The 132,709-nt window shown below is 46.8% G+C and overlaps 4 protein-coding genes across 9 annotated transcripts; 1 reads left to right on the forward strand and 3 right to left on the reverse strand.

The window, feature by feature from the left end:
• Positions 1 to 9,110: 9,110 nt before the first annotated feature.
• Positions 9,111 to 21,690, reverse strand: LOC130296345 (interferon regulatory factor 4-like). Of its 2 annotated transcripts, XM_056547773.1 has the most exons (11): positions 21,633 to 21,690; positions 14,715 to 14,861; positions 14,023 to 14,236; positions 12,299 to 12,515; positions 11,990 to 12,176; positions 11,782 to 11,849; positions 11,433 to 11,523; positions 10,975 to 11,079; positions 10,288 to 10,683; positions 9,463 to 9,578; positions 9,111 to 9,367 (listed from the first exon to the last, which is right to left on the reverse strand). In XM_056547773.1, exons 4-11 carry the CDS (start codon positions 12,473 to 12,475, stop codon positions 9,263 to 9,265), a joined length of 1,245 nt encoding a protein of 414 aa, XP_056403748.1. In that variant the 5' UTR covers positions 12,476 to 12,515; positions 14,023 to 14,236; positions 14,715 to 14,861; positions 21,633 to 21,690; the 3' UTR covers positions 9,111 to 9,262. The 2 variants fall into 2 exon arrangements, with proteins under 2 accessions (XP_056403748.1, XP_056403747.1); XM_056547772.1 differs by lacking the exons at positions 14,715 to 14,861; positions 21,633 to 21,690 and having other exon boundaries at positions 14,023 to 14,299.
• Positions 21,691 to 21,728: 38 nt separating this feature from the next.
• Positions 21,729 to 64,332, forward strand: TTLL9 (tubulin tyrosine ligase like 9). Of its 5 annotated transcripts, none has more exons than XM_056547774.1 (14): positions 21,731 to 21,849; positions 46,080 to 46,126; positions 49,193 to 49,285; positions 50,341 to 50,452; positions 50,539 to 50,724; positions 53,237 to 53,305; positions 53,393 to 53,483; positions 53,661 to 53,701; positions 53,788 to 53,875; positions 54,079 to 54,137; positions 54,286 to 54,482; positions 57,517 to 57,630; positions 62,761 to 62,885; positions 62,958 to 64,329. In XM_056547774.1, the coding sequence occupies exons 1-14, from the start codon at positions 21,835 to 21,837 to the stop codon at positions 63,032 to 63,034; spliced, it is 1,314 nt and encodes a 437-aa protein (XP_056403749.1). In that variant the 5' UTR covers positions 21,731 to 21,834; the 3' UTR covers positions 63,035 to 64,329. The 5 variants fall into 5 exon arrangements, with proteins under 5 accessions (XP_056403751.1, XP_056403750.1, XP_056403749.1 ...); XM_056547778.1 differs by lacking the exon at positions 21,731 to 21,849 and adding an exon at positions 38,211 to 38,317 and having other exon boundaries at positions 49,193 to 49,290; positions 62,958 to 64,331; XM_056547777.1 differs by lacking the exon at positions 21,731 to 21,849 and adding an exon at positions 38,211 to 38,317 and having other exon boundaries at positions 49,193 to 49,277; positions 62,958 to 64,331.
• On the reverse strand, positions 57,360 to 68,610 carry PDRG1 (p53 and DNA damage regulated 1). Its single transcript, XM_056547779.1, has 6 exons — positions 68,444 to 68,610; positions 65,406 to 65,481; positions 64,990 to 65,064; positions 64,587 to 64,667; positions 64,392 to 64,500; positions 57,360 to 57,604 (listed from the first exon to the last, which is right to left on the reverse strand). Exons 1-5 carry the CDS (start codon positions 68,531 to 68,533, stop codon positions 64,418 to 64,420), a joined length of 405 nt encoding a protein of 134 aa, XP_056403754.1. The 5' UTR covers positions 68,534 to 68,610; the 3' UTR covers positions 57,360 to 57,604; positions 64,392 to 64,417.
• An 18,797-nt stretch (positions 68,611 to 87,407) lies between these two features.
• LOC130296294 (uncharacterized) lies at positions 87,408 to 91,763 on the reverse strand. Its single transcript, XM_056547686.1, has 2 exons — positions 90,822 to 91,763; positions 87,408 to 90,643 (listed from the first exon to the last, which is right to left on the reverse strand). The coding sequence occupies exons 1-2, from the start codon at positions 91,761 to 91,763 to the stop codon at positions 88,331 to 88,333; spliced, it is 3,255 nt and encodes a 1,084-aa protein (XP_056403661.1). The 3' UTR covers positions 87,408 to 88,330.
• Positions 91,764 to 132,709: the final 40,946 nt, after the last annotated feature.

Below are 132,709 nucleotides of genomic sequence, written 5' to 3' on the forward strand. Positions count from 1 at the left end.
GTGACTGTAGGTACTTCTGCGTCCCTTGGGTGGGGGTACTGCTGCCTCCCTTAGAAAAACCTCTTGCCTATTTATTCTCTGTTATTAGGCTTGTAAATGTATACATTAGGTGGGAGTTCTTCTGCCTATTGTCACGATGCCGGCTGGCAGGTAGTGGATCCTCTGTGCCAGAGAGGGATTGGCGTGGACCGTGCTAGAGGATCGGTTCTAAGTCACTACTGGTTTTCACCAGAGCCCGCCGCAAAGCGGGATGGTCTTGCTGCGGCGGTAGTGACCAGGTCGTATCCCCTAGCAACGGCTCAACCTCTCTGGCTGCTGAAGATAGGCGCGGTACAAGGGAGTAGACAGAAGCAAGGTCGGACGTAGCAGAAGGTCGGGGCAGGCAGCAAGGATCGTAGTCAGGGGCAACGGCAGGAGGTCTGGAACACAGGCTAGGAACACACAAGGAAACGCTTTCACTGGCACTAAGGCAACAAGATCCGGCGAGGGAGTGAAGGGGAAGTGAGGTGATATAGGGAAGTGCACAGGTGTAAACACTAATTGGAACCACTGCGCCAATCAGCGGCGCAGTGGCCCTTTAAATCGCAAAGACCCGGCGCGCGCGCGCCCTAGGGAGCGGGGCCGCGCGCGCCGGGACAGAACTGACGGAGAGCGAGTCAGGTACGGGAGCCGGGGTGCGCATCGCGAGCGGGCGCTACCCGCATCGCGAATCGCATCCCGGCCAGAGGCGGTATCGCAGCGCCCCGGGTCCGTGGAACCGACCGGAGCGCTGCAGTGAGAGGAGTGTAGCGAGCGCTCCGGGGAGGAGCGGGGACCCGGAGCGCTCGGCGTAACAGTACCCCCCCCCTTGGGTCTCCCCCTCTTCTTGGAGCCTGAGAACCTGAGGACCAGACTTTTGTCCAGGATATTGTCCTCAGGTTCCCAGGACCTCTCTTCTGGACCACAACCCTCCCAATCCACTAAAAAGAAGGTTTTCCCTCTGACCTTTTTAGATGCTAAAATTTCTTTGACGGAGAAGATGTCCGAGGAGCCGGAGACAGGAGTGGGGGGAACAGATTTGGGAGAGAAACGGTTAATGATAAGTGGTTTAAGAAGAGAAACATGAAAGGCATTAGGAATACGAAGAGAAGGAGGAAGAAGAAGTTTGTAAGAGACAGGATTAATCTGGCGCAAAATCTTGAAAGGACCAAGATAGCGTGGTCCCAACTTATAGCTAGGGACACGGAAGCGGACATATTTGGCGGAGAGCCATACCTTGTCTCCAGGGGAAAAAATGGGAGGAGCTCTTCTTTTCTTATCCGCGAATCTCTTCATGCGTGAAGAAGCCTGTAAGAGAGAATTTTGGGTCTCTCTCCATATGATGGAGAGATCACGAGAAATTTCATCCACAGCGGGCAGACCAGAGGGCAAGGGGGTAGGGAGGGGGGGAAGAGGGTGACGGCCGTACACCACGAAAAACGGGGATTTGGAGGAAGATTCAGAGATTCTGAAATTATACGAGAATTCGGCCCAAGGTAGAAGATCTGCCCAGTCATCCTGGCGGGAGGAAACAAAATGTCGTAAATAGTCACCCAAGATCTGGTTAATTCTTTCTACTTGTCCATTGGATTGAGGATGGTATGCAGAAGAAAAATTTAATTTAATCTTGAGTTGTTTACAGAGAGCCCTCCAGAATTTAGACACAAATTGGACGCCTCTATCCGAGACGATCTGCGTAGGCAACCCGTGAAGACGAAAAATGTGTACAAAAAATTGTTTAGCCAACTGAGGCGCTGAAGGAAGACCAGGAAGAGGGATGAAATGTGCCATTTTGGAGAATCGATCAACGACCACCCAAATAACAGTGTTGCCATGGGATGGGGGTAAGTCAGTAATAAAATCCATACCAATCAGAGACCAAGGTTGTTCGGGAACAGGCAGAGGAAGAAGAAAACCAGCGGGCTTCTGGCGAGGAGTCTTATCCCGGGCACAGATAGTGCAGGCTCGCACAAAGTCCACCACATCAGTCTCTAGAGTCGGCCACCAATAGAAGCGAGAGATGAGTTGCACAGATTTCTTGATGCCCGCATGACCTGCGAGATGGGAGGAGTGACCCCATTTGAGGATTCCGAGGCGTTGGCGTGGAGAAACAAAGGTCTTTCCTGGTGGAGTTTGCCTGATGGAGGCTGGAGAAGTGGAAATCAGGCAGTCAGGAGGAATGATGTGTTGAGGAGAGAGTTCAATTTCAGAAGCATCTGAGGAACGAGAGAGAGCATCGGCCCTAATGTTCTTATCAGCAGGCCGAAAGTGAATTTCAAAATTAAATCGGGCAAAGAACAGAGACCACCTGGCCTGACGAGGATTCAGCCGTTGGGCAGACTCGAGGTATGAGAGGTTCTTGTGATCGGTGTAAATAATAACTGGAAATCTTGATCCCTCCAGCAGATGCCTCCATTCCTCAAGTGCTAATTTAATGGCTAGAAGCTCTCGATCCCCGATGGAGTAGTTCCTCTCCGCCGGAGAGAAGGTCCTAGAAAAAAACCCACAAGTAACAGCATGCCCGGAAGAGTTTTTTTGTAGAAGGACAGCTCCAGCTCCCACTGAGGAGGCATCAACCTCCAATAGGAAGGGTTTAGATGGGTCAGGTCTGGAGAGCACGGGAGCCGAAGAGAAGGCGGACTTGAGTCGTTTAAAGGCGTCTTCCGCTTGAAGAGGCCAAGACTTGGGATCGGCATTTTTTTTGGTTAAAGCCACAATAGGAGCCACAATGGTAGAAAAATGTGGAATAAATTGCCTGTAATAATTGGCGAACCCCAAAAAACGTTGGATGGCACGGAGTCCGGAGGGGCGTGGCCAATCTAAGACGGCAGAGAGTTTATCTGGATCCATTTGTAGTCCCTGGCCAGAGACCAAGTATCCTAGAAAAGGAAGAGATTGGCATTCAAACAGACATTTCTCAATTTTAGCATAGAGTTGATTGTCACGAAGTCTCTGAAGAACCATACGGACATGCTGGCGGTGTTCTTCTAGATTGGCCGAAAAAATTAGGATATCATCAAGATATACCACAACACAGGAGTATAACAGATCACGAAAAATTTCATTAACAAAGTCTTGGAAGACAGCAGGGGCGTTGCACAGGCCAAAGGGCATGACCAGATACTCAAAGTGTCCATCTCTGGTGTTAAATGCTGTTTTCCACTCATCCCCCTCTCTGATGCGGATGAGGTTATAGGCGCCTCTTAAGTCCAATTTAGTAAAGATGTGGGCACCTTGGAGGCGATCAAAGAGTTCAGAGATGAGGGGTAAGGGGTAGCGGTTCTTAACCGTGATTTTATTAAGTCCGCGGTAGTCAATACAAGGACGTAGAGAGCCATCTTTTTTGGACACAAAGAAAAATCCGGCTCCGGCAGGAGAGGAGGATTTACGGATAAAGCCCTTTTTTAGATTCTCCTGGACGTATTCAGACATGGCAAGAGTCTCTGGGGCAGAGAGAGGATAAATTCTGCCCCGGGGTGGAGTAGTGCCCGGGAGGAGGTCGATAGGACAATCATAAGGCCTGTGAGGAGGTAGAGTCTCCGCTTGTTTTTTGCAGAAAACATCCGCGAAGTCCATATAGGCCTTAGGGAGACCGGTTACTGGAGGAAGCACAGAGTTACGGCAAGGGTTACTGGGAACCGGTTTTAGACAGTCCTTGGAACAAGAGGGCCCCCAACTCTTGATCTCCCCAGTGGACCAATCCAGGGTTGGGGAATGAAGTTGAAGCCAGGGAAGTCCAAGGAGAATTTCCGAGGTGCAATTGGGGAGGACCAAAAGTTCAATCCTCTCGTGATGAGATCCGATGCTCATTAGAAGGGGCTCCGTGCGGAAACGTATGGAACAGTCCAATCTTTCATTGTTTATACAATTGATGTAAAGGGGTCTGGTGAGACTGGTCACTGGGATGTTGAACCTGTTGACGAGAGAGGCCAAAATAAAATTTCCTGCAGATCCAGAGTCTAAGAAGGCCACAGAAGAGAAGGAGAAGGCAGAGGCAGACATCCGCACAGGCACAGTAAGACGTGGAGAAGCAGAGTGGACATCAAGGATTGTCTCACCTTTGTGCGGAGTCAGGGTACGTCTTTCCAGGCGGGGAGGGCGGATAGGACAATCCCTCAGGAAGTGTTCGGTACTAGCACAGTACAGGCAGAGGTTCTCCATGCGGCGTCGTGTCCTCTCTTGAGATGTCAGGCGAGACCGGTCGACCTGCATAGCCTCCACGGCGGGAGGCACAGGAACAGATTGCAGGGAACCAGAGGAGAGAGGAGCCGAGGAGAAGAAACGCCTCGTGCGAACAGAGTCCATATCTTGGCGGAGCTCCTGACGCCTTTCGGAAAAACGCATGTCAATGCGAGTGGCTAGGTGAATAAGTTCATGAAGATTAGCAGGCATTTCTCGTGCGGCCAGAACATCTTTAATGTTGCTGGATAGGCCTTTTTTAAAGGTCGCGCAGAGGGCCTCATTGTTCCAGGATAATTCAGAAGCAAGAGTACGGAATTGTACGGCATACTCGCCAACGGAAGAATTACCCTGGACCAGGTTCAACAGGGCAGTCTCAGCAGAAGAGGCTCGGGCAGGTTCCTCAAAGACACTTCGAATTTCCGAGAAGAAGGAGTGTACAGAGGCAGTGACGGGGTCATTGCGGTCCCAGAGCGGTGTGGCCCAAGCTAGGGCTTTTCCAGACAGCAGGCTGACTACGAAAGCCACCTTAGACCTTTCAGTGGGGAACTGGTCCGACATCATCTCCAAGTGTAATGAACATTGGGAAAGGAAGCCACGGCAAAGCTTAGAGTCCCCATCAAATTTATCCGGCAAGGATAGTCGTAGTCCAGAAGCGGCCACTCGCTGCGGAGGAGGTACAGGAGCTGGCGGAGGAGATGGTTGCTGGAGCTGTGGTAGTAACTGTTGTAGCATAACAGTCAGTTGAGACAGCTGTTGGCCTTGTTGCGCAATCTGTTGTGACTGCTGGGCGACCACCGTGGTGAGGTCAGCGACAACTGGCAGAGGAACTTCAGCGGGATCCATGGCCGGATCTACTGTCACGATGCCGGCTGGCAGGTAGTGGATCCTCTGTGCCAGAGAGGGATTGGCGTGGACCGTGCTAGAGGATCGGTTCTAAGTCACTACTGGTTTTCACCAGAGCCCGCCGCAAAGCGGGATGGTCTTGCTGCGGCGGTAGTGACCAGGTCGTATCCCCTAGCAACGGCTCAACCTCTCTGGCTGCTGAAGATAGGCGCGGTACAAGGGAGTAGACAGAAGCAAGGTCGGACGTAGCAGAAGGTCGGGGCAGGCAGCAAGGATCGTAGTCAGGGGCAACGGCAGGAGGTCTGGAACACAGGCTAGGAACACACAAGGAAACGCTTTCACTGGCACTAAGGCAACAAGATCCGGCGAGGGAGTGAAGGGGAAGTGAGGTGATATAGGGAAGTGCACAGGTGTAAACACTAATTGGAACCACTGCGCCAATCAGCGGCGCAGTGGCCCTTTAAATCGCAAAGACCCGGCGCGCGCGCGCCCTAGGGAGCGGGGCCGCGCGCGCCGGGACAGAACTGACGGAGAGCGAGTCAGGTACGGGAGCCGGGGTGCGCATCGCGAGCGGGCGCTACCCGCATCGCGAATCGCATCCCGGCCAGAGGCGGTATCGCAGCGCCCCGGGTCCGTGGAACCGACCGGAGCGCTGCAGTGAGAGGAGTGTAGCGAGCGCTCCGGGGAGGAGCGGGGACCCGGAGCGCTCGGCGTAACACCTATCTAATGTGGGGGGAACTACCGTCTACCTAACGTGGGGGATCTGCCTCCTATCTAATGTAGGGGAACTGCCGCCTATCTAATGTGGGGGAACTGACGCCCATCTAATGTGGGGAAACTGACGCCCATCTAATGTGGGGGAACTGACGCCCATCTAATGTGGGGGAACTGACGCCCAACTAATGTGGGGGAACTGACTCCCGTCTAATGTGGGGGAACTGCCGCCCGTCTAATGTGGGGGAACTGCTGTCCACCTTATGTGGGGGAACTGCCACCCACCTTATGTGGAGGAACTGCCGCCCATCTAATGTGGGGGAACTGCCACCCACCTTATGTGGGGGAACTGCTGCCTACTGTCTAATACATTCCTGCCCAGATAATATGGGGACTAGCTACCAAGCTAATAGTGCAGCTACCTACTATCTACATAGGTTATATAGGGGTTTTCATACAGTGATCTGGCAAATTTACCTATAGGGGCAACTTTCTCCGGATGGGCCCTACCTACTCAGGTCACCTATAATTACAGAAACATAGAATGTGTCGGCAGATAAGAACCATTTGTCCCATCTAGTCTGCCCAATAATCTGAATACTATGAATATTCCCTGGCCATATCTTATATGAAGGATAGCCTTATGCTTATCCCATGTTATGCATGTTTAAACTCCTTCACTGTATTTGCAGTGACCATCTCTGCAGGAAGGCTATTCCATGCATCCACTACTCTCTCAGTAAAGTAATACTTCCTGATATTATTTTTAAACCTTTGCCCCTCTAATTTAAAACTATGTCCTCTCCTCCTTTACCGTGTTGATTCCCTTTATGTATTTAAAAGTCTCTATCATGTCCCATCTGTCTCTTCTTTCCTCCAAGCTATACATGTTAAGGTCCTTTAACTTTCCTGGTAAGTTTTATCCGAATATATTTACAGCTTTGGGCATTAGAGGTCATGATAAAATGCAGAGCCTGAAATATTTTCTTCCGACAGGTTCTGCAGAGATAAGTCGTAGCTGGAAGAAATCATCATATGGTCTGGGCCAGATGGAGAAGAAAAAGGAAATTGACCGATTCCAATCAGAGAAGACGTCACCTGATATGACTGTATGTAATCTCATTGTGGTAATGATTGGGTTGTTGTCAGTCTGTCACCTGTATAGGACGTCCTCCTAAACTTGGATGACAGACTGACAACCTTATTGCTGTTGAAGAGGTATTCCCATTCTGCATGTGCTGGTGTGATGGGGCGTGGCTAGGGGTGTGGCCGAGGGAGTGATTAGTGGGCGTGGCTTGTCCCTATTTGGTCTATAAGAAGGGCAGGTATCCAGTCTCTGGCAGCATGTGGTGATCTTGAAAAACACTAGTAATTGAAACACAATGGAAATGATTGTATAGTGATTAATCTTTATTTACATAGGACTGGAAACTCCCTTTATGAACAAAAGGAGGGCAAAGTATTCGGATGATAGAGACAAAGCTGATGACAATGTGATGTATGAGGGGTCTTGTTCTTGTAATATCAGTTCTGTTTTGCTGGAATGAGAAGGAGCTCTTGTCCACTGATAGCTGTTCCTTCCACTCTGGCATTTTTACATCACATTAAAGGAGTTATCCAGGATTGGTAAAATAGAGCTAATTTCTTCCAAAAACAGCACCACACCAGTTCTCAGGCAGTGTGTGCTATTACAACTTGACTTGATTCACTTTAACAGAACTGAGATGCAATACCTTACACAACATGTTGGCAGATATGGTGCTGTTTTTTTAAGAAATTAACTATGTTCCCTGAGCAGAGGTGAATATCAGTAATAAATAAGGGGCAATTGTTTACTAAATGCAAGAGACCACCCCCATCCCAACATAAAAACAAAATTTAGGGGTAAAATCCGTAAAGGGGTACTCCGGTGGAAAACATTTATTTATTTTTAAATCAACCGGTGCCAGAAAGTTAAACAGATTTGTAAATTGCTTCTATTAAAAAAACGTAATCCTTCCAGTACTTATTAGCTGCTGTATACTACAGAGGAAGTTGGGGAGTTATTTTCAGTCTGACCACAGTGCTCTCTGCTGCCACCTCTGTCCGTTTCAGGAACTGTCTGGAGTAGAAGCAATTCCCATAGCAAACCTCTCCTGATCTGGACAGTTCCTGACACAGACAGAGGTGTAAGTAGAGAGCACTGTGGTCAGAAAGAAAAGAACAACTCAACTTCTTCTCTAGTATACAGTAGCTGATAAGTACTGGAAGTATTAAGAGTTTTTAATAGAAGTAATTTACAAATCTGTTTAACTTTCTAGAGTCGATATGAAAAAAAAAAATTGTTTCCCATCGGAGTACCCCTTTTAAAACTCTATTGAGCTGACATCTCGGGGAAAGCTGGGTGGTAACCAATATGACTAGCATTAGAGTCCAACAAAAGAATAAGTTATGCAATGCATCCCTTAAAAGGGTACTCCGGTGGAAAACAAATGTGTTCAAATCAACTGATGCCAGAAATCTGAACAGATTTGTAAATTATTTCTATTTAAAAATCTTAAACCTTCCAGTACTTATCAGCTGCTGTATGCTCCAGAGGAAGTTGTGTAGTTCTGTCCAGTCTGACCACAGTGCTCTCTGCTGCCACCTCTGTCGGTGTCAGGAACTGTCCGGAGAAAGAGAGTTTGCTATGGGGATTTGATTCTCCTCTGGACAGTTCCTGACATGGACAGAGGTGTCAGCACTGTGGTCAGGCTGAAAAGAACTTCACAACTTCCTCTGGAGCATACAGCAAGTACTGGAAGAAGTAAGATTTTTAATAGAAGCAATTTACAAATCTGTATAACTTTCTGGCACCGGTTTTCCACCGGAGTACCCCTTTAAAGGGGTACTCCGGTGCTTAGACATCTTATCCCCTATCCAAAGGATAGGGGATAAGATGCCTGACCGCGGGAGTCCCGCCGCAGGGGACCCCCGTGATCTTGCACGCGGCACCCCGTTTGTAATCAGTCCCCGGAGAGTGTTCTCTCCGGTTCTGATTACGGGCGATCACAGGGCGGTCGGCGTGTGACGTCACGCCTGCGCCCCCCGTGTGACGTCACGCTCCGCACCTCAATGCAAGCCTATGGGAGGGGGCGTGACAGCTATCACGCCCCCTCCCGTAGGCTTGAATTGAGGGGCGGAGCGTGACGTCACACGGGGGCGCAGGCGTGACGTCACACGCAGACCGCCCTGTGATCGCCCGTAATCAGACCCAGAACGAACACACTCCGGGGACTGATTACAAACGGGGTGCTGCGTGCAAGATCACGGGGGTCCCCAGTGGCGGGACTCCCACGATCAGGCATCTTATCCCCTATCCTTTGGATAAGGGATAAGATGTCTAAGCACCGGAGTACCCCTTTAACTCTTCCCCCCACTGCCATCATGCCATGCAATAATGGCTACCATATTAGCTGTCATCCAGCTTTCCAAAAATAAGATATAACTAAAAAGTGGGACAGCTTGGAGAAAAGTGCAGGATTATTCAGGGTGAGTCGTTCATGCAGCAGTGAATCTTGTGGGCCATAGGGTCCTTCCTTAGTTTTGTCTTTACATTTACAAGCAGTTCTCGAGCAAACACCGGCTCCACCTATGAATATGGAAGTGACCGACATATTAGACAGAGGTGTGCATACAAATGACATGGTGCACATACCCCCTGTATACCCCGGACTGTATACTCACATGAGCAGTTATATACTTTTTGGGGTTCTGCATTGACCCTGGATATTCCTCTCCGAAGCAGAGCTGAATCTTATACTGGGGTTCGGGGCCCATGTTTTTAACATACATCTGAAGCTCTATAAGACAAAAGTAATGGGTGGTGGTAGGGGTGGGGTATATAGGGTGTGGGTTTTACGGCCCTATAGTAGCTGTCCATTATGGTTTATATTTTTTCTTGCCCCTGAATCACTCCGCACTCCATGCACTAACTTCCGGCTAGGTTTGTTGTTGAATAAAGTAGCAAAAGTAACAAGCAGAGCTGCAGTGTAAAGCATGGGACAGAGCTAAGCTAGTATCATTAGTCTTTAATAAGAAACAAGGCATTTGATAAATTGCAAAGAAGCTTAGATGTATACAAGTTTCTAAATTTGGTCCGGGCTGGCGAGATTGCGCCAAAATTTAGCAAACATTTTGAAAAGTTGCAATTGATAAATCCGCGACCACTACAAAAACCCAACCATGCCAAACTACATTCAAGTTGTTTTCTTCTGAGTCTAAATGAGTTGCACAAAAAAAAAATGCAACCATTTACCAGTTACACAAAAATTTATGACAATTTACCACCAAAAACCTGTGTAAAACCAATTATAGATTCCCCCCCATAATGCATTATATGAAGGAATGCAACGAACAAACCCTGGGAAAAGTAGTGACATGTTATATCATGCAGCCTGAGAGCTATGGAAACCAAGCAGAAGTGTGCATGCAGCTCTTGATATGAATGGAGAACATGTCATTGTGCTCAGGTTGTGGTTAAAGCCACCTATCTAAGTCAGCTCTACCTACCATGCATGAAGCGTTCTGTGTCCAACACCTTGCTGGTCTTCTCTCTCTCCAGCTTGTTAGGCTTGTCAGTATTAGGAGCTAGGGGACCAGTCCAGTAGACACGTACTTGACATTGGCGTTTTATGTAGACCCCCTCAGGTGCCACCCACAGCACCACTCCTTTGTCCAGATGGAACAACAACTTCTTGACCACCAGTTGCATCTCTAGGGACAGGATGCCATGTAGCTCCTGGGGTGGTGGTAAAGGGATATCCTGCAATGGGTACGATGAGCCCAGCATGTGTTCATGGTCGGATGATGACAGAGGGATAATGCGGCACCCTTCAGCTGTCTGCGTGGTGACTTCAGTGACCAGCTTACCCTGGTAGTAAAGGCGGACATGTAGCCAATAATCTGCTGTAATAAGGCAAGAGCATGGTGTAATAAGGCAAGAACATCATTGATCAGTCTGGAAAAGGAGTGTTTGTGTAAGAATGACGAAACTTAAAACTCCTGGGCCCCCTTGCAGAGTTTACAAAAGGCCCTCACCTATCATGTGCCATTTATAATACTGATTTCTTCTTATATGGCACCTTTAGGCCCCATCAGACACTAGCTCATAGTCACAACTGCTACCTCTGCGCATGGATGTATATGGAATACCAATAGGAAATCCATAAAATCAATAATCTGACTGACATGTCTTACCTGATGAAGTGGATGCTGGTGGGATGATAATGGCTTCCTTTGAAACATCTGCTACTTTATGATAATCGTTTTGAGACTGTAAGATGACTGGAAAAGAAAAACTTTCTGGGCAGAAAAAAAAAGAAAAAATATAAGGATATCAGAGAACACTTGATAAAACGAAAATATATTTTTAACCCACATTTCAAGCCTATTAAAGGGGTATTGTAAAGACTAACCCCTGTCCATATACCGTATTAGGGGTCTCCCACCAGGACTCCACTCTATGAGTTCCAATAGCCTGTAGCTTTAGCAGTTCCAGCTCGTCTAAGCATTACATGGTTGGTCAGTAGAGAGTAAATGTATAGTCCAATGTGGATTCCTTGACGTTAACCAGAGGTTGAAGAATCAATCAACCCTGGTTGATTTTGTCTGAATTGAGTTAGCATTGTTAGACCACTACTTATAATACAGCTCACCTCCATCCTTTGGGCTGATTGGGCTTTGCAGTTGCAGATGTTCAGAAGAACCATGTGGATTTAATGGACCTTCCAATGCTTTACTTCCTGTCTATACATAGAACATAAGGAAAAGAACAAAATTACTAAAAAAAACAAAAAAAAAACAACAACAACACAAAGACTAAAGACAAGTGATAAGTCAGTTGAAGGGCCGGTGTACTATTTCCTATTGGTTTTCTTTTGTTGTCCTTGAAGATCCAGAACATCCTTTACCCCTCTCTTTCATCTCTATCCAACATTTTCTTATCCTGTGGAGGAGGGCAGTGGAGACTGACTATAGATATGACAAGTAGTAAGCTTTAGTTACTTTGATTGTGGGTGTCCTTGAGGGTTCTTCTTTCCGCAGATTCTTGATGGGTTCTTTGGACCCCTCATCTAAAATACATTCAGTTTCAAAAAGCTTATATAGCTAAACATAAAAACATAATAGCCAAATGACTACTAATTGTGTAAATTCTAGATATCTCTCAAGGTTCCTTTTAAAAAACCAGTTCAGTACCAAAAAGGAGACTTACGTGTTTTCTCTTGAGGATCAGAAACGATGCAATAGCGTTTGTAGGGTTCACCACAGTCATGGTAGCACTCCATGACCTCCTCAAAGTCTGGGCTTTTGTTTAGGGCACATCGGAGTCTTGTCTTCCAAACTGAAGGGTCTTCCTTGATGGTTCCCTCTCGATACTTTCCCTTATGTATAGCCCAGGCCTGACAAACAAGGTAACCACCAAACTTATAGAACTTACATATAATCCAAATGATAATAACCCGACTTAGCAGAAGAGCATGCTTCAGAAGGTTGTACATTCCAGATTTGGTTTATGTCTTACCCTGAATAAAGCGGCATCTTCTTCTTCCCTGTAGTTATGTTTGGCCGCATGTTTCCATGGAATTCTGAACATTGTTTTCTTTTCATTTTCCCACCGAAGACCAGGATACTGGCCACTTTCTATCTGAAGTATAAGCCACTCCTTCAGTCTCAAGGGTGGGGTTCCTCTTTGATTCATTTGCTGACCACGGGAAACTTTAAAGTTTCCACTGTTAAATCTAACAAACAACAAATGTTACCAGCGTAGACAAGAGAGGCATAGCCCAGGACATTCCATAAATGTCTATGCTCAAGGTCATATAAGTTTAGCTCCAAAAGTTTTTTCTTACAACCTTTTTTCCTTTACTTTAACCTATATCTGTCAATTACCTGTATTCCCAGCTGTTCAGTAATCTTTTATCCAAATTGCTTTATCAACAACATTTCCTTTACCATCTTCACTTTACTCTAGAACCACTATTCCTTTCTCTACAACCTGTCCTACAACCTCCATTCCTTTATCTACAACATCTCCTTTACCCTTAAACCTCTTTTATTTTTTCTACCGCCTTTCCTTTACCCTAGAAACTCCATTCCATTTTCCACAGCCTTCATTTTTATCCCTTTTATTTAACATAAAACCATATCAAGTTTGCCACAACCTTTCCATTACTCTAGAAACTCTTTTTATTTTACCACAGCCTACCATATATTCTTAATTCCTTTATCTGCAACCTTCTTTACATTCTAGAATGCCCACTCAGTCTTCCCTTTAGCATTGGGCAATACTTTCTCTATAACCTTTACCTAAATTCTGAACCTCAATTCTTTTATCCACAACCTTCTCTTTGCCCTATATCCCCTATTACTTTATCCACAACCATAGAACCTTCTGTCTTTTATCCACAACCTTCTCTTTGCCCTATATCCCCTATTACTTTATCCACAACCATAGAACCTTCTGTCTTTTATCCACAACCTTCTCTTTACCCTAGATTCTTCATTCCTTTATCAACAACATTCTCTTTACCCTAAAACCTCTATTCCTTTATCTACAGCCTTGTCATTACTCTAGAGTCTCCATTACATTCTCCAAAACCTTTATTTTACCCCAGAATCTCCATGTCTTTATCTACATTTTTACCATAGAAGTCCTGTTACTTTCGTAACAACCTTTCCTTTACCATAGGGTCTCAATTCCTTTATTCACAACCTTCTCTTTATCCTATAACATCCAATCTATTATTTACAATGTTGCCTTTACCTTAAAACCATTCTTTCTCCACAACCTTTCCTGTACTCTAGAACCACAATTCATTAAATACCTTTCAGTACAACCTTTCCTCTACTCTAGAACATACATTAATTTATCCAGAACCTTTCATTTACCCTAAAATATGCATTCCTTTATCTGCAAGCTTTCCTTCACCCCATAACATCCATTCCTTATTCCACAAGCATGACTTTACGATATATCCTCCATTTGTATAGCTACAACCTTCCATTTATCCTCGAACATCCACTTCTATAACTAATCCTTTTATCACAACCTTGCTTTATACTCCCTAGAACCTATTTTTTTCTATGCAGTTCCTCCTCCTTTAAGTTTTTACATATCTGTCCTTCTTTCCGTCTCTACTGAACCTTATCTCCTTTCCTTTCTAGAACCAAGGTCCTTCAGTATTCATGACCTTTATTCAATATATAACCTATGGTCTTGTATTTTTCTGTTCCAATGGATCTTACCTTCAGGACTGGGTCTGAACTTGTATTTAAAGGACGCGTTTTTCTTCTTTATGTACCTTCTGTCCAGATTTAGTTCTCACAGTTCTCACCAAAGGATACGAAAAGTGAAACTGATCATCTTTACTTTCAGTTTCCAGCTTCGCAATAAGTAGAACAAACCACTCGATTACCCCACATTATAAATAGCAGACTAAGCTGGTGAATTCTAAATGTGCTGAACAAAAGGATTCTTTTACAAGCTGCGTTACATGTTACTCTCCACACATGGATAGGTATATAAATATACACATAGAATGATTACTCCAAAAATAATTATTGAAAAAAAGAATCATAGAGGTGGAGCCTAAAGAGGAAATAGGTATGAGAATCTGGGGAAAAAAAAGTGACTAAACTTGGAGGAACAGCATGTTATATGAGGCTTGTGATCTTGTGTAAACACGTGTTAAGCCCAAAGGAATTACCGTATAACCAACCACAAACCTCTTAATGGTTTTTTTATTCTTAAAGATTGTGCAATTAAGAACAATATTTCTACTGTGGCAGTTAGTTGTGGAATTCTAACTGTACATTACAATGAGGAATAGCAAGTGTTAATTATAAATATGTGTAATATTTAAAGAGGTACTCTTTTTACAACATTTCACAGTTAAAGGGATAAAGTGATGACATGGTGAAATGGATCGGAACCTGACCCGGTATCACATGAGTATCTGCCCGCTCCTAATTAGGTATCTGGATCGGTGCAGGCGCCGATGAGTGACATCGTCGGTGCCTGCGCTGCGTGGGGGTGGAGGTCACGTCTCCTCTATGTAGGTCGCAGGAAAGGAGGGGGAACGGAACTGCAAAGAAAATGATGAATTGTCAGGGAACGCCTTATAGTGAGGTGACAACAACCATCTATCCCACCTCTTCAGGAACCTAGGGAATGTACCATTACCCAGGGCTATAATGTTTTTCGTACATACAGGGAGTGTTCAATTTATTTATCACCTCTGTCAATGATGGTACCACTGTAGATTTCCATACTTTTGTTGTAGAAACTTTAGCAATGACACAAATAAGACATAAGCATTTCTGATTCAGGGCGTGAGTCCGAAATCACTCTGAAGCCAAAACACATAGGAGCTCAGCTCAGCTCCCCGCTTGTCAATCAGACAGGCAGGAGGGAGCTCTGAGCTCGAGGGAGCGCTCCTGACCCACCAGGTGCCTTATTCCTGAAGTGCCGGGGCTGTATGCGCGATCCCTCTTCTCTTTTTCTCCGTTCCTCTCCCCTCTCTCCACTTTCCTTTTGTTTCCCTTCATGCTAACTCTCTGCCCATTCTTGGTCCTCCAGCTGTTCTTTCCCTACAGGTTTAGAATGCTGTATATTGGCACTGATTCATGACAGCACATGGCTAATTATATATGCATATGCCGCGCTTATCTCGCTCTCTCCGCCAGACTTGCCGTTGCTATGACGACCTCCCCTTGCACAGTGCTCTGAACTGAGCTAATGAAGAGCATAGAAAAATTGTTTTTTTTAGGGTTTTTTAAAGCAAAATAAATGCAGGATAGACTTAGTCAGGGAAAGTTTGAATGGTGGTAGCTACTCTTTAAAGAGGTACTCCGGTGAAATTTATTTTTTCTTATCAACTGGTTTAAGAAAGTTAAACAAATTTGAAAATTACTTCTATTAAAAAATTCTTAATCCTTTCTGTACTTATCAGCTGCTGTAAGTCCTATAGGAAGTTGTGTAGTTCTTTTCAGTCTCACCACAGTGCTCTCTGCTGTCACCTCTGTCTGTGTCAGGAACTGTCCAGAGCAGGATAGGTTTGCTATGGGGATTTGCTCCTGCTCTGGACAGTTCCTGACATGGACAGAGGTGTCAGCAGAGAGAACTTTGGTCAGACAGGAAAGAACTACACAACTTCCTCTGGACCATACAGCAGCTGATAAGTACTGGAAGGATTCATATTTTTTAAATAGAAGTAATTTACAAATCTGTTTAAAGGGTACCTCTCATCAAAAAAACTTTTGATATATTATAGATTAATGTATGCAGAATAACTTTACAATTGCATGTTATTAAAAAATATGCTTCTTTCTATTTAATTTTCCACTTTGAAGAAATGACCACTAGGGGTCTCCCTACCAGTCCTGGCAGCAAGCATTTCAGACTCATGCTGGAGTCCTAAACACTACGAGCTGCCAGTCTGCTTTGTTCACAAAGGAGAACACTCAGAGCTGCCAGCCTGCTTTGTTCACAGCCTGTTTGGCTGTGAACAAAGCAGGCTGGCAGCTCTGAGTGTTTAGGACTCCAGCATGAGTCAGAAATGCTTGCTGACAGGACTGATCGGGAAAAATACAATAGAAAGAAGCATATTTTTCATTAACATTCTATTGGAAAGTTATTCAACATTCATTAATCTAAAATATATCAAAAGTTTATTTGATGAGAGGTACCCTTTAAGGCAGTTATTCCTAGCCTGTTTTAGAACTACAATTCCCAGCATACTCTGACAACGGCAGTTTAAAAGAGAAGTGGTTGAGTTCCTGCCTATAATGCCAACTATCACTGAACACAGTCAAATCTATCTCAAAATGGTACCAATAAATACTACAGCTCACACAATAAACAAGTCCCTATATAGGACCACTCATGGGAAAATGACATAAGGTCTATGAACATAAAGCAATTTAGTAGTAAAAGCATAACAGAAACTATATGGACTTGGCATCACTGCAATATTAGTACAGGTACTACTACTCCCATCATGGAACAGTCTGTTTCATGATGGGAGTAGTAGTACTACCCAAAAAATGTTTAAAAAAATTGAGGAAAAAAAGTGAAACACACAATTTGTTAAATATTAATAAAAATTTTGTTATAAAAAAAAATTTTGTACCCTCCCCTCTGCATCTTTTTTTATTTATTTTTTTTTGGTACCCAACAAATTTTGAAAAAAAAGCTATTTCTACTCAAATGCAAAAACGCCAGAAAAAAAAACGTTAGACGCAGAAAATTGCACTGGCGTTTTTTTTCTGTGAAAAAAAAAAAACGCTGAAAAAAAACAACAAGTGGAATCCTAGCCTTATTCATCAAATTGATGGGGGTCTCTGGTGTTGGACTCTTACAGATCACAGATGGATAGCCAGTCCTAAAGATTGACTGAAATTTGACTAATGTCAGTAATAGCAGGAACATGGCGGCATGTGAAAGAAGCGATGGTAGCGTGTGTGGCAGTACTGAATGGTCTCTGGAGGCAGCAGAGTATGCACTGGAAAGGGTTAATTGCAAACTTAAAGTGGCCCTTGATAAAAATCTAAAAGTAGCCCCATGTTGTTGGCTGGCCAAAATTAGCAGAAGGCGGAGCCACTAAAAGTAGGCGGCATTATAGAAAAGTCAGCTATGACCACGTTGGTGTCATATCTAATGCATTATTATTTTTATAATTATTATCACTATTCTTGTCATTATATGTCTGGGTTCACACTTGGACTGGACACTCTGAGGCAGCTTTCGCGCCATGGTTTTAAAGGGGTACTCCCGTGGAAAACTTTTTTTTTTAAATCAACTGGTGCCAGAAAGTTAAACAGATTTGTAAATCACTTCTGTTAAAACATTTTTATCCTTCCAGTACTTTTTAGGGACTGTATACTAAAGAGAAATCCAAAAAAGAAATGTATTTCCTCTGATGTCATGACCACAGTGCTCTCTGCTGACCTCTGCTGTCCATTTTAGGAACTGAACTGTCCAGAGCAGCATATGTTTGCTATGGGGATTTTTTCCTGCTCTGGACAGTTCCTAAATTGGACAGCAGAGGTCACCAGAGAGCACTGTGGTCATGACATCAGAGGAAATGCATTTCTTTTTTGGATTTCTCTTTAGTATACAGCTCCCTAAAAAGTACCGGAAGGATTAAGACTTTTTAATAGAAGTAATTTACAAATCTGTTTAAAGGGGTACTCCGGTGAAAACCTTTTTTCTTTTAAATCAACTGGTGGCAGAAAGTTAAACATGTTTGTAAATTACTTCTATATAAAAATCTTAACCCTTCCAGAAACTTAAAAAAATCTTAATCTTAATAATCCTTCCTGTACTTATTAGCTGCTGAATACTACAGAGGAAATTATTTTCTTTTTGGAAGGCTCTCTGATGACATCACGAGCACAGTTCTCTCTGCTGACGTTATTATAATAATAATAAGAAGAACACTTTGTTTATTGTTGTCCTTAGTGGGATTTGAACCCAAGTCCCCAGCACTGCAAGGCAGCTTAGCATACATCTGCTATGCATGGTTGCTAAAATGGACAGAGATGTCAGCAGAGAGCACTGTGCTCGTGATGTCATCAGTGTTCCAAAAAGAAAGGAATTTCCTCTGTAGCATTCAGCAGCTAATAAGTACTGGAAGGATTAAGATTTTTTAATAGAAGTAATTTACAAATATGTTTAACTTTCTGCCACCAGTTGATTTAAAAGAAAAAAGCTTTTCACCGGAGTACCCCTTTAACTTTCTGGCACCAGTTGATAAAAAAAAAAAAAAGAATTTTCAATGGGAGTACCCCTTTAAGGTATGTACTAGAATAGCTGTTTGTAGATATATTTAAATTAACTAAATAAACAAGGACAGCAAGGCTGTATTTAAAGATTGCGCAGCCCCCCAGGCGCTATGTCTGTATACACCCCCATTAACGGCCCCCATATTATTACACCCCCACATTATTGTGTCAATTTGCACATTTCCAAGCAATTATAATGATAATTGGTCATTGTTAAAAAAGGGAAATATGAACTATACAATTATTGTCTACTGTCCTGTCATCAACTGTGTTACTATAAAATAATTGTTATCACTGGTACAACTTATAAATGTATACCCCTCACAGCGAAATTTATACAAGCCATTGCTGTCTAGCGCACGGAGAAACACCGCAATATTGTGACTAGATAACACTGCCATATTGTTACTGGATGACACGATATTGTTACTGGATGACACCATATTGTTACTGGATGACACCATATTGTGACTGGATGACACCATATTGTGACTGGATGACACCATATTGTGACTGGATGGCAGAACCATACCTTGACTGGGTGACACACCATATTGTGACTGGGTAACACCACCATACTGTGACTGGAAAACACAACCATACTAAGGGTACGTTCACACGTGCGTATTTTTGATGCAGATCTGCAGCAGCTTTTGCTTGCCATTGCTCCGCCACAAGTCCCATTGAAGTCAGTAGGGACTGTGGCGGATTTTCCGCAGTGTACATTCCGCCATGGAAAATCTGCTGCGGACAACCGAGAAGAGCCCGCCCACTTTCAAATACACAGCGGAAAACCCGCTAAAAAATCTGCGCGTGTGAACGTACCCTAAAGGGTACGTTCACACGCGTGGATTTTCGCCACTCTATGCTGGCTTTACACGTGCCTGCTGGTAGCGGCAATATGCCGCTATGAGCAGACACACTGCAGCGATGTGCGCGATGTACCCGCACATTCCGGACACTCTCCCTGCTCTGAGCTAGGCAGAGAGCTCCCGCGATATGCGAGTATACTGCGACTCGCACATCGCAGTGTGCCTGCTGGTAGCGGTGTATTGCCACTACCAGCAAGCACATGTAAAGACAGCATAGAGCGGGCCTTCACCAGTGGATCCGCAGCGTAAAATACGCAAAAAATCCGTGCGTTTACATGGAGGAATTCAAGAGGAATTCACGAGGAATAATTTCGGTCAGGAAATTGTTGCCTTCTGTCATTTTATCCATCAAGCGGAATTTCCATGCGGAAATGAAGAGGAATGAAGGAGGAGGCTATTTAAGGCTGGGTTCACACCATGTTTTGTTAAATACGGTTCCCGTATAGGGCTGGGAGGAGGGGGGCGGGGCTTAATTGCGGCGCCCGCACTCAGCCGTATTCGGCAACCGTATTTAATGCATGTCTATGAGCCGACCGGAGTGAACCGCAGCCTCCGTGGTTGACCGCGTTTTTGCCTACGGTCGGGAAACCGCATACGACCTAAAACGCAGCCGACCGGAGGCCTCCGATTCACTCCGGTCGGCTCATAGACATGCATTAAATACGGTTGCCGAATACGGCTGAGTGCGGGCGCCGCGATTAAGTCCCCCCCCTCCCAGCCGTATACGGGAACCGTATTTAACAAAACGTGGTGTGAACCCAGCCTAATCTACTTTTCTGAATTATGCTTGAATTCCACTTGAAAACGATGTCGGGCAGAATTTTTTTTTACCATTGATTTCTATTGGATTCTGCTCGCGGATTCCGCTTGAAGAATGAACATGTTCTTTCTTCAAGCGGAAAGGAATTAAGCATCGGAATTCTGCTATCAGAATTTCTGCAGTGTGAACAGGACAGCAGAAATAACATTAAAGTCAATGGGAGGAGGAGATGTGCATTAATTTGTAGAGGAAAATTCAAGAGGAATTACTCGAGAAAATTCCTCTTGAATTACACAGTGTGAACGGGTCCCAAGAATGGATATTGCCCAGGACAGGGTCCCAAGTCCAGGGACTATCTGGCAAAACGGTCAGTTGGTAACTATGTTCTGTTTCTAAACCACTTTGAATTGAAAATATGCCAAGCAAGTCAGTTTCTTAGGGCAAACTGTACCCGATTTTTGGTTCAGAAATTTTTATTTACCTCTCCCAATGGGTTTTCAAACTCATTTAATTTTTTTAAAGAAAACACTCCACCACTGGATAAGCCTTTATGAGCCGGACATTGATATGCCATAGATTACATTAACATACTTTTATTTTATTTTTTGGCAGTGTCCTGATGTATTCTGGTGGTGTAGGCTAAAATGTTCTGAGAACAGGCTCTATAGGGGCCTGTCCACACTGCTAAATCTTCGCCAGGAGATAATCTTGGCAGATATTCTGTCTCCAGGGCAGTGGTCTTAAAACTGTGGCCCTCCAGCTGTTGCAAAACTACAATTCCCAGCATGCCCGGACAGCCAACGGCTGTCCGGGCATGCTGGGAGTTGTAGTTTTGCAACAGCTGGAGGGCCACAGGTTGAAGACCGCTGCTGCAGGGTGTACCGCCGAAATACAGTAGGACCTTGCGAACATGAGACGTCTTCAAGAACTCCGCTAAAAGAATGAACATGTCCTGAATGTTGAGTTTCTGCTGTGAAATTTTCTGTTGCGGAATTTCTGCAGTGTGAAAAGAGCAGCAGAATCTTATTGAAAACTATAGGGTTGTGCTGCAAGCGCAATTCAAAGGCGGAATTTTTTGGGGGAAATTCAGCAGTGTGGATGGGCCTTAATGGTGTCCACTGAAATTTCTGAATTGAGTCAGAACTGATCAGAAAAGTGATTCATGACGCTCCATGCTGACAATAACCACATTTTTGTCACGTGACCACACTTTGCTCTATGAAATTGGTGCCCACAGCATTAGAAATTATCTCTTCTTATCAATAATTAGTGCAGCCTAATGATATCCAGCTTTGGAGTAGCATATCATTGTCTACAACTGTCTACAACTACAACTCCCAGCATGCCCGGACAGCCAAAGGCTGGGAGCTGTAGTTTTGCAACAGCTGGAGGCACACTGGTTGGTAAAACCCAGGTGCAAACTCTGGCACAGGCCTTACAATCAGACTCTGCCCACCAACTCAATGTCAGCGCTGCCCGGCGACACTTCTGGGCGGGTAGGCACTTCCTGTGTAGCGTCAATACGTAGGACGTAAGGTCACATGTTGTAGTCTCGTTGTCATGGGAACGGCTGAGCCCTTCTGAGACACATTTGTGTCTGTTTACAGGACTGCGGTCGGGGTGAGCGCTGGTTCTAACATCATGTCCAGAGGAAAGGTCAGTGCCCGCAGTCAGGATCCACTGTGCTTTATAACAATGCAGCCATGATAGGTGGAAGGAGATGTGATGTCACGTGACTATATACTGACGATAAGGCTCTTATATGCTGCCAATATGGACCAGCTACATATCTACATCACAGTACCCCCAATCTCTACAGTGCCCCCATATCAGTGATCTCTACAGTGCCCCCATAACAGTGATCTCTACAGTGCCCCCCTAAACAGTGATCTCTACAGTGCCCCCCTAAACAGTGATCTCTACAGTGCCCCCATATCAGTGATCTCTACAGTGCCCCCATATCAGTGATCTCTACAGTGCCCCCCTAAACAGTGATCTCTACAGTGCCCCTCTAAACAGTGATCTCTACAGTGTCCCCATAACAGTGATAACTACAGTGCCCCCATATCAGTGATAACTAAAGTGCCCTCATAACAGTGATAACTACAGTGCCTCCATAACAGTGATAACTACAGTGCCTCCATAACAGTGATCTCTACAGTGCCCCCATAACAGTGATAACTACAGTGCCTCCATATCAGTGATAACTACAGTGCCTCCATAGCAGTGATAACTACAGTGCCCCCATAGCAGTGATAACTACTGTACCCCCATAACAGTGATAACTACAGTGCCTCCATATCAGTGATAACTAAAGTGCCCTCATAACAGTGATAACTACTGTACCCCATAACAGTGATAACTACAGTGCCCCCGTAACAGTGATAACTACAGTGCCCCCATAACAGTGATAACTACAGTGCCTCCATAACAGTGATAACTACAGTGCCCCCATAACAGTGATAACTACAGTGCCCCCATAACAGTGATAACTACAGTGCCCCCATAAGAGTGATAACTACAGTGCCCTCATAACAGTGATAACTACAGTGCCTCCATAACAGTGATAACTACAGTGCCCCCATAACAGTGATCTATACAGTGTCCCCATAACAGTGATAACTACAGTGCCCCCATAACAGTGATAACTACAGTGTCCTCATAACAGTGATAACTACAGTGCCCCCATTACAGTGATAACTACAGTGCCCCCATTACAGTGATAACTACAGTGCCCCCATTACAGTGATAACTACATTGCCCCCATAACAGTCATAACTACAGTGCCTCCATAACAATGATAATTACAGTGCCCCCATAACAGTGATAACTACAGTGCCTCCATAACAGTGATAACGACAGTACCCCCATAACAGTGATAACAACAGTGCCTCCATAACAGTGATAACTACAGTGCCCCCATAACAGTGATAACTACAGTGCCCCCATAACAGTGATAACTACAGTGCCCCCATAACAGTGATAACTACATTGCCCCCATAACAGTGATAACTACAGTGCCTCCATAACAGTGATACCTACAGTGCCTCCATAACAGTGATAACTACAGTTCCCCCATAACAGTGATAACTACAGTGCTCCCATACCAGTGACAACTACCGTGCCTCCATAAAAATGATAACTACAGTGCCCCCATAACAGTGATAACTACAGTGCCTCCATAACAGTGATACCTACAGTGCCTCCATAACAGTGATAACTACAGTGCCCCCATAACAGTGATAACTACAGTGCCCTCATACCAGTGATAACTACTGTGCCTCCATAGCAATGATAACTACAGTGCCTCCATAAAAGTGATAGCTACAGTGCCCCCATAACAGTGATAACTACAGTGACCCCCATAACAGTGATAACTACAGTGCCCCATAACAGTGATAAATACAGTACCCCCATAGCAGTGATAACTACAGTGCCCCCATAACAGTGATAACTACAGTGTCCCATAACAGTGATAACTACAGTGCCCCCATAACAGTGATAACTACAGTGCCTCCATAACAGTGATAACTACAGTGCCCCCATAACAGTGATAACTACAGTGTCCCCATAACAGTGATAACTACAGTGCCCCATAACAGTGATCTCTACAGTGCCTCCATAACAGTGATAACTACGGTGTCCACATAACAGTGATAACTACAGTGCTCCCATAACAATGATAACTACAGTGCCCCCATAACAGTGATAACTACAGTGCCTCCACATAACAGTGATAACTACAGTACCCCCATAACAGTGATAACTACAGTGTCTCCATAACAGTGATAACTACAGTGCCCCCATAACAGTGATAACTACAGTGCGCCCATAACAGTGATAACTACAGTGTCCCCATAACAGTGATAACTACAGTGCTTCCATAACAGTGATAACTACAGTGTCCCCATAACAGTGATAACTACAGTGTCCCCATAACAGTGATAACTACAGTGCCCCATAACAGTGATCTCTACAGTGCCCCATAACAGTGATCTCTACAGTGCCCTCATAACAGTGATAACTACAGTGCCCCCAGAACAGTGATAACTACAGTGCCCCCTTAACAGTGATAACTACAGTGCCTCCATAACAGTGATAACTACAGTGCCCCCTTAACAGTGATAACTACAGTGCCTCCATAACAGTGATAACTACAGTGCCTCCATAACAGTGATCTCTACAGTGCCCCCATAACAGTGATAACTACATTACCCCCATAACAGTGATAACTACAGTGCTTCCATAACAGTGATAACTACAGTGCCCCCATAACAGTGATAACTACAGTGCCTCCATAACAGTGATAACTACAGTGCCCCCAAAACAGTGATAACTACAGTGCCCCCATAACAGTGATAGCTACAGTGCCCCCATAACAGTGATAACTACAGTGCCCCCATAACAGTGATAACTACAGTGCCTCCATAACAGTGATAATTACAGTGCCCCCATAACAGTGATAACTACAGTGCCCCCATAACAGTGATAACTACAGTGCCTCCATAACAGTGATAACTACAGTGCCACCAAAACAGTGATCTCTACAGTGCCCCCATAACAGTGGTAACTACATTGCCCCCATAACAGTGATAACTACAGTGCCTCCATAACAGTGATAACTACAGTGCCCCCATAACAGTGATAACTACAGTGCCCCCATAACAGTGATAACTACAGTGCCCCCATAACAGTGATAACTACAGTGCCCCCATAACAGTGATCTCTACAGTGCCCCCATAACAGTGATCTCTACAGTGCCTCCATAACAGTGATAACTACATTGCCTCCATAACAGTGATAACTACATTGCCTCCATAACAGTGATAACTACAGTGCCTCCATAACAGTGATCTCTACAGTGCCCCCATAACAGTGATAACTACAGTGCCCCCAGAACAGTGATAACTACAGTGCCCCCTTAACAGTGATAACTACAGTGCCTCCATAACAGTGATAACTACAGTGCCTCCATAACAGTGATCTCTAGAGTGCCCCCATAACAGTGATAACTACATTACCCCCATAACAGTGATAACTACAGTGCTTCCATAACAGTGATAACTACAGTGCCCCCATAACAGTGATAACTACGGTGCCCCCATAACAGTGATAACTACAGTGCCCCCATAACAGTGATAACTACAGTGCCCCCATAACAGTGATAACTACAGTGCCTCCATAACAGTGATAACTACAGTGCCCCCATAACAGTGATAACTACAGTGCCCCCATAACAGTGGTAACTACAGTGCCCCCTTAACAGTGATAACTACAGTGCCTCCATAACAGTGATAACTACAGTGCCTCCATAACAGTGATCTCTAGAGTGCCCCCATAACAGTGATAACTACATTACCCCCATAACAGTGATAACTACAGTGCTTCCATAACAGTGATAACTACAGTGCCCCCATAACAGTGATAACTACGGTGCCCCCATAACAGTGATAACTACAGTGCCCCCATAACAGTGATAACTACAGTGCCCCCATAACAGTGATAACTACAGTGCCTCCATAACAGTGATAACTACAGTGCCCCCATAACAGTGATAACTACAGTGCCCCCATAACAGTGGTAACTACAGTGCCTCCATAACAGTGATAACTACAGTGCCCTCATAACAGTGATAACTACAGTGCCCCCATAACAGTGATCTCTACAGTGCCCCCATAACAGTGATCTCTACAGTGCCTCCATAACAGTGATAACTACAGTGCCTCCATAACAGTGATAACTACAGTGCCTCCATAACAGTGATAACTACAGTGCCTCCATAACAGTGATAACTACAGTGCCTCCATAACAGTGATCTCTACAGTGCCCCCATAACAGTGATAACTACAGTGCCCCCATATCAGTGATAACTACAGTGCCCCCATAACAGTGATAACTACAGTGCCCCCATAAAATTGATAACTACAGTGCCTCCATAACAGTGATAACTACAGTGTCCTCATAACAGTGATAACTACAGTGCCCCCATTACAGTGATAACTACAGTGCCCCCATATCAGTGATAACTACAGTGCCCCCATAACAGTGATTACTACAGTGCCCCCATAAAATTGATAACTACAGTGCCTCCATAACAGTGATAACTACAGTGTCCTCATAACAGTGATAACTACATTGCCCCCATAACAGTCATAACTACAGTGCCTCTATAACAATGATAATTACAGTGCCCCCATAACAGTGATAACTACAGTGCCTCCATAACAGTGATAACTACAGTACCCCCATAACAGTGATAACTACAGTGCCCCCATAACAGTGATAACTACAGTGCCCCCATAACAGTGATAACTACAGTGCCCCCATAACAGTGATAACTACATTGCCCCCATAACAGTGATAACTACAGTGCCTCCATAACAGTGATACCTACAGTGCCTCCATAACAGTGATAACTACAGTTCCCCCATAACAGTGATAACTACAGTGCTCCCATACCAGTGACAACTACCGTGCCTCCATAAAAATTATAACTACAGTGCCCCCATAACAGTGATAACTACAGTGCCTCCATAACAGTGATACCTACAGTGCCTCCATAACAGTGATAACTACAGTGCCCCCATAACAGTGATAACTACAGTGCCCTCATACCAGTGATAACTACTGTGCCTCCATAGCAATGATAACTACAGTGCCTCCATAAAAGTGATAGCTACAGTGCCCCCATAACAGTGATAACTACAGTGCCTCCATAACAGTGATAACTACAGTGCCCCCATAACAGTGATAACTACAGTGCCCCATAACAGTGATAAATACAGTACCCCCATAGCAGTGATAACTACAGTACCCCCATAGCAGTGATAACTACAGTGCCCCCATAACAGTGATAACTACAGTGTCCCATAACAGTGATAACTACAGTGCCCCCATAACAGTGATAACTACAGTGCCCCCATAACAGTGATAACTATAGTGCCTCCATAACAGTGATAACTACAGTGCCTCCATAACAGTGATCTCTACAGTGCCCCCATAACAGTGATAACTACATTATCCCCATAACAGTGATAACTACAGTGCTTCCATAACAGTGATAACTACAGTGCCCCCATAACAGTGATAACTACAGTGCCTCCATAACAGTGATAACTACAGTGCCCCCATAACAGTGATAACTACAGTGCCCCCATAACAGTGATAGCTACAGTGCCCCCATAACAGTGATAACTACAGTGCCCCCATAACAGTGATAACTACAGTGCCTCCATAACAGTGATAACTACAGTGCCCCCATAACAGTGATAACTACAGTGCCCCCATAACAGTGGTAACTACCGTGCCTCCATAACAGTGATAACTACAGTGCCCTCATAACAGTGATAACTACAGTGCCCCCATAACAGTGATCTCTACAGTGCCCCCATAACAGTGATCTCTACAGTGCCTCCATAACAGTGATAACTACAGTGCCTCCATAACAGTGATCTCTACAGTGCCCCCATAACAGTGATAACTACAGTGCCCCCATAACAGTGATAACTACAGTGCCCCCCATGAAATTGATAACTACAGTGCCCCCATAAAATTGATAACTACAGTGCCCCCATATCAGTGATAACTACAGTGCCCCCATAACAGTGATAACTACAGTGCCCCCATAAAATTGATAACTACAGTGCCTCCATAACAGTGATAACTACAGTGTCCTCATAACAGTGATAACTACAGTGCCCCCATAACAGTGATAACTACAGTGCCTCCATAACAGTGATAACTACAGTGCCCCCATAACAGTGATAACTACAGTGCCCCCATAACAGTGATCTCTACAGTGCCCCCATAACAGTGATCTCTACAGTGCCTCCATAACAGTGATAACTACATTGCCTCCATAACAGTGATAACTACATTGCCTCCATAACAGTGATAACTACAGTGCCTCCATAACAGTGATCTCTACAGTGCCCCCATAACAGTGATAACTACGGTGCCCCCATAACAGTGATAACTACAGTGCCCCCATAACAGTGATAACAACAGTGCCCCCATAACAGTGATAACTACAGTGCCCCCATAACAGTGATAACTACAGTGCCCCCATAACAGTGATAACTACAGTGCCCCCATAACAGTGATAACTACTGTGCCTCCATAACAGTGATAACTACAGTGCCTCCATAACAGTGATCTCTACAGTGCCCCCATAACAGTGATAACTACATTACCCCCATAACAGTGATAACTACAGTGCCCCCATAACAGTGATAACTACAGTGTCCCATAACAGTGATAACTACAGTGCCCCCATAACAGTGATAACTACAGTGCCTCCATAACAGTGATAACTACAGTGCCCCCATAACAGTGATAACTACAGTGTCCCCATAACAGTGATAACTACAGTGCCCCATAACAGTGATCTCTACAGTGCCTCCATAACAGTGATAACTACGGTGTCCACATAACAGTGATAACTACAGTGCTCCCATAACAATGATAACTACAGTGCCCCCATAACAGTGATAACTACAGTGCCTCCACATAACAGTGATAACTACAGTACCCCCATAACAGTGATAACTACAGTGTCTCCATAACAGTGATAACTACAGTGCCCCCATAACAGTGATAACTACAGTGCGCCCATAACAGTGATAACTACAGTGTCCCCATAACAGTGATAACTACAGTGCTTCCATAACAGTGATAACTACAGTGTCCCCATAACAGTGATAACTACAGTGTCCCCATAACAGTGATAACTACAGTGCCCCATAACAGTGATCTCTACAGTGCCCCATAACAGTGATCTCTACAGTGCCCTCATAACAGTGATAACTACAGTGCCCCCAGAACAGTGATAACTACAGTGCCCCCTTAACAGTGATAACTACAGTGCCTCCATAACAGTGATAACTACAGTGCCCCCTTAACAGTGATAACTACAGTGCCTCCATAACAGTGATAACTACAGTGCCTCCATAACAGTGATCTCTACAGTGCCCCCATAACAGTGATAACTACATTACCCCCATAACAGTGATAACTACAGTGCTTCCATAACAGTGATAACTACAGTGCCCCCATAACAGTGATAACTACAGTGCCTCCATAACAGTGATAACTACAGTGCCCCCAAAACAGTGATAACTACAGTGCCCCCATAACAGTGATAGCTACAGTGCCCCCATAACAGTGATAACTACAGTGCCCCCATAACAGTGATAACTACAGTGCCTCCATAACAGTGATAACTACAGTGCCCCCATAACAGTGATAACTACAGTGCCCCCATAACAGTGATAACTACAGTGCCTCCATAACAGTGATAACTACAGTGCCACCAAAACAGTGATCTCTACAGTGCCCCCATAACAGTGGTAACTACATTACCCCCATAACAGTGATAACTACAGTGCCTCCATAACAGTGATAACTACAGTGCCCCCATAACAGTGATAACTACAGTGCCCCCATAACAGTGATAACTACAGTGCCCCCATAACAGTGATAACTACAGTGCCCCCATAACAGTGATCTCTACAGTGCCCCCATAACAGTGATCTCTACAGTGCCTCCATAACAGTGATAACTACATTGCCTCCATAACAGTGATAACTACATTGCCTCCATAACAGTGATAACTACAGTGCCTCCATAACAGTGATCTCTACAGTGCCCCCATAACAGTGATAACTACAGTGCCCCCAGAACAGTGATAACTACAGTGCCCCCTTAACAGTGATAACTACAGTGCCTCCATAACAGTGATAACTACAGTGCCTCCATAACAGTGATCTCTAGAGTGCCCCCATAACAGTGATAACTACATTACCCCCATAACAGTGATAACTACAGTGCTTCCATAACAGTGATAACTACAGTGCCCCCATAACAGTGATAACTACGGTGCCCCCATAACAGTGATAACTACAGTGCCCCCATAACAGTGATAACTACAGTGCCCCCATAACAGTGATAACTACAGTGCCTCCATAACAGTGATAACTACAGTGCCCCCATAACAGTGATAACTACAGTGCCCCCATAACAGTGGTAACTACAGTGCCCCCTTAACAGTGATAACTACAGTGCCTCCATAACAGTGATAACTACAGTGCCTCCATAACAGTGATCTCTAGAGTGCCCCCATAACAGTGATAACTACATTACCCCCATAACAGTGATAACTACAGTGCTTCCATAACAGTGATAACTACAGTGCCCCCATAACAGTGATAACTACGGTGCCCCCATAACAGTGATAACTACAGTGCCCCCATAACAGTGATAACTACAGTGCCCCCATAACAGTGATAACTACAGTGCCTCCATAACAGTGATAACTACAGTGCCCCCATAACAGTGATAACTACAGTGCCCCCATAACAGTGGTAACTACAGTGCCTCCATAACAATGATAACTACAGTGCCCTCATAACAGTGATAACTACAGTGCCCCCATAACAGTGATCTCTACAGTGTCCCCATAACAGTGATCTCTACAGTGCCTCCATAACAGTGATAACTACAGTGCCTCCATAACAGTGATAACTACAGTGCCTCCATAACAGTGATAACTACAGTGCCTCCATAACAGTGATCTCTACAGTGCCCCCATAACAGTGATAACTACAGTGCCCCCATATCAGTGATAACTACAGTGCCCCCATATCAGTGATAACTACAGTGCCCCCATAACAGTGATAACTACAGTGCCCCCATAAAATTGATAACTACAGTGCCTCCATAACAGTGATAACTACAGTGTCCTCATAACAGTGATAACTACAGTGCCCCCATTACAGTGATAACTACAGTGCCCCCATATCAGTGATAACTACAGTGCCCCCATAACAGTGATTACTACAGTGCCCCCATAAAATTGATAACTACAGTGCCTCCATAACAGTGATAACTACAGTGCCTCCATAACAGTGATAACTACAGTGCCCCCATAACAGTGATAACTACAGTGCCCCCATAACAGTGGTAACTACAGTGCCCCCTTAACAGTGATAACTACAGTGCCTCCATAACAGTGATAACTACAGTGCCCCCATAACAGTGATAACTACAGTGCCCCCATAACAGTGGTAACTACAGTGCCCCCTTAACAGTGATAACTACAGTGCCTCCATAACAGTGATAACTACAGTGCCTCCATAACAGTGATCTCTAGAGTGCCCCCATAACAGTGATAACTACATTACCCCCATAACAGTGATAACTACAGTGCTTCCATAACAGTGATAACTACAGTGCCCCCATAACAGTGATAACTACGGTGCCCCCATAACAGTGATAACTACAGTGCCCCCATAACAGTGATAACTACAGTGCCCCCATAACAGTGATAACTACAGTGCCTCCATAACAGTGATAACTACAGTGCCCCCATAACAGTGATAACTACAGTGCCCCCATAACAGTGGTAACTACAGTGCCTCCATAACAGTGATAACTACAGTGCCCTCATAACAGTGATAACTACAGTGCCCCCATAACAGTGATCTCTACAGTGCCCCCATAACAGTGATCTCTACAGTGCCTCCATAACAGTGATAACTACAGTGCCTCCATAACAGTGATAACTACAGTGCCTCCATAACAGTGATAACTACAGTGCCTCCATAACAGTGATCTCTACAGTGCCCCCATAACAGTGATAACTACAGTGCCCCCATATCAGTGATAACTACAGTGCCCCCATATCAGTGATAACTACAGTGCCCCCATAACAGTGATAACTACAGTGCCCCCATAAAATTGATAACTACAGTGCCTCCATAACAGTGATAACTACAGTGTCCTCATAACAGTGATAACTACAGTGCCCCCATTACAGTGATAACTACAGTGCCCCCATATCAGTGATAACTACAGTGCCCCCATAACAGTGATTACTACAGTGCCCCCATAAAATTGATAACTACAGTGCCTCCATAACAGTGATAACTACAGTGTCCTCATAACAGTGATAACTACATTGCCCCCATAACAGTCATAACTACAGTGCCTCCATAACAATGATAATTACAGTGCCCCCATAACAGTGATAACTACAGTGCCTCCATAACAGTGATAACTACAGTACCCCCATAACAGTGATAACTACAGTGCCCCCATAACAGTGATAACTACAGTGCCCCCATAACAGTGATAACTACAGTGCCCCCATAACAGTGATAACTACATTGCCCCCATAACAGTGATAACTACAGTGCCTCCATAACAGTGATACCTACAGTGCCTCCATAACAGTGATAACTACAGTTCCCCCATAACAGTGATAACTACAGTGCTCCCATACCAGTGACAACTACCGTGCCTCCATAAAAATTATAACTACAGTGCCCCCATAACAGTGATAACTACAGTGCCTCCATAACAGTGATACCTACAGTGCCTCCATAACAGTGATAACTACAGTGCCCCCATAACAGTGATAACTACAGTGCCCTCATACCAGTGATAACTACTGTGCCTCCATAGCAATGATAACTACAGTGCCTCCATAAAAGTGATAGCTACAGTGCCCCCATAACAGTGATAACTACAGTGCCTCCATAACAGTGATAACTACAGTGCCCCCATAACAGTGATAACTACAGTGCCCCATAACAGTGATAAATACAGTACCCCCATAGCAGTGATAACTACAGTACCCCCATAGCAGTGATAACTACAGTGCCCCCATAACAGTGATAACTACAGTGTCCCATAACAGTGATAACTACAGTGCCCCCATAACAGTGATAACTACAGTGCCCCCATAACAGTGATAACTATAGTGCCTCCATAACAGTGATAACTACAGTGCCTCCATAACAGTGATCTCTACAATGCCCCCATAACAGTGATAACTACATTATCCCCATAACAGTGATAACTACAGTGCTTCCATAACAGTGATAACTACAGTGCCCCCATAACAGTGATAACTACAGTGCCTCCATAACAGTGATAACTACAGTGCCCCCATAACAGTGATAACTACAGTGCCCCCATAACAGTGATAGCTACAGTGCCCCCATAACAGTGATAACTACAGTGCCCCCATAACAGTGATAACTACAGTGCCTCCATAACAGTGATAACTACAGTGCCCCCATAACAGTGATAACTACAGTGCCCCCATAACAGTGGTAACTACCGTGCCTCCATAACAGTGATAACTACAGTGCCCTCATAACAGTGATAACTACAGTGCCCCCATAACAGTGATCTCTACAGTGCCCCCATAACAGTGATCTCTACAGTGCCTCCATAACAGTGATAACTACAGTGCCTCCATAACAGTGATAACTACAGTGCCTCCATAACAGTGATAACTACAGTGCCTCCATAACAGTGATCTCTACAGTGCCCCCATAACAGTGATAACTACAGTGCCCCCATAACAGTGATAACTACAGTGCCCCCCATGAAATTGATAACTACAGTGCCCCCATAAAATTGATAACTACAGTGCCCCCATATCAGTGATAACTACAGTGCCCCCATAACAGTGATAACTACAGTGCCCCCATAAAATTGATAACTACAGTGCCTCCATAACAGTGATAACTACAGTGTCCTCATAACAGTGATAACTACAGTGCCCTCATAACAGTGATAACTACAGTGCCTCCATAACAGTGATAACTACAGTGCCCCCATAACAGTGATAACTACAGTGCCCCCATAACAGTGATCTCTACAGTGCCCCCATAACAGTGATCTCTACAGTGCCTCCATAACAGTGATAACTACATTGCCTCCATAACAGTGATAACTACATTGCCTCCATAACAGTGATAACTACAGTGCCTCCATAACAGTGATCTCTACAGTGCCCCCATAACAGTGATAACTACGGTGCCCCCATAACAGTGATAACTACAGTGCCCCCATAACAGTGATAACAACAGTGCCCCCATAACAGTGATAACTACAGTGCCCCCATAACAGTGATAACTACAGTGCCCCCATAACAGTGATAACTACAGTGCCCCCATAACAGTGATAACTACTGTGCCTCCATAACAGTGATAACTACAGTGCCTCCATAACAGTGATCTCTACAGTGCCCCCATAACAGTGATAACTACATTACCCCCATAACAGTGATAACTACAGTGCCCCCATAACAGTGATAACTACAGTGCCTCCATAACAGTGATAACTACAGTGCCCCCATAACAGTGATAACTACAGTGCCCCCATAACAGTGATAACTACAGTGCCCCCATAACAGTGATAACTACAGTGCCCCCATAACAGTGATAACTACAGTGCCCCCATAACAGTGACAGATGTGGGATCTTCATAACAGTGATAACTACAGTGCCCCCATAACAGTGATAACTACAGTGCCCCCATAACAGTGATAACTACAGTGCCCCCATAACAGTGATAACTACAGTGCCCCCATAACAGTGATATTATGATGTATAATTACATCTTTTATATGTTTTGTTGATCTATCTTCAGTACAGTATATGTGTAGAGACTCCCTGATTGTGCGCTCTATTTACACTTTATAATGATACCGCCTCTCTCTAAGGCTTTGTTCACACGGCAGAATGTCCGTGCAGAATTCCGCACGGACATTCCCGCCGCAGCAGAATCCCATTGATTTCAAGGGGATGCTGCTGCAATATTCACACAGTGGAATTTCTGCGGCAAAATCCTGATTCCAGCATCCGCAAAACAATAGACTTCCTAGCGCCTGCCGGATTAATCAACTGTGCGGAATGTCCGCACATGTTACGCTGTGTGAACATGGCCTAAGAGTCTGCAATTAATTAAGCTTTTCCCTAAGAAACCTATATTAATTAGAGAGGGGAAAGGTGTAGGAAACTTGCTATATACATAGTTGTGAGGCACTTTCCTGCAGACGGTAGATCAGCACTATTCACTGTTTAGGTGTCATGTTATGTTTCTACCTCTGCATCACAACATATCTATGGAATAAATAGCACTTTGTACTCCGCACCCTGGGGCTGGTGCACATATGTATATTTTATATGGTGCCTACTCCCCCTTTTTTTGTTTTATCCTGCACTGTTTATCCTGCACATGTTCACATAGCGGGATTGCTGAATGGAATTGCGGAGTTCTGCTGGAATTTCTACAGAACTCTATGTTCTGAAAGCACAGAATTCTGCTAAATTTCAAAGCCCCAGTAACTTTAAGGTCATAAAATTTTGTGTAATGCCGAATTGCCGCTGCAGAAATTCGAATGGGACAGCGGAATCCTATTAAATGGACAGTAAATTTTGGCGGAAATTCCATTATGTGAACATTGCCTAAGACTAAGAAAGGAACCACAACCGTGGTTGGTGCCACCCTATTAAGGAGGTGGGTTCCCCAAGAGGAGAGGTCAGAGGGTGGAGAGATTAGTGGGCACTCTGGGGGGTATTTATGAATAAATGTGTTTTTTTTTACTCCTTTTTTTTTCATGGGTGACTTTTTAATTCACTGCACCAAATTTACAAAAAGGAGCAAGTTTGGCTATAAATTTCGTGCACTTTCAGAAATAACTGGCAAATGTGTGAATTTACCCACCTCTCAGGTGATAGTTCCAGGAAGCTCTTTCAGAGGTGATTCCTTGTGTGTTACTACAAGGCAGTTTAGTAGATTTGTTGTGAATGTCCTTTATTTTACATTTCATTTGACATCTTTTCATTAGCTCACAGGGAAGGGTAGGGCGTGTCCTCTCCTTGTGGTGGTGGGAGGTGATTGGTGTGTGGTGGGAGGGGGCGTGTCCTCTCCTTGTAGTGGTGGGAGGTGATTGGTGTGTGGTGGGAAGAGGCGTGTCCTCTCCTTGTAGTGGTGGGAGGTGATTGGTGTGTGGTGGGAAGAGGCGTGTCCTCTCCTTGTAGTGGTGGGAGGTGATTGGTGTGTGGTGGGAGGGGGCGTGTCCTCTCCTTGTAGTGGTGGGAGGTGATTGGTGTGTGGTGGGAAGAGGCGTGTCCTCTCCTTGTAGTGGTGGGAGGTGATTGGTGTATGGTGGGAGGGGGCGTGTCCTCTCCTTGTAGTGGTGGGAGGTGATTGGTGTGTGGTGGGAGGGGGCGTGTCCTCTCCTTGTAGTGGTGGGAGGTGATTGGTGTGTGGTGGGAGGGGGCGTGTCCTCTCCTTGTAGTGGTGGGAGGTGATTGGTGTGTGGTGGGAAGAGGCGTGTCCTCTCCTTGTAGTGGTGGGAGGTGATTGGTGTGTGGTGGGAGGGGGCGTGTCCTCTCCTTGTAGTGGTGGGAGGTGATTGGTGTGTGGTGGGAAGAGGCGTGTCCTCTCCTTGTAGTGGTGGGAGGTGATTGGTGTATGGTGGGAGGGGGCGTGTCCTCTCCTTGTAGTGGTGGGAGGTGATTGGTGTGTGGTGGGAGGGGGCGTGTCCTCTCCTTGTAGTGGTGGGAGGTGATTGGTGTGTGGTGGGAGGGGGCGTGTCCTCTCCTTGTAGTGGTGGGAGGTGATTAGTGTGTGATGGGAGGGGGCGTTTCCTCTCCTTGTGGTGGTGGGAGGTGATTGGCTCTTTATGCAGCCTTGTCCATGACTCATAGATGAGCCTGATGCTGCTGCAGGACTGGTTAGTGTCCCAGTAGGTATGAGGACCCCTAGTTGTGGGATTCTGATGAACCATTTTCTTGATAAACTATTAGAAAATTGTGAAAACAAACATATTACAAAAGGTGTCTAATTTGCATCCGTAAAATGGTTTGTAAACTTAATTGTACCAGATATCCAGACTTTTAAACATGTCCTTCCTAAAGGAAAACATTAAACAAAGTGATATATATCTTATATAACTTTGTTTAATTGTATATATATATATATATATATATATATATATTTTAGGAATTATATATTAGGGAAAAATATATATATATATATTCTGATGACTCGCTCTTGCAGATAGGTGCGGTTGCAGTATAGAGGCAAGGAAACAGTACTTTTCAAATTAAAGTTCAGTGTTTTATTCACACTTGGCACACAGCAAACAGTCTTAAATGCAGAACTAAGGAAAACGTAACAAAAGTCCACCTGTATTCCTTAGGTAAAGATAGGCTATTGGAGAGGCTCCTGCTAGACTAGCAACTTATAGACCCCAGCTACCCAAATGGCACCTATACCCACGGGGTCAGGAGGTTAAACAATTTAAATAAAGAGATTGGGGCTCAGGGTCATGAATATTGAATCAATTTAAATTTATTAAAATATTCAGCGTTATGTGTTTGTGACTCACAGGGCCCTTGTGAGCCAACAGATACACATGATAACAATAGTGCAGTATATATGAAAAATAACATTAAAAGTATGTGGCCACACACTAATAGGTCCAACCTGGAAAAAATGTTGCACAAAAAAAGTACTTTGGCTTTAAATTGGATATGATGGTGCTTAATATAGTACTTGTGCTCTATATGACTTAACTCTATATGAGAAGCCACTTGGTTACGTCAGTATTGTCCAGGTACAAGTCTGAAAGTCCCCAATCTGGGGATAAAGTATTGCAAAGTCTCTTTGAAATATTGTTCATTAGCTGTACTGCAATAGTAGTCCACTGTTATACAGTGATCAAAGGTACCATGTGGTGTGCGCGAGTCCGGATCCTCGTACCGGTTCTCATGGCGGGGAGGGCGCTGCTGTAGACTCGGCCGTCTCCTGTATTCGCAGCGCAGCTGGCGGTGAGCTCCGGTCAGGTGGACTACAGCGCTTCAATGGGTACAGCAGTAGCAGATCGCAGCGGCGTCCTCGTATTTGAGGTAGCGCACGCTGACTCAGATTGATTGACAGATCAGGTAACAAAGCTGGATAAATAAAATTCAGACTGTAGATGTATCTCTAATATTGAGTTCTCATATAGAGTTAAAGGGGTATTCCAGGAATTTTTTTTATTTGACTATGCTACAGGGGCTGTAAAGTTAGTGTAGTTCATAATATAGTGTCTGTGCCTGTGTGTGACGGTTTTCTCACAATTCTTATGTGATTTTCACCCCAATATTTATTCCTACCAGCATACAAAATGACTGTTGTCTCAGATTTTTCCCAGCTTGCAATGCGGTCGAGACCTAACTCACTAGTCAGCTGATGACAGGGAGCCTGTCTGCTTCAATGGGTGGAGAGAGCAATCTGCAACTAATGCAACAGCTGGAGGCACTCTGATTGAAAACCACAGGTCTGCAGCTCATTTATGTTTCAATGCGTGGGGTGGCTGATGCGTGGGAAGGAGGAAAATGGTATCATGGGATTTGTAGGCAAACAAGAAAACTGAAAACAGGAAATACCAGTTCACAAAAAGCTAGCCACAGTGTTATGGTAATCTCACAACATAGCCATTTAGCCCCAAGACAAGAGCAGATCCTTCCTAAGCATGTCCATTACTGTCTGCCAGGTACGTACTAAAATCACCTTATGGTGGATACCCCTTTAAAGTCATATACAGCACAAGTACTATATTGCGCACCATCATATCCAATATAAAGCCAAAGTACTTTTTTGCGCAGCATTTTTTCCAGGTCGGACCTATTTTAGTGTGTGGCCACATACTTTCAATGTTATTTTACCTTTGTTTTATTCATTTTTATTATTAATAATATATTTGCCAACATATATACTGCACTATTATCATGTGTATCTGTTGGCTCACAAGGGCCCTGTGAGTCACAAACACATAACACTGAATATTTTAATACATTTATATTGATGCCTCAATCTCTTTATTTAAATTGTATTTCTTAGGTGTTTGTTCACACCTGAGTCCATGCCATGCGGCATCAAGCAAGTCCAGGCCTCCAGTCAGACTGTCCACCAGCTTCCAACCTCGGAGCAAACACAGGGAAGAACTACACTCTCAGCTCTCTCTGGCAGTGTGAACTGCAACTAGTAAATCCCCCTCAGCTGGTGAAGCAGGCTGCCTTTAAAGGGGGTACTCCCATGGAAAACTTTTCTTTTTTAAATCAACTGGTGCAAGAAAGTTAAACAGATTTGTAAATCACTTCTATTAAAAAAATCTTAATCCTTCCAGTACTTTTTAGGGGCTGTATACTAAAGAGAAATCCAAAAAAGAAATGCATTTCCTCATGACCACAGTGCTCTCTGCTGACCTCTGCTGTCCATTTTAGGGACTGTCCAGAGCAGCATATGTTTGCTATGGGGATTTTTTCCTGCTCTGGACAGTTCATGAAATGGACAGCAGAGGTCAGCAGAGAGCACTGTGGTCATGACATCAGAGGAAATGCATTTCTTTTTTGGATTTCTCTTTAGTATACAGCCCCTAAAAAGTACTGGAAGGATTAAGATTTTTTAATAGAAGTGATTTACAAATCTGTTTAACTTTCTGGCACCAGTTGATTTAAAAAAAAAAAAAAAAAAAAAAAAAAAGTTTTCCACAGGAGTACCGCTTTAACCCCTTATGGACCAAGGGCGTACAGGTACGCCTTTGCTCCCTGGTACTTAAGGACCTAGGGCGTACCTGTACGCCCGTGGGAATTTCGGTCCCCGCCGGGCGGGGATCTCGCCCTAATCTATCAGCAGGCACCCCGCGCAAATGCCCAGGGGGGTCATTAGACCCCCCCCATGTCGGCGATCGGCGCAAATCGCAAGTGAATTCACACTTGCGATTGGCGCCGATTCCGGGTCATATGGGTCTATGGTGACCCGGTGACCCGGAATAGAAGGGGGATCCCACGATCCCCCTGTAGCGATAGGAGTGAGGTGGCAGGGTTGCCACCCCTTCTATCTCTGCTATTGGTGGTCTAGACGCGACCACCAATAGCAGATCGGGGGCGGAGGGGTTTACTTTCGGTTTCCCCGTCCTGCCCTCCCACAATAGGCGGGGCAGGACGGGGAAACCGACAGGGACCGGCGCCGAAGATCCACTTACATATCGGCGACGGCAGCGGCGACGATCAGCGGCGGCAGCGGGCGACGATCGGCGGAAGAAGAGGACCGCGACGCAGCTCCCTGGATCCAACGGAAGCCGGTCAGTTACTTAGCAACATCTGGAGGGCTACAGTCTGAGACCACTATAGTGGTCTCTAAACTGTAACCCTCCAGATGTTGCAAAACTACAACTCCCAGCATGCCCAGAGAGCTGTTTAGGCATGCTGGGAGTTGCAGTTTTGCAACAGCTGGAGGTCTACAGTTTGAGACCACTGCAAAGTGATCTCTATACTGTGCACCTCCAGATCTTGCAAAACTACAACTCCCAGCATGCCCAGACAGCAGTTTGCTGTCTGGGCATGCTGGGAGTTGTAGTTTTGCAACATCTGGAGGTCCACAGTTTGGAGACCACTGTGCAGTGGTCTCTAAACTATAGCTCTCCAGATGTTGCAAAACTGCAACTCCCAGCAAGCCTAAACAGCAAACAGCTGTCTCTGCATGCTGGGAGTTGTAGTTGCGATCCCTCCAGCTGTTGCATAACTACATCTCCCAGCATGCCTTTCGGCGATCAGTACATGCTGGGAGTTGAAGTTTTGCAACAGCTGGAGGCACACTGGTTGGAAAATACTGAGTTAGGTAACAGAACCTAACTGAAGGTTTTCCAACCAGTGTGCCTCCAGCTGTTGCAAAAGTACAACTCCCAGCATGCACGGTCTATCAGTACATGCTGGGAGTTGTAGTTTTGAAACAGCTGGAGGTTTGCCCCCCCATGTGAACGTACAGGGTACATTCACACTGGCGGGTTTACAGTAAGTTTTCTGCTTCAAGTTTGGGCTGTGGCAAATTTTTCACCGCAGCGCAAACTCCTAGCGGTAAATTCACTGTAAACCTCTGCCAGTGTGAATGTATCCTAAAAACACTACACTAAACTACACTTACACATAATAAAGGGTAAAACACTACATAAACACCCCCTTACACTGTCCCCCTAATAAAAAATAAAAAACGTATTGTACGGCAGTGTTTCCAAAACAGAGCCTCCAGCTGTTGCAAAACAACAACTCCCAGCATTTCCGGACAGCCACTGACTGTCCAGGCATGCTGGGAGTTTAGCAACAGCTGGAGGCACCCTGTTTGGGAATCACTGGCGTAGAATACCCCTATGTCCACTCCTGTGCAATCCCTAATTTAGTCCTCAAATGCGCATGGCGCTCTCTCACTTCGGAGCCCTGTCGTATTTCAAGGAAACAGTTTAGTGCCACATATGGGGTATCTCCGTACTCGGGAGAAATTGCGTTACTAATTTTGGGGGCTTTTTTTCCTTTTACCCCTTATGAAAAAGAAAAGTTGGGGTCTACACCAGCCTGTTAGTGTAAAAAAAAAAATTTTTTTTACACTAACATGCTGGTGTTGTCCTTTACTTTTTATTTTCACGGGAGGTAAAAGGAAAAAAAGACCCCCAAAATTTGTAACGCAATTTCTCCTGAGTACGGAGATACCCCATATGTGGGCGTAAAATGCTCTGCGGGCGCACAACAAGGCTCAGGAGTGAGAGCGCACCATGTATATTTGAGGCCTAAATTGGTGATTTGCACAGGGGTGGCTGATTTTACAGTGGTTCTGACATAAACACAAAACAATAAATACCCACATGTGACCATTTTGGAAACGACACCCCTCACGGAACGTAACAAGGGGTATAGTGAGCCTAAACACCCCACAGGTGTTTGACAAATTTTCATTAAAGTTGGATGGGAAAATGAAAAAAAAATTTTTTTTTCACTAAAATGCTGGTGTCACCCTAAATTTTTCATTTTCACAAGGGAAAATAAAAAAAAGCCCCCCAAAATTTGTAACCCAATTTATTCTGAGTAAGAGCATACCCCATATGTGGATGTAAAATGCTCTATGGGTACACTACAATGCTCAGAAGAGAAGGAGCACCATTGGGATTTTGAAGAGAAAATTTGTCCGGAATTGAAGGCCACTTGTGTTTACAAAGCCCCCATGGTACCAGAACAATGGACCCCCCCCATATGTGACCCCATTTTGGAAACTACACCCCTCATGTAATGTAATAAGGGGCGCAGTGAGCATTTACGCCCCACAGGTGTCTGACAGATTTTTGGAACAGTGATCCGTGAAAATGAAAAATTTTTCCATTTGCACAGCCCACTGTTCCAAAGATCTGTCAAACGCCAGTGGGGTGTAAATGCTCACTGCACCACTTATTAAATTCTGTGAGGGGTGTAGTTTCCAAAATGGGGTCACATGTGGGGGGGGGGTCCACTGTTCTGGCACCACGGGGGGCTTTGTAAATGCACATGGCCCCTGACTACCATTCCAAACGAATTCTCTTTCCAAAAGCTCAATGGTGCTCCTCCTCTTCTGAGCATTGTAGTTCGCCCGTAGTGCACTTCAGGTCCACTTATGGGGTACCTCCATACTCAGAAGAGATGGGGTTACAAATTTTGGGGGGTATTTTCTGCTATTAACCCTTGCAAAAATGTGAAATTTGGGGGGAAACACACATTTTAGTGAAAAAAATATATTTTTTTTTACATATGCACAAGTCGTGAAACCCATGTGGGGTATTAAGGCTCACTTTATTCCTTGTTACGTTCCTCAAGGGGTCTAGTTTCCAAAATTGTATGCCATGTGTTTTTTTTTTTGCTGTTCTGGCACTATAGGGGCTTCCTAAATGCGACATGCCCCCCGAGCAAAATTTGCTCTCAAAAAGTCAAATATCACTCCTTCTCTTCGGAGCATTGTAGTTCGCCCGTAATGCACTTCATGCCAACTTATGGGGTGCCTCCATACTCAGAAGAGATGGGGTTACAAATTTTGGGGGGTATTTTCTGCTATTAACCCTTGCAAAAATGTGAAATTTGGGGGGAAACACACATTTTAGTGAAATTTTTTTTTATTTTTTTTACATATGCAAAAGTCGTGAAACACCTGTGGGGTATTAAGGCTCACTTTATTCCTTGTTACGTTCCCCAAGGGGTCTAGTTTCCAAAATGGTATGCCATGTGGGTTATTTTTGCTGTTCTGGCACCATAGGGGCTTCCTAAATGCAACATGCCCCCCAAAAACCATTTCTGAAAAACGTACTCTCCAAAATCCCCTTGTCGCTCCTTCGCTTCTGAGCCCTCTACTGTGCCCGCCGAACACTTTACATAGACATGAGGTATGTGCTTACTCGAGAGAAATTGGGCTACAAATATAAGTATACATTTCTCCTTTTACCCCTTGTAAAAATTCAAAAATTGGGTTTACAAGAACATGCGAGTGTAAAAAATAAAGATTGTGAATTTTCTCCTTCACATTGCTGCTATTCCTGTGAAACACCTAAAGGGTTAAAACACTTACTGATTGTCATTTTGAATACTTTGGGGGGTGTAGTTTTTATAATGGGGTCATTTGTGGGGTATTTCTAATATGAAGACCCTTCAAATCCACTTCAAACCTGAACTGGTCTCCGAAAAAAAAGCGAGGTTCAAAATTTTGTGAAAAATTGGAAAAGTGCTGCTGAACTTTGAAGCCCTCTGGTGTCTTCCAAAAGTAAAAACACGTCAATTTTATGATGCAAACATAAAGTAGACATATTGGAAATATGAATAAAAAATATATATATTTTGAATATCCATTTTCCTTACAAGCAGAAAGCTTCAAAGTTAGAAAAATGCAAAATTTTCAAATTTTTCGTCAAATTTGGGGATTTTTCACCAAGAAAGGATGCAAGTTACCACAAAAATTTACCACTATGTTAAAGTAGAATATGTCACGAAAAAACAATCTCGGAATCATATTGATAACTAAAAGCATTCCAGAGTTATTAATGTTTAAAGTGACAGTGGTCAGATGTGCAAAAAACGCTCTGGTCCTAAGGTGTAAAATGGCCTGGTCCTTAAGGGGTTAAGGCCATCAAAAGGCGGCCTGGATTGTGGGGAATGACCCCCACCCTACACTTGGTCATTCCCGGTAAGAGCCGTCCCGGATTGGCCTTCCAGCCATACTATGGCCATAGTGTCAGTCTGCATCGCAGCTCAGACACTGAATAATACCGGCTCTTACTTCACCAAAGCCAGGAGCCTTGGTGACACATATCACCCATCAACCACCATACCCATCAAGGATGTGTGAAGTAATGTGGATTTTTATTCACCAGAACATCACAGACGCGACGTTTCAGCAGTCTTCCACGGCCTTTGTCAAGGCTTGACCAAGGCCATGGAAGACGGCTGAAACATCGCGTCTGTGATGTTCTGGTGAATAAAAAGCCACATTACTTCACACATCCTTGAGTGCTGCTGATTTCACTGCGGATATATCGGACCCTGACCAGGTTACTCCAGCTTGCACCAACCACTTATCTTCAGTGCTGTCCATTTCTCTGGACAATATATATATATATATATATATATATATATATATATATATATTTCAAATAACAAGGTGATCTGCTTATATTAAGAAGTAATTTCAACACATTTTTGTAATGTGTGTTTTTTATGCCACTTTTGTATATGGTGGTGATTTGCACCCTTTTAAAAGGGTTGTGACAACTTTTGCGCCTTTTCCCAAAAATTGCATTTTCATGAATTTCTGACCACTGCAAAAACCCGACTCAAAACACGCATACCACAGCAACAAAAGTAGCATAAAAAAAAACACTGTGCCAAAATATTGCGACAATTTTACCCAAGAAAACAAGGGTAAATGCTTCATAAATACCCCCCCCCCCCTTTCCCTACCTTCCCACATCCATCCATTATATGCATTTATTATCGCTAGTGATAACAAGCAATTGGTACTTGTGTTGGGGTACCTCTAGTATATAAGTTTTGTATGTACATTTTATCTGTAAAACATTAAAAGTTGAGTTTTAGTATTTTTATTCTTTACCTATATTTTTCCCTTTACTTTTCGGTGATGATGTTTTTAGATAAACACAAAGCAAGACAAATATATTAGAAAGTTGCAGAACTTATCATGATACATTCATATGATTTATTTACGGTATTTATCAGCGTATAACACGCACTTTTTAGGCTAAAATTTTTAGCCTAAAGTCTAACTGCGTGTTATACGCCGATAAGCCGCTGCAGTTCAATGATTTAAAGCGGGCGCTTTAAATCAATGAACTGCAGCGGCTTTGCAGTTGCAGAGACCTGCCGTCGCTGCCAGCTTCTCTGCCCCTGCCTAACCTGGGGTCTAGAGCCCTGCTACCGGCCCTTCTCTTCCCCTGGCTATCGGCAGGGGGAGAGAAGGGGCAGCGGCACCCATTGCCGGCACCGCTGCCCCGTTGCCTCCCCCATCCCCGGTTGTATAATTACCTGTTGCCGGGGTCAGGTCCGCGCTGCTTCAGGCCTCTGGTGTGCGTCCCCTGCGTCGTTGCTATGCGCTGCGAGACGCAATGACGTCAAACTTCATTGCGCCGTGCAGTGAATAGCAACGATGCAGGGGACCACACCGGAGGCCTGAAGCAGCGCGGACCCGACCCCGGCAACAGGTAATTATACAACCGGAGATGGGGGAGGCAACGGGGCAGCGGCACCGGCAGTGGGTGCCGCTGCCCCTTCTCTCCCCCTGGCTATCGGCGCCGCTGCCCCTTCTCTCCCCCTGGCTATCGGCGCCTCTGCCCCATTTCCGGCGCCGCTTCTCTCCCCCTGGCTATCGGCGCCGGCAATGGGGCAGCGGCAGCGATAGCCAGGGGGAGAGAACGGACAGCGGCGCCGATAGCCAGCGGGAGATAAGCGGCGGCAGCAGGGCTCTAGACCCCAGGAAAGGCAGGGGGAGAGAAGCGGGCAGCGACGGCCTCTCTCCCCCTGCCTTTCCTGGGGGCTTCTGGGGGGTCAGAAACAGTGTATCGGGGTATACGCATGCACACACACGCACCCTCATTTTACAAAGGATATTTGGGTAAAAAACTTTTTTTACCCAAATATCCTTGGTAAAATGAGGGTGCGTGGTATACCCCGATAAATACGGTACATGTGCTAAAAATGTGGCATCCTGGAAGGTTTACTGTGTCTGCTTCTCTCTGGTATCAGGTGACTACAAACAAGATTCCGTATGTCTACCAGCGGCAGAAGGAGCGGTAAGGATGAAAAATATAATATAAGAGTACTGTAAATACTCAAGTATAAGCCGACCCGAATATAAGCCGAGGCCCCTAATTTCACCCCAAAAACCCAGGAAAAGTTATTGACTCAACTATAAGCTTAGGGTGGGAAATACATCATCCCCCCATGTCATCACCCCCCCTGTCATCATCCAGACCCCCGTCATCATCACCCTGTCATCATCCAGACCCCCCCTTCATCATCACCGCCTGTCAATCCCTTCAATCAGTGGTCTTCAACCTGCGTACCTCCAGATGTTGCAAAACTGTCCGGGCATGCTGGGAGTTGTAGTTTTGAAACACCTGGAGGTCCGCAGGTTGAAGACCACTGCGGCCTTCGTCATCATCCAGACCCCCCTTTAGTTTTCTACTCACCTCCCCTCGGTGGGAAGGAAGGGTGAGCTGGCCCGGGCCATCTATGCTGCAGGGACCGTCCGGTGGGGAGGGTTAGTCGTTCCGGGCTGTCCATCTTCACCGGATGGCCCTCTTCTCCGCTCCGGGCCCGGCCCCGGACTAGTGACGTTGCCTTGACGATGACGCACAGGGACGTTAATGCGCAGGGACGTCACTGTGCGTCGTCGTCAAGGCAACGTCACTAGTCCGGGCCGGAGCGGAGAAGAGTCCCTCCCGGCGAAGATGGACAGCCCGGAACGACTAACCCTCCCCACCGGACGGTCCCTGCAGCATAGATGGCCCGGAACAGCTCACCCTTCCTTCCCACCAAGGGGAGGTGAGTAGAAAACTAAAGGGGGTCTGGATGATGACGAAGGCCCGGGCAGTGGTTTTCAACCTGCGGACCTCCAGATGTTTCAAAACTACAACTCCCAGCATGCCCGGACAGCCATGCTGGTAGTTGTAGTTTTGCATCATCTGGAGGTCCGCAGGTTGAAGACCACTGAGAAGGGATTGACAGGCGGAGAGTTCACTCGAGTATAAGCCGAGGGGGGCGTTTTCAGCACGAAAAATCGTGCTGAAAAACTCTGCTTATACTCAAGTATATAAGGTATGTTCACACCCCGGAACGTCCATGCAGAATTCCGCACGGCCATTCTGGCAAGATTCTGACTGCTGCACTGTTCACACGTTGGAATTTCCGCAGCAGATGTTTCTGCTGCGGAAATCCCGATTCCAGCATCCGCAAAAGAGAATAGACTATTCTTTTGCAGATTTCGCTCGGAAATGCATTAAAGTCTATGAGATGACGCATTTCCGAGTGGTCCTAGTGCCTGCAGGATTATTCAAATGTGCGGAATGTCCGCATGCATTTTCCGGGTAGACATTCCGCACATTTTATGCCGCGTGAACTTGGCCTTTATGGTGCGTGAACTTGTAGGGCAGTGTTTTTCCTACAATATGTCTCTAGCTGTTGCAAAACTGGGAGTTTTACAAAAGCTAGACACACACTTTGGAAAACACTGTTGTAGGATGTCAGTGAACATATATGTTGATATGAAACCTTCTCCCACGATGCATCATTTTTCTTTACTTTACTATCAACTGGCACCAAAAAGTTAAACAGATTTGTAAATTACTTCTATTAAAAAATCTTAATCCCTACAATAATTATCAGCTGCCGAAGTTGAGTTATTCTTTTCTGTCTGGCAACAGTGCTCTCTGCTGACATCTCTGCTTGTCTCGGGAACTGCACAGAGTAGAAGAGGTTTGCTATAGGGATTTGGTTCTACTCTGGACAGTTCCCAAGACACGTGTCATCAGAGAGGACTTAGACAGAAAAGAACAACTCAAATTCAGCAGCTCATAAGTACTGAAAGAAATAAGATTTTGTAATAGAAGTAATTTACAAATGGCTTTCTGGAGCCAGTTGATATATAAAAAAAAGTTTTTTTTCTGGATAACCCCTTTAAGGATATTTTCACACATGCATATTTAGCTGCAGATTATCTGCAGCGCATTTTGCTTTTCATTAAAGTTAGTGGGTAGCAAAATCAGCTGCGGAAAATCTGCAGCAAAATAGGCACGCATGAACTTACCTTATACGGGTTGTTCAGGAATAGGAAAACAGAGCTAATTTCTTTCCAAAACAGCGCCACTCCTTTCCTCAAGTTGTGTGAGGTATAATGGAACTGAGCTGTAATTCCACACACCACCTGATTACAGATGTTGTGCTGTTGTTGGCAGAAATTACCGTAGCTCTGTTTTTCTAATCTTGGATGATTTCTTTAGGGTTTTTTTTTTCTTAAAAAAATCCCCCCAAAAATTTAAAAATGCAGCGGCCTAATGTTTGCTGAAAGTCAATAGGGCTTTATGAAATGCCAAACCCACTTGGCGTTTTTTTGGGGGAATTTTTCACTCATCTTTGGTGTTTTTCTGCGGTTTTCAGCTTAGCGGCAGTTTTCCAAAATCACAGCATGTTGAGACCATGGCTTTTATTTTTTTATTTTTACAAAATCTTGGCGTTTCTCTTGCTTAGAATTATACGGGAGAAAAAGAACGCTATAAAAAAAATTAAAAAAAACACATGTAGGTATTACATTTCATATTTCTCTATTAACCCCCAGCTAACATCTGGCCACTGCATTTTTGTCCAAAACAATGGACACAGGTGAAGTCTTATGCTGTGCCCACATGGCGGAATTATGGGACCGTGGAATCCCATTAAACGTAATGGGGGAAATTTATCAAAACCTGTCCAGAGGAAAAGTTTCTGAGTTGCCCATAGCAACCAATCAGATCGTTTCTTTCATTTTTCAGAGGCCTTTAAAAAAATGAAAGAAGGGATCTGATTGGTTGCTATGGGCAACTCAGAAACTTTTCCTTTGGACAGGTTTTGATAAATCTCCGGCAGAAAATTTCACACGGAAATTCAGCCTTGTGAACATAGCCTTAGGGTAGGAACACATTATCTTCCTGCCGCTGTTAATAGTATCCCCCGGCCTGTTGTAGTTTTGCAACAGCTGGAGGAACACTGGTTGGGAAACACTGCTCTAGATGGAAAAAAAAAAGTGTTTATGCAGTGGTTAGGCTTTATATGCAGAAGACTAGACAAACCCTTTAAGATATTAATGATTGTGTTTTACACAGGGAGCCCCGATCCTGCATTCGATACAAGTGCTGCCTCCTTAACACCATCGTGGACGTGCTGAGACAGCGGCCTGGCTGGACAGAGGTGAAGGAGTAAGGTTTGGGTACTTGTCACCCTTCACTGTAGTCTCCTGCTGCCGTCAGATTCGGGACACCCCCGTACTGTGTGCAGCCTTCACAAAAGCCATTATACTGTTGATCAGCCACCATATTGGTTGCCACTTTTTTGTAGTTTTCTGATCTCCTGTTATGTAGTTTGTAGGGATTTTCCTGCATATAATACACTGCTCAAATGTGCTGACAACAAAATCACGCAAAAATTATCAATGGAAATCAAATTTATCAACCCATGGAGGTCTGGATATGGAGTCACACTCAAAATCAAAGTGGAAAACCACACTACAGGCTGATCCAACTTTATGTAATGTCCTTAAAACAAGTCAAATGAGGCTCAGTAGTGTGTGTGGCCTCCACGTGCCCGTATGACCTCCCTACAATGCCTGGGCATGCTCCTGATGAGGTGGTGGATGGTCTCCTGAGGGATGTCCTCCCAAACCTGGACTAAAGCATCCGCCAACTCCTGGACAGTCTGTGGTACAACGTGGCGTTGGTGGATGGAGAGAGACATGATGTCCCAGATGTGCTCAATCGGATTCAGGCCTGGGGAACAGACGGGCCAGTCCATAGCACCAATGCCTTTCTCTTGCAGGAACTGCTGACACACTCCAACCACATGAGGTCTAGCATTGTCAATCAGTGTTGCTTCCTGAGTGGACAGTGTGATTTCACAGAAGTGTGACTGACTTGGAGTTACATTGTGTTGTTTCAGTGTTCCCTTTATTTTTTTGAGCAGTGTAGTTGCTCAGATGTCGTAGTCCTATGTAACTTATGCTGTCTGTTACCGCTTATATGCCTAGGCTTCCACTTGTTTTTTTCTTCTGTTTTCATGACCTGCCCAAAAAAAAACACCACAAAAAACTGCACTGTCATTTTGTACTCCTAAGATGCAGTTTTTGCATTTTATTTTTATTTTTTTTTATAGTGCAGCATTTCTGGCTTTTTTGCAAAAAAAAAACTAGTGAAAACCTAGCCTAAGTTATTTCTTATTGCTGCCCTACAATCTGCTCAATCAGTAATGTATTTTTCAGCGATGGAGAGTGGGATTTTTATTGGTGCGATGTCGGCTGGTTGCGCGAGAACTTTGACCACATTTACATGGAGGAACACGTGCGCATCTGCCACTTCCGCAATCACTACGAGGTGCCTGTCTTACTGTACCATCATTGTTTTTGGTTCTGGCCATAACCATAGCCACCGTATTTACATTTTACTCTCTCTTTTATAAGTTGACCAGGAAGAACTTTATGGTGAAGAATCTTAAGCGGTTTCGGAAGCAGCTGGAACGAGAGTCTGGCCGCCTTGAGGCTGCAAAATGCGACTTCTTCCCTAAGACCTTCGAGCTTCCAGCAGAATATCACCTGTTTGTAGAGGAATTCCGCAGAAACCCTGGGATCACGTGGATCATGAAGCCTGTAAGGGGAGCAAAAGGGTCTGCACCTAGAGGAAATTGTGTTCATAGAGCAGTGTTTCCCAACCAGGGAGCCTCCAGGTGTTGCAAAATTACAACTCCCAGCATGCCCGGACAGCCTTTGGCTGTCCGGGCATGCTGGGAATTGTAGTTTTGCAACATCTAGAGGCACCCTGGTTTGGAAACACTGTCATAGAAAGTAGGGATCGACCGATTATCGGTTTGGCCGATATTCACGATTTTGGACGTTATCGGTATCGGCACTTACCTTGCCGATAATGCCCCGCCCCCACCACCACACCGCCCCAGCCAGAGACCGCTGCTCCCCCATTGCCTCCCCCATCCCCAGTTTTATAATTACCTGTTCCCGTGGCCAGGGGTCCATGCTACTTCTGGCTCCTGTGGCGTCCTGTGTTACGCTGTGCGCTGCGTAATGACGAGTGACGTCCTCAACGCAACGTCACCGTCAGTGCGCACAGTGACAGCTCAGGACGCCGCCAGAGACAGAAGTAGCGCGGACCCCGGGAACAGGTAATTATAAAACCGGGAATGGGGGAGGCAATGGGGCAGCAGTGGTGGTTGGACTAGGAAGGACCCCAGAACAGGCAGGGGGAGAGAAGCGGGTGGCGGCGGCGGTCTCTGGCACCGCAAAAGCCGCTGCAGTTCATTGATTTAATGCGCCCGCTTTAAATCAATGATCTGCAGTGGCGTCGCCGAGGGGGTGGGGGAATAAATAGCCGATAATTTATACTGGAATATCGGTACAAGTTATCGGCTATCGGCCTTAACCTCCGCAGATTATCGGTATCGGCCCTAAAAAATCGATATCGGTCGATCCCTAATAGAAAGTAACCCTGAAACCTTGTGCTGAAGTGACTGCTAACATGGAACAATACATTGCATCTCCCCGAATGGCAAATGGAGAAGAAAAACTGCAGTTTTAGTGTCCCTTTTAACCATGAACATAAAAAGGAGGTTTTATAGAATAAAAAAAATAGTTTCTTTCAAAAACAGCGCCACATCTGTCCACAGGTTGTGTGAGGTCCTGCATCTCAGTCCCATTCACTTCAATAGAGCTTTGCTGCAATACCATGTGCAAACTATGGACAAGTGTGCTGCGGTTTCTGAAAGAAAGCAACCATGTTTTTCTTATCTTGTAGAACCCCATTAACAATTCGGCATATGATGCCGTACATTCACATTACTATGGCGCCAAATGCTATAAATGTACAGCACAGGGACTGCGCCCATGCCAGTGAGTCTCAGCTGTAGCGACGGGGATCAGAAAAAAAAGTCTAAGGGTGCATGCACACCACGTTTTCTCTATAGAAAACCGTATGCATTGACTTAACATTGTAAACCGTATGTCAAACGCATCATCCGGTTTAGTCCGTTTTTTTACCCGTACCCAAAACCATAGTCTACCACGTTTTTTGGTCCAGGTGAAAAACCATATTAAACCGTATCCATTTTTTTTTAAACATGAGAGTCAATGGGAACCGTACAGAACCGTATGTGCGTCCGGTTCCATCCGGTTTTCACCATACGATTTTTTACTTTGCAGTTTTTTTTCTTGGAATTTCAATCAAACAAGTGAAACTTTATTCAAAATGGAGTGAAAAGTTAAAAACTTATTCGTTTTTTCCTTAAAAAACTGATGCAACCGGACATTATTTTTCAAACCATATACGGGTTGAAATTTGTACACAGGTTTTGATACAGTTTATTCAGGTTTTGAGGAATCCGTATTTCATCAAAAACCTGATACGGGAACGGTATTGCAAAAACGTGATGTGCATGCAGCTTTATCCTGGGTGTTTAACCTCTATATGGCATGGTCTATAGAAGAGTTAAAGGGGTTTTCCAGGAAAAAACTTTTATTTTTCATATCAACTGGCTCCAGAAAGTTAAACAGATTTGTAAATTACTTCTATTAAAAAATCTTAATCCTTTCAATAATTATCAGCTGCTGAAGTTGAGTTGTTTTCTGTCTTGACAACAGTGCTCTCTGCTGACATCTCTGCTTGTCTCGGGAACTGCACAGAGTAGAAGAGGTTTGCTATGGGGATTTGCTTCTAAACTGGGCGGTTCCCGAGACACGTCATCAGAGAGCACTTAGACAGAAAAGAACAACTCAACTTCAGCAGCTCATAAGAACTAAAAGGATTAAGATTTTTTAATAGAAGTAACTTACAAATCTGTTAAACTTTCTGGAGCCAGTTGATCTATATAAAAAAAAGTTTTTTTCCTGGATAACCCCTTTAAAGGGCTCCCTCTGTTACCCCTGAGGAAAGAGCTTCCCGTGTCACATGAGCCTATGTATTGTCATGGCAGATGGGGACAAGGTGCTGGACTATACAAATGCTGGAATAAGCAATGGTTTTCCACAATATTGGAATTTGTAGATCAGAACGCACACAGATCAGCACATTGTTGGCCTTACTGATACCAGCCTACTGCACATCGCTGACATGAAGATTAATACATAAAATATATTCCATTGGTCTTATCCATAGGTGGCCAGATCCCAAGGGAAGGGTATTTTTCTTTTCCGGAAGCTTAAGGACATCATTGACTGGAGAAAGGTGATTTTAGGGTCCTGTTGGAGGGGAATCAGGTGACCTCTCATCTGGGATGGTAGAAAACTAATAGCTCATCTCTGTGTTTTTCAGGATGGCAGCCGCTCAGATGAGCAAAGAGACGAGATCCCTGTAGAAAATTACGTGGCTCAGCGCTACATAGAGAATCCATACTTGATAGGAGGTGAGAAACCCTGCACCCCTCCATGTGTGTCCACTATAAAGTCTAAAGGAAATCTTTTCCATAGACATTTATGACTTGTGACTACAGCTTGGGTTCTCTTATCTATCTGCATGATTTCTGTTGGAATATGTATTGGTTGTTGCATAGATTTTAAGTAAAAATGTAAATGCTTTACAGGAAGAAAATTTGACCTGCGGGTGTATGTGCTTGTCACGTCGGTAAGACCCAATCCTTGACCTAACATTTCACCTACCTACTGTTCAGACTTGTCTATCTATTGCTAGCGTGTATGTTTTCCCTGCAGTATACCCCACTCAAGGCCTGGCTTTACCGTGACGGTTTTGCCCGATTTTCAAACACGCGCTTCACCCTCAGCAGCATCGATGATCAGTGTATCCTTTATAGGAGTCTTCCCCTCTCTAGCTGTTGCAAAACTACAAATTCTATTATGATAGAAGTTGCAGTTTTGTGGAGAGCCACAGGTCGGAGAAAACAACTTTTTACTAACAGGGTGTATCCAGAATCAAGTGTTTGTAGGTTCACGCACCATCCAGACAGCTGCTGCCAGTAACAACCCTTTAACTTCCCAATTCAGATATTCACTTGACCAATGTGGCGATCCAGAAAACTGCTCCAGATTATGATCCTGAAAAGGTGAGTGGTGCCACATTTAGGGGGACATTTACTACATGTGATATCGAGCAAATCTGCACACCCTTCATTGTAATCTGCAGTGCAATGTAGTCTCCCAACAGTGTTATGTAATGATTGACCTATCCGAGACATTTTATACTTCCCTTAGGGCTGCAAGTGGATGATTCAGCAGCTACGGCAATACCTGTTGGCCAAGCATGGCTACACGGCAGTGGAGACTCTGTTTCAGAATATAGACAATATCTTCATTAAGACCCTACAGAGTGTCCAGAAGATCATCATCAATGACAAGCACTGCTTTGAACTGTATGGATACGACATCCTCCTGGATGAGGATCTCAAACCGTAAGCAACAGCTGCTCATTCTACACTGCTCAAAAAAATAAAGGTAACACTTAACCCCTTAAGGACCGGAGGTTTTTCCGTTTTTGCATTTTCGTTTTTTGCTCCTTGCCTTTAAAAAATCATAACTCTTTCAAATTTACACCTAAAAATCCATATGATGGCTTATTTTTTGCGCCACCAATTCTACTTTGTAATGACGTCAGTCATTTTGCCCAAAAATCTATGGTGAAGCGGGAAAAAAAATCATTGTGCGACAAAATTGAAAAAAAAAAACGCTGTTTTGTAACTTTTGGGGGCTTCCGTTTCTACGTAGTACATTTTTCGGTAAAAATGACACCTGATATGTATTCTGTAGGTCCATACGATTAAAATGATACCCTACTTATATAGGTTTGATTTTGTCGGACTTCTGGAAAAAATCATAACTACATGCAGGAAAATTAATACGTTTAAAATTGTCATCTTCTGACCCCTATAACTTTTTTATTTTTCCGTGTATGGGGCGGTATGAGGGCTCATTTTTTGCGCCGTGATCTGAAGTTTTTAACGGTACCATTTTTGCATTGATAGGACTTATTGATCACTTTTTATTCATTTTTAAATGATATAAAAAGTGACCAAAAATGCACTATTTTGGACTTTGGAATTTTTTTGCGCGCACGCCATTGACCGAGCGGTTTAATTAATGATATATTTTTATAATTCGGACATTTCCGCACGCGGTGATACCACATATGTTTATTTTTATTTTTATTTACACTGTGTTTTTTTTTTTATTGGAAAAGGGGGGTGATTCAAACTTTTAATAGGGGAGGAGTTAAATGATCTTTATTCACTTTTTTTTTTCACTTTTTTTTTTGCAGTGTTATAGGTCCCATAGGGACCTATAACACTGCACACACTGATCTTCTATGTTGATCACTGGTTTCTCATAAGAAACCAGTGATCAACGATTCTGCCGGATGACTGCTCATGCCTGGATCTCAGGCACTGAGCAGTCATTCGGCGATCGGACAGCGAGGAGGCAGGAAGGGGCCCTCCCGCTGTCCTGTCAGCTGTTCGGGATGCCGCGATTTCACCGCGGCTATCCCGAACAGCCCACTGAGCTAGCCGGGATGCTTTCGGTTTCACTTTAGACGCGGCGTTCAACTTTGAACGCCGCGTCTAAAGGGTTAATAGCGCGCGGCACAGCGATCAATGCCGCGCGCTATTAGCCACGGGTCCCGGCCGTTGTTAGAGGCCGGGCCCGACCCGCTATGACGCGGGGCCACGCCGTGGCCCCGCGTTATAGATCGGGAGTGGACACATGACGTTCCAGTACGTCATGTGTCCTTAAGGGGTTAAACAACACAATGTACCTCCAAGTCAATGATTGACAATCAATTTCACATGCTGTTGTGCAAATGGAACAGACAACAGGTGGAAATTATAGGCAATTAGCAAGATACCCCCAATAAAGGAGTGGTTCTGCAGGTGGTGACCACAGACCACTTCTTAGTTCCTATGCTTCCTGGCTGATGTTTTGGTCACTTTTGAATGCTGGCGGTGCTTTCACTCTAGTGGTAGCATGAGACGGAGTCTACAACCCAAACAAGTGGCTCAGGTAGTGCAGCTCATCCAGGATGGCACATCAATGCAAGCTGTAGCAAGAAGGTTTGCTGTGTCTGTCAGCATAGTGTCCAGAGCATGGAGGCGCTACCAGGAGACAGTCCAGTACATCAGGAGATGTGGAGAAGGCCATAGGAGGGCAACAACCCAGCAGCAGGACCACTACCTCCACCTTTGTGCAAGGAGGAGCACTGCCAGAGCTCTGCAAAATGACCTCCAGCAGGTCACAAATTTGCATGTGTCCACTCAAAAGGTCTGAAACAGACTCCATGGGGGTGGTATGAGGGCCAAACGTCCACAGGTGGGGGTTGTGCTTACTGCCCAACACCAAGCAGGACGTTTGGTTTTTGCCAGAGAACACCAAGATTGGCAAATTCACCACTGGCACCCTGTGCTCTTCACAGATGAAAACAGGTTCACACCGAGCCTGCAACATCCTCCAGCATGACTGGTTTGGTGGTGGGTCAGTAATGGTGTGGGGTGGAATTTCTTTGGGGGGCCACAAAGCCCTCCATGTGCTTTCCAGAGGTAGCCTGACTGCCATTATGTACAGAGATGAGATCCTCAGACCCCTTGTGAGACCATATGCTGGTGTAGTTGGCCCTGGGTTCCTCCTAATTGAAGACAATGCTAGACCTCATGTGGCTGGAGTGTGTCAGCAGTTCCTGCAAGAGGAAGACATTGATGCTATGGACTGGCCCGCCCGTTCCCCAGACCTGATTCCCATACGCCATGTTGCACCACAGACTGTCCAAGAGTTGGCGGATGCTTTAGTCCAGTTCTGGGAGGACATCCCTAAGGAGGATCCACCACCTCATCAGGAGCATGCCCAGGCATTGTAGGGAGCCTCATTTTGACTTGTTTTAAGGACATTACATAAAGTTGGATCAGCATGTAGTGTGGCTTTCCACTTTGATTTTGAGTGTGACTCCATATCCAGACCTCCATGGGTTGATAAATTTGATTTCCATTGATTTGTGTGTGATTGTGTTGTGAGCACATTCAACTATGTAAAGACGAAAGTATTTCATGAGATTAGTTCATTCAGATCTAGGATGTGTTATCTTAGTGTTCCCTTTATTTTTTTTGAGCAGTGTATATGGTCTAAAGGTTATTCCGTATGATGCAGTTATGTCAGGGGAAGAAGGTGGGGGGTGTAACAATGAACAGACTGACAGAACCCCGTACTCTTTCGGCTGCATCAGTAAAACCACGGACGCTTGTCACTTTCGAAGCTACACATCACATTATATATCATAACACAAAATATGCAAAACAAAATAAAGATTTACTATTATTGTTACAACATACAAACATTAACTCTGCAGTTACTATAGCAACAGTGACCACAGATACCAGTCCTTGCCACACGACTTGTACAGTTCTGTTTTCTGCCATCTTCTGACGCTCCTGCTCTTCCTTGCAGGTGGCTGCTAGAAGTTAATGCTTCTCCCTCCCTGACCGCCAGCAGTCAAGATGATTACGACCTGAAATGCCGTCTCTTGGAAGACACCCTGAATGTGGTGGACATGGAAGGAAGGTAAGCACGTGCACAGTAAGGAATGAAAAACACACAAGGTTCTGGCACAGGAGGGATTTTTGCATGCTGTCAATAAAAGGAAAGCATATTTGAGAGGAAGTTTAGGACTTCAAAGTGGACCTGTCAGCAGATTTTCCATCAGCTCAAAACTGCTGAGAGGTCCGTACAGAGGTCAGGGAGGGGAGTTCTGACATACCTGATGTCTCAATCATGAAGCTTACACTAACAAGATCACAGGTATGTCTGAACTCTTTTCCCCAACCTGCCTGCTTCAATATAAATGGCCAATCTTTAGAATAAGTTATAAATATCTGATTTGCAGGAGACTGACTCCCAGCACATCCACCAATGAGCTGAATAAAAGGGCCACGAGTTTGCTGAAGTGCAGTGAAAGACAAAGCTCTGTGCATTTAGGTAGCAGCTCTACTTACTGTTGAAATTAATGGCACAGCTACAACTTTGCAGAGGTATCTGGTTAGCATAGAAGAGGCAATAGCGCCTACATGAAAGCTGTGGCCTCTTCAGTCGAGTTATTGGTGAGGCTGCCAGGACTTGGAGTCAAACCCTTAAGGCTGGGTTCACATGGCAGAATGTCCGTGCAGAATTCTGCATGAATCTTCCACACATACATTCTGCAGAAGCAGAGTCCCATTGATTTCAGTGGGATTCTGCTGCACTATGCAAACAGCAGAATTTCCGCTACAGAAAATCCCGATTCTGGAGTCCGCAGAAAGACTATATATACATAGAAATACATTTCCGAGCGTCCCTCTGCTGTCAGGGGAATTGTCTGCAGAGAAATTTTACATGCGGACATTTGCCTGTATGAACATAGTCTTAGTGATCAGAGATTAATGTCATATCCTCAGAATAGTATTAAGGTACGTTCACATCCATGCCACCAACAGACTTACCAGAACAAGACCCTTAATCAAGGCTTGACACAAGGCCATATTTCGCTCCCTCCATGTACGGTCTGTTGTCTTGAGGTAAGTAAAATAAAGGAAGTGCGGTTGACCTCCGGCAGCCCTGCCAATCAACTGTTTACTAGTGCACATTAGTAGAGATGGTGCAAGGAACTTCAGCATGGTCCTGTTAACATGAGTGGGACAATGCTGCAGTCCCTTCCACTGCTGCTACTAAATGTAGGGCGATTACAAAGATGAGCAGCAGAAAACATTGAAGAGCCTGCGGCCTCTTCCAACAGCGGGGATGCTATGAGATAAACCCCACTTATATTATTTTAAAGGGGTATTCCGGGCAAAAATATTTTAAAGGTGTCTGATCACTCCCCCTCCTATAGACATGAACGAAGGGGGCGTGGCGTGACGTCACATCCCCAGTCCTGGAAACCCGGAGGTTTCCGAAACTAAAGACGCAGTCCCTGCATAGAATGCCGGTGCTGCAGGGAGATCGCGGGGGGTGGTCTCAGCAGCGGGCCCCCCGCGATCAGACATCTAATCCCCTATCCTTTGGATAGGGGATAAAATGTTTTTGGCTGGAATACCCCTTTACGGGTTATCCAGGAATAGAAAAACAGCAGCACTCTTGCCCTCAGGATGTGTGTAGTATTACAACTTTGATCCATTCATTTTAAAGGAACTAAGCTGCAATACCACACACAACCTAAGGACATAGTGATGCAGTTTTTTGTTTTCTTAAGAAGTCAGCTCTGTTTTTCCAATTCCAAATAACCCCTTTAACCTCTTACGGACGCAGGGCGTATGGATACGCCCTGCATCCCGAGTCCTTAAGGACGCAGGGCGTATCCATACGCCCGTGGGAATTCCGGTCCCCACCGCTAGCCGGTTGGGGACCGGAGCCGGATGCCTGCTGAAATCGTTCAGCAGGCATCCCGGCATATCGCCCAGGGGGGTCATTATGCCCCCCCATGTCGGCGATCGCCGCAGATCGCTGGACAATTCAGTCCAGCGATCTGCGGCGATTCCGGGTCAATCGGGTCTCCAGTGACCCGGTGACCCGGAATTACTGGCTGTTCGGGGCCGTCTCTGACGGCCCCGAACAGCCAGAGCCTGCAGGGGTGAGGTGGCACTGGTGCCACCTCACGATCGCCCTGATTCGTCGGCCGGATTACCGGCCGACCAATCAGGGCGCCTGCTGCGGGTGTCACTCCCGCACCCGCTCCGCCCCTCTTCCGGAGGGCGTGAGCGGGTGCGGGAAGACGACCCCGGGTGCTGGGGACCCCGATCCCCAGCGTCAATGTTGGGATCGGGGCCCCAGGAGCGACGGCGGCGGCGAGGGACAGTCCTGTGATGAAGCAGCAGCAGGAGGTGAGTTACAGCTTCCTGCTGTTGCTTAGCAACAGCTCCCAGCATGCAAAAAGGGCATGCTGGGAGCTGTAGTTATGCAACAGCAGGAGGCAGACCACCACAACTCCCAGCATTCCCTTATGGGCATGCTGGGACTTATGGTTTTGCAACAGCTGGAGGCACATTTTTTCTATGGAAAAGTGTACCTTCAGCTGTTGTATAACTACAACTCCCAGCTTGCACAAACAGCTAAAGTGCATGCTGGGAGTTGTAGTGGTGCATCTGCTGGTTGCATAACTACAACTCCCAGCATGCCCGTTGGCTGTCGGTGACTGCTGAGAGTTGTAGTTTTGCAACAGCTGAAGGCACACTGGTTGTGAAACTTAGTTTTTTTTTTTTACCTAACTCAGTGTTTCACGACCGGTGTGCCTCCAGCTGTTGCAAACTACAACTCCCAGCAGTCACCTTACACCATGCACCGTACATGCTGGGAGTTGTAGTTTTGCAACAGCTGGAGGCACACTGGTTTTGAAACACTGAGTAAGGTCACAAATTCCGTGATACATAACCAGTGTGCCTACAGCTGTTGCAAAACTAAAACTCTCAGCATGTACAGTCTGTCAGCGCATGCTGGGAGTTGTAGTTTTGCAACAGCTGGATGTTCCCCCCAATGTGAACGTACAGGGTACACTCACATGGGCGGAGGATTACAGTAAGTATCGGGCTGCAAGTTTGAGCTGCAGCAAATTTTCTGCAACAGCTCAAACTGCCAGCGAGAAACTACTGTGAACCCCCGCCTGTGCGACTGTACCCTAAAAACACTACACCAAAAAATAAAATAAAAAGTAAAAAAACACTACATATACACATACCCCTACACAGCCCCCCTCCCCAATAAAAAAACGTCTGGTACGCCACGGTTTCCAAAACGGAGCCTCCAGCTGTTGCAAAACAACTCCCAGTATTGTCGGACAGCCGTTGACTGTCCAGGCATGCTGGGAGTTTTGCAACAGCTGGAGGCACCCTGTTTGGGAATCACTGGCGTAGAATACCCCTATGTCCACCCCTATGCAATCCCTAATTTAGGCCTCAAATGCGCATGGCACTCACTTTGGAGCCCTGTCGTATTTCAAGGCAACAGTTAAGGGTCACATATGGGGTATCGCCGTACTCGGGAGAAATTGGGCTTCAAATTTTGGGGGGTATTTTCTGCTTTTACCCTTTTTAAAAATGTAAAGTTTTTGGGAAAAGAAGCATTTTAGGTAATTTTTTTTACATATGCAATAGTCGTGAAACGCCTGTGGGGTATTAAGGTTCACTTAACCCCTTGTTACATTCCCCGAGGGGTCTAGTTTCCAAAATGGTATGCCATGTGGTTTTTTTTTGCGGTCCTGGCACCATAGGGGCTTCCTAAATGTGGCATGCCCCCAGAGCAAAATTTGCTTTCAAAAAGCCAAATGTGACTCCTCTTCTGAGACCTGTAGTGCGCCAGCAGAGCACTTTTCACCCCCATATGGGGTGTTTTCTGAATCGGGAGAAATTGGGCTTCAAATTTTGTGGGGTATTTTCTGCTATTACCCTTTTTAAAAATGTAAAACTTTAGGGAAACCAAGCATTTTAGGTAAAAAAAATATATATTTTTTTTACATATGCAAAAGTCGTGAATCACCTGTGGGGTATTAAGGTTCACATTACCCCTTGTTACGTTCCCCGAGGGGTCTAGTTTCCAAAATTGTATGCCATGTGGGGGTTTTTGCTGTTCTGGCACCATAGGGGCTTCCTTAAGGTGACATGCCCCCCAAAAACCATTTGACGCTCCTTCCCTTCTGAGCCCTCTACTGCGCCCGCTGAACAATTAACATAGACATATGAGGTATGTGCTTACTCGAGAGAAATTGGGTTTCAAATATAAGTAAAAATTTTCTCCTTTTTACCCCTTGCAAAAATTAAAAAAATTGGGTCTACATGAACATGCGAGTGTAAAAAATGAAGATTGTGAATTTTCTCCTTCACTTTGCTGCTATTCCTGTGAAACCCGTAAAGGGTTAAAACGCTTACTGAATGTCATTTTGAATACTTTCGGGGGTGCAGTTTTTATAATGGGGTCATTTATGGGGTATTTCTAATATGAAGACCCTTCAAATCCCCTTCAAACCTGAACTGGTCCCTGAAAAAAAAGAGAGTTTCAAAATTTTGTGAAAAATTGGAAAATTGCTGCGGAACTTTAAAGCCCTATGGTGTCTTCCAAAAGTAAAAACTCATCAATTTTATGATTCAAATATAAAGTAGACATATTGTATATGTGAATAAAAAAAATGATTATTTTGAATATCCATTTTCCTTACAAGCAGATAGCTTCAAAGTTAGAAAAATGCAAAATTTTCAAATTTTTCATCAAATTTTGGGATTTTTCACCAAGAAAGGATGCAAGTTACCATAAAATTTTACCACTACGTTAAAGTAGAATATGTCACGAAAAAACAATCTCGGAATCAGAATGATAACTAAAAGCATTCCAGAGTTATTAATGTTTAAAGTGACAGTGGTCAGATTTGCAAAAAATGGCCGAGTCCTTAAGGTGAAAAAGGGCTCAGTCCTTAAGGGGTTAAAAGGCTAAAAATCTATTAGTCTATTCTGGACATGATCTTTTTCCACAGCTGCATTATATCATAGGTACACACCTAGAAGGCAGAAAAGACAACAAAACCCTCAACTGTGTGTACTGGAAGAGTGCATGAATGGTTCTTAGACCTGAGGTGTTAATGTTCTTATTCAGTGAAAGCAAGCAGAGATATTGAAGTAATTAAATCATATTGCATGTTAAAATGTAGAAAATGTCTTTACATTTTTCTTTAAATAGACTAACAGGGAAGGAGAAGCGGGTTGGGGGCTTCGACCTCATGTGGAATGATGGCTTTGTGTCCCGAGATGATGGGCAGCTAGACAGCATCAACAATGGAAACTTCATAGCAAACACACACTTAGGTAAGAGGTGGCTCAATCCCTTTCTACCCGGGCCCTGGTCCACAGTAACTGATCTATCCCCTTCTCCCGCAGGCTGCATCAACGACAGGAAGAAGAACCTGAGACACATAATGAAAGCTGCCAATAAGAAGTCAGCAGCAGTTCAATAAACTTTGGAACATCAGCCATCTTGTCCATTACATTTTCAGAGCTGGGGGTTACGTTATAGGAAGACAGTGGGGTAAATTCATAAAAAATGGAGTAGGCACATGCACCATATTTAACTGGTTAACGACCAAGGACATGCATACACGTCCTCGTGCCGTTAACGGGGTATGGTGCAGGCTCCCGACTAGAGTCCGCACCATACCGGCTGGCCCTGATTCTTGTAGCTCAGAGCAGGCGTTAATAGCAGACATGTGGCGATCTATTAACCCTTTAGATTGCCGCTGTCAAAGCTGACAGCAGCGTCTGAAGAATCCTGTAAACACTCCCTGGTGGCAGGACCAGGCTTTATCAATCTAGTGCAGAGCACACAGATCAATGTGGTTCTATTGAACTCTATTGATCTGTATGAGTAATCTAATGATTCCTCCTAAGTTCCCTAAGGCGACTAATATAGTGTGTAAAAAAAAAAAAAAAAAAAAAAAAAAAAAAACACACACACTTTCCTTATTAAAAGTTAAAAATTAAAACCCTTTTCCCAAATTCCATATAAAAATAAAACATGTGATATCACCGCATGCGTAAATGTCCGAACTATTGAAATATAATGTTAATTAAACCGCATGGTCAGTGACATACGTAAAACTTATAGTTCAAAATTGCGTATTTTTGGTCACTTTGGATACTTTATTTTTTCTTTATAAAAACAGATCAACAAGTCCCATCAAAACAAAAATGGTACAGATAAAAACTTCAGATCAAGGCGCTAAAAAAAAAAATTAAAAAAGAGCCCTCATACCGGCCTGTATATGGAAAAATAAAAAAGTTATACGGGTCAGAAGAGGACATTTTTTTATCTACAAATTTTCATGCATAAAGTTATAATTTTTTTACAGAAATAAAACAAAATCAAACCTATATAAGTTGGGTATCATTTTAATCGTATAGACCTACTGAATAAAGATAAGGTGTAATTTTTACCGAAAAGTGCGCTGCATAGAAACGGAAGCCAAACAAACAAAATGCCGTTTTTTTTTTTTTTTTTCAATTTAGCCCCACAAATTTTTTTTTCTGGTATCGCCGTAGATTTTGTGGTAAAATTGAGGTCATTACAAAGTAGAATTGGTGACGCAAAAAAAACAAGCCTTCATAAGTTTGTAGGTGGGAAATTGAAAGCTTTCTGATTTTTCGAAGGCGAGGAGGAAAAAATTAAAAGTGCATAAATAAAAAAACCTGTGGTCCTTAGGGGGTTAAAAGCCATTTGCCTGCATTACTGTTTTGACAGTTTTCCATTTGGGGGGGGGGGGTCTAATTTGTGCACTAGTTTGTAATGCATTTTTCTACGCCAAGACCATCACTTACAAGACTGGTGTGTTTTTATGTTCCGCTCATCCTTTCAAAACTTTATTAATCGCCTTAACTTCGTCTGGACTCAGTGGGGTCAGGTTAAAGCCTTTCAGCTCTGGTTTACCTGTGGGTGCACAACGAAGACCCATAAATGGCAGCAAGGAAGGGGTTCACAATTAAAATTAAAGATCCTGTCTCCGCTGCATTTACCTTGCACCTCATACAGCTGGTTCACCTTCACTTTCAGCTGTGAGCGGAGGTTATTTATTTCCGTGTCTAGCTGTTCTTGATCTGCAAGGCGAATAGTAGACAGATTAGGGGATTCGACCGCTAAGACCCCCGCAATCTCTGGAATAGGAACCTGGCTTTCAGTGAGGAGTGTGTGCAGTCTACAGTGCCATTCATTTTTTTTTAAAGGGAGCGCCAATAAGAACTGAAAGAAGCGCGTGCCGCCTACCATTAAACGCCACGCTCCTCACTGAGAGTGCCTGGGTCCCGTTCCGAAGATCTCTGCGCACTCAGCTACTTATTCCCTATCCTGTGGATAGGGGATAAGTTAATTTAGGCTGGAGTTCACCTTTAACCCCATTCATTCCAGGGCTGTTACACTCACCTCGCTGAATCATTTCCCTGGTTTTCTCTTTCGGAAGGTTTATGAACATATCACCGAAGCACACGGTCACTGGCCCTGTGGACATACAAGAGTGGTAGATAGTAGTGGCAATTCTCCAGTCAGCCATAAGGCACGTGGTACCTCTCTATATACAATTAATCCCTGGGCTTCTGGAAATCCAGCTACTTTGGCTTGCAACAAAATGAGTCCCTTTTTGGATTAGCAGGAGTTTCCCCAATATCCTGGGTCACTGTTTTCCAACCAGGGCGCCTCCAAACGGTACAAAACTACAGCTCCCAGCATGCCTGGACAGCCAACGCCTGGGAGTTGTAGTTTTGCAACAGTTGGAGGCGCCCTGGTTGGAAAGCACTGGCCTGGATTACGAGTAGTTTACTAGCTGAGCAGCAGTGACCCACCTGACTGAGAAGTCTCGCGGCTGAGCGCTCGTAGGGCCTCTCTGTTCTGATTCCTTTTCATGTCAAGGTCCACAATCTGAAATATGAAGTATAAGACAATTGTCAGTCCATTGCTACCTACCTGAATGGTCACATGCGGGAATGTTTTTTTTACTCATGCTCCCGATGATTTACTGACCATGCCTGCCCACTCCCACAACATTCGTGTCCAATCCTACCTGTTCCCGCTAACATGTGTCCAATCCCCCCCCCCCCCCCCACTAACATAGGAATGTACGGACACTAGGGTGCAATGCTCTGAACTCTCATATAGGAATGTACAGTCATATAGGAATAAATATATATATATCTCTATATAATATGCAGAGTAGGGATCGACCGATTATCAGTTTGGCCGATATTCACGATTTTGGACATTATCGGTATCGGCAATTACCTTGCCGATAATGCCCCGCCTCCCCGGCCAGAGACCGCTGCTGCCCCATTGCCTCCCCCATCCCCGTTTTTATAATTACCTGTTCCCGGGGACCGCGCTACTTCTGGTTCCTGCGGCGTCCTGCGCTGTTGCTGTGCGCTGCGCAATGATGAGAAAATAGCCGATAGCCTATAACCTATACCGATATTCAGGTATAAATTATCAGCCTCAAAGTTCACAGATTATCAGTATCGGCCCTAAAAAAAATCAATATCGGTCGATCCCTAATGCAGAGCATTGCAACAAATGCTCTGCACTCCCCCTACCCCTCATATAGCAATGTACAGACACTATGGTGCGATGCTCTGCAAATAAACCCCCCCCCCCCCCCCCCCGTGTATAGCAGTGTGCAGAGGCCTGGGTCACCGATGCAATGTTCTGCACATACCTGCACCATGCACACTGTGTGAAGAACTAAGTAACTTTGGTGGCAGATTTGTAAATTATTCTATCAAAAAATCTTAATCCTTCCAGTACTTAGCTGCTGTATGCTACAGAGGACGTTGTACAGTTCTTTTCTGTCTGATCACTACTGACACCTCTGTCCATGTCAGGAACTGTCCAGGGCAGGAGAGGTTTGTTATGGGGATTTTCTCCTACTCTGGACAGTTCCTGAGACAGACAGAGGTGTCAGCAGAGAGCACTGTGGTCAGACAGAAAAGAGAAACTCAACTTCAGCAGCTGATAAGTACTGGTAGGATGAAGATTTTTTTTAATTGAAGTAATTTACAAATCTGTTTAACTTTCTGGAGCCAGTTGATATGGGGGACAAAAAAAGTTTTTCTTCATGGAAGACCTGTGGTATGCAGTGCCAGGTGGCTTACATGAACTTGAAAGGGGAACTTCACCCCTAGACATCTTATCCCCTATCAAAACACCTACCAAAACAGTGCTAGGGAACTGGACTACCAATGTTACCCCAATAGGAAGCACTAGGTGTGATATATACTTGCCTGCTCTTCCTCTGGGGGGCATTCAGCCAGCAGTGGTGATATTTATTTGGGGGGGGGGGGGGGGGGGGGGGCACTGTGCAGGCAGTGGTGATATTTATGGGGCGGGGGGGCACTGTGCAGGCAGTGGTGATATTTATGGGGCGGGGGGGGGCACTGTGCAGGCAGTGGTGATATTTATGGGGCGGGGGGGGGCACTGTGCAGGCAGTGGTGATATTTATGGGGCGGGGGGGGGCACTGTGCAGGCAGTGGTGATATTTATGGGGTGGGGGGGGCACTGTGCAGGCAGTGGTGATATTTATGGGGCAGGGGGGCACTGTGCAGGCAGTGGTGATATTTATGGGGCGGGGGGGCACTGTGCAGGCAGTGGTGATATTTATTTGGGGGGGGCACTGTGCAGGCAGTGGTGATATTTATGGGGGGGGGCACTGTGCAGGCAGTGGTGATATTTATGGGGGGGGCCACTGTGCAGGCAGTGGTGATATTTATGGGGGGGGCCACTGTGCAGGCAGTGGTGATATTTATGGGGGGGGCCACTGTGCAGGCAGTGGTGATATTTATTTGGGGGGGGGGCACTGTGCAGGCAGTGGTGATATTTATTTGTGGGGGCACTGTGCAGGCAGTGGTGATATTTATTATGGGGGGGCACTGTGCAGGCAGTGGTGATATTTATTATGGGGGGGCACTGTGCAGGCAGTGGTGATATTTATGGGGGGGGGGCACTGTGCAGGCAATGGTGATATTTATGGGGGGGCACTGTGCAGGCAATGGTGATATTTATGGGGGGGGGCACTGTGCAGGCAGTGGTGATATTTATGGGGGGGGGGCTCTGTGCAGGCAGTGGTGATATTTATGGGGGGGGGCTCTGTGCAGGCAGTGGTGATATTTATGGGGGGGCTCTGTGCAGGCAGTGGTGATATTTATTGGGGGGGCACTGTGCAGGCAGTGGTGATATTTATGGGGGGGCACTGTGCAGGCAGTGGTGATATTTATGGGGGGGGCTCTGTGCAGGCAGTGGTGATATTTATGGGGGGGCACTGTGCAGGCAGTGGTGATATTTATGGGGGGGCACTGTGCAGGCAGTGGTGATATTTATGGGGGGCACTGTGCAGGCAGTGGTGATATTTATGGGGGGGCACTGTGCAGGCAGTGGTGATATTTATGGGGGGGCACTGTGCAGGCAGTGGTGATATTTATGGGGGGGGGGGGCACTGTGCAGGCAGTGGTGATATTTATGGGGGGGGCACTGTGCAGGCAGTGGTGATATTTATGGGGGGGGCTCTGTGCAGGCAGTGGTGATATTTATGGGGGGGGGGGCTCTGTGCAGGCAGTGGTGATATTTATGGGGGGGGCTCTGTGCAGGCAGTGGTGATATTTATGGGGGGGCTCTGTGCAGGCAGTGGTGATATTTATGGGGGGCTCTGTGCAGGCAGTGGTGATATTTATTGGGGGGGGGGGGGGGGCACTGCAGGCAGCGGTGATATTTGGGGGGGGGGGCGCACTTCCAACATCTTTAGGAATTTTACCCCTGTAAGATCCCATCCCCCATGCAGTGGCCCCTGTAGAATCTCTACCCCCATCCTCCTCTTCAGTCCCTACTGCACCCAGGTACCTGCCGCCTGTCCACCAGCACATCCTCGGCCTTCCTCTCCACCTCCTGCAGATAATTCAGCACTTTCTCCGTCCCCTCATACTTCTCCATGTTGTCACCCAGTCTGTGCCTCTAATAGCGCATGATATAGACGTCACATTCAAAGAGCAGCAATCTCTCTATACATCAAATACCTCGGCAAAATGGCGACGGAGACAACTTCATACGTTCACTTTAGCCTCTTATGACCAATAGAAATGACTTGATTTTTAAGGATATGCGCGCCATCTGGTGGCGAGACGCCTTAACAGCCGTCACGTGATGTAAAACACCCGTCATACTAGGTGTAGTGGGGCTTAGTCAAAGTCTAGATGGGAGGTTAAGCTGGAGCTTGTAGTTCCACACAAGTTTTATGCCTATGCTGCATTTCCCTCTTGTTGCTCTCTAATGGGCTGTCGATATACATTGTGAGACAGTAAACAAACGGGGGTATGCAGAGTTTTGTTGCATGAGGGGGCACACATGCCTGTCTGACCCATAAGATGTAGTATTATAAAAGGCATATGACAGTTACATATTATAACTACCAATACTGCTGGTAGTATCGCAAAACTTGCCCAGAATAGATTTTTACCTCTAAATCAGTGTTTCCCAACCAGGGTGCCTCCAGCTGTTGCAAAACTACAACTCCCAGCATGCCCGGACAGCCGTTGGCTGTCCGGGCATGCTGGGAGTTGTAGTTTTGCCCGCTCGGACAGTTACCAGTGCCACCAGAGTCACACACAATCATCAATAGGGTTTATCCATATGCCCATTGGTAATACCAGTCACATGAATCAATCCTAGGTATGACAGAAATTAAACTTTTGTTGTTTTGAGGGTACGGTCCCACATGGCGCTCACGCAGCGTATTTTATGCTGCCGCCGTGTAGTCATGTGTGTATGCTGAACGGAGAATACGCAGAATATTTCCCTTTGTTCGGTGTAAAATACGCTACGTATGAATTGTATAGTTTTTAAGCCACACAATATGACTTGGAACATATTTTAAGTTCTTTTTGGGGGAATTTGCAAAAGCTAGAGCCCAAAAAATGGCTATTTTCAGTTGGGATATACAGACATGGCCAAAATTGTTTGTACCTTTTTCTTAAAGACAGAAAAACCCACAATGATCCCTGAAATATCTTAAAACTGACAAAAGTAATAAATAAAATTGACTGAAAACGAACTGAGGAAAATCAGACATTTCCTTTGAATTGTGGTTCAACAGAATCATTATGAAAAACAAAATAATATAGTTGGCCTGGACAGAAATGATGGTACCTAGAACTTAAAGGGGTACTCCACTACCCCAGCGTTCGGAACATTTTGTTCCGAACGCTTGGAGCAGGGGGGGGGGGTGTCGTGACTTCATTGTGACGTGCATTGAGGGGGTGTAATGTCACAAGGGGCGTGGCCGTGACATCACGACCCAAGCCGCCCGCAACTAGCATTCTAAAAGAAAGCTGGGTGCTGCATAGAAATCGCAGGGGTCCCAGCGGCAGGACCCCCGTGATCAGACATCTTGTCCCCTATCCTTTAGATAGGGGATAAGATGTCTAGGGGAGGAGTACCTCTTTAATATTTTGTTGCACACCCTTTTGAGGCAGTCACTGCAGTAAATATGTGTAAACGGTCCATTCACACTACGGATTTTCCGAGCGGAATTCCATTTGGAAAATACGGTACAGCAGCCTCTCATTGTTTTCAATGAGATTCTGCTGCACCATTCACTGTACGAAATTACTGTGGCAGACTTTCTGCTGCCAAAATTCTGTACCCCTGAATGTGTACATTTTTTCCTCAGAATCCGCTCTAAAATGCATTGCCATTTATTGAGGCAGCGCATTTCTGAATGGCCGTAGTGCCAGTTTGTTTTGCCAGCACCCACTGCAGACAGAATCTCCTAAGGCCATGTTCACACGGTGTAAAATGTGTGCAGTGTCTGCACAGAAAACACGTGCTGATTTTCTGCACATTTGAATAATCTGGTGGGTGCTAGTTCCCCTCTGAAATAGACGGCAATGCATTTCCGAGTGAAATCCGCAAAAAGAATAGACAAGTCTATTCTTTTTGCCGACGCCGGAATCAGGATTTCCACCGTGTGACCAGTGCAGCAGAATCCCATTGAAATAAATTGGAATCTGCTGCAGCTGAATTTCCTTGTAGAATATTTCGGCAGAATTCCGCACAGACATTCTGCCGTGTAAACATACCCTAACTCTCAATGAGACTTTTGCACTTCTCTAGGTATCTTAGCCCACTCTTCATAAGATCCTGCTCCAGATGTCTCAGGTGTGAAGGTGTCTTCTCCAGACTGCAGGTGTCTTGGCCCACTCCTCATAAGATCCTGCTCCAGATGTCTCAGGTGTGAAGGTGTCTTCTCCAGACTGCAGGTATCTTGACCTACTCCTCCTAAGATCCTGCTCCAGATGTCTCAGGTGTGAAGGTGTCTTCTGCAGACTGCAGGTATCTTGGCCCACTCCTCATAAGATCCTGCTCCAGATGTCTCAGGTGTGAAGGTGTCTTCTGCAGACTGCAGGTATCTTAGCCCACTCCTCATAAGATACTGCTCCAGCAGTCTCAGGTGGGAAGGTGTCTTCTCCAGACTGCAGATATCTTGGCCCACTCCTCATAAGATCCTGCTCCAGATGTCTCAGGTGTGAAGGGATCTTCTCCAGACTACAGGTATCTTGGCCCACTCCTCCTAAGATCCTGCTCCAGATGTCTCAGGTGTGAAGGGGTCTTCTCCAGACTGCAGATATCTTGGCCCACTCCTCCTAAGATCCTGCTCCAGATGTCTCAGGTGTGAAGGTTTCTTCTGCAGACTGCAGGTATCTTGGCCCACTCCTCATAAGATCCTGCTCCAGCTGTCTCAGGTGGGAAGGTGTCTTCTCCAGACTGCACATATCTTGGCCCACTCCTCATAAGATACTGCTTCAGCTGTCTCAGGTGTGAAGGGGTCTTCTCCAGACTGCAGATATCTTGGCCCACTCCTCATAAGATCCTGCTCCAGATGTCTCAGGTGTGAAGGTGTCTTCTCTAGACTGCAGGTATCTTGACCCACTCCTCATAAGATACTGCTCCAGATGTCTCAGGTGTGAAGGTATCTTCTGCAGACTGCAGGTATCTTGGCCCACTCCTCATAAGATCCTGCTCCAGATGTCTCAGGTGTGAAGGTATCTTCTCCAGACGTCAGGTATCTTGACCCACTCCTCATAAGATACTGCTCCAGATGTCTCAGGTGTGAAGGTGTCTTCTCTAGACTACAGGTATCTTGGACCACTCCTCATAAGATACTGTTCCAACTGTGTCAGGTGTGAAGGTGTCTTCTGCAGACTATAGGTATCTTAGCCCACTCCTCATAAGATACTGCTCCAGATGTCTCAGGTGTGAAGTGTCTTCTCCAGACTGTAGGTATATTGGCCCACTCCTCATAAGATCCTGCTCCAGATGTCTCAGGTGTGAAGGTGTCTTCTCCAGACTGCAGGTATCTTGACCTACTCCTCATAAGATACTGCTCCAGATGTCTCAGGTGTGAAGGTGTCTTCTGCAGACTGCAGGTATCTTGGCCCACTCCTCATAAGATCCTGCTCCAGATGTCTCAGGTGTGAAGGGGTCTTCTCCAGACTGCAGATATCTTGGCCCACTCCTCATAAGATCCTGCTCCAGATGTCTCAGGTGTGAAGGTGTCTTCTGCAGACTGCAGGTATCTTGACCCACTCCTCATAAGATACTGCTCCAGCAGTCTCAGGTGTGAAGGTGTCTTCTCCAGACTGCAGGTATCTTGGCCCACTCCTCATAAGATACTGCTCCAGCGGTCTCAGGTGGGAAGGTGTCTTCTCCAGACTGCAGGTATCTTGGCCCACTCCTCCTAAGATCCTGCTCCAGATGTCTCAGGTGTGAAGGTGTCTTCTCCAGACTGCACATATGTTGGCCCACTCCTCATAAGATCCTGCTCCAGCTGTCTCAGGTGGGAAGGTGTCTTCTCCAGACTGCACATATCTTGGCCCACTCCTCATAAGATCCTGCTTCAGCTGTCTCAGGTGGGAAGGGGTCTTCTCCAGACTGCAGATATCTTGGCCCACTCCTCATAAGATCCTGCTCCAGATGTCTCAGGTGTGAAGGTGTCTTCTGCAGACTGCAGGTATCTTGACCCACTCCTCATAAGATCCTGCTCCAGCAGTCTCAGGTGGGAAGGTGTCTTCTCCAGACTGCAGGTATCTCTGCCCACTCCTCGTAAGATCCTGCTCCAGCTGTCTCAGGTGGGAAGGTGTCTTCTCCAGACTGCAGGTATCTTGGCCCACTCCTCATAAGATACTGCTCCAGATGTCTCAGGTGTGAAGGTGTCTTCTCCAGACTGCAGGTATCTTGGCCCACTCCTCATAAGATCCTGCTCCAGCTGTCTCAAGTGTGAAGGTGTCTTCTGCAGACTGCAGGTATCTTGGCCCACTCCTCATAAGATCCTGCTCCAGATGTCTCAGGTGTGAAGGTGTCTTCTCCAGACAGCAGGTATCTTGGCCCACTCCACATAAGATCCTGCTCCAGATGTCTCAGGTGTGAAGGTATCTTCTCCAGACTGCAGGTATCTCGGCCCACTCCTCATAAGATACTGTTCCAGATGTCTCAGGTGTGAAGGTGTCTTCTCTAGACTGCAGGTATTTTGACCCACTCCTCATAAGATACTGCTCCAGATGTCTCAGGTGTGAAGGTATCTTCTCCAGACTGCAGGTATCTTGGCCCACTCCTCATAAGATCCTGCTCCAGATGTCTCAGGTGTGAAGGTATCTTCTCCAGACGTCAGGTATCTTGACCCACTCCTCATAAGATACTGCTCCAGATGTCTCAGGTGTGAAGGTGTCTTCTCTAGACTACAGGTATCTAGGCCCACTCATCATAAGATACTGTTCCAGCTGTGTCAGGTGTGAAGGTGTCTTCTGCAGACTACAGGTATCTTAGCCCACTCCTCATAAGATACTGCTCCATATGTCTCAGGTGTGAAGTGTCTTCTCCAGACTGCAGGTATATTGGCCCACTCCTCATAAGATCCTGCTCCAGATGTCTCAGGTGTGAAGGTGTCTTCTCCAGACTGCAGGTATCTTGACCTACTCCTCATAAGATACTGCTCCAGATGTCTCAGGTGTGAAGGTGTCTTCTCCAGACTGCAGGTATCTTGACCTACTCCTCATAAGATACTGCTCCAGATGTCTCAGGTGTGAAGGTATCTTCTCCAGACTGCAGGTATCTTGACCTACTCCTCATAAGATACTGCTCCAGATGTCTCAGGTGTGAAGGTGTCTTCTCCAGACTGCAGGTATCTTGACCTACTCCTCATAAGATACTGCTCCAGATGTCTCAGGTGTGATGGTGTCTTCTCCAGACTGCAGGCTTCAGCTCCTTCTACAGATGTTCCATAAGATTTAGATTAGGGCTCATAGAAGGGCACCTCAGAATAGTCCATTGTCTTTGCCATTCTTGGGTGTTTTTAGCTGAAAATGTTTGGTCATTATCCTGTTGGAGGACCCATGACCTGTGACTGAGACCAAGCTTCCTGACACTGAGCAGCTCATTTCGTTCCACAATGCCTTGACAGTCTTGAAATCTAATTGTACCCTATACAGATACAGGACACCCTGTGCCAGATGCAGCAAAGCAGCCCCAAAACATAACCGAGACTCCTCCATGCTTCACAGTAGGTCCAGTGTTCTACTCTTTGTTTGCTTCATTTTTGTGTCTGTGAACACAGAGCTGATGTGACTTGTCAAAAAGCTCCGGTTTTGTTTCATCTGTACAAAGGACAAGTCATAAAGCTTCTGGAAGAATGTCCTTTGGACAGATGAGACAAAACTGGAGCTTAGAAGATAGGGGATAAGTGTGTGATGAGTTCACTTCGCCAGAGTACCCCTTGAATTCACATCTTTGACGGCAATGCAGTCTGTGGGTACTTCCACTGAAAGAATTAACATGTTTATTCTTTAGGTGACTGAATTTGAGCTGCAGAATTTTCCGCCACTGAAATTCCTCAGTGTGAATGGATCAGCAGAAGGCCCATTAACACCAATGTTATGTTTCATACAGCAGAATTCTCAAGGGCAATTTATTTATTATTTTGTTCTCTTAAGCCCTATGCACATCGCTGGATTATGTTGGGCTTTTGGCAAAAAGGTGTGGCAGTATGTACTGTGCTGGGCCCATTGGCTTTGATGGACTGAATGTAGTCTACTGGTGGCTAAATTCAGCCTATTTCCTGAACATATACTTTTATTTTGCAGGGTTTAAATGTGCAGTAAAGTGCATTTTGCCTATTAAAGTCAATGGGCCTGCTAGAGTATATGTCACGATTCGGCTTACGGGTTGTGGATCCGCTGTGTCAGCGAGGGATTGGCGTGGACCGTGCTAGTGGACCGGTTCTAAGAGGCTACTGGTTTTCACCAGAGCCCGCCGCAAAGCGGGATGGTCTTGCTGCGGCAGTAGCAACCAGGTCGTATCCACTAGCAACGGCTCAACCTCGCTGACTGCTGAGAAGGCGTGGGACAGAAGGACTAGGCAGAGGCAAGGTCAGACGTAGCAGAAGGTCGGGGGCAGGCGGCAAGGTTCGTAGTCAGGATGGATAGCAGAAGTTCAGGTACACAGGCTTTGGACACACTAAACGCTTTCACTGGCACAAGGCAACAAGATCCGGCAAGGGAGTGCAAGGGAGGAGATCAGATATAGCCAGGGTGCAGATGGAAGCCAATTAAGCTAATTGGGCCAGGCACCAATCATTGGTGCACTGGCCCTTTAAGTCTCAGAGAGCTGGCGCGCGCGCGCCCTAGAGAGCGGAGCCGCGCGCGCCAGCACATGACAGCAGGGGACCGGGACGGGTAAGTGACCTGGGATGCGATTCGCGAGCGGGCGCGTCCCGCTGTGCGAATCGCATCCCCAACGGCCATGACAGTGCAGCGCTCCCGGTCAGCGGGACTGACCGGGGCACTGCGGGGAGAGAGACGCCGTGAGCGCTCCGGGGAGGAGCGGGGACCCGGAGCGCTAGGCGTAACAGTACCCCCCCCCTTAGGTCTCCCCTTTTCTTTGTCCGGTGACTGCCTCCCCTGGGATGAGGACACCGGGAAAGAATGGAGGGTTTCCTCAACGGCAGGCATCACAGCAGGAGTGGGAATGGGGAGGGAGGGCAGAGGGCGAAGCCTGGCACGGGGCAGTGTGACACCAGGACGGGGGCCATGAGGAGGCACTGAGGCTTGCCTGACGGGACTGGGAGGGGGGGAGAGGCACTTCCTATGGCAGGCAGAGTCCCAGTTCTTGATCTCCCCGGTGGTCCAATCAAGGGTGGGAGAATGAAGCCGGAGCCATGGCAGACCGAGGAGGACCTCAGAGGTACAGTTGGGGAGAACGAAGAGCTCAATCCTTTCGTGGTGGGGGCCAATACACATCAGGAGGGGTTCTGTGCGGTAACGCACGGTGCAATCCAGTCTGACTCCATTGACCGCGGAAATGTAGAGCGGCTTGACGAGACGGGTCACCGGGATGCTGAATTTATTCACAAACGACTCCAAAATAAAATTACCAGAGGCACCAGAGTCCAAGCAGGCCACGGCTGAGAGGGAGGAGTTGGCTGAAGGAGAAATCCGCACGGGTACCGTGAGACGTGGAGAAGAAGACTTGGAACCAAGAGACGCCACACCCACGTGAGCTGGGTGCGTGCGTGCGTTTCCCAGACGTGGAGGACGGATAGGGCAATCCACCAAGAAATGCTCGATACTGGCACAGTAAAGACAGAGATTTTCTTCCCTACGGCGATTCCTCTCTTCCTGGGTCAGGCGAGACCTATCCACTTGCATGGCCTCCTCGGCGGGAGGCCCAGGCGTAGATTGCAACGGATACTGTGGGAGAGGTGCCCAGAGATCTAAGTCTTTTTCCTGGCGGAGCTCTTGGTGTCGCTCAGAAAAATGCATGTCAATGCGGGTAGCCAAATGGATGAGTTCTTGCAGGTTGGCAGGAATCTCTCGTGCGGCCAGCACATCCTTGATGCGACTGGATAGGCCTTTTTTAAAGGTCGCGCAGAGAGCCTCGTTATTCCATGATAACTCGGAAGCAAGAGTACGAAATTGGATGGCGTACTCGCCCACTGAAGAATTACCCTGGACCAGGTTCAACAGGGCAGTCTCGGCAGAAGAAGCTCGGGCTGGCTCCTCGAAGACACTCCGGATTTCAGCGAAAAAGGACTGGACTGAGGCTGTGGCAGGATCATTGCGGTCCCAGAGCGGTGTGGCCCAAGACAAGGCCTTTCCTGAAAGAAGGCTTACTACGAACGCCACCTTAGACCGTTCTGTAGGAAACAAGTCCGACAACATCTCCATATGCAGGGAACACTGAGACAAAAATCCACGGCAGAGTTTAGAGTCCCCATCAAATTTGTCCGGCAGGGACAAGCGGAGGCTAGGAGCGGCCACTCGCTGCGGAGGTGCAGGAGCTGGCGGAGGAGATGGTTGCTGCTGTAGCAGAGGCAGAAGTTGCTGTAACGTGGCGGTCAACTGCGACAGCTGCTGTCCTTGTTGGGCAATTTGCTGCGATTGCTGAGCGACCACCGTGGTAAGGTCAGCGAGACTTGGCAGCGGCACCTCAGCGGGATCCATGGCCGGATCTACTGTCACGATTCGGCTTACGGGTTGTGGATCCGCTGTGTCAGCGAGGGATTGGCGTGGACCGTGCTAGTGGACCGGTTCTAAGAGGCTACTGGTTTTCACCAGAGCCCGCCGCAAAGCGGGATGGTCTTGCTGCGGCAGTAGCAACCAGGTCGTATCCACTAGCAACGGCTCAACCTCGCTGACTGCTGAGAAGGCGTGGGACAGAAGGACTAGGCAGAGGCAAGGTCAGACGTAGCAGAAGGTCGGGGGCAGGCGGCAAGGTTCGTAGTCAGGATGGATAGCAGAAGTTCAGGTACACAGGCTTTGGACACACTAAACGCTTTCACTGGCACAAGGCAACAAGATCCGGCAAGGGAGTGCAAGGGAGGAGATCAGATATAGCCAGGGAGCAGATGGAAGCCAATTAAGCTAATTGGGCCAGGCACCAATCATTGGTGCACTGGCCCTTTAAGTCTCAGAGAGCTGGCGCGCGCGCGCCCTAGAGAGCGGAGCCGCGCGCGCCAGCACATGACAGCAGGGGACCGGGACGGGTAAGTGACCTGGGATGCGATTCGCGAGCGGGCGCGTCCCGCTGTGCGAATCGCATCCCCAACGGCCATGACAGTGCAGCGCTCCCGGTCAGCGGGACTGACCGGGGCACTGCGGGGAGAGAGACGCCGTGAGCGCTCCGGGGAGGAGCGGGGACCCGGAGCGCTAGGCGTAACAGTATATAGTGCATACCTTTTTGCCAGCGTCCCATCCCATCAGCGTCGGGTTACATGTACCGTCAGTAGAGTACCATTTGCATGAATAATTAGGCCTGGGGTGTGCCTGGCCGGCCGTGAAGGGTATCGTAAAGAAAGGGGGGAAAAATACCTCAGTTAGGTAATGCATGAATTAGTGGTTATGCCTAACCTACATCATATGAACCCAAGATAACAGACAAAATGCTCCAGTTAACAGCCGGAGGTTGGAACGTGTTAATGGAACAGAGCGATAACAGTGCCCTAACTTACTTAACATCTAAGTGATAACTGACAAAGAGAAGCCCCTACCCAGAAGCTGGCTCAGCTGTTATGGAGCCGAAGCCAAGATAGAATTCTGGATATACCACTTGGCACTACTGGACCCATAGTGCCTACCAGAATGGTACTACCAGGGTGCACATGGATAAAGGTAACCCAAGTGACAGAGATAGAAAATGTTGGAGTGCTCGATAGACAGAAGGTACAATGAGTCGATTAAATTGAAAAGTGGCCAAAACACAGACGTCAGTATGTACCGTATTTATCAGGGTATACCACGCACCGGCCTATAACACGCACCCTCATTTTACCAAGGATATTTGGGTAAAAAAAGTTTTTTACCCAAATATCCATGGTAAAATGAGGGTGCGTGTGTGTGCGTGTATACCCCTATACACCTCCAGGAAAGGCAGGGGGAGAGAGGCCGTCGCTGCCGGCTTCTCTCCCCCTGCCTTTCCTGGGGTCTAGAGCCCTGCTGCCGTCCCGTCTCTCCCCCTGGCTATCGGCGCCGCTGCCCGTTCTGTCCCCCTGACTATCGGTGCCGGCGCCCCATTGCCGGTGCCGATAGCCAGGGGGAGAGAAGCGGCGCCGACAGCCAGGGGGAGAGAAGGGGCAGCGGCACCCATTGCCGGCGCCGCTGCCCCGTTGCCTCCCCCCATGGCATAATTACCTGTTGCCAGGGTCGGGTCCGTGCTGCTTCAGGCCTCCGGCGTGCATCCCCTGCGTCGTTGCTATGCACTGCACTGCGCGGCGCACTGACGTCATGCGCCGTGCCGGCAATGGGGCGCCGGCACCGATAGTCAGGGGGACAGAACAGGCAGCGGCGCCGATAGCCAGGGGGAGAGAAGGGCCAGCAGCAGGGCTCTAGACCCCAGGAAAGGCAGGGGGAGAGAAACGGGCAGCGACAGCCTCTCTCCCCCTGCCTTTCCTGTGGGTGTATCGGCGTATAACACGCACATAGACTTTAGGCTAAAAATTTTTGCCTAAAAAGTGCGTGTTATACGCCGATAAATACGGTATTTAGATAGGTGGTGCCAGAAGAGGAAAATTTGAAAAGTGTCCCGAGCTACTCATATAAGTAATCCTATTGAGCCATGCCATACATAAAGTGACAACAACAGAAAGACCTGCATAGACAAAACATAAAGGGATATAACATACTTAACCTGAGGTTTCATGTACCAGTAAGGCAGTACAGTGACCCCCCGACATACGATGGCCCCGACATATGATTAAATCGACATACGATGGCCTCTCAGAGGCCATCGCATGTCGATGTCAGCATCGACATACAATGCTTTTTTATGTCGGGGCCATCGCATTAATTGCTATCCAGCAGCGCAAAATGCTTAAGCTGCTGCCGGATAGCAGCTTAATGTTCCCCGTGTGGTGTGGTGAGTCTTACTTACCCCTCCACGATGCTCCGGGATGCCCTTTGGGTCCAGCGCTGGTCCTCCGGTGTCTTCTCGGCCCTCTCCGGTGATGTCAATACGAAGCTGCGCATACCGTCCCTTCATCCAATAGGAACGGCGTACGCAGCGACGTAATGACGTCGCTACATAGGCCCAGTAAGGCCTTGCGGAAGACAGCGGAGGACCGGAGAAGACAGCTGAGGACTGGAGAAGACCAGGAGAGCCCAGCAGAGGACTGGAGAAGACCAGGAGAGCCCAGCGGAGGCCCGGGGTCACCCTCGGGAGCGGCGGGGACACCATCGGGAGCGGCGGGACACGGTCTGGGGCGGCGGGGAAAGGTGAGTACAGCTTCCTATACTTTACATTGCACAAATCCCTTAACATACGGTGGATTCGACAAACGATGGCTCGTTTGGAACGAATTACCATCGTATGTTGAGGGACCACTGTATCCTCATACTTGCAGACATAAAGAAGATTATTACTGCTGCGCCCTGAGGCTTATCGCAAAAGAAAATATACATGACCAGCAGGTTACAAAGACCAATAAGGGGAAATCTCCCAACAGGTACACATGTGACAAGACATGAACAAGCTCTACCCACACCAAAGAACTTAACACTAAGACATGTACAACAAAGACCACAATCAGACGCGTAGTAACAAACATAAGAGGAACATAGAGATGACAACAACATGAGGCTCGTGGACTAGTGCAATCTGCCTCGGACAGAATCGTATGAAACGCAGAAACAGAAACAACATGAGGCTCGTTGATTGTCAAGCAATCTGCCTCTAACAGGGGCATATGTAACATACAAAAACAAATGACGACAAGAGGCTTGTGGATTGATGATACAATCTTCCCCAATCTTTACAACCTTGTAATGTACAAAGGAATGACAACAATATGAAGGCTCGAGGATTGTCGGGCAGCCTATCTCTCACGGGAGCGTATGACGTACGAAAGGCATGTAAAGTGACGACTTAAAGCTTACCTGGAACGGCAAGGTCATACTGACTGTAACAAGGCGTGTGTAATGACCAGAAAGGAAACTATAAAGATGAGGCTTTACGGATTGATGACAGCAATCAGCCTCCAACCACACCGAATGTATAGATCTAAGAGGTAAAACAACCTGGTCATTGAATAACACCTTCTTGGGGATCCTAGGAATGTTGCCAACTATAATGATGTTTACCATACCTGACCTGCCTACAAGAACAACGTGACGCTATAACAGCCTAATATACCTGACCTAAGCACATGAAAAGGAGAGTGTAATACTATGACCACAGCCTAAAATACTTGACAGTATTTGAGCATGACGTGACAGAGCTGAAAACAAAAGGACAGGACAATAAACTATGAAACGTACTCTGTAAGGAACTGTGTGCGTATTACCCTGTAGGGTAATGTATGCATGTCACACTGTAGGTAATCGTACGTATGTCACACTGTATGGAACCGTATGTATGTCACACTGTAAGGAACTGTATGCATAGTACCCTGTAGGGAACAGTATGTATGTCATTCTAGGTAACCGTATGTATCGTTTGTGACACTGTAGGGAACCATATGTATGTCCCACTGTAGGGAACTGTTAACGTTGAAGCATGGTATATCACTTGAAGAAACGTAAGCACCGTATAACATAAGCAATCTGCCTCTAACAGGGGCGTATGTAACATACAAAAACAAATGACGACAAGAGGCTCGTAGATTGATGATACAATCTGCCCCAAATGAGAATGTTTATAATGTACAAAGGAATGACAACAATATAAGGCTCGACGATTGTCGGGCAGCCTTTCTCTCACGGGAGCGTGTGACGTACGAAAGGCATGTAAAGTGACGACTTAAAGCTTACCGTGAACGGCAAGGTCAAACTGACTTTAACAAGGCTTGTGTAATGACCAGAAAGGAAACTATAAAGATGAGGCTTTACGGATTGGCGACAGCAATCAGCCTCCAACCACACTGAACATATAGAGCTAAGAGGTAAAACAACCTAGCGTGAATAACGTAAGCATAACGTGACAGAGCTGAAACAAAAGAACAGGACAATAAACTATGAAACGTACACTGTAAGGAACTGTATGTGTGTATTATAGGGAAAGGTATGTATGTCACACTGTAGGTAACCTTATGTATCGTATGTATGTCACACTGTAGGGAGTCGTATGTATGTGGCACTATAGGGAACCGTTAACGTTGAAGCATGGTATATTACTTGAAGTAACATAAGCACCGTATAACATCTCCGGTAACATCAAGGCACTGTAAATGAACTTATAGTAACGTAAGCCCTGAATAACATTAATGTTCAGCATAACAGCTAAATTAACCACTAATATACAGTATCTATAAGCAACAATGACAAACACAAATTACCAGCAATAGTAACATAGGCCCATATGTCAACTAAATTAATGTTAAATGCCCAGTATATCTGCTACAGTAATATAAGCCCCAAGTAACATTAATGTACCGTATATCAGTTAATTAACACTAACCCATAGCATATAGATACTAGTTATGTAATGCAAATGATCAGCTACAGTAACATAAGCACCGTATGTCCACTATAGGGACACTAATGCACCACATGACAGCTACGGAAACGTAAACACAGTATCAACTATATTAACACCAAGCCCAGTATATCAATTATACCAAAACAAGCACAGTACATCAGCTATGGTATCAACGCCTGGTACTGTAAACCAATATAATAATGTGAATCACGGTATCAGTTCAAGTAACGCATGCCAACGGAACTAATGTAGCATAACTGTCATAGTCACGTATGCACAATGTGACAGCTCCAGAATGTATACGTCATTTTATGCATAATGTGCCTGCTATAGGAACATTTGCGTAGAGTGAACATTATGGGGTAAAATGACTTATGTTCAATGAGAAACATAAGAGTAACATGACAGTGCTGAACATGAAAAACGTGACCACAAGCCATGAAAACAATACTGTAAGAAACATATGTGGGTCACATTGAAGGAAGATGTACATGCTACACCGCTAAGGAAACATATGCACGAACACTGAGTAGGAACCTGAGTAATACACTATGTTGAACACAAGCGTGGTATACTGTGTGGAACATAAGCATGGAACACTATGTGAAAAGTAGACGTGGTACACTGTGAAGAGCATAAGCATGGAACACTATGTGGAAGGTAAGTGTGGTATACTGTGTGGGACATAAGCATGGAATACTATGTGGAAGGTAAGCGTGGTATACTGTGTGGGACATAAGCATGGAACACTATGTGGAAGGTAAGCGTGGTGATGTTATTCTTCTCCAAAAATCTGTGCTGGTGTAGAAACCTTCTTTCCTCTAAACGTAGAGGATGCCCTGTTGTTATAGATACAGTCCTGGGTATAAATAGATCATGGGATCTCTGTACAGTCCCCTGATATATTTATACATAGTTATTAGGTCTTCTTTTTTCTAAACTTAATAACCCTAATTCTGCTAATCTTTCTGGGTACTGTAGTCCTCCCATTCCCCGTATTACTCTGGTTGCCAGTCTTTGAACCCTCTCCAGCTCCACTTTATCTTTCTTGTACACTGGTACCCAGTACTGTACACAGTATTCCATGTGTGGTCCGACTAGTGATTTGTACAGCGGTAGAATTATTTCCTTGTAGTGGGCATCTATGCCCCTATTGATGCCCCCCATGATTATATTTGCCTTGGCAGCAGCTACCCGACACTGGTCACTACAGCTAAATTTACTGTTAATTAAGACCCCCAAGTCCTTTTCCACATCAGTCATCCCAAGTGTGCACCCATTTAATACATAAACCCTGCCCAGATTTTTCTTCCCCATGTGCATGACCTTACATTTATCAGTGTTTAACCTCATCTGCCACTTCTCAGCCCAAACCTCCAACCTATCCAGATCCATTTGTAACAGTGCTCTGTCCTCTATAGTGTTTACCGTTTTACAGAGTTTAGTATCATCTGCAAAGATTGCTACTTTACTATTCAACCCCTCTACAAGGTCATTAATTAATATATTAAATATCCAAAATATTTTTAATATATTAAAAAGATCCAAGACTGACCCCTGTGGTCCCCACTAGTAACAGTCACCCAATCAGAATAAGTACCATTAATAACCATCCTCTGTTTCCTATCACTGAGCCAGTTACTTACTTAAATGCTTTGGAAAAATCCAAATATACGAAAACCAGCGATTCCCCCTGGTCCAGTCTGGAGCTCACCTCCTCATAGAAGCTGATCAGGTTAGTTTGACAGGACCGATCCCTCATAAAGCCATGCTGAAATGGAGTCATACATTTATTTTTATCAAGATATTCCAAAATAGCATCTCTTAGAAAACCCTCAACAATTTACATACAACAGCAGTTAAACTGACAGGTCTATAATTCCCGGGGTCACCTTTTGACCCCTTTTTAAATATTGGCACCACATTTGCCATGCGCCAGTCTTGGGGAACCTTCCCTGTTACTATAGAGTCCCTGAATATTAAAAATAGGGGTCTGTCTATTACATTACTTAATTCCTTTAGAACATGGGGTGAATGCCATCTAGACCTGGCAATTTGTCTATTTAGATTTTTTGTAGGCAGCACTGTACTTCTTCCTGGGTTAGACAGGTGACATGTACTGGGGAGTTTACCTTATCTCGCTGTTTTTCACCTGGCATTTCATTTTCCTCTGTGAATACAGTGGAGAAGAATTTGTATCTAATTAACTCAGATGTTGCCAATAAACCAGAAGCTTCCAAAGACATGACATCATCATATGGGCTGTCCCAAATAGTTTAAAGGCATAGTAATCCTAGTGTATGTAAACTTTTGACTTTGCAGAAAGTAATAAAAATGTCTTTAAAAAATCTTTCTATCTCATTATTCTGGCATTTGGCAAATAAATAAAAAAATTGGGTAATCCTAATTGACCTAAAACAGGTAAGGTTTATTCTGATTTGATGTCAGATAATGAGGAATACATGCACATGTATCTTTTTATATAGTGAATGTAAACTTCTGGTTTAAACTGTACATTTTAGAAAGAATAAAATCATTACAGATCTACCATCTGAGATGAATACCTAACAAAATAGCCATAGATGGTTTACATAGGAACACTTACAAGATGACATGACTTATTCAGACCATTAGCACCAAGGGAGTCCAACTTCTCTATTCAGTATACTTCTAATTGGAGAAGTTTTGCAAAATATTGGAAACCAAACTGACCTAATTTAAAGTTAATAGGACCTGTTCCTGTCTGCTGTGCAACAGACCATACAGCTAAATTTTCTTCTGGTATGATGGAGTCTGTGATGGAGCTCTCGAATGGCGCTCTGATGCTAGTGTGAACTTAGCCATAGATACTGACACCTTAAAAGCTGGAGACGTAGTGCTGCTCTTTTTCCATCCTTTCGGGGGTTGATGGTTTTCTAGATATGATACAGTTCTTCCCTGCGGCCCCCTCCTGCGCTGTAGTCAGGCGCTGTGACATCACTTGACTATAAGGAATTAGCAGTAATTCAGTAATTGGGGGGTGTTCCCTCCTCCTGGTACAAACCCGTTAATTATCACTTTACTCGCTCTGTGTATTGTGACTGGAATCAGACTAGTACTACTGGGAACAGTAGAGTCAGACAACATGTGGAAAGTCAGGAGCACAATTTCTCGCAACTTCACAATTCTCGCAACTTAACTTTACTTTGTTTTTGGAACATTTTAATTCCACAGTCCATACAGCTCAGAATTTATTAGTATAAAACAGAATTGAAACCAATCCACAATATAATCCACTTCTCTTCATTTCAATTTCATACTAATATGTGCTGAACCATAAGGACCATATACGCATCTCCCGATATCACTTTACAGTCAGTGCGTCCCCCAATATCACTATGCAGTCAATATGCCTTCTTCACATTACGTACAGTCAGTTTGCCCCCCAGTATCACTAGTCAGCATGCCCCCAATATCACTAGACAGTCAGGGTGCCCCCAATATCACTAGACAGTCAGCGTGCCCCAATATCACTACACAGTCAGGGTGCCCCCAATATCACTAGACAGTCAGCGTGCCCCAATATCACTAGACAGTCAGGGTGCCCCCAATATCGATAGACAGTCAGTGTGCCCCAATATCCCTAGACAGTCAGCATCCCCCAACATTACTAGACAGTCAGCGTGCCCCCAATATCACTAAACAGTCAGCATGCCCCCAATATTACTAGATAGTCAGGGTGCCCCCAATATCACTAGACAGTCAGGGTGCCCCAATATCACTAGACAGTCAGCGTGCCCCCAATATCACTAGACAGTCAGCGTACCCCCAATATCACTAGACAGTCAGGGTGCCCCCAATATCACTAGACAGTCAGCGTGCCCCAATATCACTAGACAGTCAGCATCCCCCAACATCACTAGACAGTCAGGGTGCCCCAATATCACTAGACAGTCAGCGTGCCCCCAATATCACTAGACAGTCAGCGTGCCCCCAATATCACTAGACAGTCAGTGTGCCCCAATATCACTAGACAGTCAACGTGCCCCCAATATCACTAGACAGTCAGTGTGCCCAATATTGCTATACCATTAGTACAACCCTCAATATCCCAGTATAGCCAATGTCCCCCCATTATCACGGTACATTCATTCTGCCCTCCCAATATCACATTACAGTTGTCAGTAAACTTCCAATATCACTATACAGTTAGTGCCCTCCCTATTCAGTCAATACCTCCCCTATTACTGTACAATCAATGTTCCCCCATATTACTGTGCAGTCATTGTGTTCCCCAGCATTACAGTACATTGTGTGTCCTCTCGTACTATTTTACAGTCAGTGGCCCTTATATAACTGTAGATTAGTGTGTCCCCCTTATATAACCATAGATTAGTGTGCCCCCCTTATATAACTGTAGATTAGTGTGTCCCCCTTATATAACTGTAGATTAGTGTGTCCCCCTTATATAACTGTAGATTAGTGTGTCCCCTTATATAACTGTAGATTAGTGTGTGTCCCTTATATAATTGTAGATTAGTGTGTCCCCATTATATAACTGTAGATTAGGGTGTCCCCCTTATATAACTGTAGATTAGTGTGTCCCCATTATATAACTGTAGATTAGTGTGTCCCCCTTATATAACTGTAGATTAGTGTGTCCCCCTTATATAACTGTAGATTAGTGTGCCCCCTTATATAACTGTAGATTAGAGTGTCCCCCTTATATAACTGTAGATTAGTGTGTCCCCCTTATATAACTGTAGATTAGTGTGTCCCCCTTATATAATTGTAGATTAGTGTGTCCCCCTTATATAACTGTAGATTAGTGTGTCCCCCTTATATAACTGTAGATTAGTGTGTCCCCCTTATATAATTGTAGATTAGTGTGTCCCCCTTATATAAATCGAGATTTTCCTAGCTTGTGACGGAAAATATTAGTTATATGAAGACAGGAGGCGAGTATCTTATGCATTATTCTTTCTTTAATAATGCCCATAGCAGAACTATTCAGTAATCAATTCAAACAGAAAAAACTTCAACTCCCAGCAGTCCTAGGACCACAGAAGCCACTCCTCGTCTGTAGCCACTATATAAGGACTGCCCATACATAGATCCTCCTCTTTCTTGATGCGAACCAGAACCGCACAGAAGATAACTCCACCCAGACATCCGCGACGAACAGCAGCCGTCGGTCATTCAGCCCGGAACAGCAGAAACCCGGAGCAAAGGGAACTTCAGCTTCGTCCCAACGGGGACTATAGAGGAACCAAATAACAGGAACCAAACAGGTCATCCGAACTCAGGAAAACCGCCTCTGCTTTCAATATCCTGCAAAGAGAACAAAGAATCGTAATAGGGTGGGTAGGGAGGGAAGATACTCGCCTCCTGTCTTCATATAACTAATATTTTCCGTCACAAGCTAGGAAAATCTCGATTTATATATCAGACAGGAGGCTCATATCTTATGCAAGTTCAAAGCTAACAACCAGCAATGACAGTAAGAACAATAACAATCAGAGTATTATAAGACTGACATAGACACGTGGTCCTCCGGCCTGAAGTAGAAATGGCGAAAGGTGGTCTCCGAAGACCAATCGGCCGCCATCAATAAGTCAGAGAGGGAGCCCCCTGATGTGACGATTTTCGTAGCCATAGCACCCCTGGAAGAGTGAGCTCCAAACAGAGACACATCTATACCTGCCATCTCCATGGCAGACCGCACCCAGCGTGCTAGAGTAGCGGAGGAAACTGGATGATGTGGTCTGACATATGAGACCAGGAGCTGAGAGAAATCCGGAGAGCGCAGATCCGCCGTCTGTGATTCGTACGCCTGTAAACAACGAACCACGCAAAGCCGTGGATGCGCGGGAAAAAACGGGTAAAAAACCGAGTGAATACCTGTCTTGGTCCTACGGACCACCGAGAATTTGACTCCCTGAGGCGAAAATTGTCGCCTAGAGATATCCAAAGCTTTCACGTCTGAGACACGTTTGATGGATACCAAACAAAGAAGGACCGACAGTTTATAAGACAACAGTTTCAGGGAAAGGTCGTCATTGTCCACCCATGAGGCAAACATATCGAGCAACCTGGAGACATCCCAGGTCGATTGATACCTAGGCCGAGGGGGACGTTTAAATTTAATACCGCGTAAAAGTCTACAAACCAGCGGGTGTTTGCCAATCGGCAAAGAGTCCACAGGGCAGTGATAAGCCGCAATAGCCGATCGGTACACATTAATGGAGCTATAGGATTTGCCAGACTCAAAAGAATCTGCCAGAAAGTTTACTACTACAGACACAGGTGCATGTACGGGATCAACCTGCCGTTGATCACACCAACGAACCCAGAGTCTCCAGGCTGATCGATATGCCGATCTAGTCCCGGGGGCCCAGGCCAGGGCGAGGAGATCCCTAGCTGATCTTGAAAGGTCTTGATCCGTGTCCGGGATCCCGAAACCAACCACGCTAGGAGAGGCAGGTTGCCCTCCATCACCAGGGGATGGAGACTCCCGGCCGGGTTGGTGAGAAGGTGAGGAACTTGGGGTAACAGTCGGGGATAATCCACGATCATCCCCAAAAGAAGAGGGAACCATGGTTGTGTCGGCCACCAAGGTGTGATCAGCACAACCGTCGCCCTCTGGTTCGTCGTATGCAAGAGGACCCTGGGGATCAACTGGAAAGGAGGAAAGGCATAGTGAGTTCCCCTCGGCCAGAGGAGGCGGAGAGCGTCTACCGCAGACGCTTCTGGATCCGGTCTCCAGCTGAAGAAACGAGGCAGTTGGTGGTTGAGACGAGAAGCGAAAAGGTCCACGCATAACGGGCCCCAAAGATGAAGCAACTGCAGAAAAATTGAACGATCCAGGCGCCAGTCGCTGGAATCGAGAAGGTAGCGAGAATTCCAATCGGCCACCGTGTTGGAGACCCCTGGAATGTACTCTGCTACCGGGATAATGTTGCGAGCTAGGCAAAAGTGCCAAAATTCCTTGGCCAGGTCTGCCAGGATCTTGGATCTGGTACCCCCCAAGCGGTTGACGTACTGAACCGCCGCCACGTTGTCCATGCGTAATAACACACAACAGTTGGACGAACGAGGCATGAAGCTCTTGACGGCAAAGAAAGCCGCCAGAAGCTCCAGTGCATTGATATGCAGGTCGACTTCCGAGGCGGACCAAGTCCCTCCTGTGGAAATCTCCCCGCATCGAGCGCCCCAGCCAAGACGGCTCGCGTCCGACTCTATGATGACGTCCGGACGCGGGTTGAAAATGGCCTTGCCATTCCACTCGACCGCATGACGAAGCCACCAATGTAACTCCTCGGTAGCCGCCGGACAGAGGGGTACTTTGTCCGCGTACCTGAGACCCTGGCGCAGATGTAAGATCTTGAGCCTCTGAAGGGCTCGGTAGTGCAGGGGGGCCGGAAAGATGGCCTGGATGGAAGCCGCCAGGAGCCCCACCAGGCGCGCCAGAATCCTTAATGACAAGCATCCTTTGCACAAAACCGCCTTGATTTCTTTGCGGATCAGGGCTAGTTTGGACTTGGGGAGCCGCAGTAGTGCGCGATTGGTGTCCACCAAGAAACCCAGGAACTCCATTTCCTGAGCCGGGACGAGAACCGACTTTTCTCGGTTGACCACGAAGCCTAGAGTATGTAGCAACGATATTGTCCACGACATGTGAAGAGAGGCCTGAGATTTGGATCGGGCCATGATAAGAAGGTCGTCTAAGTAAATGATCAGACGAACCCCCCTGCTCCTCAGAGCCGCCACCACCGGTTTCATCAGTTTGGTGAAGCACCACGGGGCGGATGATAGGCCGAACGGAAGGCACGTAAACTGCCACAATCTGCCCCTCCAAAGAAAACGGAGGAACTGTTGTGACTCCGGGTGTATGGGAACGGTAAGGTAGGCGTCCTTCAAGTCCACCTTCACCAGCCAGTCTCCTGGCAGCAAAAGATCCCGGAGTGAGTGAATTCCCTCCATTTTGAAATGGCGAAACATGACATGTTGGTTTAGGTCTCTCAGGTTTATGACCGGGCGGTAGCCGCCCCCTTTCTTCCTCACTAGGAAGAGGTTGCTTATGAACCCTAGGGAAGATGGGTCGGACTCCATGATCGCATGTTTGGACAGGAGATCTCGCACCTCGTTGTCTATGAGGATCGCGTTTTGCTCCGAGAACCGGATAGGGGTTGGAATTACACCCAGAACCGGTAAGGACTGGAGTTCTAGGTGAAACCCCGCCACTGTCTGAAGGACCCACACGTCTGCCGTAATCGCAGACCAGGCTTGGGAAAAATACATCAGTCGCCCCCCCACAGGTATATGAGAAAGTGGTCTGTATGGTACACTCACCGGTAGAAGGACGGGAGCGGGGGTATCCACGTCCGCCACGACTTCTCCAGGGTCGACCACGAGGAGGGAAGAATGGGGATGGTTGGACCACTGGAACGGTGTAGGAAGGAGGAGCCTGGGAATACTGGTATTGGGCCACTGGTCTGCCCTGTGGCCTGTAGGGAGCAGAACGGCCGGCAGATCGGCCTCTACTTCTGCCGGCCCGGGGAAAAATTTTACTGGACCCCGATTTTTTAAGGGAAGTTTGGGCCTTATCTAAGCCGGTAAAAAGGCCGACAAATCTGTTGACGTCCTTCATCAAACTATCTCCGAAAAGCATGCCTGCTGCCGAGGGACCGGGTTCGGTCTCGGCCAAATGGGATAGTTGCGGGTCGAGGCGCATCAGGATTGACCGGCGTCTCTCGACTGAGCAGGTGGTGTTGGCAGTACCTGCCAGGCAAATGGCTCTCTGGGCCCAGCCGCGGAGCTGACGGACGTCCACGGGTTCTTCCGACGCCGCAGCATGCTCGGCTAAATTAAGGATCTTAGTGAGTGGACCCATTAAATCCAGGATACGCTCCTGTATGGTTTCGAAGGAACGTTCTATTCCCTTCTTAGGAAATTTACCCGATTTTAATAAGTATTTCATCAGGATGGGGTCCACCTCCGGGGTAGCCACCACCTTATTGGGGATAAAGGGTCTAGGGCATTCTGCCCTCAGCTTATTACGGCTGGACCTATCCAGGGATTTACGAGCCCAGAGCTCTACATATTGGGCCACGTGGGGAAGTGGAGACCAGTCGCCTGATCTCGGATGGGAGATTGCGTCTGGGTGAAAAAGGGGCTCTCCTGTGGAATCCAGGACAACATTGCCCTGCATGGCAGGGTTGGCGTCGGTGACGAGCGCCGTATCCCCAGCATCCTGTTCAATATTGGGGTCTGACTCGTAGTCCTCAGACTCATTAGATGAACCCGAAGAGTCCTCAGTAGAGGAGTCTACATAGGAGTCGGGTTTAGTGCGCTTAGCGGACTTACGCCTCTTGCCATGTAACTCCCCGAGGCCCAGGGGTCGAGCGGAGTCAGAGGGATGCTGGGGTTGACAGACCGGGGTAGGGGCTGTCTGGAGCATGTTATTGTCTTCCCCTGCCGGGGAGTCAGAGATGTGCTTCCTTTTATGGGAAGCCTTGCCCTTTTTTACATGTGGATCTCCGCCATGAAGGGGAGCCGAGATATTGGAAACCTGTTGTTGCAGGCCAGAGGGCATTATGGATGAGGCCAGGGCCGCTTGGACTGACTTATTAATTAAGTCCTGGATCTGGGTGGCAGTCATAAATTGTGCTGCATCCAGGGAAGGACCCTCCCCTCTGAGGGGGACAGATGAGGGTTCTTCAGCCATACTAACTTTAGGATAGGGATAAAGAATTTCACTGGAAAGTGGATAAAATAACTGACCCAGGCACAACTAAGAATCTAATAAAGCGGAATAAATTCCGTTAGAGCTGGTAAAAAACCTACTGGGTAAAAAACCTACTGATAGAAAACGGGCTCCGACCTCCACACCGCTAGCGTAGCACTGGCGCTGTGGTGTGAGGTAAGCCCGGAGTATATGAGCCCAGGGGACGAAGTCTCGCGAGACTACGTCCCTCTGGGTCCTGATTGGAGGTCGCAGGAGCGCCTCTCAACCACACTGCACGCCGAACGCCGCCCCTTCCCGAGCGCAGGCCACAAAGAGGAGCGGACCAACCAGGGGAAAGGCTCCGCCCCAGCCCGCGCGCGCGAACTCGGACGGAGAAGAAGGTTCAAGTAAAATGGCGCAGGGAAGGGAGGGGGAGGGGAAGGTAGATACGGAGATGCGGAGATGCGGACGAAGCAGCGATAGGGGAGAGGAAATCGGCACCGGAAGATTTCCGGCTCCCACAGCAGAGAATACAGGGGAAAAGGGAAAAGAAAAAATTCTTGCACTGTGAGTACTAATCACCTAAGGGATAGTACCACACAGGTCTCAAAGGTAATATACAGTAATAAAAATCGCTATATAAGTGAACAGTAAATCAAACACATAGAGTATACTTATCTTAGGTCTGCTATGAGCAGAAAGAAAGAGGAGGATCTATGTATGGGCAGTCCTTATATAGTGGCTACAGACGAGGAGTGGCTTCTGTGGTCCTAGGACTGCTGGGAGTTGAAGTTTTTTCTGTTTGAATTGATTACTGAATAGTTCTGCTATGGGCATTATTAAAGAAAGAATAATGCATAAGATATGAGCCTCCTGTCTGATATATAACTGTAGATTAGTGTGTCCCCCTTATATAACTGTAGATTAGTGTGTCCCCCTTATATAACTGTAGATTAGTGTGTCCCCCTTATATAACTGTAGATTGGTGTGTCCCCTTATATAACTGTAGATTAGTGTGTCCCCCTTATATAATTGTAGATTAGTGTGTCCCCCTTATATAACTGTAGATTAGTGTGCCCCCCTTATATAACTGTAGATTAGTGTCCCCCCTTATATAATTGTAGATTAGTGTGTCCCCCTTATATAACTGTAGATTAGAGTGTCCCCCTTATATAACTGTAGATTAGTGTGTCCCCCTTACATAATTGTAGATTAGTGTGTCCTTATATAATTGTAGATTAGTGTGTCCCCCTTATATAACTGTAGATTAGAGTGTCCCCCTTATATAACTGTAGATTAGTGTGTCCCCCTTATGTAATTGTAGATTAGTGTGTCCTTATATAATTGTAGATTAGTGTGTCCCCCTTATATAATTGTAGATTAGTGTGTCCTTATATAATTGTAGATTAGTGTGCCCCCTTATATAACTGTAGATTAGTGTGCCCCCTTATATAATTGTAGATTAGTGTGTCCCCCTTATATAACTGTAGATTAGTGTGTCCCCCTTATATAACTGTAGATTAGTGTGTCCCCTTATATAACTGTAGATTAGTGTGTCCCCCTTATATAATTGTAGATTAGTGTGTCCCCATTATATAACTGTAGATTAGGGTGCCCCCCTTATATAACTGTAGATTAGTGTGTCCCCCTTATATAACTGTAGATTAGTGTGTCCCCCTTATATAACTGTAGATTAGTGTGTCCCCCTTATATAACTGTAGATTAGTGTGTCCCCCTTATATAACTGTAGATTAGTGTGTCCCCCTTATATAACTGTAGATTAGTGTGTCCCCCTTATATAACTGTAGATTGGTGTGTCCCCTTATATAACTGTAGATTAGTGTGTCCCCCTTATATAACTGTAGATTAGTGTGTCCCCCTTATATAACTGTAGATTAGTGTGCCCCCCTTATATAACTGTAGATTAGTGTGTCCCCCTTATATAACTGTAGATTAGTGTGTCCCCCTTTTATAACTGTAGATTAGAGTGTCCCCCCTTATATAACTGTAGATTAGTGTGTCCCCCTTATATAATTGTAGATTAGTGTGTCCCCCTTATATAACTGTAGATTAGTGTGTCCCCCTTATATAACTGTAGTGCCCCCTTATATAATTGTAGATTAGTGTGTCCCCCTTATATAACTGTAGATTAGTGTGTCCCCCTTATATAACTGTAGATTAGTGTGTCCCCCTTATATAACTGTAGATTAGTGTGTCCCCCTTATATAACTGTAGATTAGTGTGCCCCCTTATATAACTTTAGATTAGTGTGTCCCCCTTATATAATTGTAGATTAGTGTGTCCCCCTTATATAATTGTAGATTAGTGTGTCCCCTTTATATAACTGTAGATTAGTGTGTCCCCCTTATATAACTGTAGATTAGTGTGTCCCCCTTATATAACTGTAGATTAGTGTGTGTCCCTTATATAATTGTAGATTAGTGTGTGTCCCTTATATAATTGTAGATTAGTGTGCCCCCCTTATATAACTGTAGATTAGTGTGCCCCCCTTATATAACTGTAGATTAGTGTGTCCCCCTTATATAACTGTAGATTAGTGTGCCCCCCTTATATAACTGTAGATTAGTGTGTCCCCCTTATATAACTGTAGATTAGTGTGTCCCCCTTATATAATTGTAGATTAGTGTGTCCCCATTATATAATTGTAGATTAGTGTCCCCCCCTTATATAACTGTAGATTAGTGTGTCCCCCTTATATAACTGTAGATTAGTGTGCCCCCTTATATAACTGTAGATTAGTGTGTGTCCCTTATATAACTGTAGATTAGTGTGTCCCCCTTATATAAATCGAGATTTTCCTAGCTAGTGACGGAAAATATTAGTTATATGAAGACAGGAGGCAAGTATCTTATGCATTATTCTTTCTTTAATAATGCCCATAGCAGAATTTTCAGTATTCAATTCAATGTAAAAGAAAAAACTACAACTCCCAGCAGTCCCAGGGCCACAGCGGCCACTCCCAGCCTGTAGCCCCTATATAAGGGACTGCCCAGTATGGATCCTCCTCTTTCTGAATGCGAATCACCGCCGCACAGGAACCCAAAACTGCATCCGGACCTCTCCATCGCCACTCAAATCCACGTCCAGCCGGTCCACCAGTGTAGCTTTCGGAGACAATCCGGACAACCTGGCCAGCGAAGGCCGAACTTCATCCCAACGGGGACTGTAGAGAACCCAAACCGTCTGCAACAAACAGGTCAGCCTCCTTCCGGAAAACACTCAATGTGCTCAATATCCTGCAAAGAAAACAAAGAATCGTAATAGGGTTGGGTAAGGGAGGGAAGATACTCGCCTCCTGTCTTCATATAACTAATATTTTCCGTCACTAGCTAGGAAAATCTCGATTTATATATCAGACAGGAGGCTCATATCTTATGCAAGTTCAAAGCTAAAACTATAAGAACAAAATAAATATAAGTTATCCAACCACCATATTATAAAACCAACATGGAGACATGCTCCTCCGGTCTGAAGTAAAAATGGCGAAACGTGGTCTCTGACGACCAATCCGCTGCCATCAACAGGTCAGTGAGGGAGCCCCCCGACGTAACTATCTTAGTAGCCATCGCCCCTCTGGAAGAATGCGCTCCAAAGAGGGAAACGTCTATACCAGCCATCTCCATAGCGGCGCGTACCCACCGCGCAAGGGTAGCGGACGAGACTGGATGATGAGGCCTGACATACGAAACCAGGAGCTGAGAAAAGGCCGGAGAGCGTAAGTTGGAAGTTTGCGTTTCATAAGCCTGTAGGCAACGCACAACACACAATCGAGGATGCGCGGGAAAATAAGGGTAAAAAACTGAATGAATACCCGTCTTGGTCCTTCGGACCACTGAGAACCTGACCCCCTGAGGCGAAAATTGACGCCTAGAAATGTCTAGGGCCTTTACGTCCGAGACTCTTTTAGTGGAGACCAGACATAAAAGGACCGTAAGTTTGTAGGACAAAAGCTTCAATGACAAAGCCTCATTGTCCTCCCACCTGGCAAACATCTCAAGCAACCTGGAAACATCCCAAGTGGACTGATACCTAGGACGAGGCGGTCGCCTAAATTTAATGCCCCGTAAGAGCCTACATACCAGGGGGTGTTTGCCAATCGGCAAAGCGTCCACTGGATAATGGTAAGATGAAATGGCCGATCGGTACACATTGATGTAACTGTAAGACTTACCAGACTCAAAAGTGTCCGCCAGATAATTTACCACTATTGCTACAGGTGCTTGTACGGGATCAACCTGTCGTTGATCACACCAACGTATCCAGAGTCTCCAGGCTGATCTATATGCCGATCGAGTCCCGGGGGCCCAGGCCAGGGCGAGGAGGTCCCTAGCCGATTCTGAAAGGTCGCAGTCCATGTCGGGCACCCCGAAACCAACCATGCTAGGAGAGTTAGGTTGCCGTCCGCTACCAGAGGGCAGAGACCCCTGGTCGGATTGGAGAGGATCTGCGGAAAAAGAGGGAGCAGTCTGGGGCAATCCACTGCCATCTCCAGAGCAATCGGAAACCATGGTTGCATCGGCCACCAGGGGGTGATCAACACAACCGTAGCCTTCTGGTTCACTATCTGTATGAGAACTTTGGGGACCATCGAAAACGGGGGAAACGCATAGTGTGTCTCCCCCGTCCAAGATTGTCGGAAAGCGTCTACTGCCGACGCCTCCGGGTCCGGCCTCCAGCTGAAGAATCGAGGTAGCTGGTGGTTGAGGCGGGACGCAAATAGATCCACGCCCAATGGACCCCAAAGCAGATCCAATTGCAGGAAAACTAAACGATCCAGACGCCAGTCGCTGGAATCCAAGAGATAGCGGGAATTCCAATCTGCTACTGTATTGGAAATCCCCGGGATGTACTCCGCCATAGGAATAATATTGCGGGAGAGGCAGAAGTGCCAAAAATCCTTGGCAATATCCGCAAGGACCCTGGACCTGGTGCCCCCCAAGCGGTTGATGTACTGCACCGCTGCAATATTGTCCATGCGTAATAATACGCAGCAATTGGAAGTTTCTGGCAAAAACTCCGGACGGCGAACAACGCCGCCAGCAGTTCCAATGCATTGATGTGTAGGAGAGATTCCTCGATGGACCAGCTCCCTCCTGTAGAAGCGTCGCCAAAGCGAGCGCCCCAGCCTCTCCGACTCGCGTCCGACTCTATGATGACGTCCGGACAAGAGTTGAAGATTGTTTACCGTTCCACTCGACGGCATGGCGAAGCCACCACTGCAATTCTGCCCTGGCTTCTACAGAGAGGGACACCTCGTCTGCGTATCTGAGACCCTGATGCAGATGAAGGATCTTGAGCCTCTGGAGGGCCCTGTAATGGAGAGGGGACGGAAATATGGCTTGAATGGAGGCTGCTAGAAGGCCCACCAGCCGGGCAAGTACCCGTAGCGATAGGAAGCCTTTGCGCAGTACCGCTTTGATCTCCTTGCGTATGAGGGCCAATTTTGCTCTGGGCAAACAGAGAACGGCCTGATTGGTGTCCACCAAGAAGCCTAAAAATTCAATTTCCTGAGCTGGGATGAGAATCGATTTCTCTTGGTTGATCAAGAAGCCCAGCCCTTCTAACAGAGATATCGTCCACCTCATGTGCCGGTAGACCTGTGCCTTGGAGCGAGTCATGATAAGGAGGTCGTCTAGATAAATGATCAGACGCACCCCCCTGATTCTTAGGGACGCCACCACCGGTTTCAGGAGTTTGGTGAAACACCACGGGGCGGACGACAGACCAAAAGGAAGGCACGTAAATTGCCACATTCGATCTCTCCATAGGAAGCGAAGAAGTTGTTGCGAAGAAGGATGCATGGGGATGGTGAGATAGGTGTCCTTTAAGTCCACCTTTACCAACCAGTCCCCCGGTTGAAGAAGTTCTCGAAGGCAATGTATGCCCTCCATTTTGAAATGTCGATAAGCAACATGCTGGTTCAGGTCTCGAAGATTTATCACGGGGTGATAGCCGCCCCCTTTCTTCTTTACAAGGAAGAGGTTACTGATAAACCCCGGGGAAGAAGGGTCGACCTCCACCACTGCCTGTTTGGACACCAGGTCCTCTATTTCGTTGTTTATGAGAGCAACGTTGCGGTTTGCAAATCTGATAGGGGGCGGAATCACGCCCATTTCTGGTAAGGACAGAAGTTCTATGTGGAAACCTGTTATTGTCGTTAGTATACACGCGTCTGCCGTAATCGCAGACCAAGCGTGGGTAAAATGTATCAGTCGTCCCCCCACAGGTATGTGTGAAAGTGGAGTGCGTGGAACACTTACCGGTATATGGACGAGATCGGGGGTAACCTCTTTTTCCACGTCCACGCCACGGTCTACCACGGTGTAGGAAAAATGGCGCTGGCTGCGCCACTGACACGGTGTATGGCGGGGGAGCCTGAGGGTATTGTGGTGGAGCAGTTGCCCTGACATAGGGTCTGTAGGTGGAAGTGCGGCCGGCAGAACGGCCCCTACTTCTGCCGGCCCGGGGAAAAATCTTGTTTGTTCCAGTTTTTTTTAATGAAGTTTGGGCTTTATCTAGGCTGTTGAATAGCCCCACAAACTTATTGATGTCTTTTACTAAGGTGTCTCCAAACAGCATACCCTCTGCTGCTGGACCTGGCTCGGACTCGGCTAGGTGAGCCAGTTGCGGATCAAGCCGCATGAGAATGGAGCGTCTGCGCTCAATAGAGCAAGCGGTGTTGGCGCTGCCCACCAGACAAATGGCCCTCTGGGCCCACCCACGAAGCTGGGTCAAATCGACAGGTTGGTCTGTCGTCGCTGCCTGTTCAGACAAATTTAATATTTTTGTAAGAGGACCAAGTAGGTCCAGAATGCGGTCCTGGATGGTCCTAAAAGACCGATCAATCCCCTTCTTGGGGAATTTGCCCGACTTCATCAAATATTTGGATAAAATGGGATCTATCTCTGGGGTTGATACCACTTTTTTAGGAATAAATGGTCGTGGGCACTCTGCCCTGAGTTTGTTGCGATTGGTCCTTTCAAGTGACCTGCGTGCCCAGAACTCTAGGTACTGGGACACATGGGGCAACGGGGTCCAATCCCCAGAATGGGGGTGGGATATGGCATCAGGGTGAAAAAGTGGTTCCCCCAGGGCATCTAGAATGGCTTCGCCCTGAGATTCAGGGTTGGCGTCATTATTGAGCGCCGATGTCCCAGCATCCTCGTCAGCAAAGTCAGACTCCGAGACCTCAGTCTCACCCGACTCATCGGACGAATCCTCATCCGGGGAATCTACATAAGAGTCGGGTTTTGCCCGCCTAGCGGACTTATACCTCTTTGGTAACTCCCTGAGGCTCAGGGGTTGGGAAGAGTCTGAGGGATGCGTGGGGTGGCAGTCCGTGGGGGGAGCTGCCTGGAGCATATTATTTACTTCCCCTGCCGGGGAGTCAGGGGCCGCCATGGTATGCTTCCGTTTGTGCGAAGCTTTACCCTTTTTTACAGGCGGCTCACCGCTGTGTGACAGCGGTATAGGGGTGAGGGATAGAACTGGATGTGATCTAGAGGGTGCCACGGCGGACGCCAGAGCAGCCTGGACCGATTTGTTTATGAGGTCCTGAATTTGTGAGGCACTCATAAATTGCGCCGTATCTAACGCCAGTTCATCACCCCTATTGGAAGTGGAAGAGTAGTCTTCAGTCATGTTATACTGTATTCCCTAGAAGAGATATAGAATAGATATAGACTACACCGGTGCGAGCTTATTATCTGTAGTACTCGCAAAATAGATATATCTATATATATATATATATATAAGGGCCTAGCATTCACTAAATATAGATATAATAGAGACAATTAATAACTAAGAACGGAATAAATTCCGCTTTTCAGACCCTATAGGTTAGCCCAGGCTCCTACCTCCAATACCGATAGCACTGTACTGGCGCTGCGGTGTGAGGGGAGCCAAGGATATGCGGCTCCAGGGACGAAGTCTCACGAGACTACGTCTCCTGGAGTCCCTATTGGATTTTCCGGAGTCATCAGCTGGAGAAAATGCTCAAACGAAGGTCTAACCTCGTCTCAACGGAGACTGTAGAGAACTCAACAACTTGCAACCAACGGGTCAGCCGTCCTCAGGAAAACGGTCAGTACGTTCAATATCCTGAAAAAGAACAAAGAATCGTAATAGGGTTGGGTAGGGAGGGAAGATACTCGCCTCCTGTCTTCATATAACTAATATTTTCCGTCACAAGCTAGGAAAATCTCGATTTATATATCAGACAGGAGGCTCATATCTTATGCAGGTTCAAAGCTAAGATTTACATAACAGGTTACACAAATGACAAGACAACAATATTATAAAACCGACATGGAGACATGCTCCTCCGGTCTGAAGTAAAAATGGCGAAACGTGGTCTCGGAAGACCAATCCGCCGCCATTAAAAGGTCCGCGAGAGAGCCCCCGGACGTAACTACCTTAGTAGCCATAGCCCCTCTGGAAGAGTGTGCTCCAAAGAGGGATATGTCTATACCCGCCATCTCCATGGCGGAACGCACCCACCGTGCAAGCGTGGCGGAAGAAACCGGGTGATGAGGTTTGACATACAAAACCAGGAGTTGAGAAAAACCCTGCGAGCGTAAGTTGGCTGTTTGTGCCTCATAAGCCTGTAGGCAACGCACAACACATAACCGAGGATGCGCAGGGAAAAAGGGGTAAGAAACCGAATGTATACCCGTCTTGGTCCTGCGGACCACTGAAAACTTGACACCCTGAGGCGAAAATTGACGCCTAGAAATGTCCAGGGCTTTTACATCCGAAACCCGCTTAACTGAGACCAAACATAAAAGGACAGTAAGTTTGTAGGACAAAAGCTTCAATGATAAAGCGTCATTGTCCTCCCACCTAGAGAACATATCTAGCAACCTGGAAACATTCCAAGTTGACTGATACTTAGGACGAGGCGGGCGTTTAAATTTAATGCCCCGCAAAAGTCTACACAGTAGAGGATGTTTTTTTTTTTTTTTTTTTCAACTGTAATTTTTATTAAAGATTTTCACATAAAAAATAGAAAGTTAGTAAAACACATTCAAAGCATAGTCTGGGGCAATGCCCAGAGCGATCACATCAGGGCAAATGACAAGCTAAGATAGAGACCAGAGCATTCAGAAACAGTTGTAGTCCAATACAACTAGCCCCAACCCCAGATAACCCATAAAGACTGTAGTGAATGAACATAGGTTTATAGCCAAATACTCAAAGAGAGAACTAAGACTCTACAACACGAAGACAAAGAGAGAAGACAGAAACAAAGACAAAAAGGAGACAAGGACAACAGAACCTCGAACAAACAACAATAAACGAACAAACAGAAAAGGGGGGAGAGGGGGAACAAGGAGGGAGGGGAAAGAGGGGGGGGGGGAGGAGGATGTCAGTACCGCCTCAGGGAGGTTGTCAGAGAAACGGTCCCATGGTTCCCAAACTGAAAGGAAGGCAGGGATAGTATTATTCAAAGAGGCAGTGAGGTATTCTAAAGAGCGTATATCACGTATTCGGGAGAGTAGGTCCGATTCAGAGGGAGGAAGAGTCCTCTTCCAGCATTTAGCAACAAGTGTCTTAGCTGCCAAGAACATATGCATAGCCAGTTTAAACAGTTTCTTGGGCAGAGCAGAGTGTGAAAGGTGCAAGAGGTAGACCTGAGGGTCAGGAGGGACCGAGACTCCAAGAACATCTGATACCAAACGACTCACTAACTCCCAGTACCCCGTGATAAGAGGGCAGGACCAGAAAACATGAAACAGAGAGCCCAAACCCACCCCACAACGCCAGCACTGGGGGGGGGATATCGGGATTCAGCCTATTCAACAACTCTGGAGTATGGTACCAACCCATAAATAATTTGTATTGAGTCTCCTTATAAGCCGTACATATAGATGCCCTAGAGGCCCGCTCCCATATTATCTTCCATTGAGGGAGAGTGATAGTAGTATTAAGCGCCTGCTCCCAGCGAGACATATAGCGATGAGATACCAGGACTCCCTCCTGAGGTTGGATTAGCAAGGAATAAATATCGGAGAGAAGCCCCCTCGCCTGAGGTCCACCACGACACAGCCGTTCAAACCCCGTAGGGGAAGATACCACTAGCGCACCCAGCATGGAGGACATAAAATGTCGTAGCTGTGAATAATGAAAACGCTCAGACGAGGGGAGATCCCAACGAGACTGTAACTGAGAGAAGGGCAAGAGGGTACGCATCAAAGGGTCAACTACATCCGCCCAGCAAAAAAGGCCCCTAGACCCCCATTCCCTTACCATAAGAGAGGTCCGACCAGGGGGAAAACTAGGATGATAAAGGAAAGATTGAAGAGGGGAAGAGGGAGACAGTAATTTAAATTTGACAGAACAGTAATTCCACACATATTTAGAAAATGCCATAGGACCCAGGAGAGGGGAGAGAGTAGGAGCAGAGGCAGGAAGAGTCCAGAGGAGAGCGTTAGGGTGGATAGGCGCTAACCACAGCTTCTCTATTTCCATCCAGCGGCTGTAGGCATGATAGGTGGACCACGCCGCGAGATGGCGCAAATGGGCAGCCCAGTAATACTTCACTACATCCGGGACCGCCAGACCCCCAAACGCTCGCCCAGCCAACATCACGGACATCGGTAGCCGATGCCTTTTACCGTCCCAAATGAACCGAAAAATAGCCACCTGTAGGGAGCGCAGGGCCGACAGCGGGACCCGAACTGGCAGGGTTTCAAAAAAGTAGAGGAGTTTCGGAAGGACAGTCATTTTCACCGCAGCAATGCGGCCAAAAAAAGAAATATATTGCGAGCGCCATTTTTCCATAAGGGCACGGAGATCCCTGAATAGGGGGAGATAGTTGGTAGAATATAGTGAGGAATAGTGAGAGGAGATCCAGACCCCAAGGTATTTAACAGCAGAGGGATACCACCGAAAAGAAAAGTTAGAGCGTAAATGTCACGCTTCGGCTGGCAGGAGGTGGATCCTCTGTGCCAGAGAGGGATTGGCGTGGACCGTGCTAGTGGACCGGTTCTAAGCTGCTACTGGTTTTCACCAGAACCCGCCGCAAAGCGGGATGGTCTTGCAGCGGCGGTAGCAACCAGGTCGTATCCACTAGCAACGGCTCAACCTCTCTGACTGCTGAAGATAGGCGCGGTACAAGGGAGTAGACAAGAGCAAGGTCGGACGTAGCAGAAGGTCGGGGCAGGCAGCAAGGATCGTAGTCAGGGGCAACGGCAGGAGGTCTGGAACACAGGCTAGGAACACACTGGGAAACGCTTTCACTGGCACGATGGCAACAAGATCCGGCAAGGAAGGGAAGGGGAAGTGAGGTTATATAGGGAAGTGCACAGGTGAATACACTAATTAAACCAACTGCGCCAATCAGCGGCGCAGTGGCCCTTTAAATCGTAGAGACCCGGCGCGCGCGCGCCCTAAGGAGCGGGGCCGCGTGCGCCGGGACAGGACCGACGGAGAGCGAGTCAGGTACGGGAGCCGGGGTGCGCATCGCGAGCGGGCGCCACCCGCATCGCGAATCGCATCCCGGCTGGAAGAGGTATCGCAGCGCACCCGGTCAGCAGGTCTGACCGGGGCGCTGCGATTGCGAGGATGTTGCGAGCGCTCCGGGGAGGAGCGGGGACCCGGAGCACTCGGCGTAACAGTACCCCCCCCCTTGGGTCTCCCCCTCTTCTTGGAGCCTGAGAACCTGAGGACCAGACTTTTGTCTAGGATATTGTCCTCAGGTTCCCAGGATCTCTCTTCAGGACCACAGCCCTCCCAATCTACCAAAAAAAATCTTTTTCCTCTGACCGTCTTGGAGGCCAGTATCTCCTTTACGGAGAAGATGTCAGAAGAACCGGAAACAGGAGTGGGAGAAACAAGTTTGGGAGAGAAACGGTTGATGATGAGTGGTTTAAGGAGAGAGACATGGAAGGCATTGGGAATACGAAGAGAAGGAGGAAGAAGGAGTTTGTAAGAGACAGGATTAATCTGGCACAAGACTTTGAAAGGACCAAGATAGCGTGGTCCCAGTTTGTAACTGGGGACACGAAAGCGGACATATTTAGCGGAGAGCCATACCTTGTCTCCGGGAGCAAAAATGGGGGGGGTTCTTCTTTTCTTATCGGCAAACCTTTTCATGCGGGATGAAGCCTGTAAAAGAGAATTTTGGGTCTCTTTCCATATGGTGGAAAGATCACGAGTTACTTCATCCACAGCGGGCAAACCAGAGGGCAAGGGAGTAGGGAGGGGGGGAAGAGGGTGACGGCCGTACACCACGAAAAATGGGGACTTAGCAGAAGATTCAGAGACTCTGAAGTTGTATGAGAATTCGGCCCATGGTAGAAGATCTGCCCAGTCATCCTGGCGGGAGGAAACAAAATGCCGTAAATAGTCACCCAGGACCTGGTTAATTCTTTCTACTTGCCCATTGGATTGGGGATGATAAGAAGAAGAGAAGTTTAATTTAATCTTGAGCTGTTTACAGAGGGCCCTCCAGAATTTAGACACGAATTGGACGCCTCTATCCGAGACGATCTGCGTGGGCAAACCGTGAAGACGAAAAATGTGTACAAAAAATTGTTTTGCCAACTGAGGCGCTGAAGGAAGACCAGGAAGAGGAATAAAATGTGCCATCTTGGAAAATCGATCAACGACCACCCAAACAACAGTGTTGCCACGGGATGGGGGTAGGTCAGTAATAAAGTCCATACCAATCAGTGACCAAGGCTGTTCGGGGACCGGCAGAGGATGAAGGAGACCAGCAGGCTTCTGGCGAGGAGTCTTATCCCGGGCACAGACAGTACAGGCCCGCACAAAATCAACAACATCCGTCTCCAGAGTCGGCCACCAATAGAAACGAGAGATGAGTTGCAGGGACTTTTTGATGCCCCCATGGCCTGCGAGGTGGGAGGAGTGACCCCATCTGAGAATCCCGAGACGTTGGCGTGGAGAAACGAAGGTCTTCCCTGGAGGAGTTTGCCTGATGGAGGCTGGGGAAGTGGAGATCAGACAGTCAGGAGGAATGATGTGTTGCGGAGAGACCTCTGCTTCCGAGGCATCCGAGGAACGAGAGAGGGCATCGGCCCTAATGTTCTTGTCGTCAGGGCGAAAATGAATTTCAAAGTTAAAACGGGCAAAGAACAACGACCACCTGGCCTGGCGAGGGTTCAACCGTTGGGCAGACTGGAGATAGGAGAAATTCTTGTGATCGGTGTAAATGATAACTGGAAATTTTGATCCCTCCAGCAGATGTCTCCATTCCTCAAGTGCCAATTTAATGGCCAGTAGTTCTCGATCCCCGATGGAGTAGTTTCTCTCCGCCGGAGAGAAGGTCCTAGAAAAAAAACCACAAGTAACAGCATGCCCGGAAGAATTTTTTTGTAGAAGGACCGCTCCAGCTCCCACTGAGGAGGTATCTACCGCAAATAGGAAGGGTTTAGATGGGTCAGGTCTGGAGAGCACGGGAGCAGAAGAAAAGGCAGACTTGAGCCGTTTAAATGCGTCTTCCGCTTGGGGAGACCAGGACTTGGGATTGGCATTTTTCTTGGTTAAAGCCACGATAGGAGCTACAATGGTGGAAAAGTGTGGAATAAATTGTCTGTAATAATTGGCGAACCCCAAAAAACGTTGGATAGCACGGAGTCCGGAGGGGCGTGGCCAATCCAAGACGGCAGAGAGTTTATCCGGGTCCATTTGTAATCCCTGGCCAGAGACCAAGTATCCTAGGAAAGGAAGAGATTGACATTCAAACAGACATTTCTCCATTTTGGCATAAAGTTGATTGTCTCGAAGTCTCTGAAGAACCATGCGGACATGCTGGCGGTGTTCTTCTAAGTTGGCAGAAAAAATCTGAATATCGTCCAGATACACAACAACACAGGAATATAAGAGATCACGAAAAATTTCATTAACAAAGTCTTGGAAGACGGCAGGGGCGTTGCACAGGCCAAAGGGCATGACCAGATACTCAAAGTGTCCATCTCTGGTGTTAAATGCAGTCTTCCATTCGTCCCCCTCCCTGATGCGGATGAGATTATAAGCACCTCTTAAGTCCAGTTTGGTAAAGATGTGGGCACCTTGAAGGCGATCAAAGAGTTCTGAGATAAGAGGTAGAGGGTAGCGGTTCTTTACCGTGATTTTATTAAGTCCGCGGTAATCAATGCAAGGACGCAGGGAGCCATCTTTTTTGGACACAAAAAAAAATCCAGCTCCGGCAGGAGAGGAGGATTTGCGGATAAACCCCTTTTTTAAATTTTCCTGGATGTATTCAGACATAGCAAGAGTCTCTGGAGCGGACAGAGGATAAATTCTGCCCCGGGGTGGAGTAGTGCCCGGGAGGAGGTCAATAGGACAGTCATAAGGCCTGTGAGGAGGTAAAGTCTCAGCTTGCTTTTTGCAAAATACGTCAGCATAGTCCATATAAGCCTTAGGGAGACCGGTTACAGGGGGAACCACAGGGTCACGGCAGGGAGTACTGGGAACCGGTTTAAGACAGTCCTTGAAACAAGAAGTACCCCAGCTCTTGATCTCTCCTGTGGACCAATCAAGGGTTGGGGAATGGCGTTGAAGCCACGGTAATCCAAGGAGAATTTCGGAAGTGCAATTGGAGAGGACCAAAAACTCAATTTTTTCGTGATGAGGTCCGATGCACATTAGGAGGGGTTCCGTGCGGTAACGCACGGTACAGTCCAATCTTTGATTGTTAACACAATTGATGTAGAGGGGTCTGGCGAGACTGGTCACCGGGATGTTAAACCTGTTGATGAGAGAGGCCAAAATAAAATTTCCTGCAGATCCGGAGTCCAAGAAGGCCATAGTAGAGAAGGAGAAGATGGAGGAAGATATCCGCACAGGCACAGTAAGGCGTGGAGAAGCAGAGTAGACATCAAGAACTGTCTCCCCTTTGTGCGGAGTCAGCGTACGTCTTTCCAGGCGGGGAGGACGGATAGGACAATCCTTCAAGAAGTGTTCGGTACCGGCACAGTACAGGCACAGATTCTCCATGCGGCGTCGTGTCCTCTCTTGAGGTGTCAAGCGAGACCGGTCAACTTGCATAGCCTCCACGGCGGGAGGCACAGGAACGGATTGCAGAGGACCAGAGGAGAGAGGAGCCGGGGAGAAAAAACGCCTCGTACGAACAAAGTCCATATCCTGGCGGAGCTCCTGACGCCTTTCGGAAAAACGCATGTCAATGCGAGTGGCTAGATGAATAAGTTCATGCAGGTTAGCAGGAATTTCTCGTGCGGCCAGAACATCTTTAATGTTGCTGGATAGGCCTTTTTTAAAGGTCGCGCAGAGGGCCTCATTATTCCAAGATAATTCGGAAGCAAGAGTACGGAATTGGATGGCGTACTCGCCAACGGAAGAATTACCCTGGACCAGGTTCAGCAGGGCAGTCTCAGCAGAAGAGGCTCGGGCAGGTTCCTCAAAGACACTTCGAATCTCCGTGAAGAAGGAGTGTACAGAGGCAGTGATGGGGTCATTGCGGTCCCAGAGCGGTGTGGCCCATGACAGAGCTTTTCCGGACAGAAGGCTGACTACGAAAGCCACCTTAGACCTTTCAGTAGGAAACTGGTCCGACATCATCTCCAAGTGCAGGGAACATTGTGAAAGAAAGCCACGGCAAAACTTAGAGTCCCCATCAAATTTATCCAGCAAGGATAGTCGTAGGCCGGAAGCGGCCACTCGCTGCGGAGGAGGTGCAGGAGCTGGCGGAGGAGATGATTGCTGGAGCTGTGGTAGTAGCTGCTGTAGCATCACGGTCAGTTGAGACAGCTGGTGGCCTTGTTGCGCTATCTGTTGCGACTGCTGGGCGACCACCGTGGTGAGGTCGGCGACAACTGGCAGTGGAACTTCAGCGGGATCCATGGCCGGATCTACTGTCACGCTTCGGCTGGCAGGAGGTGGATCCTCTGTGCCAGAGAGGGATTGGCGTGGACCGTGCTAGTGGACCGGTTCTAAGCTGCTACTGGTTTTCACCAGAGCCCGCCGCAAAACGGGATGGTCTTGCAGCGGCGGTAGCAACCAGGTCGTATCCACTAGCAACGGCTCAACCTCTCTGACTGCTGAAGATAGGCGCGGTACAAGGGAGTAGACAAGAGCAAGGTCAGACGTAGCAGAAGGTCGGGGCAGGCAGCAAGGATCGTAGTCAGGGGCAACGGCAGGAGGTCTGGAACACAGGCTAGGAACACACTGGGAAACGCTTTCACTGGCACGATGGCAACAAGATCCGGCAAGGAAGGGAAGGGGAAGTGAGGTTATATAGGGAAGTGCACAGGTGAATACACTAATTAAACCAACTGCGCCAATCAGCGGCGCAGTGGCCCTTTAAATCGTAGAGACCCGGCGCGCGCGCGCCCTAAGGAGCGGGGCCGCGCGCGCCGGGACAGGACCGACGGAGAGCGAGTCAGGTACGGGAGCCGGGGTGCGCATCGCGAGCGGGCGCCACCCGCATCGCGAATCGTATCCCGGCTGGAAGAGGTATCGCAGCGCACCCGGTCAGCAGGTCTGACCGGGGCGCTGCGATTGTGAGGATGTTGCGAGCGCTCCGGGGAGGAGCGGGGACCCGGAGCGCTCGGCGTAACAGTAAAAGAGTAGAAAGATGAGGGGGAAGGTTAAGAGGAAGAGCCTCTGACTTAGAAAGATTTACCTTGTAGCCAGAAACCACCCCATAGTCATGCAGGACCCTATAGAGAGAAGGAAGAGACAGTAGAGGTCGAGAAAGCGTAAGAAGGACATCATCAGCAAATAAACAAACCTTGAACTCCCTATCATGTAAGGAAATACCAGTTATGTCCGGATCACCCCTGATCATGGCAGCCAAGGGCTCAATACAGAGTGCAAAGATCAGCGGGGATAACGGGCAACCCTGACGAGTCCCATTAAACAAAGAAAAAGTAGGAGATGGCGAGTGAGGAAGTTTAAGTGAAGCTGTAGGGGAGGAGTAGAGACCCCGCAGTGCAGTCAAAAACTTCCCCGAAATCCCAAATTTCTGTAAGGTAGCAAAAAGGAACGGCCACCCAAGCCTATCAAAAGCCTTCTCAGCATCAAGACTAAGAATTAATGCCTGTTCAGATCTCCGATTGATCAAATCAATCAGGTCCACTACCCTCCTAGTGTTGTCTCCACCCTGGCGACAAGGGATAAATCCAACCTGGTCCTTATGAACAAGGGCCGGGAGGAAGGAGCATAGTCTAACTGCCAAAACCTTGGAAAAAAGCTTAAGGTCAGAGTTAAGGAGGGCAATGGGCCGGTAACTCGAACAATCGTGAGGATCCTTACCAGGCTTGGGTATGAGGGTGATAAGGGAGTGCAAGAAAGACTGCGGGATCGTTTCTCCGTCTAGAAAGGAATTGAAAAGGGGGACAAGTTTAGGCACTAACAAAGATGAAAATGTTTTATAGTACAGGTAAGGGAAGCCATCCGGCCCAGGGGAGCGACCAGAGGGGAGAGATTTAAGGACCTCAGAGATCTCCTCTCCAGTAATAGGAGCATTAAGAGCATCCCGGTCTGTCCCTGAAAGAGAGGGCAAACCACATTGAGAAAGATAGGCATCTAGGGCCGCCACTCTCTCCCCCGGGTCGGATGGCAACTGGGAAGGAAGTGAGTAAAGATTAGTGTAATAGTCAACAAACAGACGAGAGATATCAGCAGGGTGGTAATGAAGCACCCCAGCAGGGTCCTTCAAAGCTGAGGGGGATTGAGCAGCAGCCCGGTCACGCAACCGTCTCGCCAGCATAGTGTGGGCCTTGTTACCCTTCTCATAGAAACGCTGCCTAGCATAAAGCAATTGCCTCTCAACTTTATGGAGAGCCAGGTCGCTTAGGCGTGCCCGAGCCGCCACCAAGCTCCTCAGGGTCGAAACAGAAGGAGAACACAACAAGAGAGCCTCCAGTCGAGCAATTTCCATACGAAGTTCCCGAGATCGATTCAGAGCGCTCCGCTTGAGACCGGCTTGAGAGCAATGCAATGGCCCCGGATCACCGATTTGTGAGCTTCCCAAAGGATAGCCTGAGAGGATACAGAGCCATCATTAGTGATAAAGTAGTCGGAAATACACTGCTGAATCGATTCACGGGAAGGTAAGGTTTTAAGAAGAGAGTCGTTCATCCTCCAATGACAGGATCTCAGAGAGGAAGGTGTAGAAGAAAAAGAGAGAAGAACTGGACAGTGGTCAGACCAGGAGATAGGATCTAGAGAAGTATCAGAGAGCATGCGCACCATAGGGAGATTCCCAAAAAAATAATCGATACGAGTATGCAATTTGTGGGGATGTGAGTAAAAACTAAAAGAGCGCTCCGTCGGACGGCCAATCCGCCACAAATCGTAGAGCGAGGAGTTACGTATGAGACGTCGAAAAAGCGAAGCCAGGCGCAGCTGTGCAGGCGCAGGGGGAGCACTAGTAACAGAATGGCGGTCCAAGGATGGGGAAAAAATGAGGTTGAAGTCACCGCCCACTAACCATGCAGATGGGGGATACCTCTGGAGTTTAGCAAAAACCCTACGCAGGAAAGGGATTTGCGAAGTGTTAGGCGCATAGACATTACAGAGCAAAAGGGGGACCCCTCCCAGAGTACCCTCCAAGATTACGTATCGTCCCATAGGGTCAGAGAGAGAGGAAGAAACTTGAAGCGAGCAGGACCTAGAGACCAGAATAGCCACCCCCGCTGTTTTCCTACTTGTGGTAGCTGAGTAAGACTGGGGGAACAGGTGTTGAAGAAATTGGAAAGACCCAGAATGGTCGAAGTGCGTCTCCTGAAGGAAAACTATATCAGCATGTAAACCAACCAACTCCCTTTGAAGTAGGCGTCGCTTAGTGGGGGAATTAAGCCCCTTAACATTCAGGGAGACACACCTGACCATGGCGGGTGAGTGAAGAGAAAGAAACAGCCATAAAGAAGCATACTCACAAGAACAACCTGGTAGGATACACCGGGCAGCACCAAAACCTCAATGGGGACTGGAAAAGAGCAGGGACCAGCAACTGTACGGACAGGAAAAGGGAATCTAAGGCGGGAGAAAAAAAGGGGAAAGGGACACACAAGACAACAGAAGACCAACAGAAAACAACACCAAATCAAGAGAAAACACAAAGACAAACAAAACGACGAAAGACCAAACAGATACCAGATAAACAAACAAACAAATAAAGTACAACAGATAATAGTAAAATAAACCATTGACCAGGAAGCCAATGCGGAGGCCAGGACCATCAATGTGGACCATGAACCAAAGCATGAGCGATCCATAACTATGGCCTCAGGAGAGGAAATGGAAGGAGCCAACTGAAAAACCACCACCAAAAAGGTAGGTGCCCAACTCTGAGGCCATTGCAGAAAAAACACATATGAATAAGAACCACAGGTGACCGAAAAATGCAACTGTACTATAATGATGGGGATAATATAATACTAGAACAAATGCAACCGCTCGGAGGGGATAATCTCCGTCAATCAGGGGACAGACAGAGTCCAGCAGGAACCCCCAAGCAAGAAGTATTGAGGAAAAAATACAACGTCCCAGTCAGAAACTCAGGGGGGAGCCCGAGCCGGGGCCCCCAGGGCGGGTGGTGAAGACTTCCGCTGAGAACCAGACCGGCGAGCTCGGACTGGTTGCCACACAGGAGGCAAAGGTGGAGGGGGAGACATCAGGTCCCAATCTTCCAACTGAGGCACAGGCAATTCCAAGGTGGAGCAGAAGGCTTGAAGGTCAGAAAAGGAGCGTAAAACAGCGGAGCGTCCATCTCTGCGGGCATGGAGCCCAAATGGAAACTTCCACCTATACGGCACCTGATGAGAGCGTAGGACCTCCAGGAGGGGTTGGAGCAGTCGTCGCTTCCTGAGGGTTAACCAGGACAAGTACTGAAAAAGTTGAAGAGGAGCCCCATTGAAGTCAAAATGTCTCAGGGACCTAGCCTTAGCCATTATAGCTTCTTTAACTTGGAAATCATGCACACAGCAAATAACATCCCGTGGAGCGCCCGAGGCAGATTTAGGACGAAGCGCCCTGTGAGCTCTGTCCAGTTTGATCCTATGGGAGGGGGGTTCGCCAAGTATCAGGTTAAAAATGGTTTCCAGGGTGGCAAAAAGGTCCTCCTCACGTGCAGCTTCCGGCAGCCCTCGCACCCTAATGTTGTTACGCCTCCCTCTATTGTCCAGATCCTCAACATGGGCATGGAGATCCCCAAGGAAGTCCTTCTGAGAAGCAATGGTAGAGTGGAGCTGGGTAATATACTCTCTGGTGTGATCATGAGCATCTTCCAATCCATCCACTCGGTCAGAGACATGCTGAAGGTCCTGTCGCATAGAGGAGATCTCCGCTCGGCAGGCTTCCTTAACCTCAGCAATAAGAGAGCGGAAGTCCTCCTTAGTAGGAATTTGGGAAAGGAGCTGGCTCAAATCAGGGAGAGCAGAGGAATGCACAGACAGGCCCGAGCAGGGTAAATCAGAGTCAGATGCCAAGTCCCAGGACTGGAGGGCTGGGGTCGGCCCCGGTGGTGCTACCGGCCCAGGTTGAGAGCAGGGGGTCCCCTTAGGAGATAGATGGAGTGCCCCAGAAGCTGGTATGGAGGTCTGCATGGCAGCTTGCCTGGACCTCTGTGGCTTAGGGGAACGTGAGGGGGTATAGCAGGCAGCTAGAGGGTCCAGAGGGGTAATAGGAGAATGGGCTGGGGGAACAGAGGCAGGTCCCACTTGTGAAGGGGAGTGGGAGGCCGAGCAGTAGTGAGTAGCTGAGCACGGCAGAGAACCTGCTGGAGAAGGCTGGCCCCCCACCAAGGAGGCCCAAGATGGAGCCCCAGCAGGTCCACCCAGCGACAAGGGAGAGGAGCCCACCAGGGACAGCTGTAGAGCGGGGATAGGGGGGGAATCTGCCGTTAATACAGGTCCCCCAGCAGCACTCACCGCCACAGGCAACAGTTCCAGAGTAGGAGAAGAGCCCACAACAGGGGCCGCAGCAGCAGGCAGGAGATCCGGAGCAGGGTCAGTAGCGCTGCTCCCCGACGGCTGAAGCGAGGTCACAGGCTCAGTCACAGCAGCTGCAGTCACCGGCAGTAGGAGCGCAGGCGTCCCTGGTGTCTTCGGCAGATGGTAAGCAGAGAGATCCCTCGTGGGTAGCACTGGGTGAGCGCCGGAACGGGAGCGCAGGCCCAGCGCAGGTCCCGTAATGGCGTTGAGGGAGGAAGAAGCTGAGGCCGGGGACGGCTGAAAGTAGCGTGGTATGCCTCCGGAGGTAGATAAAGTCAGTCGGGCGGGTGCGGAGGGGTTTCGTGCACGTCGGGAATTCTTCCCCATCTGAAAGCAGGGTCACCTTTGTGGATTTAAAGCTCCTTTATGGCCAGCAGAGCAGGAGCCCTCCTAATGTGCGGCCATCGCCGTCGGCGCCAAGCCACGCCCCCCCTACACAGTAGAGGATGTTTACCGACCGGCAAAGAGTCAACCGGATAATGGTAAGCAGAAATAGCCGATCGATACACATTGATGGAGCTGAAGGACTTACCAGACTCAAAAGAATCCGCCAGGTAATTCACTACTGTCGATACAGGCGCCTGTACGGGATCAACCTGCCGTTGATCACACCAACGCACCCAGAGTCTCCAGGCCGATCGGTATGCCGATCGAGTCCCGGGGGCCCAGGCCAGGGCGAGGAGATCCCTAGCCGACTTTGAAAGATCGCTGTCTGCGTCAGGCACCCCGAAACCAACCATGCTAGGAGAGTCAGGTTGCCCTCCGTTATCAGAGGGTGTAGACCCCTGGTCGGGTTGGAAAGAATCTGCGGAAAATGAGGGAGTAGCCTGGGGAAATCCACTGCCATCTCCAGAACAAGTGGGAACCACGGCTGCATCGGCCACCAGGGGGTGACCAGTACCACCGTCGCATTCTGGTTCGCTATATACAGGAGAACCTTGGGGATCATCGAGAACGGAGGAAACGCATAGTGTGTCTCCCCCGTCCAACATTGCCGGAACGCGTCTACCGCCGATGCCTCCGGATCCGGTCTCCAGCTGAAAAATCGAGGCAGATGATGGTTGAGGCGAGAAGCAAACAGATCTACGCCCAACGGACCCCAAAGCAGATTTAGTTGCAGGAAAACTGAACGGTCCAGACGCCAATCGCTGGAGTCGGAAAGGTATCGGGAATTCCAATCGGCTACCGTATTGGAAATACCCGGAATGTATTCCGCCATCGGAATAATATTGCGGGAAAGGCAGAGATGCCAAAAATCCTTGGCAATCTCTGCAAGGACTCTGGATCTGGTGCCCCCCAAGCGGTTGATGTATTGCACCGCAGCAATATTGTTCATGCGTAACAATACGCAGCAATTGGACGCTTCTGGTAAGAAACTCTGAGCGGCGAACAACGCCGCCAGAAGTTCCAACGCATTGATGTGCAGGAGGGATTCCCTGAAGGACCAGCTTCCTCCTGTGGAGAGATTGCCAAAACGAGCGCCCCAACCTCGTCGACTCGCGTCCGACTCTATGATGACGTCTGGACAAGAGTTGAAGATTGTTTTGCCGTTCCACTCGACGGCATGACGAAGCCACCACTGCAATTCTGCCCTGGCTTCCGTCGAGAGGGACACCTCGTCGGCGTATCTGAGACCCTGTCGTAGATAGAGAATCTTGAGTCTCTGGAGGGCCCTGTAGTGGAGAGGGGTCGGGAATATAGCTTGTATGGAGGCCGCTAGAAGCCCTACCAGACGGGCTAGTACCCGTAGCGATAGGAAATCCTTGCATAGAACCGCTCTGATTTCCTTGCGGATGAGGCTCAACTTTGTTTTGGACAAACGGAGAACGGCTTGGTTGGTGTCTATCAAGAAGCCTAAAAATTCCATTTCCTGAGCAGGGACGAGACTCGATTTGTCTCGGTTGATCAAGAAGCCCAGTCTTTGTAATAGAGAGATTGTCCATCTCATGTGGCGGAAGGCCTGCGTCTCGGAGCAGGCCATGATGAGGAGGTCGTCGAGATATATGATCAGACGTTCCCCCCTGCTTCTTAGAGAAGTCACCACTGGTTTCAGGAGCTTGGTGAAACACCACGGGGCAGATGACAGACCGAAAGGAAGGCAAGTAAACTGCCACATTCGATCTCTCCAGAGGAAGCGGAGTAAATGTTGCGCGGATGGATGCATAGGGACAGTGAGATAAGCGTCCTTTAGGTCCACCTTTACCAACCAATCCCCCAGTTGCAACAGGTCTCGAAGGCAATGTATGCCCTCCATTTTGAAATGTCGATAAACGACATGTTGGTTCAAATCCCGAAGATTTATCACGGGACGGTAGCCGCCCCCTTTCTTTCTTACTAGGAAGAGGTTTCTGATAAACCCCGGGGAAGACGGGTTGACCTCTACCACGACCTGTTTGGCTACTAGGTCTTGAATCTCGTTGTCTATGAGCACAACGTTTTGGTTTGCAAATCGAATAGGGGGCGGGATCACGCCCAGGTTTGGTAAGGACAGAAGGTCTATGTGGAACCCTGTTATAGTAGTTAGAATCCACGCGTCTGCCGTAATCGCAGACCAGGCGTGGGTAAAATACCTCAGTCGTCCCCCCACAGGTATGTGTGAAAGTGGAGTGCATGGAGTACTCACCAGTATATGGATGGGAATGGGGGTAGCCTCTGCTTCCTCGTCCACGCCACGGTGTACCACGGGGTGGGAAAAATGGTGCTGGCTGCGCCATTGGAGCGGAGTATGGAGGGGGAGCCTGAGGATATTGAGGTGGGGCGGTTGCCCTAGTGTAAGGTCTGTAGGTCGAGTTGCGGCCGGCAGAACGGCCCCTACTTCTGCCGGCCCGGGGAAAAATCTTGCTTGCTCCAGATTTTTTCAGCGAAGTTTGGGCTTTATCAAGGCTGTTGAATAGCCCCACAAACTTGTTGATATCTTTCACTAGGGTGTCGCCAAACAGCCTACCTTCTGCCGATGGACCTGGCTCGGTCTCGGCTAAATGAGCCAATTGCGGATCAAGCCGCATGAGGATGGAGCGTCTGCGCTCGGTAGAGCATGCAGTGTTGGCGCTGCCCACTAGACAAATGGCCCTTTGAGCCCATCCACGAAATTGGACCAGGTCGACAGGCTGATTTGTTGCTGCCGCCTGCTCCGCTAAATTTAATATCTTCGTAAGCGGACCTAGGAGGTCCAGAACGCGGTCCTGTATGGTCTTAAAGGACCTCTCAATCCCTTTCTTGGGGAACTTGCCAGACTTTGTTAAGTATTTTGATAGGATAGGGTCTACCTCAGGGGTAGCAACCACCTTCTTGGGTATAAATGGTCTGGGGCATTCCGCTCTTAATTTATTTCGATTGGTCCTCTCAAGGGACCTTCGTGCCCAGAATTCCACGTACTGGGATACGTGGGGTAGCGGAGTCCAATCCCCAGAGCGAGGATGGGATATCGCGTCTGGGTGGAATAAAGGTTCACCTAGAGCATCTAGGATGACTTCGTCCTGCGTAGCAGGGTTGGCATCAGTGTTGAGCGCCAATGTCCCAGCATCCTCATCAGCATAATCAGACTCAGAGACGTCAGTCTCACCCGATTCGGCTTCTGATTCCTCATCTGAGGATTCCACATAAGAGTCGGGTTTTGTCCGCCTGGCGGACTTCTGCCTCTTTGGTAACTCCCTGAGGCCCAGGGGTCGATTGGAGTCTGAGGATTGCATGGGATGGCAGTCCATGGTGGAACCTGCCTGGAGCACATTGTTTACTTCCCCTGCTGGGGAGTCAGGAGCCGTAACAGTATGCTTCCGCTTGTGTGAAGCTTTCCCTTTTTTAATAGGCGGCTCATCGCTGCGGGGCAGCGGTATAGGGGTAAAAGATAAAGTTGGTTGTGATCCAGAGGGCATAATGGCTGAGGCCAGAGCCGTCTGTACAGATCTATTTATAAGATCTTGTATTTGTGAGGCACTCATAAATTGTGCTGTATCTAGGGACAGCTCATCACCCTTAGTGGGGACTAAAGAAGAGCTCTCAGACATGCTTATGTAAAGAACTGCTACAGTCAGAAGAATTGCACACTAGAAAAGTTTGAGACTGGAATAAATTCCGACTCACAGAAAGCAATCTTACAATTAGTAACCCAGGCTCCTTCCTCCAACGCCGCTAGCACTGTACTGGCGCTGTGGAGGGAGGAGAGCCCGGGGTATAGAGACCAGGGACGAAGTCTCACGAGACTTCGTTACCTGGGAATCCTATTGGAGGATGAAGAGACCGCCCACCAAAACGTCAGGTGGGTCCGCCTCCAGCAACCGAGCAGACCGCGGGAAGACGCGCTCAGAGCCAGGGACCCGCCCCCCCCCTCGCGCGCGCGAAGGGACGCGGGAAGAAGTGGAGAAGAAGAGAACAACAGGAGAAGAAAATGGCGCCGCCAGGTAAGATGGCGAACGCTGAAATATAGAGGGGAAAAAAGTGAAAGGATCCAGAGGGGTCACCGCCGCAAGCGGGGTGAGATCAGGAAGGAATAAAAGTGAAACCAGAATGAAATAAATAAATAATAGAAAACAGAATAAACTAAAGTCAAGTTAAGGGAGCACTGCAGTCGGCAGAGGATTTATATTCTCTGTCAGGCCACAGTGTCCCAGAAGTAATATCAAGAAATTATATAAATTATATAAATCAGAACATTCAAAGTATACTTATCTGTACAAGTCTGCCATGAGCAGAAAGAAAGAGGAGGATCCTTCCATGGGCAGTCCTTTATATAGGGCCTACAGACTGGGAGTGGCTACTGTGGCCCTAGGACTGCTGGGAGTTGTAGTTTTGAAAGTTTTTTTTTCATTTACATTGAAATTGATTACTGGATTTTTCTGCTATGGGCATTATTAAAGAAAGAATAATGCATAAGATATGAGCCTCCTGTCTGATATATAACTGTAGATTAGTGTGTCCCCCTTATATAATTGTAGATTAGTGTGTCCCCCTTATATAATTGTAGATTAGTGTGTCCCCCTTATATAATTGTAGATTAGTGTGCCCCCCTTATATAACTGTAGATTAGTGTGTCCCCCTTATATAACTGTAGATTAGTGTGTCCCCCTTATATAACTGTAGATTAGTGTGTCCCCCTTATATAACTGTAGATTAGTGTGTCCCCATTATATAACTGTAGATTAGTGTGTCCCCCTTATATAACTGTAGATTAGTGGGTCCCCCTTATATAACTGTAGATTAGTGTGTCCCCATTATATAACTGTAGATTAGTGTGTCCCCCTTATATAACTGTAGATTAGTGTGTCCCCCTTATATAACTGTAGATTAGTGGGTCCCCCTTATATAACTGTAGATTAGTGTGTCCCCATTATATAACTGTAGATTAGTGTGTCTCCCTTATATAACTGTAGATTAGTGTGTCCCCCTTATATAATTGTAGATTAGTGTGTCCCCCTTATATAACTGCAGATTAGTGTGCCCCCCTTATATAACTGTAGATTAATGTGTCCCCATTATATAACTGTAGATAAGTGTGTCCCCCTTATATAACTGTAGATTAGTGGGTCCCCCTTATATAACTGTAGATTAGTGTGTCCCCATTATATAACTGTAGATTAGTGTGCCCCCCTTATATAACTGTAGATTAGTGTGTCCCCCTTATATAACTGTAGATTAGTGTGCCCCCCTTATATAACTGTAGATTAGTGTGTCCCCCTTATATAACTGTAGATTAGTGTGCCCCCCTTATATAACTGTAGATTAGTGTGTCCCCCTTATATAACTGTAGATTAGTGTGTCCCCATTATATAAATCGAGATTTTCCTAGCTAACGTGACGGAAAATATAAGTTATATGAAGACAGGAGGCGAGTATCTTGCATTAATCTTTCTTTAATTAATGCCCATAGCAGAAAAAATCTTTATACAAACGTTTTTAATAAAATCTTTTAAAAAACTACATATCCCAGCAGTCCCCTGTGAACTCCTCCTCCTATCCCAGCATGCTGGCTGCTATATAAGGGACTGCTTGAAGATCCTCTTCCTCTTTCTTTATGCGAACTGCATGACCGTCACCAGAACCACGGAACGCCGGAATCCGGGACAGCTCCTCCTCGGTATCTCCGAACCTCCGGCCAACAGGACCGAAAACCGGGAACGAAACTGTTAAGGAACAATTGCAACAGAACATATCAGGCTGCACCGAAACACCGCTGTCTTCGTCTTCTCCTTTCAATACCCTGGAAGGAAAACAAAAACACCATAACAGGGAGGGTAGGGAGGGAAGATACTCGCCTCCTGTCTTCATATAACTTATATTTTCCGTCACGTTAGCTAGGAAAATCTCGATTTATATATCAGACAGGAGGCTCATATCTTGCAATTTTAAAGCTACTACTTAAACATAGACAATAAAACAAATCAGAGGATCGATACAGAAACATGATCTTTTGGTCGGAAATAGAATTGTCGAAAAGTCAATTCAGACGACCAGTCAGCGGCCATTAAGAGGTCTGAAAGAGAACCACCAGAAATAACTACTTTAGTGGCCATAGCCCCTCTCGAAGAGTGGGCACCAAATAGGGAAATGTCAATCCCCGCCATCTCCATGGCCGACCTTACCCACCTGGCCAAGGTGGCCGAGGTGACAGGCAAATGAGGTTGAACATAAGATACTAATAACTGAGTATGAGAAAGAGATCGTAAAGACGCTGTGCGTGTCTCATACGCTTGAAGACAACGTACCACGCATAGTCGGGGATGTGTCGGAAAAAAGGGGTAAAAGACCGACTGTAGTCCTGTCTTGGTCCTGCGAACAACAGAAAATCTGACCCCTTCAGGTGAAAACTGCCGTCTAGAGATGTTGAGAGCTCTGACATCCGATACCCTCTTAATGGAAACCAGACATAATAACATAGTCAATTTGAATGACAGAATCTTTAAGGACAGTGAATCATTGTCTTCCCAAGAGGAAAACATGTCTAAAATCCGGGAGACATCCCAGGTCGACTGATATCGAGGACGAGGAGGACGTTTAAATTTCACTCCACGTAACAGTCGGCATACTAATGGATGTTTGCCCACCGGTAAAGCATCTACCGGGCAATGATACGCCGCTATAGCGGATCTGTAAACATTAAGGGAACTGTAAGATTTCCCAGCCTCAAATGATTCTGCTAAATAATTCACTACAACTGAAACAGGTGCCTGAACGGGATCAATTTGTCGTTGATCACACCAATGAACCCACAAGGCCCAGGCTGATCGATATGCCGATCTAGTCCCTGGGGCCCAGGCCAAGGCGAGGAGGTCTCTAGCTGATTGTGAAAGGTCCTCACCTGCATCTGGCACCCCGAAACCAACCACCGTCGCTCCCTGAGTCACTATCTGAAGAAGCACTCTGGTAATCATCTGGAAGGGGGGAAACGCATAATGGGTCCCCTCCGGCCATGGTTGGCGAAAAGCGTCCACTGCTGACGCTTCCGGGTCCGGCCTCCAGCTGTAAAAGCGGGGTAACTGACGGTTGAGACGAGACGCAAAAAGGTCCGTATGCAACGGGCCCCAGAGATCTCGAATCGCCCGAAACACCGAGCGATCCAGCATCCAGTCGCTGGAATCGGATAGGTAACGGGAATTCCAATCCGCCACTGAATTGGATACACCTGGTAGGTATTCCGCCACTGGGATGATGTCCCGGGAAAGACAGAAATGCCAGAATTCGGATGCAATGTCCGTCAACACTCTGGATCCCGTGCCACCAAGGCGATTGACATATTGCACTGCCGCTACATTGTCCATGCGTAACAGAACGCAGCAATTGTACTTGTGCGGAAGAAAACTCTTGATGGCAAAAAATGCCGCCATGAGTTCCAGTGCGTTAATGTGAAGAAGGGATTCTTCTTCGGACCAACTGCCTCCTGTTGTGGCTTGCCCACAGCGAGCACCCCAACCGTGGCGGCTCGCATCCGACTCTATTATAACATCTGGGCAGGAGGTGAATATAGCTTTGCCGTTCCATTCGACGGCATGGCGCAGCCACCAGTGCAACTCTGCTACTGCTTCCGGACAAAGGGGAATTTCGTCCGCATAGCGTAGACCCTGTCGAAGATGAAGAATTTTGAGTCTCTGAAGGGCCCGATAATGGAGAGGGGCAGGAAAAATCGCCTGAATGGAGGCTGCCAGCAGGCCGACAATTCGGGCTATCATTCTTAGCGATACCCGACCCTTGCGCAATACTGCCCGGATTTCTTTGCGAATCAGGGACAGTTTGGCGTTGGGTAAACGCAGTACGGCTTGCTCGGTATCCACCTGGAAACCTAGAAACTCCATCGTCTGGGAAGGATTCAGCACTGATTTCTTGTTGTTGATCAGGAACCCTAGTTCCTCCAACAAAGACACCGTCCATTGGCTGTGTAACAATGCCTGTTTTCTGGAATATGCCATGATTAGCAAATCGTCCAGATAGATAATCAAACGTACCCCTCTGCTCCTGAGAGCTGCCACTACTGGTTTGAGTAATTTGGTGAAGCACCAAGGGGCCGATGACAACCCGAATGGTAGGCAAGTGAATTGCCACATTCGCTCCCTCCATAGAAACCTTAGGAATGGTTGGGAGGACGGGTGCATGGGGACGGTGAGATACGCGTCCTTTAAGTCGACCTTTACTAGCCAGTCGCCCGGCCATAGTAGATTGCGCAACAGATGGATCCCCTCCATATTGAAGTGATGGTAAGTCACATGTTGATTTAAGTCCCGTAGGTTGATCACTGGGCGATAACCGCCATCCTTCTTTTTGACAAGGAATAGGTTGCTGACAAACCCGGGAGAGAGAGGATCTACCTCTTGCACTGCCTGCTTCGATACAAGCTCTTGGAGCTCGTTGTCTATGAGATCTACGTTTAGGGAAGAAAACCGAATGGGATGTGGAATAATGTTCAATTTTGGAAGAGATTGAAAATCTATCTGGTACCCGGCTACCGTATTGAGGATCCAAGCATCTGCCGTAATCGCGGACCAGATGTGGATAAAATACCTCAGTCTGCCTCCCACCAACGTGTATGGAAGAGGAGATGGGAGTGTACTCACCGGTCGTCGGGCGAGATCTGGGAAATCCTCGGCCTCCACGTCCTCGCCAGGGTCGTCCATGAGGGGGAAAGAAGGGAGCAGGTTGTGCCACAGGTAATGCGTACGGTTGCTGAGTAGGAGCGTACGGTTGAGTGGCTGGTCTAGTGTAGGGCCTGTATTGAGCCGAACGGCCGACAGGTCGCCCTCTGCCCCTGCCGGCCTTGCCAAAAACCTTTGTGTTTGGACCCGCCTTTTTTAGTGAGGTCTGGGCCTTATCTAGGCTGGTGAAAAGACTCACAAATTTATTTATGTTCTTTATGAGGTCCTCTCCGAATAATAGACCTTCAGCTGAGGGACCTGGCTCGGTTTCTGGCAAATGAGATAATTGGGGTTCCAATTTCATCAAAATAGACCGTCTACGCTCAATAGAACAAGTGGTGTTGGCACTGCCTAACATGCAGATTGCCCGTTGGGCCCAGCCTCTCAATTGTACCAGATCCACCGGTTGGGCAGTGGACGCTGCCTGTTCGGAAAGGTTAAGAATCTTGGTCAAGGGACCTAGAAGGTCCAATACGCGATCCTGGATCACCTTAAAAGATCTTTCAATTCCCTTTTTGGCATATTTGCCAGAGCGAGTCAAATATTTTACTAAGACCGGGTCTATTTCCGTTGTAGAAGCCACCTTTCTGGCCACGTAAGGTCTGGGACATTCGGCTCGCAATTTGTTGCGATTAGCTCTATCCAGGGACCTCCTGGTCCAAAATTCTATATAGTCCGCGACTTGCGGTAACGGTGCCCAATCTCCGGAGCGAGGGTGTGTGATTGCTTCCGGGCTGAAAAATGGTTGACCAAGTGAGTCTAAAAGTGTCTCGGATGGTATATCCGGAGTGGCGTCAGAATTTTCAGCCATAAACCCCGCCTCCTCTGTATCAGATTCTGAGTCTGTGGTCTCAGCCACCTCAGAGGCTTCAGAAGACTCATCATTGGACGTGTCAAAAGAGTTTGGTTTTGCTCTATTAGTGGACTTATGCCTCTTATGGTTATTCTCCTTGAGGCCCAAGGGTCGGTCATATTCTTTAACATGCGGGGTGTGACAGGCCGGGGTAGGTCCTGTCTGGGGCATATTGTTTTCTTCCCCTGCCGGGGAGTCGGAGTGTCCAGCAATATGTTTGCGCTTACTCAGCGCTTTACCTTTTTTAGGTTTCTCCCCTGACGTAGAGGGATGAGCCGCAGAGGCTAATGCAGCCTGGACGGACCTATTAATAAGGTCTTGTATTTGAGAAGCTGACATTATGTGGGAGGCTTCTAACTCTATTGCCTCACCAGCAGTAGAAGACATGCCAGGGAAAGGAGCTTTAGTGTTCTCCCCTGCCATCACAGACTATCTGAAAGCTACAAGTAGCGATAGTTGTAGACTATTCCAAGGTGAGGCAGGTATGAGCTCCACTGATCTAACTATTAGTAATAAAGGATAGGGTAATAGGTCTACCTGAACTGACTTATTAGAAGCACAGCTAACAACCGTTGGCGTTCCTCTCACCGCTCGCACAACAATGCGATGAAGGGAGGAGGCGCATACAAGTTACAGCGAGGGCCAGCCGAAATCTCGTGAGATTTCCGACCAGGAGCGCTGTGATTGGGTGTGCGGCGTCGGCAAACGCGCGTCACCCGGCGCACGTCATAGAGGATACGCCCACCTCTCCTCCCTCCCCGCAACAGACAGTCAGCGGCGGGAAGGAAGGAAGAAGAAGGCGCGAAAATTCACAAAATGGCGCTGGGTAAGGAAGAGGAAGAAAAGAACCGAGTAGCGCACCCGGCACAAGAATATATTTGTGCACTGATGCGAAAGTATAGCGAAAGACGATAGTATTAGAAAACAATACCGCAACTAACAGGAAGCAGAAAAAGAGAAAAATATATAGAAGGAAATATATATATATATATCTATATAAATATATATAAACAACTGGTAGATATAACACTAAGTAAAGATGAAATGTCTCAAACAGAGAAAACATACATATAAAAGAGATTTAAGAAACAAATATACTATAGGTACTTATCTGTCTGCTATGAGCAGAAAGAAAGAGGAAGAGGATCTTCAAGCAGTCCCTTATATAGCAGCCAGCATGCTGGGATAGGAGGAGGAGTTCACAGGGGACTGCTGGGATATGTAGTTTTTTAAAAGATTTTATTAAAAACTTTGTATAAAGATTTTTTCTGCTATGGGCATTAATTAATGAAAGATTAATGCAAGATATGAGCCTCCTGTCTGATATATAACTGTAGATTAGTGTGTCTCCCTTATATAGCTGTAGATTAGTGTGCCCCCCTTATATAACTGTAGATTAGTGTGTCCCCCTTATATAACTGTAGATTAGTGTGCCCCCTTATATAACTGTAGATTAGTGTGTCCCCTTATATAACTGTAGATTAGTGTGTCTCCCTTATATAATTGTAGATTAGTGTGTCCCCCTTATATAATTGTAGATTAGTGTGCCCTCCTTATATAACTGTAGTTTAGTGTGTCCCCCTTATATAAATCGAGATTTTCCTAGCTTGTGATGGAAAATATAAGTTATATGAAGACAGGAGGCAAGTATCTTGCATTAATCTTTCTTTTATTAATGCCCATAGCAGAAATAACGTATTCTAAATAACATATTTAATAGAAAAATGTCCTAAGACTACAATTCCCAGCAGCCCCTGCGCACTCCTCCTCCCATCTCAGGCTGGATGGCTCCTATAAAAGGGGCTGCTAGAAGATCCACCTCCTCTTTCTTTATGCGATATCTTGACCGCCAAGAGAACCACGGAACACTGGAACCGCTTCACTGCGACATCTCCGAACATCCGGCCAACAGGACCGAAAAACTCGTCTGATCCATCAGAACAGGAACTGTTAAGGAACAATTTCAACAGAAAACATCAGTCTCCACAGTAACAAGGACGTCTTCGTCTTCTCCTTTCAATAACCTGAAAGAAATAATAAACACCATAATAGGGTTGGGTCGGGAGGGAAGATACTCGCCTCCTGTCTTCATATAACTTATATTTTCCATCACAAGCTAGGAAAATCTCGATTTATATATCAGACAGGAGGCTCATATCTTGCAAGTTTAAAGCTAAACTAAATAACACAGACAGATGAAAGAAGACAAATCAGAGAACCGACACAGAAACATGTGCCCCTGGTCTGAAATAAAACTGATGAAAAGTCGTCTCTGACGACCAGTCATCGGCTAATAATAAATCGGAAAGCGAACCTCCTGACATGAGCACTTTAGTGGCCATAGCTCCTCTGGAAGAGTTGTTGCCAAACAGGGAAATATAAATTCCCGCCATCTCCATAGTTGACCTTACCCACCTGGCCAAAGTGGCCGAGGTGACCGAAAGATGAGGTTTAACATAGGATACCAACAGCTGATTACGAGGAAGAGACCGTAAGGACGCTGTCCTTGTCTCATACGCTTGAAGACAGCGCACCACACAAAGTCGGGGATGCGCCGGAAAATAGGGGTAAAAGACTGACTGAAGCCCCGTCTTGGTTCTGCAAACCACAGAGGAACGGACCCCCTCAGGCGAAAACTGTCGCCTAGACACATCAAGGGCTCAGACGTCAGACACCCTCTTAATGGACACCAGACATAAGAGAGTCTGGTCAGTTTGAACGAGAGAATTTTTAAAGACAGTGTGTCATTGTCCTTCCATGAGGAGAACATATCTAAGACCCGAGAAACATCCCAAGTCGTCTGGTATTTCGGACGGGGCGGACGTTTACATTTCACTCCTCTAAGTAATCTATACACCAGGGGATGCTTACCCACCGGTAAGGAGTCCACTGGGCAGTGATATGCCGATATGGCGGATCTGTAAACGTTAAGCGAACTGTAAGACTTCCCAGTCTCAAATGAGTCCGCTAGATAGTTAACTAGGACTGGAACAGGTGCTTGAACGGGATCAACTTGCCGTTGATCACACCAACACACCCACAAGGCCCAGGCTGATCGATATGCCGATCTAGTCCCTGGGGCCCAGGCCAAGGAGAGAAGGTCTCTAGCCGTTTGTGAAAGGTCGCCACCTGCATCTGGCACCCTGAAACCAACCACGCAAGGAGTGGAAGGTTGCCTCGTAGTATCAATGGATCAATGGATGAAGACCCTTGGACGGATTCGTGAGCAACTGAGGCGAAGGGGGGATCAACCGGGGATAGTCGATCGACATCCCCAGAAGCAGAGGAAACCACAGTTGTGTTGGCCACCAGTCAGTGACCAGAACTACCGTCGCCCTCTGAGTCGCTATGTGGAGAAGGACTCTGATAATCATCGGGAAAGGAGGAAACGCATAATGCGTCCCCTCCGGCCATATCTGGCGGAAAGCGTCCACTGCCGACGCTTCCGGGTCCGGTCTCCAGCTGTGAAATCGGGGTAATTGCCGATTGAGGCGGGAAGCAAAAAGGTCCATGTGAAGAGGACCCCAAAGTTCTCACAACGCTAGAAAAATCGATCCAACATCCAATCGCTGGAATCGGTTAAATATCGTGAATTCCAGTCCGCCACAGAGTTAGACACACCTGGAATATATTCCGCTATCGGGATGATATCCCTGGATAGACAGAAGTGCCAGAAATCGGACGCAATGTCCGCCAGCATTCTGGACCTCGTGCCCCCAAGGCGGTTGACGTATTGCACCGCCGCGACATTGTCCATGCGTAACAGTACGCAACAATTGGACTCCTGGGAAAGGAAGCTCCTGATGGCGAAAAATGCCGCCAGGAGTTCCAGAGCGTTGATATGGAGAAGAGATTCTTCTTCTGACCATATCCCGCCGGTAGAGTCCCATCCACAGCGAGCTCCCCATCCTTGATGGCTCGCATCCGATTCTATGATCACATCTGGACAGGAGTTGAATATAGTCCTGCTGTTCCATTTGACGGCGTGGCGCAGCCACCAACGCAACTCCTCTATCGACTCCGGAACAAATTGTCACTTCGTCCGCATATCTAAAACCCTGTCGGAGATGCAGGGTTTTAAGCCGTTGGAGCGCCCGATAGTGGAGGGGAGCCGGGAAGATCGCCTGAATGGAAGCCGACAGTAAGCCGACGATTCGTGCGATAATCCTCAGGGATGCTCGACCCTTGCGCAATATCGCTCTGATTTCTTTGCGAATCAGGGCCAGTTTGGACTTTGGTAAACGCAAGACAGCTTGCTTGGTATCCACTATGAAACCCAAGAACTCCATCTCCTGAGCCGGACAAAGCACCGACTTCTTGTAGTTGATGAGGAAGCCCAGTTCCTCCAACAGAGACACTGTCCAATGACTGTGTAATTTGGCCTGAGCCTTGGAATGCCCCATGATTAGTAAATTGTCTAGGTAGATTATGAGTCTCACTCCTCTGCTCCGTAGAGCAGCGATCACCGGTTTCATCAACTTGGTGAAACACCACGGGGCCGATGACAAACCGAATGGAAGGCAAGTGAATTGCCACATTCGGTCTCTCCACAGAAATCTTAGGAATTTCTGTGAAGAAAGATGCATGGGGACGGTTAGATACGCGTCTTTTAACCCCTTAAGGACCAAGGACGTACCGGTACGTCCTTGGTCCTGCTCTTCTGATATAACGCGGGGTTACACAGTAACCCCGCGTCATATCATGGCGGGCCCGGCGTCATAGTGAAGCCGGGACCCGCCTCTAATAGCGCGCATCGCCGATCGCGGCGCCGCACGCTATTAACCCTTTAGCCGCGCGCTCAGTGAAAGTGAAAGTTCCCGACTAGCTCAGTCGGGCTGTTCGGGATAGCCGCGGCTAATCGCGGCATCCCGAACAGCTGACAGGACAGCGGGAGGGCCCCTTCCTGCCTCCTCGCTGTCCGATCGCCGAATGACTGCTCAGTGCCTGAGATCCAGGCATGAGCAGTCATGCGGCAGAATCGTTGATCACTGGTTTCTTATGAGAGACCAGTGATCAACATAGAAGATCAGTGTGTGCAGTGTTATAGGTCCCTATGGGACCTATAACACTGCAAAAAAAAAGTGAAAAAAAAAAAAGTGAATAAAGATCATTTAACTCCTCCCCTATTAAAAGTTTGAATCACCCCCCTTTTCCAATAAAAAAAAAAACACAGTGTAAATAAAAATAAAAATAAACATATGTGGTATCACCGCGTGCGGAAATGTCCAAATTATAAAAATATATAATTAATTAAACCGCTCGGTCAATGGCGTGCGCGCAAAAAAATTCCAAAGTCCAAAATAGTGCATTTTTGGTCACTTTTTATATCATTTAAAAATGATCAATAAGTCCTATCAATGCAAAAATGGTACCGTTAAAAACTTCAGATCACGGCGCAAAAAATGAGCCCTCATACCGCCCCATACACGGAAAAATAAAAAAGTTATAGGGGTCAGAAAATGACAATTTTAAACGTATTAATTTTCCTGCATGTAGTTATGATTTTTTCCAGAAGTCCGACAAAATCAAACCTATATAAGTAGGGTATCATTTTAATCGTATGGACCTACAGAATACATATCAGGTGTCATTTTTACCGAAAAATCTACTACGTAGAAACGGAAGCCCCCAAAAGTTACAAAACAGCGTTTTTTTTTCAATTTTGTCGCACAATGATTTTTTTTCCTTTTCACCATAGATTTTTGGGCAAAATGACTGACGTCATTACAAAGTAGAATTGGTGGCACAAAAAATAAGCCATCATATGGATTTTTAGGTGTAAATTTGAAAGAGTTATGATTTTTTAAAGGCAAGGAGCAAAAAACGAAAATGCAAAAACGGAAAAACCTCCGGTCCTTAAGGGGTTAAGTCGATCTTTACCAGCCAATTTCCCCTCCAGAGAAGGTCTCGCAACAGATGGATTCATTCCATCTTGAAATTATGGTACCTCACGTGTTGATTCAATTCTCTTAGATTTATCACCGGTCGGTAGCCACCATCCTTCTTCTTGACCAAGAAGAGGTTGCTGACAAACCCCGGAGAAAGAAGATCTACCTCTTGTACCACTCTTTTCGACAAGAGCTCCTGCAGTTCTTCGTCTATGAAAGTCATGTTTTGTGTGGAAAACCGAATAGGATGTGGAATGGTGTTCATAGTCGGTAGAGACTGGAAATCTATAAGATATCCCGCTACCGTGTTGAGGATCCACACGTCTCCCATAATCATGGACCAGACGTGGGTAAAAAACTGAAGCCTGCCCCCCACCATTGTGTGTGGAAGTGTTTGTGGGAACGTACTCACCAGTTGTTGGACGGGATCTGGGATATCCTTGACCGCCTCGTCCACGCCAGGGTCGTCCCCTTGGGGGGAAAAACGGGGCAGGCTGTGCAACGTAGTTGTTGTGGAGCGTAGCTCTGAGCTGGGGGCCTGGAGTAGGGCCTGTAGGAACTATTGCGGTCGGCAGATCGGCCTCTTCCTCTGCCGGCCTTGTTAAAAACCTTGGCCGATTGGGCCGACTTTTTTGGAGAGGTCTGCGCCTTGTCAAGGCTCGAGAATAGGCCTACCAGCTTATTAATGTTCTTTATGATATCATCGCCAAACAACAGGCCCTCAGCTGAGGGACCTGGCTCATTTTCGGCAAGGTGGCTCGAGTTTCACGAGTATCGAGCGTCTACGTTCAATAGAACAGATTGTATTTGCACAACCTAACATGCAGATGGCCCTCTGGGCCCAATCCCTTAGCTGGTCCAAATCCACAGGCTGCTGTGAAGAGGTCGCTTGTTTGGACAGGTTTAAAATTTTTGTTAAGGGACCGAGCAGGTCTAAAATACGGTCCTGGATTAATTTGAATGAACGTTCAATACCCTTTTTAGCGTGTTTACCAGAACGGGTAAGATACTTGAGGAGAACCGGATCAATCTCCGGAGTGGACGCCACCTTTTTGGCCACATAGGGCCTGGGGCATTCTGCCCTCAGTTTGTTCCGGTTAGCCCGGTCAAATGTGCGACTGGTCCAATACTCGATGTATTGGGCAACCTGGGGAAGGGGAGACCAATCCACAGAACAGGGATGTGTTATAGCGTCCGGGCTAAAGAAAGGTTGCCCCAGAATGTCTAAGATAGCATCATTGGATACCTCAGGATTGGCGTCGGGAAAGTCCACCTGAATCCCCGCGTACTCATCATCCGACCCTGAATCAGTGGCGTTTGCCACGTCGGACTCCTCTGAACACTCTTCTTCCGAAGAATGATTGAAGGAGTCCGGTTTCGTCCGCTTGGCGGACTTATGCCTCTTTTGGTACTCCTTGAGCCCAAGGGTCGAGTAGGGTCATGTACGTGCAAGGAGTGACAGGCCATGTGGGGCCCTGTCTGGGGCACATTATCTACTTCCCCTGCCGGGGAGTCGGAGACAATATTGGAATGTTTGCGTTTAGCCAGGGCTTTGCCCTTCTTTCCAATGTCTGCGGCTATAGCGGGTTGTGCAACAGAAGCTCCGGCATTGGAAGCCAGGGCCAGGGCCGCCTGTACAGACTTGTTAATGAGCTCATTATGTGATCTCCAGCCATAATAACCTAACCGATAGGGCTAACAAGTAGCCTAATACTAGGGCAGTCTGGAGTAATAAGTATTTATACTATAATCTGATAACTGGTTGCCAGGCCACAGGGAGTCGTGCAGAACTATAGCTGGTTGCTATGTAATCAGTAAGCAGCCACACTAGGAAGACCGGACCGAATAAATCGGGGCCAGGGTTCTCAGAAGGGTGGTCACTAGTTGGTGAAGCCTATTAGTAAAAGCAGACCCACCGGGTGCTCTCTGAGCAATATAATTAGCTACCTGAAACAGTATATCGTTAGTCTATGATGCGCAGCTCCTGCTCCTCTCACCGCTTGCACAGACTGGCGACGGGGAGAGGAGGCATAGCTGAAATACAGCGCCACCCGCCGAAATCCCGGGAGATTTTGGCTGAGAAGCGCTGTGATTGGACGAGAGGCGCCTAGTGAACGCGTCACCAGGCGCGTGTCACAGATGACGCGCCCCTCCCTTCTCCTTGCCCGCAAACAAGACCGCCCGCGGCGGGAAACTGAGGAAGAAGAAGGCGCGGCCTCACGCAAAATGGCGGAAAGGTAAGTCAATCCACCAGGGAAGGAGGGGAGGGAGAAAGCGTGACAGCAGCGAGAGGAGGGAAAAGAGAGCGGAGAACCGCTAATAGATAACAGAGATGCCCAGCAATGCCGGCACCGCGAGAAGAGAGACAAAGAAAAAAAGATGTATCACAGAATAAATAGGAAGATATGGAAAAAATAAAAGAGAGAATCAGTGGTGATAAGCCACTAACAAGTAAGCACAATAGGAAAAGCACAAAGAACAAGAATCACTATAAAACACACTTATGCTAAACAATTATACAGAGGTTACTTATCTGCCATGAGCAGAAAGAAAGAGGAGGTGGATCTTCTAGCAGCCCCTTTTATAGGAGCCAGCCAGCCTGAGATGGGAGGAGGAGTGCGCAGGGGCTGCTGGGAATTGTAGTCTTAGGAAATTTTTCTATTAAATACGTTATTTAGAATACGTTATTTCTGCTATGGGCATTAATAAAAGAAAGATTAATGCAAGATATGAGCCTCCTGTCTGATATATAACTGTAGATTAGTGTGTCCCCCTTATATAACTGTAGATTAGTGTGTCCCCCTTATATAATTGTAGATTAGTGTGTCCCCCTTATATAATTGTAGATTAGTGTGTCCCCCTTATATAATTGTAGATTAGTGTGTCCCCCTTATATAACTGTAGATTAGTGTGTCCCCCTTATATAACTGTAGATTAGTGTGTGTCCCTTTTATAACTGTAGATTAGTGTGTCCCCCTTATATAATTGTAGATTAGTGTGTCCCCCTTATATAACTGTAGATTAGTGTGTCCCCCTTATATAATTGTAGATTAGTGTGTCCCCCTTATATAACTGTAGATTAATGTGTCCCCCTTATATAATTGTAGATTAGTGTGTCCCCCTTATATAACTGTAGATTAGTGTGTCCCCCTTATATAACTGTAGATTAGTGTGTCCCCCTTATATAATTGTAGATTAATGTGTCCCCCTTATATAATTGTAGATTAGTGTGTCCCCCTTATATAACTGTAGATTAGTGTGTCCCCCTTATATAATTGTAGATTAGTGTGTCCCCCTTATATAACTGTAGATTAGTGTGTCCCCCTTATATAACTGTAGATTAGTGTGTCCCCCTTATATAATTGTAGATTAGTGTGTCCCCCTTATATAACTCTAGATTAGTGTGTCCCCCTTATATAATTGTAGATTAGTGTGTCCCCCTTATATAATTGTAGATTAGTGTGTCCCCCTTATATAACTGTAGATTAGTGTGTCCCCCTTATATAACTGTAGATTAGTGTGTCCCCCTTATATAATTGTAGATTAGTGTGCCCCCCTTATATAACTGTAGATTAGTGTGTCCCCCTTATATAATTGTACTGCCAGTTTGTCCAACCTATTTTCCTGTACAATGTTTCCCTCTTACCATGTCCACCTTTTGTCACAGCATCAGTATAATTGTACAGCCAGTGTGCCCCCATATTACTGTATATACAATGTGACCTCCCAAAATTTCTGTCAATTTTTGTGCCCTTTCATGTTACTGTATGGTCAATGCCCCCTGATACCATTAAGTAGCCAGTGAAATTACTGTACAGCCAATGTACCTACATATTTCTGCACTATGGCTGCCTACCTTACTGTACAATCTCCATACCCCTACATTTCTATACAGTGTGCCCCTATATTACTATACAGTCCATGTGTACCCCTACATTTCTATACAGTGTGCCCTTATATTACTATACAGTCCATGTGTACCCCTACATTTCTATACAGTGTGCCCCTATATTACTATACAGTCCATGTGTACCCCCATATTTCTATACAGTGTGCCCCTATATTACTATACAGTCCATGTGTACCCCTACATTTCTATACAGTGTGCCCCTATATTACTATACAGTCCATGTGTACCCCCATATTT

The sequence above is a fragment of the Hyla sarda genome, chromosome 12 (genome assembly GCF_029499605.1).
Source record: "Hyla sarda isolate aHylSar1 chromosome 12, aHylSar1.hap1, whole genome shotgun sequence".
NCBI lineage: Eukaryota > Metazoa > Chordata > Amphibia > Anura > Hylidae > Hyla > Hyla sarda.

Excerpts from the sequence above, each read along its gene's own strand:
- PDRG1 (XM_056547779.1), bottom strand. The coding sequence starts at position 68,533 with ATGGAGAAGTATGAGGGGACGGAGAAAGTGCTGAATTATCTGCAGGAG. Across the intron at positions 64,668-64,989 it reads CAGGGAAATGATTCAGCGAG|ATCAAGAACAGCTAGACACG; the intron begins GTGAGTGTAACA and ends TTCGCCTTGCAG. Across the intron at positions 64,501-64,586 it reads CCAGCTGTATGAGGTGCAAG|GTAAACCAGAGCTGAAAGGC; the intron begins GTAAATGCAGCG and ends GTGCACCCACAG.
- LOC130296294 (XM_056547686.1), bottom strand. The coding sequence starts at position 91,763 with ATGGCTGAAGAACCCTCATCTGTCCCCCTCAGAGGGGAGGGTCCTTCC. Across the intron at positions 90,644-90,821 it reads CCCAGAGAGCCATTTGCCTG|ATAAGGCCCAAACTTCCCTT; the intron begins GCAGGTACTGCC and ends TTACCGGCTTAG.
- LOC130296345 (XM_056547773.1), bottom strand. The coding sequence starts at position 12,475 with ATGAATCAAAGAGGAACCCCACCCTTGAGACTGAAGGAGTGGCTTATA. Across the intron at positions 11,080-11,432 it reads AATCAGCCCAAAGGATGGAG|AAAGTTTTTCTTTTCCAGTC; the intron begins GTGAGCTGTATT and ends TTTTCTGCCCAG. Across the intron at positions 10,684-10,974 it reads ACCAGCATCCACTTCATCAG|CAGATTATTGGCTACATGTC; the intron begins GTAAGACATGTC and ends GCCTTATTACAG.
- TTLL9 (XM_056547774.1), top strand. Across the intron at positions 46,127-49,192 it reads TACCAGCGGCAGAAGGAGCG|GGAGCCCCGATCCTGCATTC; the intron begins GTAAGGATGAAA and ends TGTTTTACACAG. Across the intron at positions 50,725-53,236 it reads TCACGTGGATCATGAAGCCT|GTGGCCAGATCCCAAGGGAA; the intron begins GTAAGGGGAGCA and ends TCTTATCCATAG.